The sequence below is a fragment of the Triturus cristatus genome, chromosome 4_1 (genome assembly GCF_964204655.1).
Source record: "Triturus cristatus chromosome 4_1, aTriCri1.1, whole genome shotgun sequence".
Lineage (NCBI taxonomy): Eukaryota > Metazoa > Chordata > Amphibia > Caudata > Salamandridae > Triturus > Triturus cristatus.
This window is the reverse complement of record NC_140585.1, coordinates 27,380,178-27,524,356: the sequence shown is the minus strand read 5'-3', so window position 1 is coordinate 27,524,356 and position 144,179 is coordinate 27,380,178. Positions and strand designations below refer to the sequence as shown.

Here is a 144,179-nt window from a genome sequence, read left to right as displayed (position 1 = left end):
TATGGGATGTCGGTCAGGTGTGGGATGTGGTTCCATGGCAGGGTCGCGCAGAATGCGAGGGTTTATGGCCCGTGTATGAGAGAGCGGGGGTGGCCGGCGCGCGGGGGATGCTCGCAGCGCCAGGGGAAAGCGCTGGCGATCGACAATGAGCGGGGAGAGAGTGGGGTGCCTAAAATGGCGGCCGTGCATTCGCTGTGCGTGGCGCTGGGGAGAGGCAAGAGGGCGCAGATAATGTTCAGTTACAAGCTAAATTTCCACAGTCCTCCCTTTTAACATATCTCGCCAGCTTGTCTAGTTCGGATCTATCCCCATAATACTATGAATTTCCACCTCATACAGAGCTTTCATTCGCTCTGTTTCAAAGTCCAAAGTCTTAGGGCAGATGCAGTTCATAAAAAGCGAACATAAAGGTGGCAGACACTGAATCCCCAAGCAACATCCACATAGTATCACAATCGGTATTAGGATAAATGAAAACAGCCTCCATCCCCAACTTTTAATAGTGTCCCGAAACCAACTCCCCAGTGACCATTCTTCTTGCTCTTGATGGACCTCTGCGGACAGTCTGTGGAGGTGTTCAATTGCTTTGTAGACTGAGGGTGAGTTATCCGGTACGTAGGTACAACAGCTGGACCCAATGATGCGGCATGCTCCTCCACGATCAGCCAGAACCACATCTAGAACAAGGCGGTTCTGAAGGGCCACTAAGCGGACGGCCTGGAGCTCGGCGGTGTTGTTGGCGAGGGCGCCAGCCGTAATGTTCATCGCCGTTTCGACTGCCTGGGTTAAGTGGCGGATGGCACGGCTGTTTGCCATTGGACCCCAGAGTGGAACAAGGCCTTTTACTGCGTCCATGAACTGTGCTCCGGCGGAGTCGGCTTGCACAATGTCTTTGGCCCGTTTCTGTCGGTGATGGTTTGCTGGAGCCACATATGTCGGAGGAAGGACAAAGGCGATGTAGCAGGTGCCTCCCCAACCTTTCGGAAGCCAGGTGTAGGCCTTAGTACCACAGACGAAGTACATATTCGGGGAGGCAACAAAGGAGGGTGGGTCAACTGAGTCCAATGTTCGGGTGATGAGGCAGGAGCTGTGGCCCACCAGCTGTGCCCCCAGGCCTTCGAGGCACACAAATCCAGTGATGTTGATGACGGACAGGGCCACTGTTAGGGTGGCGGCCGTCCGTTTCCGGAGGTAAGAGAAGGTGGGTCTGGCTGGGTTGTTGAACACTTGCATTTCAACTCGTTCTTTGGCAGGGATGTCCATGTGAAAGGAAGTGTTCGATCTCAGAGGGCAGAAGAGGGCAGAAGTTCTTCCAGTTTTGTTCAGCCAGAACCCATGGTAGAAGTGTGACATGGTTCTGCCGGAAGTGGCATTGTCCTTGTAGCTTTCTTGCAGGAGGATTAGCCAGGCGAGGCAGGAACCATGGACAGAAAAAGGTGAAGGGATGAAAGGGATAGAGTGTCCAGTGGCATGTGGTAGCAATCCACAGATCCAGCAATTAGTGGCGTTGGCAGCAAGATTGTGTTGGTGGAGCAACTGCACAAAAGAGTTATTCCAGAACTCCTTACGCCTTTCTCGGAGTTGGGGTGAAAGTGAGATCAGATGGTGTTCTTTCGTGGTGGTAGGTTGAACGGTGGTCAGCAATGTCTTATGAGCGGGTGTGCTCTCCTCCATGATCCAGAAGGTGACCACGAGGAGAAGGCAAAAGAGAAGGGTAATGAAAAGTGCAATAGTCTTTAAGCTGTGCATTCGGTCAGTCTTTGGGTTTATGTAGTGGATCTTCGGACGTCCGGTTGCTTCCATCATCTTCATGTCGGGCGCTTCCATCACCTTCAAGAGACTCGGTAGCGGGCAGAACCACAGTGTAGTAAGGACTCCCTTAATACGTACATACATTGTTAATTAGCATAACCACGTCAGAAGTTAGAAAGCCATCTTGCTGCTTTTGCACACGACACTGCGTTCACATGTTATTGCTTAAACGAACTGCTGACTCGAGTTTTGCCTCACACGAGAGCAATCTGTTGTTACCATCCCGAGCTCTGCGAAGCGACCTTGGTCTGCACACGATGTGACAAACAGTCTGAGTTGTTAGACAATGCATGTTTTCCACTCTAGGTTGATCGACCCACTATTTAGTCATAACACACAAGCAGCTGCACATACCTGAAAGTTGGTGCTTTTAATATCACGGACATCATGTTTATTATTCAGACCGAAGACGAGCCTTCCTGCGAGAAGACTCCTGATGCTCCTGTGATGTGATTTCACTAAGCTGATCTTTGAGGTATGGGGTCCCCTATTCAAGCCTAAGAGACCTTCTGTTAGTCTAATAATACTATTAGCTTCTTAGTAAAGGGAAAGTGGTAGTATCCACTGTCATTATAACATGATCACCCCTTTTATATTCTATGGAATTGTAACTATGTTGATGGTTTTGATTTTAATCATTTGTCTGCTTGTATTAGCCAAAGTACTGCATATTAGGACACGTGGTCTATAAAAACAAACCCTTTTTATTTTTCACCGTGTCTCTGTTGATTCTTGTTGTGGACTAATGTGAGAATAATATACGAACAGGTATTTCCGATTCCCACCATTCCTGAGTATGTACTGAGTCGCGTGTTCTGGGTTGTCTTTTCATTGGGACCTCCGAGCTAAATCTCGGATAACGAATGGGACACTTATGCTAGCCGGATACTGGGTTCTGGGTTCTGAGGTGAGTTTCTGGTACACCACAACTCACTGAGGTCCTGGGGTTCTACGCATAGTTCTGTGTATAAGCAGAATCCATGCAACATGGCGCACCTAACGTTTGGTCTATGAGTTGAAACGCCTTAGTAGTCCACAACACCCTCATTCTTGTTTCCGGATAACAAGTCTGACGGATTTAAACCTACCTAGGTCTATTGATATAGGTTCCTTCAAGCTTGATAATTAAAAAGGTTATTGAACCCTTGTGCTACTGATAGTTTCAAGTGTGTGTTGTCCTAATGTCGGTGGATATTGCGGCGCACAGCCGTGCAGCTCTGAAACGTCATTTGACGCAGTATGGGGTGCCGGACACTGGTATGAACGTCATCTTTGTAGTGGGAGCCGATGCGGCTCATCTCTATGAGTTGTTCTACTCTTGGGTGACAATTCCAGCGGTGGGGGATGATGACACCTTTCATTCTTACACTGCCGCTGCAGTGCCGGCGAACTATACGCCGTATAGGACACAGGAAATACCAATATCTGCTTGGCAGCACCATATTTGGTTTAATGGCGCCCTTCCCCATGTGGTTATACCGCCGAGAATGGGCCCTTTATCAATTGCAGGGGCCACTTGGCCGGTACTAGCCGGATTTACGCCTCATCCCCGTTACCTCACGGTGACGGTGGCTGAGTTGCGTGTACTACACACTGCCCTCATTACGGTATATAGGGCGTTAGTGCAGTATGTGTCGCGCAATATGCAGGCGGGGGCACCTGCTGTTGAGGGACAGCCTACTGATCATCACGCGGTGGTCATTAGTCCTGTTATGGTTAATTCTGTTATGGGCAAGCGCCCCCAAACTAGGGATGATTTCCCCTTTTGGCTTGCTGAAAAATTTGACCAAATAGAAGCGGTTTACCCAAATACTACTCCTGTGGAGAAACACAGGATCCTCACCATTAGTTTGCCTAAGGACTTGGTCCCCCACATTGATGATTGTGCAAATTGGGGCAAGGTCTTTGCAGCGACGTACGCGCAGTGCTTTGGCACTCCGTCTATGTTGCAGCTGCCCTCCGTTATCAAAAGAGTTCAAGAGAACCATGGTGCGGAGTCTGCGATAGAGTTAGGGATGCGGCTCCTCGAGCAATTTGACCTGGTGGCTACCATGATAATTGGTAACCTGAAGGGTGATGCTTTGCATTTCCAGGTTCGTAATGAACTGAAACGAGTTCCTGAGGAGGACAAACCGCAGGAATTTGCGAAAATAATCGCAGAGGCATATCGGGATTTGGGTCGTAGCTCTTTAGGAGTTAAGCCTGTAATAAAGAATCCCGATCTAAAACAGCAGGGTAAGGCAGAAACGTCTGGTAAGGACGAACGGCCCTTTTTTCCTAAACAAAAATGGCAGGTTAAACAACAGGGAAAGTAGCAGCAACAGAAACAGGGCTCTCGGCCTGCCTTTCCCGTACAGTCTAGTAGTGAACGCACTTATGATCTACGCGATCGTGCTGCTATAAAGTCTCCTGATAGATTTCAGGTTTCTGAACAGCGCTCTCCTCGTTCTTCACAGGAAACATCGGCTACACAGTCCGGTGGCGGAGGCGGTGGCAAAGGTCGGGGTGCTCCACAACAGCGTGACCAGCCCCGACAGACTGAGGGTAAAGGCAAGCAGGACGAATTTGCAAGACAAAGACCCCCGTTTCAGAAGAAGAAAGTGGCGGCTCTGACGGCAAGGTATGCCTCAGATAGTGCGGACACAGCTTCGGAACCGGACATGGGCGCTGACGCTCCTGGACAGCGCAGCGGAAATTACCATAGTCCGTCAAGCTCTGCGTCCATTTCTGGCGGTGACAGCAACTGATATATCGGTTACTGTGGAAACAGCTGACACCAGAGTGGCTCCCCCTGACAGACTTTATGAAATAGTCTTATTAATAGAGGGTGACATACAACGTACAATAAAAGGGATTTTTTGGGATAATCTGACCACCACCTATGATATCCTCCTAGCGGAGGCAGATTGGCCCCCAGCTTTCATTTTAGAGGCTCCTAGAGGGGAGGAAGTAATCCTCCCGTCCTTTGCGCACACAGTGCCTAAGGACCAGGCTGAAGTGTATGCTGAGGAGTGGGCGCTTGCGCTTGCGCCGGCGGTGTATCGTACTCAGGTGGGATGGGACAGATTGTCCCCCTGCCATGAGATTCCATTGCGGTCTATGCCCCAGCCTCAACCTCAATATCCTATGCGTCGTGAAGCGAGACCCCACGTCGCGGCAATCCTTGAACAATTGGAATATCAGGGTGTTATTGAAACATGTGTGTCCCCTATGAATAACCCTTTATTCACTGTAACGAAGCCTGACGGCTCGTACCGTTTAGTTTTGGATTACCGGCACCTAAACTCCCATTGCCGGACCTGCGCGGTACAAAATACACATAGCTCGGCTTTGGTCGACAGTCTCGTGCGTAAGAGATTTAAAACGACACTTGACATTTCCAATGGCTTTTTTAGCCACAACCTGTCCACACTGAGTAGCCAGTGGACAGCGTTTACTTCAGGCGGAAAACAAAAACAGTTTACAAGATTAGCCATGGGGTACAAAAATAGCCCTGGCGTCTTTTCTGCTCGCGTGGTTTCTCTTTTAGAAAGAATAGACCCCGAAGCATACTCCTATGTTGACGATATCTATCTTACGGATGATGAGCTGATGCCGCATCTGTCTCGGGTTGACAATATTATCGTGAGTTTTGCTGACTATGGCTACAAATTCAATTTTGCGAAGTCACACATCGCGGAATATACGGTGTTGTTTTTGGGCTACGAGCTCAACAATGAAGGTAAGGGGTTAGCCCCCCACTTTCTGGAAAAGTGTGCACGCTTAAGTGCTCCTACGACACTGAAGAAATTACAATCTCTGCTGGGTTTTCTGAATTTCGGCCGTACGTACATTCCTGATTATGCCCAGCGTATCAAGCCGCTTTACGCCTTGGTACAGCCTTCGTTTTCGAAATCTAGCTGGCAGCTAGAACACTCTGCAATTTTACAGTCTTTACAGGCTGACCTTCTTGCTTCACAATACTTGCTGACACGTGATAACCGCACTAACCTGGTAATAAGAATAGTACCAGGCGCCGTGGGGTTCACGTATTTGACGTTTAATGAGGGCGACACAGTCCCCATTGCGTACAAATCCCACTTGTACACCTCTGCTGAATTACGTTTTTCCACGGTCGAAAAAGTTCTGACTGCTGTGCAGATGGCGATCCTCAAGGAACGCGCACTGTCGCATGGGAAACAGATTCTGGTTGTAACTCCATATCCTGCTTTAGAGGCAGTGACTAAAGCAAGTGTACCCAATTCTAAGGCTTTGCATCCACGGTGGATACAATGGGCTACAACACTGACGTCGCCAGACGTCACTTACATCTTTGATGCCTCATTACAGACTCAAGAGTACTTGCAGTATGAATTCGTTCATCCGGCACCTCTGTCTTTGCGCCCGCTCGAAGAATACCATTGTGTCATATACACTGACGGGTCTGCGCAACCCGCAATTGGATCGAAGCACGCTTATTCTGCGGCTTGCGCAATTGTCGTAGGTACATTCGTAAATGGTGAATTCCAATCTGATGCAGTGCATACGCAGTCATTGGGTGATTGTACCGCGCAATTGGCGGAGCTCCGGGCTCTGGTGCTTGCACTGGAGTTTGCTGATCCCCGAGTCACTACTCTTATAGTGAGTGACTCCTTCTACTGTGTCCAGTCCTACAATGACAATTTACACTTCTGGTCTCAGAATGATTACCGTGACACTAAAGGTAGCACAATTAAGCATAAAACGCTTTGGGTTCGAGTGGCAGACTTTAAAGAACGTCTCCCTCTCGTTAGTGTTATTCACACTCTTGGTCACTAGCGGCTTGGTGTCCATGCTGTCGGCAACAGCTTAGCTGACGAGACAGCGAAAACAGCAGTGGCTACATACTTAGTGGCAGCAGTTACAAGATCCAAAAGTAAGATTGATGATGACATCTTGGCAGCTATTGCTGCTACGGAGAAGGGAGGGGATTACCCGAAGGGTTTTCCCTCTCGGTATATTTATCATTTAAGTCCTGATAACGTCCCATTAGTGAGGATTAACGACGTTGGTGATAGAATAATTCCCAACGCGGACTGCAGACCAGCACTGATCTTGGCTGCGCACGAGGGGTTGGCGTCAGCCCACGCCGGTGTGTCAGCTACAATATCTCTGCTACAACAACGTTACTGGTGGTTTGGTTTATATAAACAAGCGCTCGCTTATGTTCTTGATTGTGACATTTGCCAACAGATTAAACCTTCTACTGTTGCGCGCCCACCACAGACACAGCTGTACATCTCTAATAAGCCATTTGGTTGTGTTTATTTAGATCACTGCGGTCCTTTTTCTTCTGATACTGCGTACAAGTACATCTTGGTTGCAGTGGATTCGTGCACACGTTTTCTATGGGTATGGCCACAAAGGAGTGCTGACTCGCGGACTGTCATCAGGGATTTGCGTGTCTTTGTGGGAACGTTTGCGTGTGGTACCTTCCATTCTGATCAGGGCCCTGCGTTCGCCTCTAAGGCTTACAAGGAGGCTATGAAAAATTTGGGGGTCCTAGTCAAATTTTCGTCTCCCTACCGACCTGAGGGTAATAGTGTGGTGGAGCGAATGAACCGTGACTTAAAGCTATCATTGACAGCACGTGTTTTAGGTACAGGCCGGAACTGGCTGGCCCATTTGTATAACGTCCAACGTGCACTAAATAATCTCCCTAGAAGGTCTCTGGGTGGGCGGACCCCGTACATGATGCTCTTCGGAATCAGAATGTTTGTTCCAGACCTTGATGGTCTAGACATTGCGGCGTCGACCGCACCCTTTGACGTAGATGATCACTGTGCTGTTTTGCAGACTCTACAAGAAGCCAGAGACTCTCTTTCGAAAGAACATTTGCCCTCCACGTCTGAAGCTGAGGTTCAGATTCCGGTAGTCGGCTGGCTACCCCGAGTTGGTGATCTGGTCCGTGAGAAGGTGGAGAACAAGAAGGAGTTCGGCCCCTCTTATCGTGCACCAGTTCCAGTGCTTGGAGTGCAGGGTACAAGAACAGTCATTTTACCTCCACTTCCTGGTCGCAAAGAAAACAGGTACATCTCTATTGACAATGTCAAACTTCAGCGAGTGGCCGATACTTCTTAGTATGACTCCGGCAGTTTCATGCCAGACAATGCAAAGAAATTCAATGATGGTTCCTGCTTCTACCACCTTGTCTGATGTTGCAATCGAGATGCATTCAGTTACTGATCCCTTGCTGATACCACCGGCTGGTGGTTTGTCCGATGAGACTGAGTATGCTTATCCTACACGTGGACCTTCCCCTGTTTTACAATCTACAGCACTTGGCCAGTCCCGTTTTTCCTTTGACACTAACTCTTTGCCCTCAACTCCCCCATCAAACATTGCTGTTTTTGTGAGCTGGTTTAAGAAACATTTTTTGATAGCTCCTTGGACATACATCTGGTTGATGCTTTTTGGTATTTTTTTGTTTATGTCCGTTGGATTTGTTGTAGTTTTCTTCCGTTTGGTGGATGGCCATTATCTCAAAGAGAGATCGACAATTAGACTTATCAATGGAACTTTGGCCCCCCACTCCTCATCCCACATCATGAAAAGGGACCAGACTTTTGTGAATATTACTGCCTGGCCCGTCATGGATGGAATCGCATGGGATGCAGTTAGATTTCAAATTCATGGGCCTACAGAGGTCATTAATGTGCCTAATGTATTTCGTGTTTCTATGGGTGATGTAGTTAAACAGAACATACGTTCTGATGATTGGGATGTACACGCCATTGAAGCACTGTTTTCAGATTTGAAATATTATGCCGCCTTTGATGCTGAGGATTTGTATGAAAATGCGGCTAATTATGCAGAACAGTATTGTTTTCAACATTATGGCAATCACTTCCTGCATAAATCGAATTCGTTTGGAAATTTTGTAAATTTTACCCAGTGGGAACATTGTCCCACCCCCTCGTTTGGCAGTTCACACACATTAGTTGATAAGTTTACTTATTTTACTGATTTCAGTGTTTCGGCCCCGGCATCCTTTTATTTTAAAGTTAAGCCCGAGTCTGCCTCCAAGGTTAGACTGACACACACCAAATTGTTATATTCTAAGTCCTTTATGGATGAGTTGTCAATCAAAGCTTATGATCTATGGAAGGCTACTATTGATCTTAAGTCGGTTTGGGGTTCCAAACCGTGGCAGGTTCAGGGAACTGAAGCTTTACACCGTGCCTGTCTAGTACCAAATCATATGTTGTTTTTAAATGCAACCATCTTTCAAACCACCTGTTTCGGATTGGCCACTTCTAAAAAACTAAATTCGCCTTCTGTGCCGGATCTGGGTGCTTACCCAAATTGGTATAATCACACAGATCTGTCCCTTCCTGCTTTGCAGTTATTGGTTTCCAATTCGTCTTTCAATATTTCGAAATTTAATAGTGAGGGATGGTTAATTTGGCAAAGCAGTTCTGATACCCGTCAACGTCGTTTTCTAGGACTGAAACCGGGGTATACTCAAGATCGCGTGGACCCCCGGTTTGAGTCGTCACATACAGTAACTACATACTCTGTGGGGAAATTATGTCAGTCCTGGCTGCGACATTCCACCTTGGCATCTGTCAAAGTTCATTTATCAAAGTTACATGACAAAATAGATTTGAATGATTTTGTTAAAGGTCCTGTGGGTGGCAGATCCAAGAGATGGGCGTATGCTATTTACAACGAAGTATGGAAACTGTCGCAAATTGAGGCAGCTTCAAGATTGAGAGCTATTGATCAGGCTAATATGGAAAAAGTATTAGCAGTTATTGATAACAGCATTAACACTCTTTCTTCTCGCATTTATACATTAGATAATATTGTATCTTCAATTGTGGATATTGTGCAGGATGATATGTCTGTGTTGTATCATGGTCAAAACCAGTTGCGTTCGGTTATGCAGTTTGCATGGACATTACAAACATTGAAGACAGGGAAGGTCCCTTGGGACTATCTGAATACAACATCGTTATTTCTTCCCTTTAACCTTACTGACAAACAGCAGTTCATGTCCATGAAGGATGCTACATATTCCTTGCTCCATATTGAGAAATTGGAGCCGTTACCTTTTTCTGTTGCGGAAGTCGATTCCGCTGTGTGGCTCTTACACGGATTGATAAGTCTACCGTTTGCGCTTTTTAAGTTTACCTCTTGTATGAAACACTATGCTCTGGGTAGATATGAACAGCTGGGCACCGCTTTCATGCATGAAGTCTGGTCCCTCCCCTTTACGTATAGATGTACAAGGGACGGTACTGAGGTTTATCTGAAGGGTGAAGAATGTACAACGTCACCTGATCATTCTGTTGTGTGTAGGCACATTCAATTGCACGGTGATTGTAATGTACACGCTCCGAACTTGGCCTGCGTCCTCAAAGGTATCCCGGTACCAGTGATTACGCCATCTTTCACGCTGCTTGCAAACGGTAGTTATTTAATTTTGAACAATGAAGCTTGCTGCGGGATGTTAGTAGGGATCCCGTATATAGTAACTGTAACACAGAGGGTTGTCTGCTGTAATAACGTCCTGTTTCCACCCTCGCATGGGAGGCTGGATGCTTCTATCTGGCCTTCAATTCCAACCTTGAAAGCAGAGTTCGACAAGATGAGCAGAATAAGAGCGCTATTGTCCCAAAAGGAGGTGCCATTGATTTCCTCCCGGGAAACATTTGTCCTTCACGTAGCAAATACGCGCACCGAGGTACAGGCGCTTTTGAATACTGACCTCCCCCTGCATTTTGGTGCTTTGATCCAAACAATTTTCAATGCCTCGTCCACGACTGGCCTGGCTCATTTTTTTTAAACTTGTGGGCTCGAGCCTCGTGACCTCTTTCCAAACTATTTTTGGTGTGATTCCGGCATTTTTTCATTCTATTTTCTCCAGCGTCTTTGGAGGTGTCCCGTTAATTCTGGCTCTAGTGGCAGGTGTGCTACTTTTACTTTTCATCTTGCGGAATGGCTGCTCTTTCTGTGCCACACGACAGCCTGTCCCGTCTGCAGCTTCTTCGTGACAGGATGCTGGATTACTATGGTGTCCTGCCGTTGGCGACTTTGAGCCTGGCATATGGATTATCCTTCCGGTATTCCTACTTCACCTGCGTGCAACCTGTCTTCCACTGCCTAGATTGTCCCTTTGAATGGCCTATGGATTTGTGTTTAACCAACATGGTGTCTCCGGACCCGGATTATGATCGACTGATGAGGCCCTTAGTGTCTCACGAGTCTGCCTGTTCTGGTGTTCGGATTATGGCCTGCGGTGCGGCACATGGTATCCTGGGTAATTGGGACATCGTGAGAGCGGCATATGACTTCTTGAATATGAGTTACTTGGAAGTACACGCTGGTTGCCCTCTGATGGTGCTAGAGGCTCCGCTGATAGAAGAACACGTATGTTCCTTTTCTTTACTTAACTGGATGGCTGAAACCTTCAGTGGCCGTGCCAATGATTTTCTGCTGGAGGCTGTGGCCACGTATGCTGCATATACTTTCATGGATTGAGTGAACTTTCGTCCACTGTGTTTTCCTCACGTGTCTTGAACTGTCCCTGTACGTCTGCACTTCCGCCCGGTGAGGCGTTTTTTCCTTTTTTCACCCCCCACGACACGTTTGGGGTTTTTTGTTTTTTCTCCTTTTTTTTGTTTTTTTCTGTTCGAACTTTGCCTGAACTGACCAGTTCTTTTTTAAATTGGATACGCCTTGTTCTGCTCTGTCGCGCTTGAACTCTGCGTTCTCTCTTTTCTTGCATACTAAGTAGTGCTTCGATCAAGGGGGCATGTAGTAAGGACTCCCTTAATACGTACATACATTGTTAAGTTAGCATAACCACGTCAGAAGTTAGAAAGCCATCTTGCTGCTTTTGCACACGACACTGCGTTCACATGTTATGGCTTAAACGAACTGCTGACTCGAGTTTTGCCTCACACGAGAGCAATCTGTTGTTACCATCCCGAGCTCTGCGAAGCGACCTTGGTCTGCACACGATGTGACAAACAGTCTGAGTTGTTAGACAATGCATGTTTTCCACTCTAGGTTGATCGACCCACTATTTAGTCATAACACACGAGCAGCTGCACATACCTGAAAGTTGGTGCTTTTAATATCACGGACATCATGTTTATTATTCAGACCGAAGACGAGCCTTCCTGCGAGAAGACTCCTGATGCTCCTGTGATGTGATTTCACTAAGCTGATCTTTGAGGTATGGGGTCCCCTATTCAAGCCTAAGAGACCTTCTGTTAGTCTAATAATACTATTAGCTTCTTAGTAAAGGGAAAGTGGTAGTATCCACTGTCATTATAACATGATCACCCCTTTTATATTCTATGGAATTGTAACTATGTTGATGGTTTTGATTTTAATCACTTGTCTGCTTGTATTAGCCAAAGTACTGCATATTAGGACACGTGGTCTATAAAAATAAACCCTTTTTATTTTTCACCGTGTCTCTGTTGATTCTTGTTGTGGACTGATGTGAGAATAATATACGAACAGGTATTTCCGATTCCCACCATTCCTGAGTATGTACTGAGTCGCGTGTTCTGGGTTGTCTTTTCATTGGGACCTCCGAGCTAAATCTCGGATAACGAATGGGACACTTATGCTAGCCGGATACTGGGTTCTGGGTTCTGAGGTGAGTTTCTGGTACACCACAACTCACTGAGGTCCTGGGGTTCTACGCATAGTTCTGTGTATAAGCAGAATCCCTGCAACAACAGACTTTGTTTAGTTTCTCTCCTGGTGGCCTTTGAGGTGACTAGGCTACCGCTCTGAGATTTCCACTTAGCCTGTGGTCTGCTTAGCCGAAGTTCTCTCCTTTCGTCGCAAGTTATACCCTTCCTTGGATGGCACAGTGGGATCAGGATATCTTACTAACTCAAGTGTCTCTGTATCTGGGCAGCGGCTCAGGGATGGTCGGTCTTTGTCCAGAAGTTCTTCTTGGGCGGTGATGTTGTCCGTGGTTGTCAGGGTCGGTGATACCTTCTTGCAGTGGTGTGCATGCAGCCAATTGCGTTTCCCCTCCACTCGAAGAGCTGTTCGGGTGGTGATCAGGACTTGCAGGGGGCCCGTCCACCGGGGCTCCAGACTCTTGGTGCGCTGGAAGTTACGCACTAAGACGAAGTCACCGGGTTGGATGTCGTGTCGGGGGCCCCTGGAAACATCGGGAATGGCGTGCAGCACCTGCTGATGGATGACAGACAACGTTTTAGTTAGGTTATACAAATAGTCAGACATGAGGACGTCCGGGACGTCGTGGATGGATGTTGGCTTTGGAGCAGCCCAAAGGTTCATGGGCCGCCCGAAAACGACCTCGTAGGGGGTTAAGTGGTGTTTAGTGGGGGTGGAACGCATTGATAGCAATGCTAGCGGGAGAGCGTCTGGCCATCTCAGTCCTGTGGTGGCGACTATTTTTGCTATCTTAAGCTTCAATGTGGCGTTGTGGCGCTCAACCAAGCCTGCAGATTGGGGATGGAAGACCGCATGGAATTTCTGTTTTACACCCAACCCTTTTAAGATGAGTTGGATAACTTCGGCTACGAAGTGGGGGCCGTTGTCGCTCCACAAAATTCGACAAAGGCCGTATCGGGGGAAGAATTCCTTCAGTAGTACTTTTGCGGTAGTCATAGCGGTGTTGTCATGGGTTGGGTAGGCTTCCACCCACTTGCTGAAGGCACACACAACGACAAGTACATACTTCAAACCTTGGCACCTTTCTAACTGGACATAGTCCATTTGTAGGACTTCAAAGGGGTGATTGGGGACCCCAAACCCTCCCCGGGGTACAGCAGTTCCTTTCCCAGGGTTGTGTTGGAGGCATACTAGGCATTGTTGGACCAGACGTTTGGCTGAGTCTGGGATTTTGTCGTTGTGCCAGACTTTGGAGATGAGCTCGATCATGGGGGCAGACCCTATGTGTGCGGGGGAGTGTGCCATGGTCAGCATGGGGATCAAGTATGAATCTGGTAGCAACCATTTGTTCAAGTCTTTAGTTCGCCAGCAACCGTCATCGTCCTTCAATCCCACCCGGGCCCATTCAGTTAATGCGTGTGGTGTGCTGGCTAGTTGGATATCCCTGATTGTTTCCCTAGCATCCTTCCATTTCTCAGTTTGTGACCTGGTCACGTACATACGGGTCATGGACCTATTCTCGGCTGTGGTTCGGGCAGTAATGTCAGCCAGTGCATTTCCCTGTCCTATAATGTCTGTCACCTTCTTGTGTGCCTGGCATTTGATTACAGCTAACCGTGTGGGGAGGAGGACTGCTTCGGTCAGGGCAGAGACTAAATCTCCATGCAGGATGGGTGTGCCATGAGAAGTCAAGAATCCCCTCTCTTTCCATAAGAGCCCAAAGTGGTGAACTACCCCGAAGGCGTACTGACTGTCTGTGTAAATGTTTGCGGTTGTCCCTGCTGCCAGGATGCAGGCTCGTGTGAGAGCAATTAGCTCCGCCGCCTGTGCGGATCGCTGTGTGATGCGGGCTGTCTCAACAACTGTTCGGGCTGTGGTGACTGCATAGGCAGCTGAGGTGGTGCCATCGGGGAGCTTGATGCATGAGCCATCCACCCACAGTTCTCCGTCAGGGTCCGGGAAGGCAGTATCCCGGAGGTCAACCCTACTCTTGTTTTGTTCGTCGGTGAGAGTCACGCAATCATGTATAGGGGACGCATTGGGGTCAGCGTCAGGGAGAGGCAGTAGAGTAGCTGGATTCAGAGTGGTGCATCGTTTCAATGTGATGTGGGGTGCAAGCAGAGTCAGTTCATAACCAGTCAGTCGTGCGCTAGTCAGGTGTTGAGTCTTGGTTTGGTTCAGGAGGGTGTCAACCGCATGGGGTACCAATACTGTGAGGGGGTTTGAGAGCACGATCCCCTCGCTTTGCCGGATAGAGATAGCCGTGGCGGCTACTGCTCGAAGGCAGGCGGGCAAAGCTCTGGCTACAGGGTCAAGAGTGGCAGAGAAGTAGGCACAAGGGCGTTGTTTAGGGCCTATGGACTGGGTTAGGACAGACAACGCACATCCCTCCCTTTCGTGGGTGTAGAGGGAGAAAGGTTTAGTGTAGTCTGGGGTTCCTAGGACTGGGGCCGAACAGAGGGCGTCTCGTAATTCTTTGAAGGAGGATTGACATTCGGGTGTCCAGGGGAGGGGGAAGGGGACATCTTTAGCCAGCAGGGAAAGCAGAGGTTTTACGATAAGACTGAAGTTTGGCAACCATTGTCGACAAAAGGAGGTGAGGCCTACTAGGGACCGCACTTGCTTCTGAGTTTTGGGAACAGGGGTTTCTAGGATGGTCTGAATCTGGTCAGGGGTAAGTTTTCTCCCGTCTTTGGATAGTAGGTGGCCTAGATATGTTACTTGTGGTTGGCAGAATTGCAATTTCTTCCTGGAGACCTTGTGACCGTTCTCCGCGAGGAATCGGAGGAGGTGAATGGTGGCTGTAACGGCAAGTGGAGTGGTGTCGGCCGCCAAAAGAATGTCATCGACGTACTGTATCAACACCACTCCATCGGGTAGTTGGACTGCATCTAGTTGCCTCTTGAGGGCTTGGCTATAAATACTGGGACTCTCAGTGTAGCCTTGGGGTGCCCTGCAGAATCTGTACGAACGGGCTTTTAAAGTGAAGCCGAACAGGTAGCGGCTGTCTGGGTGGATGGGGATGGAAAAGAATGCGTTCTTGAGATCAATAACAGTAAAGGTGGTGGCAGTGGATGGAATCAGGGTGAGGATGGTGGTGATGTCTGAGACCACGGGGTACTGGGGTATGACTACTTTGTTAACCTCTCGCAAATCAACAATGAAACGGTAGGCTTTCTCATCTCCCTCGCCTTGCTTCTTTACAATGGGTAGGATAGGGCTGTTGCAAACATTACTGACTACTTCTTCTACCACTCCTGCCTCGACTAGGGACTCGATGATTTCCACCAATGCCTTCTCGCCTTCGGGTGATATCCGATACTGTGGAAGCTTTGGGAGCACTGCGTCCGGTCGGACGGTTATGTGTACCGGGTCGATCACCATGCGCCCTACATCTGAGTCGGTTTTAGCCCATAGATGTGAAGGTAATGTGTCGAGAAGGGACATGTCAGCATCGGTTATAGAGAGCATACGCCGTGTGTGACAGGGTCTAGACAGATCTGGGTTATCGTGTAGGATGACTCGAACTCCGTCTGGGGAGCATCGGATGGTAGCTCGAAAATGTTTTAGCAAATCAAGTCCCATAATAGCATCGGGGGTGTTGGAGGAGAGCAGAAAGGTTGTGTCAGTGGTGTTCGTGTCAGTGGTGTTATCTTCTAAGTCAAAGAAGATTGGTGCTGATAAGGGGTTAGTGGAGGGCGTTCCATCGAAGCCTATTGAGGTTACATGTGAGCCAGACAAGGGTGCCCTAGGAATCAGTCGTTTGGATAACGCACTACGTGTCGCCCCCAGTGTCTACCAGGAATGGAGATTTTGTGCCCAAGACCTTAGCAGTGACGTAAGGACCTTGCTGGTCAACACGGAGTTCGACTGGATCCCTCCCTTGCCCCTGGCGGTCCTATGCGAAGTCATGGGTGCTTTCATAGTCGGACTGTTGACACTGGTTTTGTCGGGGGCGATCAAAGGTGTTTGGTCTGCCTGGCCTGTCGTTGATGGCGTCGTTCGTGTACCCTCGTCCCTGTCCTCTATTTCTGGGGTCATATGCTGTGTCTCTGGGGTCCCTATTTTTGTTCATTTCCAGAAGGACCGGGCACTGGGATTTCTAGTGTCCGAACCCTCTACAGAACGCACATTGATTCCCATCTAAGTCTCTCCGTCCGTTGTAGGGTGCAGGGGTATGGTCTCTAGGGGGTAGCTTTCTAGGGGCGGTTGGTTGGTAATTCCCTTTCGGGGGTTCCCTTCCTATGGTCACCCCTTGCAACTGTGCTATCATTACCCTCTCCTTCAGTTCCTTTTTCTTCCTCTCTGACGCCCTATCGTTCTCATTCTTTTGGTTTTCGTAGTATTGGGCCATCTGGAGGATAGCTGCGGGTTTGGAGGCTGCCCAACTACTCTCGCTGGTCTGCAGTTTCTGGGAGACTTCTTGTGACAGACCCTTCACATAATTCTGGACAAAGAGGTGATGTCCGGTTGCAGTGGTCTTGTCCTGGCCACTATAATCGGAAAACACAGTCTCGAACCGAGAGAAATATTCAGACACATCCTCCTGGGGTTTCTGGCGACAAGCCGTCACTATTGACCAATCTACCTTTCTTTCTGGGATTAGAGTCTTCAACTTAAGTACAATCTTGTCTGGGAGCTCTAATATGGCTTTCGGGGGTTTCTGTCCCGGTTCTCGCTGTTTATCTATGGTATCGAGTTGTACCCAGGTATATCCGAACGGCTCAGCATGGTCAACTTTCCGGATTTGTTTCCACACATCAGCCGGCAGACATAATCCGAAGAACAAGTCGATATCTGCTAAAGTCATTATTGTTGAGCCTAAGGCTGTACCTAGTTCGGTGTAGAAGGCAGTCGGGTTCTTTCTTAAGTCGGGTAGAGTTTTTCTAAAGGTCAAAATATCTTGTCGGTCCCATGGCTGGTAGACCCAATTATATACAACCCTCCCCTTCGCATCTTGGTGGTTGATGTCGTCATGTGTTCCCTGACCTCGTGGGGGGACCCAGTAGGGGGCGGCCTCTTTGATGGGCATCATTGTATCAGTCCTTCCTTCCTGGGGCTTAGCCGCTATGGGGGTTTCTGTTTTGGTTGTCTGCCTGTGTTCTTTAAGGTGTCGATAGACCTCGAGTGTACGAGTGAAGAGGTTCGTCACATCGCCCTCTCCTTCTTCCCCAATGTCTACCTTCCTATATAGGGCCGCTAAGCCTTCGGGACCTTTATCGTGGTACCTATCCTCATATGCATTCAGGGCGTGATAACAAAGTCGTACGACAAAGTGTCGTCTGCGGCTGTCGACATACGAGTTATACACGTCTGTTATATACTCCTCACTTTCCTTTCGCTCCACCAGTGTCCCTACTATCTTGTCAATTCCTGCTCGTTCATCCTTTGTTAATCGATTCATTCTGGTGGAATCTTTCTTTCTTATCTCAGGGTCATCCAACGTCGTTGCCGACGTTGTGTTCAGTACAAGAGGCTCGGCCGGCGCGGAGGCCGTGAGGACCGAGGCCCCTGTACTGCTTTCGCTCGTGTTTGGGGGTTGTGGGTGTTGCACTACCGATTGGGAGGGTGCGTATGGAGGGGGCATGTAAATGATCGGGGGACCTAATAGTAATTCATCATTCGTCCGTTGCTTAGAGGACAACTCAGGGTAGAGCATAGAGGGGGTCCTAACAGCGTACTGGCCTGAGGTTTCGGGCTCCTGTCTTAGTTTAGTTTCCCTTCTCTCCTTTATTTCTTCTTCTAACTTTCTAGCGGCAAGGTGAGCTGCCTTTCGTAATTCCTTTTCTGCTTTTACTTCTTCCCTCTTTTTCCGTTGCGTTGCTTCTTTGCGCCACATGCCGATACTGTCAAGCATAGTAGGCGTCGTCTTATTGCTACGCAGAGCCATTTCTAGCACTTCTATCTTATGGTCGTCGAAGGATCCCATCAGTGGCCACTGACTCTCGGGGTCCTTCTTTGTATATTTATGCCATAGCTTGGTATAAGCTACGGCGACTAGTCCATATTTAGTGAACATGTCCTTATTAGGGGTGCCTTCCAGTGGAGCCGGATGGTCCACCTCTAATAAGCGGTCCGGGCAGAACCAACTACCAATCAGTGGGGAAAAGATAGGCATGACGGGTTTCAATGGGGACAAAAGTCAGCACTACCTATCTTTTCACTGCTTGCAAAGACTAGACAGAATATCTCTATTCCTCGTTATTTGTAAGCAGAGAATACCTCCAAAGAACCAATATCGAACAACTAGTGTTCGGACAATCAATCAATCAATCAATGGGGAGATAAAAATAGGCACGACGGGTTACAACGGGGACAAAAGTCTGCGTTACCTACCCTTCACTATTTGCAAAGACTAGACAGAATATTTCTATTCTACGTTATTTGCAAACAGAGAATATCTCAAAGAGCACTATTCTTCAAAACAATCAATGTTCGGACAATCAATCAGTGGGGAGATAAAGATAGGCACGACGGGTTTCAACGGGGACAAAAGTCTGCGTTACCTACCCTTCACTATCTGCAAAGGGAGAGAGAGAGAGTATTTCTACTCCTCCCCGTTTGTAGACAGCGAATATCTCAAAGAGAACAATCAATGAGCACAATCAATGAGCAATACTAGTATTCCAAAACTTCAGACAATCAATCAATTATTTCGCAATTTGTCGTGTATCACGACCTTACCCGGACCGCGTGGACAGTTTCTCGTCTTCCGCCTCCAGCGCCCGATCGTCCTCTACTCTCCGTATTTGCCGCGGCACTCCTGATGGTTCCCAGTCAGGACCGTAGATCACTCGAGAGAGGTCTGCTCGGAACCAGTGAAGTTCGGATGATCGGCTGCCAGACGAGGGTCTATTGGGCAGGAGCTCTCCCGATCGTTGCAGTCGTTCACTCTGTCGTCAGGACCTCTCCCACTGGATCCACGTGTCTCTGATGGGCCCCACGCTTGGGACGCCAATTGTTAAATGGTAGCGGCAATTTCAGTCGATAACCCTTCAAGTATTGCCCGGCGGTAATCGCCTCTCATACCACTCGATAATTTACCAATGAAAGAGGCAGGCGCCGGAGACTGGAAGGCAGGAAACAAAGTTTTATTCCGTCGGAGCAGAACACATCAGATCAGACAGCAAGGTATCGTCACGAGGTGCTCTAACTGCATCTCTGAGGCCTGGCCTCTTATACACAGGTTTATTGCTTTATTACACATGGTACATTCTTATTGAGACTTTGATGTACGGAAAGACATCCTTGGAACCCCCACTTCAAGCTCGTTCCCACACATATCTACAGTAGAAGTCCCCACCCCATCTACAGTAGGAGATGGCTATCACGCAGCTGGACATTCCGCCAATTCCCGGGGGTGTGTGCAACCGGCCGGGTCTCAGGGGGTAGGGGCTTTGATCCACTGTAATCCCTTTGATGTGGGGTGTTTCCCTTACAGTAGGGGCAATAAACTGCATCCGCAGGGCTAGGTGATGGCCTGGGATCGGTCCGGACAATGGGGCGCAGAGGAAGGGGGTTTATCAAAGAGAGGCATGACCATGTATGGGATGTCGGTCAGGTGTGGGATGTGGTTCCATGGCAGGGTCGCGCAGAATGCGAGGGTTTATGGCCCGTGTATGAGAGAGCGGGGGTGGCCGGCGCGCGGGGGATGCTCGCAGCGCCAGGGGAAAGCGCTGGCGATCGAGAATGAGCGGGGAGAGAGTGGGGTGCCTAAAATGGCGGCCGTGCATTCGCTGTGCGTGGCGCTGGGGAGAGGCAAGATGGCGCAGATAATGTTCAGTTACAAGCTAAATTTCCACATTTAGGAATGAGCACCGATTTAATTCTGCAATTAAGATTTTGCTAAATCTTTAATTTTCGAAGTGCAGTGTGTGCATGTGGTGTTTGTGTGTTTGCATGTGTGTGTGTAAGAGAGAGAGAGTGTGGAGAGAGAAACATTATACTTTTTCAGTGATATGTATGCTCCATCACGGTAGGGGTTCTGGTGACAAAGTACACAAAGACAGCTTTTTGTATTTGTTATACTGCATGTTTATTTCAGGTTCTATTAGCTTTAATAACGTACGTGTCTTCCGCAGAATAATGTTTATTGAAAACAGTATGTGAAACACTGGACAGTGCGGTTCGGTTGCAATAAGTAACAATACCAACATGTTCAGTTATGTTAGTCACAAGGTGGATTTTTTCTGAATACTTTGAGACACCCATCTGTAGAAGATGGAGCATTTCTGGCAGGCCTTTGTCACTGAGCAATTGAAATGTTGTTCTTATGGGGCAGTAAAACCACGGAAGACAGGATGCCTTGTCTGATGGCGTCATTGTGCAGGTCAGGTGCAGCACTTTGTTCAGCCACTCATTTGTATTAACATTGACGAGGTGAAAGGGGACATTTGCAAATTAGTCAAGGGGGGCTTCTGTGACCTCAAATTTGCTTGAAAATGCACCATTTGTCCACTCCTTTTTCAAAAAAATTTCTTCGGAGGTAGCTCCCCCCAATATCCCCCGCAGGTTATTTGTGCTAGCTCGCTAAGCTCGCTCGCCACAGCGCAGTATGACAATTATTTTACGCCCTACCACTTTCAAATGTCACCAGCCGCCACTGTATGCTAACTCTAACTGGTGAATTTATGCGTGTTTTTTTTAGTTAAAAATGTTAATATTGACACTGACATGTTCACCTAACTATAAAGTTACTTTAACTTTAGTTGGGACCGTCTTCACTAATAACTTTGCCACCGTTTGGCAAACCTTCACCGAACTTTCCAAAAAGGTCTCACCCACCTCAGCTTCTTCCTGGAAAGGTTTAGGGTCATCTCTCAAGCGGGAGCCAAGAAAAGGGGGGAGGGGGGTCCCAAAACGACTGTCTTATGCATTTTTCCAATTCGTGCGATTCTTGCATGCATTTTTCCTAACGTTGCCTTTTCTTTGCCACATTAACATTTGACTCACATTGTGCATTCGTGACACGTGGACTGGTTTTGCAGAAACACCGACCTTGCTGAAATGGCACACTTTATTAGAATTCTATCACACTGCCTTGGGCTTTGTGCAAGGCCTACAAATGTGTTTTATTATTACATCCATATGGCGACACAGCTAACTGTAGACCACAAACAATGGTTGCCTGATCACAATCTCGGCCCGAGGGAGGGGGGCACATTTTCTATATATAGCGTTCTGTTTCCTAACATAATTAGAACAGACACTTCTGCGGCCTTGGAGAGTTCCCATGCACGCCAAAGCTATCACCTAGCAGCTGACAGACATCTCAAGGAGGGGTGTCCAGTTCGTGACTAAGACGGGTTCGAATGTATGACGTTACAACACATACATTTACAACGCAAGCCTTTACAACGCAGTTTTTACATCGCAACACCCTTTACAATACATACATTTACATCAAATGTCATCACAACAAATTTTTTAAAACTACATTTACCTCGCATTTAACCTTTACAACACATACCATTAGAACGCATACTATTACATTGCATTTAAGGTAAGTGTTGGATAGCGTAGGGGTAAAAATTACTATTCTAACTCCAGGGGGTGCAACAGTAGGGTAAGTGTTGGTTAGTGTAGGGGTAAAAATTACTATTCTAACTCCGGGGGGTGCAACAGTAAGGTAAGTATTGGGTAGGGGTACTATCCATTGTAATGCTGTGCGTTGTAATGACATGCAATGTAATGCCTGCGTTGTAGTGACATGCAATGTAATGGCTACATTGTAGTGACATGCGTTGTAAAGGATGTTGCAATGTAATGACTGCGTTGTAAATGTAGTGCGACGTAATGACTGCGTTGTAAAGGTTGTTTCCCACAGGGTCATACACTCTTACACACCAGGTAAAGGGGTTAGATCATCCAGAGGGGGGTTTTCTTCACAGTCCTTACATTCACACCCTAGACACATGGGTTAGGGTTAGCATCGTAGGAGTTCGCTAGATTGTTATAATCTTTTATATGTATGCATATATACCCTGTCTCAACAGGATGATGGAACTATTTGCTTTATTCACTGTGTTGACACTTATTATAGCTTTTGTCTGCTTCTATCTATTAATCATCGCAGCCCATATTTTCCATACAGGAATCACTACGGTTCAATAAATATTGAAAAAGCCCCTTCGTGTACTCTTTGTATATTTCTCTGAGCATAATCAAGCATGAGAGAAAGTTTGAAATCTGTCATCACGGTTTCTGAGGGAACAGAGTTGTCATGTTCAATGGTTGCCAAAACTGTTCACTCCTGGTTCAGGTTTGGGGGGCTGGCAGTGGCACTGCGAGCTAGGTGGTACAAGGGACAACACATTCTTGGGAAGTCTATGGAAAAGTCTAGCACCTTCCTATATTTATGTTGTCCGCAAACGGGCAGTTTCACCTGATTGGTGGGAACAACACGACATGGCGCCGCCAACGTTGGTTGGTTTCCTTTTTTGAATGGATCAACTGAGTAGCTCAATCGTGCTTCCTCAGAAATCCCTACACATCTTTTAAAAACCGGAGACGTCTGTGGTGGTACTTGGCTGAGTGGGTATATCCTGTGTAGTGGCTGGTGCTTAATCCAATCTTGAAAGAATATTGTTCCCGCTGTGTTAGCCAAACTCTGTAAAACATGTTTTGTAATCAAACATGACACAGAATATTTCTGAGCACTGCAGACAAGCTTTCACTAAAACATTACTTCAACGTGGCCTCACTCTAGGTGGTGGGAATCATACCTTCGTGGTAGAGGCACAGGAGGCATTTGGAACTGAGGTATTTTACTCATGGGTTAAATTATCCGCTGCTGATGATGCCAGATGGCTATTTCACAAATATGAAGCAGGCGAAACACCAAATGAATGAACTCCTTACGAGGAGGTAGAAATTCCTTTAACTTACCGTTAACATATTAATTGGTTGAAGGACGCTCTTAAACATAGTATTGAAAATGTGAGATTGGGCCCGCTCAGAAATGAGGGGGCAACATGGCCAGTCCTAGCCAGATACACACCACATCCCAGTGCTGATGACTGACCGCAGGCCAGATACGGGGATTATATAATAATCTAGTAACAATATGCAGAAGTCTTACACAATTTGTGATGTGAACATTAACACTCATTCATGCACGGACTGTTCAAGCGGAAGCACCACAATTAGCTACGTCAGGCATCAGCCCTCACACATTAAATGCAGTGATGGGAAAGATTCCCACCAAAAGGGAAGAAATTCCATATTGGATCGCACAAAAAACAAACCAGCTTGAAGCAGTTTTGCCCCATATGGGCCCACAGGAGAAGCATGGGATATTAACAATTTCCTTGCCAATGGGGATGGCTCCCCCAACAGAGGATTGTGTCACTTGGGGTACAATCTTTGATGCAGTTTATATAAGAACACACGGTACCCCTTCTTTGGCGGTTCTACCTGACTTATGGAAAGAAGTACAGAATGAGCACGGGGCAGCACGTGCCCCGGACTTAGGGATGAAACTGATGGGCAGTTTTGCGGCAGTATCTGCCATAACGTTAAGTAACATAAAAGGGGAAGCAGCCGCGTTAGCTATATGCCAACGCCTGAGGGATTCGACTCCTACACGACAGGAGCACAAATTGCCTAAAATTATCAAAGAAACCTGAGCTACGCTGGGTATAGATAATTTAGGAGCCAAACCAAAGAAAACACAGGGAAAGAGTAATTCTGAAAAGGATAACTCTGAGCAAGCACCCAGCGCTTCCACAAAGAAGAAGTAGAATAATAAGAAAAATAAAGAAGAAACAAAATCACGGGCTGGGTCTCTTACACAGGGATCTACAAATTTTTTTTAACAAGTTACATAACCATGATAATGTTAAACCACATGACCGGTATCTGGATACTGACACACGCTCCTCTCGTTCCTTTCGGGATGCATCCAACAGACGCTCGGCGAGAGGAGGATGATCAGAGCGGGAATCGGAAGAGCGTGTGAAACAAAGAAAGGCTCCACAACGCTCACCTGAATACATAATTAAAGAGGAAAATAAGTCTAAAATATCGAAACCTCTATTTAAAAGGAAGAAGGTAGCCAGACTAAAGGTCAGGCATGCCCCGGACTTTGAGGACTCTGCATCTAAACGGGAATTGGACATTGACAACGTTGGACAGCGCGACAGAGGTCACAAAAGTTCGCCAGACCCTGATTTATTGTCTGGTGGGAGTAGCGCTGATTAAGTATATCATGGTGGAAACCCTTGATACCAAGGTGAGCGTCCCACATCGGGTATGCAAAGTCCAGCTTCGGTTGGAAGGGGACGTACCCAGATTTATAAATGTTCTCTTTTGGGAGGAACTCGCTCAAGGTTATGGTATTTTGCTGGCTGGAAAAGATTGACCAACTGACTTTGTGACGGATTGCCAAAAGGGGGAAATTATAATTTCCCCAGCTTTCTCTGACCTCGTTTCAGAATCATTAAAACACTTATACGCCAGTGAGTGGACTTTAGCGCCAGCTCCTGTGTTTCACCACAATCATGTGGGGTGGGATTATGATTCACCTTATCATGATATACCATTGAAGACAACCTCACAACCCCAAAGACAATACCCCATCAAAAATGAAGCAAAACAACAAGTTAGGGAAATCCTAAGACAACTTGAGCATGAGGGTGTGATTGAAAGTTGCACCTTTTCAATGACTAATCCTCTGTTTCCAGTAATGAAACCAGATCAATCGTATTGTCTAGTATTAGATTACAGACATTTGAACACAACTACTCACACATTCACAGTGCAAAATGCACACAGTACTTTACAAATGAATGACATTGTGTGGATAAAAAATACAAAACAACGCTTGATATCTCAAATGGATTCTTCTGCCACAACATAGCACCTGGAAGCAGATATGTGACCGCCTTCATGGTGCTAGGCTTTCAGAAACAATTCTGCCATTTACCCAGGGGTATAAGAATAGCCCCGGATTGTTTGTAGCCAGGGTCACAGAATTACTTAAGAACTTTCACAATAAGGCATGGTCTTATGTCGAAGACACATAATTAGAAGACTATGACCTGATGGAACACTTGACCAGATTGGACCACATAATTTGTGGGTTTGTTAAAATGGGCTCAAGATTCATTTTCAAAAATTGCCCACCTCAATGTCTTGTTTTTGGGATACAAGCTGTCAAGTGAAAGCAAGAGTCTGGCAACCCATTTTTTACAACCATATGCATTGCTCCAACCTCCAACAACTCTAAAAAGATTACAATCCATATTAGGATTTCTTAATTTTTGGCAGAACATACATTCCTGATTATGCGGAACAGGTAAAACCATTCTACAACCTTATACATCCAGACTTTTCAGGTACACATTGAACATACAGACATATAGAAATTTTACGTACTGTACAAGCTGATAAGATAGCTTCCAAACACTTACATACAGGGGAAAAAACTACAAATCTGGTGATTCATGTAGTCGCGGGTACATCAGGTTACACATGTCACATTTAATGAAGGTGACACAGTACCGATTGCATTTAAATAGCATCTCTATACAAAGGCTGAAATGCATTTTACATCAACAGAGAAAATTCTAACAGCAGTCCAGACTACTGTAGGGAGCGAGTGTGCCCTGGCTCAAGGGAAACAAATTGTTGTTGTGACCCCAGTACTGACTTTAGAGGTGGTTACAAGAGCTAGCTTTCCAAATGCAAAAGCTCAATATCTGAGAAGGATACAATTTGCAAACTCCCTCATGGCAACAGATGTGGACTACAGATTCAACTCTACGTTACAAACACAAGAATTTCTCCAGTATGAGCATGAATATCCTCTACCTATTAAAATAATGTCTCTAGATTGCTATGGCTACATCATTTACACATGATGGTTCTGCGCAATCTTCCTCACGGACAAAACAGCAATATTCAGCTGCACGTAAAAGGTCGTATGCATGATGGAACATACCATCCTGAAAAAACCTACACTCAGTCACTTGGTGATTACACGGCACAGATAGCGGAATTTAAGGCTCTAGTACTGGCAATATAGAATGCAGATGATGGATTCCCCACACTCATTGTGTGTCATTCCTATTACTGTGTGCAGTCTTATAATGCGTATCGTCATTAGTGGAGTCAGAATGGATTTAGGGATTCAAAAGGCTGCACAGTGAAGAACAAGATGCTTGGGGAACAGGTGGCAAAGCTGAAAGAATACTTCCCACGTGCTCATGTCATTAACACATTGAGTCATCAACGTGTCGGCGTGCACGTTGCATGGAATTCACTGGCCCATGAGGTCGCAAAGGCGACAGTTTGCACCGCCGCAGTTCCTGCGATAACTTGTTCAAGTACGAGAATAGACAGAGACATCATAGTGGCCGTCAATACTGCACACAATGACACACAATTACAGAAAGGATTTCCACTCGAGTACTCCTTCAAATTAGATGCACAAAACAAACTGTATGCTCAGATTCCAGGAGTGGGGGATAGAGTAATACCATCAGTGATTGCAGACTAGGACTAATGCTGGCTGCACATGAGGGTCTGGCTTCAGCACATGTGGGGGTGGCTGCTATAATTTTTCTATTGCATCAACGCTATTGGTGCCGGGTCTTTACAAAGAGACCAAGGATTTTGTGACATCTGCCAACAGATGAAGGGTTCCACCATGGCACATCCACCCCAGACACCTCTTTTGATTTCAAACAAGCCTCTGGCTTGTGTATATTTGGCCCATTGCGGCCCCCTATCATCTGACGGGGCTTACAAGTACATCATGGTGGCAGTGGATTCCTGTGGGTATGGCCACAGCAATTGCCTGACGTTCAAACTGTTATAAAGGATCTGTAAGTCGTTATCAGGACATACACAGTTGGCACATTATATTCTGACCAGAGTCCGGCGTTTAGCTTTCGGGCTTACAAAGAGGCCATGGAAAGTTTGGGTGTGATCCTGCATTTCTTATCTCCCTACCATCCCGAGGGAAATGCGGTCATGTAGAGGAACAACCAAGACTTAAATCTGTCTTTAACAGCAAGGGTATTAGGCTCTGGCTGCAGTTGAGTTAATCACCCATATGGGATATGGAGGGCTTCGAATAACATTCCAAGAAAGTCCCTGGGTGGTCGTACTTTTATGAGATCCTATTTGGGGTTGAGATGTGGGCCCCAGACCTCGATAATGTCAGCACAGTGGCGGTGGAAACACTATTTGACATCAATGAACGTTTGGCTGTTTTACAGAAATTGAAGGATTTCTGGGACGAACAAAGCAAAGTCCAAGTAAAACGTACCGCCACTGGAGAAGTGAGGGTTGTTCTGGCAAGAACCGGCTGGATCCCTAAGATCGGAGATCTGGTCCGAGAAATGATTGTGGACAAAAAAGAGTGTGGGCCATCTTACAGAGCACCTGTGCCTGCCCTGGCTGCTGAAGGTAAACAAACTGTACTTCTTCCGCCCCTTGCTGGACGCAGAGACAAAAGATTTGCCTCTATTGATCGGATCAAACCACACTATGTGCCCAATTCTGAACAGTAGGCCACGTGGAACCCTGGGTATCTGCCAATCTCCTCTTGTTGCTGTTCTGGAAGTTCAGAATACATGTTTTACTTTTGAATATAGAGCACCCGTGCCTTATGCTTGACAGGCCTACTGTCGGGGTGACTTGTAAATATCAAAAAGTATGGCCTGGACTTAGCCATTGGTTTAAACCGCAAAGTTCAGTTGGCAATTTTAAAACTGCTCTACCAGCCTTAATTTGTAACACTGATGGTGGCACAATAAGTGCTGCAACCCATGAGGGACACTTTAATTTAGAGGCCTTGGTTAACCCTGGTGCCATATGTTAGGGATGTATAAGAAAGTTAACTGATTACCATTGGGTATAAGCCAATTATACATTCACTTTTAAGCGTCAGAGCACTAGCACTGAGGTCTGGCTAAAAGGCTTCAGTGCACTCTCAGAGTCATTACACCAGTAGCTAATAATCAAAAAAGGGTGTCAAAAGTAGGGTAAACCTGCAAAAAGTCATTTCCTCACACTAATATTTAAATAATAAAAAATAATTGACAGTAATATTATTTCCAATTACGAAAAATATATATCACAATTAAATAAATAAAATTAATATGAAATGATTTAAAATTCAATATACATTAAAAAATAATATACCTATTAAAATCCAAAATTTGAAAACATCAGTAATGTAACTCCAACTTTAACGAAAGTCAGAAAGAGTTACACTTTGGAGTGGTTACAAGTATTATTCCCACTCCAACATAAGGAAATTCAGAGAACGTGCACACTTTGAAGGTATTAGATTTACTATTCCCACTCCAATCTACGAAACAGCAAGGAAAATGTTGGATTTTGAAAGGCTTAGATTTACAACTTCCACTACAACGTAAGCAAAAACATAGATTCACTGGTTCCACTACAACGTAAGCAAAAACATGGGAAAAGTTGGTCCTACGAAAGGGTTATACATAGATTTTTACCTCTTAATTATGTTAACAAAATATTTAAATAAGTAATAAAACAAAATAATGAAAACATGTTCAAAATGTATTTTTTTAATATATGTGTATGTATATATGTATATATATATTCTAAATAAAATTGAAATAAAAATGCTAAGAATGTATTTAAAAATTAAAAAACAAAAAATACTTAAAATACACTTTCCTCTATACTAGTGAAAATAACCACAAACACCAATAAAATACAAACATGATATTAATATTAATAAATGAATTTAATAAAAATAAAAACAATAATAACTATAAAATACACTTAACAGATTTAGTATTTGCATACTTAGCAACATATTGCCAATTAATTAAAATAATTCACCAATTATACAATTTACATAATTACCAAATAAATATGCATAATTAACATAAAACAAGTTGAAATATATGTATATAATTTGAATAACTTTCCACCCTATTCTCCTACTATCCTGCTATTACATTACAAGTAGTAATTACACTATATAGAAACATAATTACGTTAAAAACCACAAAATGGACTTACAATTTTTGAATAACAATTAACAAATTACCATAATTAATTACCAATTAAATAAGTAGTATAAAAAATAATCTAACATGTAAAAAAATGAAAAAAATGTATTTGCTATTTAAATACCTTTTCATTGTATTCTGCTCAAAACCCATCAGCTGCTACTCCATTATAAATTTCTAGTTACATTTCATCAAATTCAAATTACACTTTAAAAATGCTAAATTATATTAAAAAATAAAAACAATTCTATTAATAACACTAACACACTAACATATAATATAGCAACACACAGTAAATTCATTAAAACACAATATTTACTACGAATATATTAAGTAAACAATGTTAAATACTGCAATACTTTTAAAAACTGTATAATATACATAAAATAACTATGGGCCTGATTATGATGGCGGGGAGACCGCCACCGACAGGCTGTCGGTGGCCGTCTCCCCGCCATCGGATAGATGTTTCCCGCCCGCCATATGACAATGGTAGGCGGGGGAGATGGTGGTCGGAAAGTCCAATCACCACACATCCAACGGGCTACTTGAGCCCGTCGGTGCATCGGGGTGGGAAAATAATAGAATTGAATTGAATAGGCTCTTATACAGCGCATGGCTACTCGAAAGCATCCCAGCTCCCTACAATGGTGGCGGAGCCTGCCAGGCACCACCGTAGGGATTACGATGTCCCTTTCCACGGGCCTTTTCATGGCGGTTAACCAGCCATAAAAAGTCTGGCGGAAAGAGACCTGGGGGGCACGTATCACTGCACCATGTGGCAGGCACCATGCACGTAGTGCAGGGATATGTAACATGTCCCTTTTTTACATTGCGGCTTGTGCTGCAGCCAGCAGCACCCACCGCAATGTAAAAGGTAGGCATTTCAACCGCCGTGGCCGCGGTTGCAGTGTAATGCCTATTGTGGGACTGCCGCCTGTAGGCGGGAGGTCCCATTCTCTGATACGATGGCGGATGGACTGAAGTCCGTCCGCCATCGTAATCCGCCCCTATATTCTCACCATAGGTATTCTGGTCCATGATATTGTTGCGGTGATGCTATTTTTCACATGATATTTAGGTTACACAACATTTTGGTATTATTGTTTGATTCACAACTCCCCCATCTGATGTGGAATCATCACACTTTCTGCCTGGAAGCCTGGCGTGCATTTCTACCCAGCTCTGGACTCGAATAATTCATTATCTCAAAAGATAAATGAGGCCAGATTCCAAATAGCCTCTAGTTGAGTTCCATAAGTAAATGTCCTCCCACTTGTAAAGTAATACACTTTGCCAACACATGCATGAATGTCCGTTCAGACTCTCCAAACGAGAAAAGACTTATGGATGGCCCTCGGAAAGAAGCAAAGAAGGGAGGCCGTAAGCGTACTGTCCCAGGAACAGTTTGGTTGCTTTGCATTTCCACCACCACTACACCGGTGATTTATTGTCACCTCTGGTGCTTTCATGCTAAGGGTTGTGAGTGTTCCCCGCCCACCACTTGTTTAAAGAAAAGAAGTTTAGGAGAGAGACTTGCCTGCAGCCACGGCGCGTTGTTGTCTGGTCTCTCTCTCCCTCTCGGCATTTCCAGCACTGACGAGACGATGCCTCTGGGGACTGCTGCAGTTTTTTCAGATATGCTCGTGTCATACACTGGAACGCTGATTTCACACTCCCTTGTCTCGTTACTGGCCGACATATTGGATTTCTCAGAGGCGGCCAGTGCTGTACTACACTGACCTTTTTACAAAGTTTCAGGGATGTCTTCTTCCAAGGTGTTTTGAACTGACCAATCTCTTTTTATCACCTGAGTCGGTACTGAAATCTTGGAAACATGCCAAAGTTATCCCTCTGATTAAAAAACCTACACTGGATGCTTCTGGGCCTGAAATGTTTTGTCCAATTTGCCTGCCAAAATAACAGAATCGCATGTAGATACTAATCTAACTCAGTTTCTGGAATCCAACTCGAATCTGAACCTGTTGGACTTGGCCCTTTTTCCCAAAACCTTTTGCCTTTCCCCCCCTAGTTTTGACTAACTGTGAATTGGTGGTTTGAAAGGAAACACAATAAATATGTATGGTTGATGTGTAAGATGGAAAATAATAAATGCTGCGCAATGGTGTGCGCAAGTTATTGTTACCATTGTGTGAATGTCCCTTTTAAAATGGATGCCATTCCTGTCTGCACATGTGCCGCCTGACTGAGGTGGGTTACCAGTCTAGTAGTTTGTTTCCCAACACCCCCAGATTTAGGAGGGAAGCCTGGCACCCAGGGTGCTCTACATCTCTCCCAGTTGGGACTGAAATTGCCAGGAGCCTTCTGGAAGGTTCTAGCCCTTTCTGGTAGGTGGGAGGAGGGGTGTATATATAGGGGGTCTGTGCCACCATGTGCTCAGATGGAGCGTGGACATGAATGTGAGGGGATATACTGCCAGGTGGTACCGCCGCAAGGGCCTGTGTGCTGGCCCCTGTGCCCATCTGTTCCCCCTCTGCTGTCCACAGGGCCAGTGAGAGCCCACGGCTGGAGTATAGACTGCTGTACCAGGAGGAGTGCCACGTTATGGGGGATGACTGTTCCTAGGAACTGTGGCTCTGTTCTGATAAGTGCCCACTGACCGCTGATCTTGCCTAGTAGTACCTGCGGCTCTCCCGCCCTAGCGCCTCGTGAGCGCTCTACTTTGTCCGCCTGACTGGCCAAGAGGTGAGGAGCATGGGCGTTACACTTAAATAACTGTACTCCAAGCCTGCACCCTAGCGCTTCATGGACCCTGACTGCATTCCCTGCATACGAAGGGTGCTATAGTCAAGTTGCTTGGGGTAGGTGAGCGCTATATTTGGTGGGCGCTATACTTTAATTAACTGTTTCCTGCCTGCACCCCTGCACAAGGAGAGCGCTTTAGGGGTACTGCCCTGGAGAAGAGAAGGGCTGGTGTCTGCAGCGCTGGGCTGTGAAGGAATCCCAGCGTGTGGGAATCCCCCCTGCCTGCTTGGGGTAGAGCAGGTGTCCACCCCACGTTTGTGTGCTTATTCAACCCAGCGGGAGCCCAGCCCGCGGGTGTGGACACTTCGAAAACTATTCTAAACTGGCGGGAGCCCACACCGCAAATTGCCGCCAAGATCTGCAGCGAAATCACCGCCGCGGCCCGAGATACCAAAGCAGGCCGCCAAGTGCGACTTTAGCGGGTGCCCACCTCGCATTGGCGGTACTTTGAACAGCGAGTGCCTACCCCTCGTTATACTTTTTTTACAGTCAGAGGGAGCCTACCCCTCATTGCCGCCAGGAATCAACGCCGTAGCCCAGGCATGGAGAACCAGAAGCCAGGCCAGAGCGCGCCTGGCTGGGGGCGTGGCCTGCCGGCCAGAAGGAGGGTGCCGGAAGTAAGTGGAGGGGTGGCGGGGCTCCCGTGGTGATGAGGGAGCCCCGTGGGTGGAGAGAGACCGAAGCGGGAGGTCAGTGCCCTGCAAGTGAAGCCGCACCGGAGGTGAGAGGAGGCAGGCCCCAGAAGCCGTCTGGAGCCTCGCGCCCTCCCTATTGAAGTCCCGGGTCCCAGGAGGGGGTCCGGGTGAAGACGGGAGGGGCTTTGGTGTTGGTGGGGCTCTCGTGAGTCGAGGAGAGTCCCGCGGGTGTGGTAGCTGCTGCCTAAGGCCGAGGGAAGTAGCAGCGCGCGGACTGCAGGGCTCCGTGTGGTGAGGGAGCCCTGCCGCCATCGGAGAAGCGGGAGCCGTGGATGCTGCAGTCCAGCTGCCCTACCACCGGCCAGGAGGGTGCGAAGGCCACAGGAAGAAGCCCGGTGAGTGGGGGCTCAAGTGGAGCTGCACCGGGTGGGACATTGTGTACTTTCCGAGCCCCAGAGGACGGGGCACCAACGTCCCAGTACTAGTTACTCACCGCAGCTGCCACGTGTTGAGGCATTCGTGAATTTAGAGGCCCCTTTGTGACTGCACAGTGGCGCCAGGAACTCATCGGCAGCGTAGGAAGCAAGGACTGTAGGCGTTACCATGTGTGCACTGCGATGATGAGATTAGGCATAGTGGTTTCCTGCCAATGTTAATATGATCAGGCCTAACGCCATGTGTCTTTGCTTAATGTCATGCAATAATGGTTTCCTCCCATGCCTACTGCTAACGTGTTGGGGAGTGCATTTATTTACACAAAGTGTTGCTCATGGTTCAGGCCTAATGCTTCCCCCCTAAGGCCTACAAGGCTGGGTTAGGTTTATGCCTCATACTAGTGTCATGCAATGAGGTGTTCCTCCTTAAGGCTCATGATCACGTGTTCCCTAAGGCAGTTACACTGCTGGTTTGATGCCTCATGTATTGTTCACGTTTTCAGGTCCACTGTGACGGTAGGCATAAGGTGTTGATGCAGGCTTGCTGCTATGATGTTTGTTTCAGACCTGATGTTTTCACTACAGGCCTCCTCATGCTGAGGAATGGTATGCCTAATGTGTGCTCATGCTTTTAAGCTACTAAAGATGCCTCATGCAAATGTTTAAGGGCTAATGTCATGCCATGATGATGTGTATTCATGCCTAATGCTTTTCCCCTCAGGGGTGCCGTGTTGATTTTAGGCCCATTGTGTTCCTGCGGAAGGGGTGCCACATACTAATATGTTCCTAGTCCTAATGTTTTCCTTCCAGGCTTGCGCATAATGTGTTTATATGCTGCCCTGACGTTTTCATTCTAGGCTCATGGTTAATGCCTCATAACCCGATATGTTTTATGCCTACTGAGAGGCAGAGATGTTTTCGTTCCATGCCTAATGCTAATTTGACATAGGCCTAAAGCGATTTATGCTACGTGCATGGGGTCGCCAGCAGCGACTGGCGGTTACATTTTCATTGATAGACTCCGCATTGACTACTGATTATCCCCTGTGAATGGTTACCCGGTGCCGGCTGGCCGCGAAGATATGCACCTGTGTTCTGCATTTTAATGTTATTTTTCATGGAACCTGGTGTGTGGTCTCTTTTTGTAGTGTGCCTTGTTTGTCGCCTGTGTGTGCTGCGTGGATGCTTTACACATTTTCTCCTGGAGTTTGGCCCACCCGCTCTGCCCCACACTACCCAGTGTCTAACAGAACCTCTCTCTGGTTTTAGACCCTGGTACAGCACAGAGTCTGCTCTGCTTGCGGTCACTGAGCAGCTGCGGGTCTCTTTGGATGAGGGCAGAACCTCAGCGCTGATTCTACTTGATCTGAGTGCAGCATTTGATACGGTCTCCCATAAGATCTAACTTCACCGGCTGCGGGAGATCAGCATTGGTGGCAAAGCCCTCTCCTGATTTACGTCCTTTTTGGCTGATAGGTCTTTTCAAGTTATCTCGCTGCCCTTCTTCTCCCATACACCACCACTATGTTGCGGGGTCCCACGGGACTCCCCACTGAGCCCTACGCTGTTCAATATTTACATCCGGCCACTGGCATCAGTAGCAAAGGCCCGTAACATCTCCCTGGTGTCAAATGCAGATGACACTCAGCTGGTATTTTCCTTTTCTAACGTTCCTAGCCAGGACTCCCTGAAATTCCAAGAGGACCTGATTGCCATCTCCGAATGGATGGCGGCCTACTGCCTTCAATCAAATTCTACCAAATCAGAAACCCTTCCCTTAGGATGGGATACCCATCTATGGGGCAACCACTGGTGGCCCCCTGTGCTTGGCTCACCCCCGCAGCCAAAACCAGATGAAAAGAATCTGGGTGTCTGGATAGACTTCTCCCTTTCTTTTGACAACCAGGCTAAATCAGTAGCAGGCACTTGTTTTGGTCTCCTATGGGGCCTAAAGCCCATTTTAGGACTCTGACTCCCATACTCGCCAGATGATAGCCCAATGTACCGTTCTGGCTAGGTTGGACTACTGCAATGTGCTGCTCCTCTGCTCTAACAAGTCGGTGATTAAAAGGCTCCAGCGAGCCCAGAATGCAGCGGCCCGTACCCTCTTCACGCTCCCCAAGCACTCCCATGTGTCTGGCCTCCTTCACCGGCTGCACTGGCTGCCAGTAGAGCAAAGAATCCATTTTAAGGCTCTTTTTTATCACTCCTACAATTCTCATGGGCTTTTGCCCAGCGATTTTGAGTGATCTGTGTCTTCCTGCCCATGCCCTGCGCTCGGCTGTTGCCCCGGGTGCGTAGGACCAGAGTCGGCAGGCGCTCATTCCGGGCGATGGCCCCCACTATCTGGAATTCCATGCCTCCTCCCATCCGGTGCACTCTGAAGCACTGGGCTTTTAGTAGGGCCGTGTAGACCTGGCTATTCTCTGATCACTAGCCGCCCACATTTCACCCGACTCCACTCTGCAGGTTTTAGCACTGGGACGCCCCGTTGCGGGGGAGCCATGTGCTTTACAAGAATTTTAACATAACATTTTAACATATGTGATATTATCTATGTATTATGTCTGTACACGCTAACTATTCCGTAGCATCACTTCTACATGTAACCACCAATATTCCTTTGTTCCACAATTTACAAAGGGGATTTCTTCTTTTTAAAGAGCTTTGCTTTAAATACAAGCAAATAAAATTAAAGATGCAGATGGGAAGACAACACCGTTTGACAAATCTTTTTATTTTCAGTATCCTCCTATGAGCCCAGAAGTTGTGCACACTTTCCACTGGATGGGCCAGGAGGCCTCATCTTCCTGGTGAGGTGGAAGAGAGGTTTGATGAGGTGGCCGATGGCACATTAGATGATAGCCCGACTACAGATTCTTGTTGATGAAGAAGGGGCGGTTCTTGTAATCACTCGACTGCAGGTAGGCCTTGAGTTTGGGACGAGATTCAATCTTTTCCTTGAAGGCCTTCAGATGAGGGAAGCTATTCAGGCAGTCTGGGGCAAAGACCAGCTGAGTTTGGAGGACATCCAGAAGATTGTAATCTGCAAAGGAGACCTGTCCAGAGCAAAAGACATCCAAGTTATGAAGGGATCACTCAAGGAATAAGAGAGAGTCAGAGGGGTTCAGCAAAAGCGACCTTTCCAGAGGAGAAGAGGGAGAAGAGAAGGAACCCCCTGTGTGACCAGGGAGAATTATAAGAGGAAAAGAAAAGGACATTTGTTCATTTGTCATCAGAAAAGCCAGGTCTTGTAGTCAAATGAATAGTAATGACTGTTCCTTTCTCATATGGAGAACAAGAGGAGCTAAGGGCCTTATTTAGATATCGGCGGGTAGATTACTCCGTCACAACAGTGACGGATATCTCGTCTGCCAAAATGTCAATCCCATTGGACATAATGGAATTTATTTTTCGGCGGACGGGATGTCAACACCATTGTGACGGAGTAACCCATCTGCCGGTATCTAAATAGGGCCACAAACCTAGGTTTGAGCATCAGAAATCCTTGGTTTCAGTGTCTTTTGCGTTTTCTTCATGGGAATGCCAAAAGCATGAGGTCAACCTGATCCCCTGGGCAAAAAGCATGGGCTCTTTTGTAGCAGTCAACGGTAAACCCCCCTGTTGACTTTGTTCCTTTTGGGGGAGCTTTCTAAAGGTGAAGACAAAGGAACCGATTTAGAATTTGGTGGCTGGGATTTTCTTTGTCAGGTTGCTGGAGTAAAGTACTCCGTCACCCTAATTTGGAGATGCCCACCAGTCTAGAGAACATTTCTTGTATTGGCAGAAACCGCCATCATAGCGGTTCTTGTCAATGCATTAAAGGTTTGACGGACGGCTCTGTAAACATGATGGAGCTGAACGGCAAACGTTCACTGTTTTTTTTCCTTTCAAAATCCAAAGAGTAAGCCGGAGTACTTTTTTTTTTAAATAAAAAAATAATGACAGGGAAAGATCATTTTGCAGTTTTCACTGCCCCATACCGCTATTTTTTACCTGGCAGTGTTGAACAGTGAAAACTTGCCATTTTTATTGCCCATTCTAAATAGAGTGGGCAGACAAATTGCAAAACCTCTGACGCCCTTTACTCTTTTCAGCCATCAGAGGTGTGCGTTGGTGGTGGAGACAGAATAAGCGCCATCATCGACATACTGTAGCTGAACTTTAAATAAGGCCGGCGGACCTTTCGTTTGACTTAGAGGGTACCCTGCCGCCTGTGCCGTGCCGAAGAGATGAAACGATTACCTCTATGAGAGAGAGAGAGAAACAGAGATAGAGAGAGAGAGAGAGATAAAGGAATAACTCTATGGCAAAGGTTGCTTGCCTGGCCAAGTGGAACAGACAGGAGTTGAAAGAATCACCTAGGAACAGGAGTGAATAATAGGGGAAAAGGAAAGGTGACCTGTCATAAGAAGAAAACGCTGAAGAAGAAGTAATAACCAAGTGACAAGAGTGAGTAACAGGGGGAAATAAAAGGGGACCTGCCAGATGAAGAGGACAAAGGAGATAGAAAAGTTAAGTGAAGGACACTTTTCAGAAGAATAGGACGCCATGGACATGAAGGAGCACCCAAGAGATAACGGAGTAGACAAGGAGCAAGGAAGAGTGACGCAGCACAGGATGCCCGTCTGTAGGAAATGAAATGGAAGAGATGAAGGAACTTTCAAAGAGACCAAGAGGGGGAAAGGCCAAGGAAATGTATCCAGAGATGAAGATGAGGAGCTGTCCATGGGAAAACAGATAGATGGAAAACATATATGAACAAAGCTACCATCCACTTTCAACCGCCCTCCCTTGAGCTCTTCTCTTTCAAGCTCTTTACACCCACATGTAGGAGTTACAAACATGCCAACAGACTCGCAGCAGGGGGATTGGATGGGAGTCTGTCTCAGGGGCTGCTGGGACCAGGCAGGAAGAGGAGATGCTGCAAGACGCGACGCTAGAGGTGGCTTAAGTTACGACTTTAAAAAAAACACCCCTCCACCCCTGCTGTCTCTGCCACTCTGTCAATCAGTCATCTCCATAGAGTGTGAGAGACCAACCTCTCACACCATATGCCCCTCTGTACCTGCCATGGTCTGTCACTCTGTACACTGCGAGGCAGAAAACTCTACAGACCACAGATCCACTATGTCTCTGTTACTATAACATATTGTGAGGGACAGAGTGCATGGGCCCTTGGCACCGGAAGTCTCCAGCACTGTGGTTTCCTGAAGCCCAACCTCTCTTTTACCTGCATTTCATTATCTCCCCTCCGGAGGGCAGTCATGCTACTCACCGTGCTGCCAACGAGGAATCCAGAAGAGTTCTGGGAGAGAAACCGCTCAAAAGGTCTCAGCTGATTGGGCAGATCTTTTATGTACTTCTCCTTGCCAGTGTCCTGTATGAAAATAAACCAAACATTGACAAGCCCCATAGGTTTATTTTTGGTATAGTGTATGTATAGACAGAGTTCCAATATATAGGCGCAAATGCACACACAATATATGTATATGTGCTGACACCTGTGTACACAGAACAACAATCCCAGAGGCACAACCAACAACTATCCATGCAAACAGGCCAATATACATACAGGCATCCATGTACCCAGAACAGCAAACATACAGGTACTCCGCCAATAAAAACTACAGACATGCAGGCATCTGTGTCCAAAGACCAAAAAGCAGAGGCAACCATGTAAGTAGACCAGCAGACACACAGACAATAATGGATACAGGAATCTCTATGCACTGATTAAAAATCCATACAAGAATCCATGCCATTAGACCAACAGTCACACATACACCACTGTACACAGACCACAGAGATACAGGAATCTCTATGCACTGACCAAAAATCCATACAAGAATCCATGCCATTAGACCAACAGCCACACATACACCACTGTACACAGACCACAGAGATACAGGAATCTCTATGCACTGACCAAAAATCCATACAAGAATCCATGCCATTAGACCAGCAGTCACACAGAAACCATTGTAGACAGAACAGACATAAAGTTATCCATACACAATCACGAACAGGCCCACAGGCGCTTATGAACATGCACAAATTGACTTTCAGGTAGCCATGCACACAGGCCTTAAACAGATACTTCTTGTACATTGACCAACAATCTTACGCACGCATGCAGACCTAAAGATTTACAGGCACACAATTAAATGCAATCACTGATACGGACAGACAAAACACATACAAGCATCCAATTATGACGCAAACCACAAAGATACACATGCACAGGTGACAATATATGGACAAACACACAGGTTATATACAGCACAGCCAGTAACAAACTTATGGGCACCCACGTACATAGAACAACAAGCTCACAGGTGGCCATGCACGCAGACCAACAGACAATAAGGCGTCCATGTACACAATGTAAACAACAAGAGGCCTGACTAGATTTAAACACCTATTACTAAAAACTCGACACTAGAGGGGTTACCCATATTTTTCATACTCCCTCACAAAGGCGATCCCTATCGCTAATCAAAAGTGTCATGGCGTTCCAATTTATAACAGAAATGTCAGAACAACATCATAGGGCCACTCCCACCCAAACATAAAAAAGTGTGAGAGAGGAGAGAAAGCACCTCACGGTTGTAACACCAAGGGGGCTGCTGGTTGGTACTCACTAGTACACCCACTTATCATTATCTGTTACTATCTCTCCATACAAGAAAAGAAAAGTGTGTGTTCAATCGTACAAATCTCAAAAACCTGAAGAAAAGGAAGAAGACAGTGAAACCTAAATGTGAATAAACTGTCAGTGCATAATGTCACTACAAATGCCCACTCTACCCCGTGAGAATAAAGATATAATTCCCACCATTAAAAAGCGGTACCGCTTACTAGCTTGACGTAACTTTATTAAGCGCTGTAGGTTGTCCCAATTAAAAATGGTTTCAATCAAACCATATTCAATTTCCAAAAGCCAACATGTTTCGTTGCAAATAATTTGTGCAACTTCTTCAGGGCTGTAGAGGTTCCAAGTTATTACTTCGTGCGAGATTCACATCAAACCAGCTGGTTGTGAAGATTCCTCATACCTGCAACCATCTCAAAGTAGCACACGCGTCAGCTGATTGCATGCCCACAGGGTGACTGCCCAAAGTCTCGTCACCAATACCGAGTCCCGCCTCTATATGTTCTTGTATACGTTTGTTTATTGGTCGTATTGTGCTCCCCACATATATCTGTTGGCACGTACACAATATACAATAGACAACAAATGTCACTTTTCCCACGGTGGATTCCCGAACGGCTGACGCTGTGTTAGGGGACAAGTCGACCTATTTAGCTCCCTCACAGGCTGAATCTGGGCCTTTTTTATCTGGTTTTCCCCAGTTGTCCTGTGAGACATCGCTTGAGCTGTTATCCAGGCTGCAATCTGGCTCGCCTCTGGATGTCTGTCCGGCGAAATGCTTGGGCAAGGTGGCCTCAGCGTTGAACAGCTTGCTGAACCCCCTGCTTAATCTTTCATTGAGTTCAGGGGTGGTTCCACGACAATGGAAACACGCACTCATTCTGCCGCTGGTTAAAAAGCCTCTGCTCGACCCCCTGCAATGCGCTAACTATAGACCAATCTCCCTCCTCCCTGCTCTGGCGAAGGTGTTGGAGAAACATGTTCAGCATACTCTGACCACCTTTATTGAGAACAACAAACTGCTGCATGACTCCCAGTCCGGCTTTCGTGCGAATTACAGCACGGAGACGGCTCTGGTGGAGGTTACCGACGCCATCAGGGAGACGCTCGACCATGGGGGAAAGGCTATGTTAGTTATGTTGGACCTATCGGCGGCATTCGACACCGTCCCACACGCAGGTCTCCTCTCAAGACTCAGGGAGATTGGACTGCGAGGGACGGTGCTGGACTGGTTTCAATCCTTTCTTGCCGACCGCCGACAGGTGATCTGGGCTCCGCCGTTCTCGGCCGAAATGCTTTCGCTGGAGGTGGGGGTGCCTCAGGGTTCTATCCTGAGCCCCACCATCTTCAACATATACATGGCCCCTCTAGCGGAGGTAGCGGAGGCGTTTGGGGCCCGGGTCATCTCATACGCTGATGACACCCAGCTCTTGTTCACCTGCAGGAAGGGAGAGGCCTTTAACGGCGGCAGAATCAAGGACTGTCTGAGTGCAGTCTTTGCGTGGTTTCAGCGGCACAGCCTGAAATGCAACTCAGACAAATCTGAGCTGCTCTTTTTCGGCTGTGCCCCTGATCCGGGCTGGAAGACATGGTGGCCCCAGGACATGTCCCCCCCAGAGAAACCATCTTCTCAGGTAAAAAATCTCGGAGTGGTGTTTGACGATGATCTATCTTTCCGTCCACACATCCTGGGATTAGTAGGGAAATGTTTCAGCATCCTCAAGATGCTCAGGAAATTTCTTCCTCTACTCTCACTGCAGTACCGTAGGAATGTAGTCCAGGCGCTTGTGGGCTCTCGCCTGGACTATGCGAATGCACTCTTTGCAGGCCTACCTAAGTATCTGTTATCCAGACTGCAGATTGTTCAGAATTCGGCGGCCAGAGCTATCTATGGGCTGCCCAGGAGAGCTAGTGCCTCTGCGCTCCTGGCTAGGCTGCACTGGCTCCCAATTTCGGGAAGAATTAGATTTAAGCTCCTCACTCTGGCATTTAAGGCCCTCCATGCGATTGGCCCTAACTATCTGAGGAAGCGTATTGTTTTCTATGTGCCACGGAGGTTGCTGAGGTCGGCGGACCTGGCTAAAATGGAGGTGCCTGTGGTCAAACGTGTTCGGATGGGAGGTCGTTCCTTCCAATACGTGACAGCCTGCTTGTGGAACGAGCTCCCACTCTCCCTTCGGAAAGCGAACAACCTCCTGGCTTTCAGGAAGGAGTTGAAGACTCTGTTCTTTACCAAGTAACCCGCTGTGACTGTAGTAGGTTTGCCTTTGGTTTCCTGTTTCTCTGGACCTCTTTGCTAAAGCGCCGGGACACCCTTTTGGGGTAGCCGTGCGCTCAAAAAGTGCGGCTTAACATAACATTTAGTATTGCAAGTAATCAATTGTTGTATGTGTTTAAACCTGGTGTTGTATTGGAAACAAGTGATCTTATCAAAGGCATATTTGCACATATTACATCTTGTACATTTAAAAAAACATTTTGGTTTTTCGGGTAGCCAGGGGCCCGATTCACAGAACTGACTTAAGACAAAATCCTAAACTTACTACCATTTTGGTATTCACAGAAGGCACCTACTAATTTTGGTATTCACAGAAGGCACTTACTCACTTCGGTATTCACAGAAGTTAGGAGTCCTAACTTTAGGACTCCTAAATGCCTTTTGTGAATACCGAAAGTCTTAAAGTTAGGATTTTTCTCAGTTTAGGAGTAGTAAAGTTAGGACTCCTAACTTTAGGACTCCTAAATGCCTTCTGTGAACACCCAAAGTCCTAAAGTTAGGATTTTTCTCAGTTTAGCTTCTCTGCAGAGGTGATCACAAAGGAGGCGTAGAAAGAGTGCGGAGCTGACGTTCGTGTCATCCTTTGCCTCCCTAGCGGACGGTGATAGAGTTGGCTCGCTCCCGAGCTTGTCCCTCACATTGGAATCACTGGAACGAGCGCTGCTGGTGACAACATGCCGCGTTGGCTGCTGCCTGTGCAACCTTGGAATCTGTGCTCCACACACACACACAGCGCTGCAGCTCACTCAGTCCGGGTCCTACTAGCCCTTGTCTGTTTATAAAGAACTGAGGGGCATATCTATAAGCCCCTTGTACCACAGGTGCATCACTTTTTTGGACACACCGGCAGAGCAATGTGCCTGCCCATAAGGTGTCACTTCCTGCACAAAAACTATCCTTCCAACAATGCAGATATCCTTACACCATGGTGCAAGGGTGCCTGCGATAGCACAAGGCAGCCAATTGAGCGCCAGCACAGTAGAGAAGGACTGGGATGCGCTCTATCCCATAGATACGGCACATGCCTGCTCTTTTCTTTTGATGCAGTGCAGCAAAGCGACTTTCTGCCCTGCTCTGCTTCAAAAAGTTATAAATGAGGCCCAAAGTTTCGGAGGTACCGCCCTGCCCACCTGTTGCCTTTTAACAGCATAAATACAGATTCACTTGGACGGAGCCTTTTCGGTTCACGCCCTTGCAAGCGGAGCGTGGATAGAATAGCTTGACAATTTTTCTACGAGGGTTATTTGTGAGAGGTTTGCGTCGCCAGAGCATCACTTTTTTTGACGCTCCAACAGCCAGATCCTCTCAGTCATTTCTATGAAGTGACGCAAAGCCACTGTGCATAGCTTTGCACGGACTCATAGATAATGAGTAGGACAAAGCAGCGCTACTCACTGCCTTGACTGACTTTGTGTCAAGGAGGAGTTCCATGAGCATTGCGGTGGGCTTTCCCATGCAGCACAACGGATTTTGACGCTGTCCCAGATTTACTTAATCACGTAAACCTGGGGCAGTGCCAAAACTTTATGCCTCTTCTTACTTGTTCATCTATCCATTTGTGGTGCATTCTGCAGCGCTCTAGAACAAGGAGAACGCCTCTTGGGATTGTTTTTTGTGGTGGAAGGTGCCCCTTGCTGCGCAAAAACAATCCTGTCTCCAACTGAGGCACAACTTTGCACCACGGTGCAAGGGCGTCTACAATGACGCTAGGCAGCAAATTGTGCACCAGTGCAGGGGGGAAAGGACAGGATTGCCCTATATTCCATAAATACGGTGCATTTCTACTCTTTCACATTGGCGTAGGGCAGCGCAGCGAGAACTCCTGGGGTGCTGACCTATGCCAATTCCTCATAAATGAGGCCTTTTGCACGGTGGATTGGGCCTTCTGCCACACTGACCACTTATCTCTCTTTGGGGTCCATGTGTGTCCCCCGGAGGAGACATAGATCACAAAAACGTTTATCAAAACAGGTATTAATTCTGCAACCCTGGAGTTAACACACCAATGGAACATGTTAATTCTGGGGATATGAAATCAATGTCTATTACAATCCCCTGAGAAATGAGGTGAATCAGTAATTTTGGGTCCATTTCACTTGGTAATATGTTAAGTCAAAATCAGTGCATGAAAAGGACACAAGTTGTAGTTAGTGGACTAAACTATAAATTGTGTATTTCAGTATTTTGTTTTTTTTTAACCTTAGCTCTTGTCTCATTTCTACACCTAACTATAACATCAGTTTAACGATTTATATATATATATATATATATATATATATATATATATATATATATATATATATATATATATATATATATATTACCTACTGGCGGTCGCCAGTAGGTAGTTATAGTTAGGACCACGTTTCCATAGGAAAACCTCAACATTCTATTTTGAATAACTTTGGCGCCGGTCGACGAATCCTCGCGAATTTCTCAAAATAGGTGGGGCGCTACGCTCCGCTCCTACCCTGAAAGTCTCAGGGGGATCCGTCAAGCGGGGGCTGAGATAAAAGGGGGGTCCCAAAACGCGTTTTTCCCATGCATTTTTCCATAGGACCTTTAGAACGAGCTACAGCCCGAACGGCTGAACAGAATTACTCAAAATTTGGCAGAGAGGTAGTCCCTAGGTCAAGGAAGTGCCTTTTGTAGGTCTGGTGTAAATCTGTTCAGTATTTCCGGAGAAAATAGCATTTAAAAGCATATATATATATATATGCGCGCAGGGTGCGCGCACCGTGCGAGCACCGTGCGAGCACCCTAACGTGCGCGAGCGTAATTCTGATTGGTGGTTACATGTTAGTCAACGTTCGAATCGGTCGAAATCAGGAAGTGTCGGCCGCCATTTTGTTTGTTTTCAGTGCGAGAGTGAAAAAGGAAGGTGGCGAACGTGAAAAGGGGGCAGGGTAGAGAGTTCCTGACCCCCTAGCCTTTGTCAGGGGGTCCCTGAAGGACCCCGAAGGCAAAAAAAAAAATTTTTTTTTTTTTAAATCGCGGGGGTGCGCGCACATTCGGCGCACCCTGAAAAACACAAAAAAAAAATTTTTTTTTTTGCAAAAAAAAAAAAATAATTCGCAGGGTGAAAACCCAAAAAAAAAATAATAATAATTTTTAATACGTAGTTTATTGTAAAATAAATATATAAAAAATAATACATAAATAAATTAGCATTTAAAAAACCGTACAAATTCACTGAAAAAACCATAGGTTTCACACACGTTATAGTTAGGAATTAGCATTTAAAAAACCTTGCTAATTCACTGAAAAAACCATAGGTTTCACACATGTTATAGTTAGCTGGACATTTTACTGATAAAAAACCAATGAAATTCCCCCGTTATAGTTACTGTAGGCAACTATAACTCACGCGACCGTAATCCTCTGCTGATGACATATGTGTCTTTATGAAAAAAAAATATTTGTAATATATGTATAGCTAAAATTTAATGGAAGAAGACATGGGCAAATAAGTGTCTAAATACAGTATTAGCATCAGCAGAGGATTGCGGTCGCGTGAGTTATAGTTGCCTACAGTAACTATAACGGGGGAATTTCATTGGTTTTTTATCAGTAAAATGTCCAGCTAACTATAACATGTGTGAAACCTATGGTTTTTTCAGTGAATATATATATATATATATATGTATATGTATATGTATATATGTATATGTATATAGGTTAAGGTGTATTGAAGAATGAGTGGGTGCATGACTGTCTGAATGAATGATTTAGCAGGTGCGTGACTGACTGTATAAGTGAGTAATTAAACATGTCTTATTGAATGCATGGGTTAGTGACTAAAGTGTGTGAATGTCTGTTTCAGTCTATCTTTTGGTGTGTAAGCAGCTACATGGGTTGATAAATAGCTATATGAGTGTCTATATGTGTTATTGATTGGTTGTCTGAGTATCAGTATGGGTGGCTGAGTGTCTGTGTGGGTGGGGGAGGGGTGTGTGACTTTGTGCATAGATGTGTGAGTGGATGATTCACTGGGTGTATTTGTTCAAGAGTGCATCTGTGAAGGGCTGTATGGGTGGTTGAGCGTGTGTATGGGTGTGTGGGTGAGTGTCTAGATCTCTCAGTAGTATATGTGTGAGTAACTAAATGTGTGAAAGGCAGTATATGTGATTGTTATATTATATAAATGACTATATGTGAGAGTGAGTGATTGTGAGAGAGGCTGTATGGATGAGTGTGTGCTTGTATCAATGATTATATAAGAGAATAAGTGTGTGTTAGTATCTGTCTGAATAAGTGAGGTGGTGTGTGTATAACTAAGTAGCTGAGTAAATGGGAATTTGATTGATTCTTTGCATGACTGACTAGGTGTGTGAGTTTCTCTATGGATGAGTGGTGATATGTGAGTGTCTGTATAGGTGTATGAGTGCATAAAATAGTGCTGTATTGTTGAGAGACTGCATGTATGAGTGACTGTATAGGTGAATGAGTGGATGTGTGTGTAGTCCTAGGAATCAGTGAGTGGAAATGTAGTAACTGAAATTGGTGTCTCTATGGTTTTGAAAATGGTAGTCTGTATTTAGAGTGGGTGCTTTAGGGTGTGAGAATGTCCATCAGATTATCATGTGGATGAGGTCATCAGTGATGTCATCAGTGATGTCATTTGATATTTCATCAGTGATGTCACTGACCATGTCATGAGTGATGTAATATGTGATGTCATCAGCAGTGCATTTTGGAGGCACAAGTTATAGTTAGCTCAACTAACTATAACGGTTGAATTCCTTAGGTTTTGTACAAGTTAAATGTCCAACTAACTATAACGTCCCTGAAACCTGTGTTTTTGCAGTGAATATATATATATATATATATATATATATATATATATATATATATATATATATTGCCTACTGTCAGTCGCCAGTAGGTAGTTATAGTTAGGACCTAGTTTCCGTAGGAAAAGCATTTTTGACTTGGCTATAACTTTGGCATCGTTGGACAAATCTCCAATGAAATTTTCCAAAAAAGGGTCAAAGTAGGATCTGGTTGTCATGAAAAGTTTAGGGGTGATCCATGCAGTGGAGACCATGAAACAGAGGTGCTAAAAAAGGGTGTGTTTGTAACGTTAATTTCCTAAGGTACGCGTTGTCAGCATAGTACTGAGTCCTATAATAGTCCTTACGTTCCCATTTGTCCTCTTGCCACCTGAGCATGACTTTCTGAATGTCTACCTGAGTTTTTGCCCAACTCACTGCTATGTTCTGCTCCCTGCAGAACCCCTTTAGCTCCTCCAGACTGTAGTCCCACAGATCATGTATGCTAAAGGCAGATTCCATTTTGGCAAGGCATTAAATACAGAAGTGCAAAAGAAGAAAAGTAGGCATCAGAGCTGGAGCAGTACACAATAAACAAATAACAAATGAGAGAAAATTCAAGAGAAACCCAAAGCACGTGATTGTCTAAATGCAGAGCTTGTAGCGCAACCATGCATCACTGTGGTACTGCGAAAGCGCAGGTTCAAACACAGTTTTTAAAAAAGTTACTTCAAATATATGTGTACAAATATGTTTTTAAAGTAGTGATGTGGTTAGTAATGTGTGTATTGTAATAGTTAGAATTCATTTTTTAAGTTACATTTTTTTAATTGTAGTTGTGGTCGTTGATTGTCTGCATAAGTTTTGTGATTTCGCGACATGATCGTGATCATTGCGACATCGTTGTGGATTTTAAAAACGTTTTACAAAAATGATTTGACAAGAATCTGTGGCCTCTTGGGTGGCTATGACTTAAAAAATTTCTTTAGGTGCATTTTTCAATATGTGAAATACATTTGCTGATCACAGATTCTCCACAGTAAATGTGACAATGTTATGCCGACTTGAACATTTCTTACGAATAAAACCAGTTATTAATGTACTTTCTGATAAACACATACCAAATCAAATAAACATTGGCATAGACAATAGGTCTCACCTTTGTGACCTATTGGCTTTGGCAATTTTTTAAGCTATGATGCATAGTGATACTGAGGTGGTGGTGCTGTATTGGTGCTTAGGTGTAGTGGAGTGTGCAGTGATGCTGAGTTGTTTTGCTGAAGTGGTGCTGCACTGATGCTGAAGTGGTGCTGCGTTGGTGCTGAATTGCTTTTGAGGTAGGGGTGTGCTGGTGCTGAATTATGGCTGCACTGGGGCTGAGGTAGGGCTGTGCTGGTGCTGAGGTGGGGCTCTGTTGATGCTCAGGTGGTGCTGCACGGGTGCTGAGGTGGTACTGCGCTGATGCTGATTTGGTGGTGCAGTTGGTGCACTGGTGGTGGTGAAGAGATGAGGAGGTAGTGCTGTTCTGATGCGGACATGGTGCTGCTTAAGTGGTGTGTGCTGATGAGGTGGTGCTGAGTTGGTTCTGCACTGGTGCTGAGGTGGTACTTAGTGATACTGAAGTGGTGCTGAGTGATAATGAGGTGGTGGTGCTGTCTTGGTGCTTGTGTAGAAGAGTGATGCTGAGTTGTGGTGAGGTAATGCAGATGTGGTGCTGCGCTGATGCTGAAGTGGTGCTGCGTTGGTGCTGAGGTGGTGCTGTGCTGGTGCTGGTGTAGGAGAATGTGAGGGATTGTGTGTGCATTTAACTAGTGGGGTAGAGGGCCAGGGGAGGAAGCTTGTACTCTTTTGCAAATTGCTGTATATTAAAGCTTTGGAAAATGTTAGATGGGCTGGGGAGAGGTCACCTTGCGTTAGACCTGCACATTATCAAATACACTTATGGTGTGCGCTTGTAACAATCTATAGGCGAAGGTGAGGGAAGGACGCTTGTAGTACAATACGATTGTTGGGGATCCAGAGTCTAAATATGTTGGCTGAGTTGGGGAGAGGTCACCACTCATTAGTAGTGTGGAGTGGAATTAACTAAACCTGTGGTTATTTATTTGTGAAATATTTACATCCACACAGTAAAGGGGTGTTCCGGTCCTAAGTATGAACACCGAAAAGCTTGCAACCTTGCACTCTCCAAACTGCAAAGTCTTAAACTGCAAAGTTTGAAAGTGCACAATGCGTTAAGGCGCTGTTTCGCCAGCTTGAATGCAGCACTGAAGCGACCCCAAAAAGAAGTTAAACTTGAGGTGGGCTGGGGAGAGGTCACGATCATTTAAAAATCCTTGTTTGAAAATGTTAGCGATGCTTTTGGAACATGAAAGCAATGCCTTCATTAATAACCATGAATAGAAAACTGCTCCAACCTGTGCAGTTCTTTGTGCACAAAGCAGTTGTGTACAGTATAATTAAAATACTTTAGGAGGCCAAAATTGCCAGACCGCTCCGAAGTGGACAGGTTAATTATTTAGAAAAAGCAACAGCTTCGCACGAGCACAAGTTACATTCCAGGTCATTCCGTGCAACGTACAGGTGTCCATCCCAAAAACGCGCTTCATTGTCCGGGGATCAGTGTGTGTACGCTGCAGGTGCAAATATTCATTTCCTGGTAAAATAACTCCTCACTGTGTGCACTGTAGGCATCTGCACGTCTAGAGGGTCCGAGGAACACACCTCGCAAGCCTTGCCTTCATGACTTGTTCCTCTGTGGCTAAGGAGATGCGTGCATTTGAAAGGTGCAGTAATTACAAATTAAGTTTTAAAAGTGTGGACGGTTAGCAGCCAGATGTTGGTGTAATTACATACATTGATCGACTCGCATATCTTGAATATACAGAGAGCTGAAGGATGTGAACTCAGCTCTATCTCGGCTGCCTCCGTCACCAGTTAAAGGTAAAGCAGGGCCGGGTCCTTGTTTCTCCCTGATGCACTCCTCCCCAGTGTCTCCTTGTTTCTCCGTGATGCACTCCTCCCCAGTGTGTCCTTCTTTCTCCGGGATGCACTCCTCCCCAGTGTGTCCTTGTTTCTCTGTGAGGCACTCCTCCCCAGTGTGTCCTTGTTTCTCTGTGATGCACTCCTCCCCGGTTTGTCCTTGATGCACTCCTCCCCAGTGTGTCCTTCTTTCTCCGGAGGCACTCCTCCCCAGTGTGTCCTTGTTTCTCCGTGATGCACTCCTCCCCAGTGTCTCCTTGTTTCTCCATGAGGCACACCTCTCCAGTGTGTCCTTGTTTCTCCATGAGGCCCTCCTCCCCAGTGTGTCCTTGATGCACTCCTCCCCAGTGTGTCCTTGTTTCTCCATGAGGCACTCCTCCCCAGTGTGTCCTTGTTTCTCCGTGAGGCACTCCTCCCCAGTGTGTCCTTGTTTCTCCATGATGCACTCCTCCCCAGTGTGTCCTTGATGCACTCCTCCCCAGTGTGTCCTTGTTTCTCTGTGAGGCACTCCTCCCCAGTGTGTCCTTGATGCACTCCTCCCCAGTGTGTCCTTCTTTCTCCGGAGGCACTCCTCCCCAGTGTGTCCTTGTTTCTCCGTGATGCACTCCTCCCCAGTGTCTCCTTGTTTCTCAATGAGGCACTCCTCCCCAGTGTGTCCTTGTTTCTCCATGAGGCCCTCCTCCCCAGTGTGTCCTTGATGCACTCCTCCCCAGTGTGTCCTTGTTTCTCTGTGATGCACTCCTCCCCAGTGTGTCCTTCTTTCTCCGTGAGGCACTCCTCCCCAGTGTGTCCTTGTTTCTCCGTGAGGCACTCCTCCCCAGTGTGTCCTTGATGCACTCCTCCCCAGTGTGTCCTTCTTTCTCCGTGAGGCACTCCTCCCCAGTGTGTCCTTGATGCACCCCTCCCCAGTGTGTCCTTCTTTCTCCATGATGCACTCCTCCCCAGTGTGTCCTTCTTTCTCTGTGAGGCACTCCTCCCCAGTGTGTCCTTGTTTCTCCGTAATGCACTCCTCCCCAGTGTGTCCTTGATGCACTCCTCCCCAGTGTCTTCTTAATTCTCCATGATGCACTCCTCCCCAGTGTGTCCTTGTTTCTCTGTGATGCACTCCTCCCCAGTGTGTCCTTGTTTCTCTGTGATGCACTCCTCCCCGGTGTGTCCTTGATGCACTCCTCCCCAGTGTGTCCTTCTTTCTCCGGAGGCACTTCTCCCCAGTGTGTCCTTGTTCCTCCGTGATGCACTCCTCCCCAGTGTCTCCTTGTTTCTCCATGAGGCACTCCTCCCCAGTGTGTCCTTGTTTCTCCGTGAGGCACTCCTCCCCAGTGTGTCCTTGTTTCTCCATGATGCACTCCTCCCCAGTGTGTCCTTGATGCACTCCTCCCCAGTGTGTCCTTGTTTCTCTGTGAGGCACTCCTCCCCAGTGTGTCCTTGATGCACTCCTCCCCAGTGTGTCTTTCTTTCTCCGTGAGGCACTCCTCCCCAGTGTGTCCTTGTTTCTCCGTGTTGCACTCCTCCCCAGTGTGTCCTTGTTTCTCCGTGATGCACTCCTCCCCAGTGTGTCCTTGATGCTCTCCTCCCCAGTGTGTCCTTCTTTCTCCGGAGGCACTCCTCCCCAGTGTGTCCTTGTTTCTCCGTGATGCACTCCTCCCCAGTGTCTCCTTGTTTCTCCATGAGGCACTCCTCCCCAGTGTGTCCTTGTTTCTCCATGAGGCCCTCCTCCCCAGTGTGTCCTTGATGCACTCCTCCCCAGTGTGTCCTTGTTTCTCTGTGATGCACTCCTCCCCAGTGTGTCCTTCTTTCTCCGTGAGGCACTCCTCCCCAGTGTGTCCTTGTTTCTCTGTGAGGCACTCCTCCCCAGTGTGTCCTTGATGCACTCCTCCCCAGTGTGTCCTTCTTTCTCCGTGAGGCACTCCTCCCCAGTGTGTCCTTGATGCACTCCTCCCCAGTGTGTCCTTCTTTCTCCATGATGCACTCCTCCCCAGTGTGTCCTTCTTTCTCTGTGAGGCACTCCTCCCCAGTGTGTCCTTGTTTCTCCGTAATGCACTCCTCCCCAGTGTGTCCTTGATGCACTCCTCCCCAGTGTGTCCTTGTTTCTCCGTGAGGCACTCCTCCCCAGTGTGTCCTTGATGCACTCCTCTCCAGTGTGTCTTTCTTTCTCCGTGAGGCACTCCTCCCCAGTGTGTCCTTGTTTCTCCGTGTTGCACTCCTCCCCAGTGTGTCCTTGTTTCTCCGTGATGCACTCCTCCCCAGTGTGTCCTTGATGCTCTCCTCCCCAGTGTGTCCTTCTTTCTCCGGAGGCACTCCTCCCCAGTGTGTCCTTCTTTCTCTGTGAGGCACTCCTCCCCAGTCTGTCCTTGTTTCTCCGTGATGCACTCCTCCCCAGTGTGTCCTTGATGCACTCCTCCCCAGTGTGTCCTTGTTTCTCCGTGATGCACTCCTCCCCAGTGTGTCCTTGTTTCTCCGTGAGGCACTCCTCCCCAGTGTGTCCTTGCTTCTCTGTGATGCACTCCTCCCCAGTGTGTCCTTGCTTCTCTGTGATGCACTCCTCCCCGGTGTGTCCTTGATGCACTCCTCCGCAGTGTGTCCTTCTTTCTCCAGAGGCACTCCTCCTCAGTGTGTCCTTATTTCTCCGTGATGCACTCCTCCCCAGTGTGTCCTTCTTTCTCCGTGATGCACTCCTCCCCAGTGTGTCCTTGTTTCTCAATGATGCACTCCTCCCCAGTGTGTCCTTGATGCACTCATCCTAAGTGTGTCCTTGTTTCTCCGTGATGCACTCCTCCCCAGTGTGTCCTTCTTTCTCCGTGAGACACTCTTCCCCAGTGTGTCCTTGATGCACTCCTCCCCAGTGTGTCCTTGTTTCTCCGTGATGCACTCCTTCCCAGTGTGTTCTTGGTTCTCCGTGAGACACTCCTCCCCAGTGTGTCCTTGATGCACTCCTCCCCAGTGTGTCCTTCTTTCTCCGTGAGACACTCTTCCCCAGTGTGTCCTTGATGCACTCCTCCCCAGTGTGTCCTTGTTTCTCCGTGATGCACTCCTCCCCAGTGTGTTCTTGGTTCTCCGTGAGACACTCCTCCCCAGTGTGTCCTTGATGCACTCCTCCCCAGTGTGTCCTTGTTTTTCCGTGATGCACTCCTCCCCAGTGTATCCTTGTTTCTCCGTGAGGCACTCCTCCTTGTTTCTCCGTGATGCACTCCTCCCCAGTGTGTCCTTGTTTCTCCGTGATGCACTCCTCCCCAGGGTGTCCTTGTTTCTCCGTGATGCACTCCTCCCCAGTGTGTCCTTGATGCACTCCTCCCCAGTGTATCCTTGTTTCTCCGTGAGGCACTCCTCCTTGTTTCTCCATGAGGCACTCCTCCCCAGTGTGTCCTTGTTTCTCCGTGAGGCACTCCTCCCCAGTGTGTCCTTGTTTCTCCATGATGCACTCCTCCCCAGTGTGTCCTTGATGCACTCCTCCCCAGTGTGTCCTTGTTTCTCTGTGAGGCACTCCTCCCCAGTGTGTCCTTGATGCACTCCTCCCCAGTGTGTCTTTCTTTCTCCGTGAGGCACTCCTCCCCAGTGTGTCCTTGTTTCTCCGTGTTGCACTCCTCCCCAGTGTGTCCTTGTTTCTCCGTGATGCACTCCTCCCCAGTGTGTCCTTGATGCTCTCCTCCCCAGTGTGTCCTTCTTTCTCCGGAGGCACTCCTCCCCAGTGTGTCCTTGTTTCTCCGTGATGCACTCCTCCCCAGTGTCTCCTTGTTTCTCCATGAGGCACTCCTCCCCAGTGTGTCCTTGTTTCTCCATGAGGCCCTCCTCCCCAGTGTGTCCTTGATGCACTCCTCCCCAGTGTGTCCTTGTTTCTCTGTGATGCACTCCTCCCCAGTGTGTCCTTCTTTCTCCGTGAGGCACTCCTCCCCAGTGTGTCCTTGTTTCTCTGTGAGGCACTCCTCCCCAGTGTGTCCTTGATGCACTCCTCCCCAGTGTGTCCTTCTTTCTCCGTGAGGCACTCCTCCCCAGTGTGTCCTTGATGCACTCCTCCCCAGTGTGTCCTTCTTTCTCCATGATGCACTCCTCCCCAGTGTGTCCTTCTTTCTCTGTGAGGCACTCCTCCCCAGTGTGTCCTTGTTTCTCCGTAATGCACTCCTCCCCAGTGTGTCCTTGATGCACTCCTCCCCAGTGTGTCCTTGTTTCTCCGTGAGGCACTCCTCCCCAGTGTGTCCTTGATGCACTCCTCTCCAGTGTGTCTTTCTTTCTCCGTGAGGCACTCCTCCCCAGTGTGTCCTTGTTTCTCCGTGTTGCACTCCTCCCCAGTGTGTCCTTGTTTCTCCGTGATGCACTCCTCCCCAGTGTGTCCTTGATGCTCTCCTCCCCAGTGTGTCCTTCTTTCTCCGGAGGCACTCCTCCCCAGTGTGTCCTTCTTTCTCTGTGAGGCACTCCTCCCCAGTCTGTCCTTGTTTCTCCGTGATGCACTCCTCCCCAGTGTGTCCTTGATGCACTCCTCCCCAGTGTGTCCTTGTTTCTCCGTGATGCACTCCTCCCCAGTGTGTCCTTGTTTCTCCGTGAGGCACTCCTCCCCAGTGTGTCCTTGCTTCTCTGTGATGCACTCCTCCCCAGTGTGTCCTTGCTTCTCTGTGATGCACTCCTCCCCGGTGTGTCCTTGATGCACTCCTCCGCAGTGTGTCCTTCTTTCTCCAGAGGCACTCCTCCTCAGTGTGTCCTTATTTCTCCGTGATGCACTCCTCCCCAGTGTGTCCTTCTTTCTCCGTGATGCACTCCTCCCCAGTGTGTCCTTGTTTCTCAATGATGCACTCCTCCCCAGTGTGTCCTTGATGCACTCATCCTAAGTGTGTCCTTGTTTCTCCGTGATGCACTCCTCCCCAGTGTGTCCTTCTTTCTCCGTGAGACACTCTTCCCCAGTGTGTCCTTGATGCACTCCTCCCCAGTGTGTCCTTGTTTCTCCGTGATGCACTCCTCCCCAGTGTGTTCTTGGTTCTCCGTGAGACACTCCTCCCCAGTGTGTCCTTGATGCACTCCTCCCCAGTGTGTCCTTCTTTCTCCGTGAGACACTCTTCCCCAGTGTGTCCTTGATGCACTCCTCCCCAGTGTGTCCTTGTTTCTCCGTGATGCACTCCTCCCCAGTGTGTTCTTGGTTCTCCGTGAGACACTCCTCCCCAGTGTGTCCTTGATGCACTCCTCCCCAGTGTGTCCTTGTTTTTCCGTGATGCACTCCTCCCCAGTGTATCCTTGTTTCTCCGTGAGGCACTCCTCCTTGTTTCTCCGTGATGCACTCCTCCCCAGTGTGTCCTTGTTTCTCCGTGATGCACTCCTCCCCAGGGTGTCCTTGTTTCTCCGTGATGCACTCCTCCCCAGTGTGTCCTTGATGCACTCCTCCCCAGTGTGTCCTTGATGCACTCCTCCCCAGTGTGTCCTTGTTTCTCCGTGATGCACTCCTCCCCAGTGTGCAGTGAGGCGGGCAGTGTCTGGCTTTGCTGCCAGTGACTCCATGCCTGCCCGGCCAGGACACTGCTGTGATGAAAGGGGTACTCCTTGTTTTGGATTCGGTGTTTGAGGGGAAGGGAGGTGGTGAGGAGGGCAGTGGCTGCAGCTGCACAGGGCACCTTGAAGGCGGTAGTCTGCCGGTTGCCGTGTCGCTGGGATGGGTCCCGTGTCAGCTGAACAAATCTGGCACGTTTCATTGAATATATTATGCTTATGTAGATACGCAATGGGCTTTCAATAGGCTCGTTTGTTTGAAGCAATGTCTCATGCAGCACATTCATGCAGAAATGCTATTGTTGAAATATTTACGGCATCATACATTTTAATTGTTAGTCAGTTACAAACGTGTAGACAAACTTGTTTGGTGCAACCAAGCTAGAAAGTGTTTCCTATTTTTATCGGAGGCATACTTGAGTCTCTGGGGTTAAAGGTGAAATCTGGAAGATGCTGCATTTACTTACATACATTTCTGAATTTAATGCTGTTATGAGCGACTGTTTCAAGTGCACCACCACCGCTTGGGTTCATCACACCTCTAGCGTGCCTTTAAACAGCACTTGAGCAGCGCTTGCACACAGCTGCCGCCCGCTCATCTCCTCTGGTGCATATTTGTAATTAGTGAGCCGGCCTGCGCGATGGGTGTGCATTAAAAAAGACTCTCCAAAGGAGACCCCTCCCTCCTCTATGTGAGATATACAGAGGGGAGGAGAGACACTCGAGGAGATGAACCAGTGGCAGCTCGGTGCAAGCGCTGCTCGGTGTTGTTAATTGGCACATTAAAGTGTGATGTTTTCCATTTAAAGTGAATAAAATCGGGTATGCACGTAGGCTAAAAAGTGTGAGACTCTTTTCGACCGGCACATGGACACTTAAAACACCTGTGTGGAACACGTTGTCTCCTATGTGTACTGTCACTGGGGTAAGGAGGAGGGATGAGGGAGCGGCAGGTGTGTGCAAGCGCTGCTCGAGGGTTTTCAAAAGGCACATCACAGGCGTGGCTTGAGCCGCCACCAAGATGGCCGCGACTGGCTGAGGCTCCGTGTATAGGTCGGAGCCTTTGCCTATTTCGGAGCCGTTATCCTGACTTATGGATAAGGAGACTACTTGCCGCTGAGGAGCGGGCACGGGGGCTCAGGTTGCAGTCTTTATTTTTTCATTTTTACCTGCTTAACGCCCTGTCCCCGCCGCGCTCTGTTTTTCCTCAGCGCTATAGGCAGCGCCCGCAATTTTGTTTTTGGCGAGACGCTGCTTCATCCTTCCACATTTCCCGCGTTGCTGGAGCAGCAGCGCAGATGCTATTGGCACCTTGTGTCTCTTGAGGTGTATTATCCTCTTTTTACATTTGCATTAGGGTTCTCTATCCCTAATTTGACTTTTCCTGACTGAGGAAGTTCTTTCTTCCTGCATTTACTTACCAGCTGGATTGTTTTCAAAATGTCTTTTGGTGCTGCCTGTCATGCTCAAGATGTTTGGGGAATGGCTCTTCCTATTTGCAGGACTATTACTTCTGCGCTAATTTACCATGCTGCATACGACTACCATTTCAACTTGTGAACTGTTTTTCTCGCAGGGGGGCTGTCATTAGCCCTGATATTGGTCATTAAATCTGTTCTTTGTTCGGGTGAAAAGAGCATTAGGCGAATTGTTTAATTTTTGCTCAATATATTATTATTCTCACCCACATGGATCCTGCTTCATCTTTTGGGCAGAAAAATACTTCAAATATGTCTTCTCTCCGTAAGGATTCCAACTGCTCCTCCTAAACGTCACATAAAAGAACCTAACTCGCCTACTAAATCTCCACTACCAATCACACTGGAGCATCTCATGGAGGAGATGATCAAGTCTTTTGTCATTGAAACCAATGCCACCCTTCAGAGACTGGATGAAAAATGGTCGAACTTAGACTCCAGAATGTCGGCTTTGGAACAGAGGGTTAGCGACGTTCAAGATGTGATACCTCAGGTTGCGGCCATGTCTAAAGAGATTGCTCTTCACAAGTCACAAACGGAGGATTTAGAAAACTGCAATAGACGCAATAACTTACGTATTTATGGCATTCCTGAAGGTGAGGAAGGGACAGATATGCTCGCCTTCTTGAAAATTCACATCCCCAAAATTGTTGGTCTTAAAGATGGGACTATTCTTAATCTGCAACGTGCTCACCGAATTGTTCCTAAAGCTGGAGGTTCTTCTGCTTCATCATCTGTCAATTGTCTGAGAGGGATAATTGTGCTGTTTCTGGAATATACCGACTTGTTACTGGTTCTTTCGGCAGCAAAACAAAGAAAGCAGATGTTATGGTCTGGTCAAAGTTTTCTTCTTTCAGGATGTTGCCCGTGCTACTGCAGAACATCACAAGGAATTTCTTTGCCTTCGACCGGATCTCCGTTCCATGAATGCCAGATATGGTTTAGTTTATCCTTGTTTCTTCAAAGTTACTTATAAAGAGAGATCCTACTCTTTTGATCGTCCTGAAGATCTACGACAATTCATCTCACGTCAGAAAGGGGACGAGATGGACTTTGGAAGGGCCTGAGCGTTTATAATATCTCATTTTGACATATGTTTTTGGAGGTTCATTCCTTTGAACTCATAGTTCTGAATTTATTGGTTGTCTCTTTATGTTGTCAGTTTTGATTTACTGTTGTTGTTCTTCTTAGAATAATGTTGCTAGTTGTCATTCAGGTCGGTCATCTCACATTATTGTTTTTCTTTGTTTTTCTCCAGAGATGTCTTTCCCTCGTGTAAAGTTCCTTACCCCTGATGTTCTCCTACACCCTGCGTTTCCACCTCACTCCTAGTGTTCATGGTTATCCCTATGTTTGGTAAGTGTGAAACATTCATTCTCGCATCCTCCATCCCTTTGCACGCTTATGTTTATTGGTTCAGGTTTGTTTTCCAGTTACCTCTCATGTTTGTCATCTCGCATAGGCTCCCTGTTTTCGTTAAGTGTTTCCGTTCTTCTGTCTAATCATTGGTACCGGTCGGTCTCGGTTGCCCTGGCTGGCTTGGCCATCTACTTTTCCTTTGCGGCTGCCTCGTGCTAATTTCTATATACTTCATCTCCTTACCTAATTATTCTTGACTGAAGTCTTTTGGCTTCTTGTCAACTTTACATGTCTATCACTTTTTTCTTCTCCCCTCTTTTTCTCTCCTTTCTTCTCTTTATGGTTTTCTTCTCTTCTCTCTTTCTATTGTCCTCTGACATTATTTTTTCCTTTCCCTGCAACGCATTATGCTTACTTATCTCCATCCTATTTCGCTTCCCTCATCTTCATTTTCCTATTCATTTGTTTTGCTGCTCTTCAATATGTACTCCTTGGTGTTATGCACTACATGTATCTCTTATTTTCAGTTTTACCGATTGTTTCAGGTATTTCTAAAAGCTATCTATTGCTTATCTTGTTGCTTTATTTTGGTTTTTTTCTGGTTATCATGACTGAAAATGTTCGCATTGTTTCATGGAATGTTAAGGGATTACGCAATCCCGTTAAGAAGCAGAGGGTTCTCACTCATTTGTCTAGGCTGCATTGTAAAATAGCAATGCTCCAGGAAACTCATCTTACTGATAATGAGATTAATTCTCCTAAAAGGCAATGGGTTGGATATGTCTTCTGCTCCCCGTCCAAGGATAAAAAAAATGTAGTGATTACTTCGATTCATAAATCACTTTCTCTTGTTGTGGAAAAGGAAGAGAGGCATGTAGTTGGTAGATGGCTTCTTTTACACCTCATTATAAATGATTCCCACATCTCCCCTCTCAATACCTATGGCCCTAATGGTGTTGACGTACAATTTTGGAGGGATATGTCGCGTACCCTTTATTCCTGTTCCGATCTCAATGTACTAGTGGGTTGGATTGTAATCAAGTTATGGATCCCTTTACAGATAGAAAATCTAATGCTAGATACATTCCCAACAAAATTCAAAAATCCTTTATGACTACAATTCAATCGAGGGGTTTGGTTGACACTTGGAGAATATCTCATCCGGACACGTTAGAAAACACTTTCTATTCCCCTACTCATAAATCTTCCTCTAGAATAGATTGTATCTTTTTGAGCCCTCCCCTCTATCCCAATTTAACTTATGCAGACATTGGGTCCATTCTTATTTCCGATCACGCTCCAGTTTTGTTTAACCTAGATCTCCCCTTCGAATCCCCAAAGTCACGTAGAAGGCACATTAATATTTACTTACTCAAGGATCTTAACTTCCTGGAACGTTTCAATGAGTTCTTGCCAGAGTTCTTCCTAAGGAACGCCTCTCCAGATATTCCTTTTTCCACTTTATGGGATGCTTTTAAGGCTACGGCCAGAGGTTTTATTATTGACTATGTTGCGACTAAAAAGAAGCAATGTAGTAAATATTCTGCTTCTCTATTAGCCTCTATAAAGCGTCTGGAGCATGCCTACTTCACGTCCAATAATGACGACAACCTAAAAAAGCTAATTCAAGCTTAGATGTCCTTTAATAAAAGATCGACAGAGGAGGCCTCTGGCACCTTACTTAAGATTAATTCTGAATTCTATGGTGGTCATAACAAAGCTGGCAAGCTATTAGCGAACAATTTAAAGGTTAAATCCCAACGTTCTAAGGTTGTCAAAATTACCGACACTAGTGGCGTTGATCATTTCAAAGATGATGAATTATTAAATTGCTTTACGGATTTTTACAAGAAGCTATACACTCCAGAATCCTCCCATTCTTAAGCGGCGTTGGATTCTTTCTTTGAAGCACTCCCCCCGCGTTCCTCCGAGCTTCCCGATTGTTCAATATTAGAAGAGGACCTCTCCCTCTCTGAAATTAAGTCCACCTTAGTCTTACTTCCAAAGGACAAATCTCCTGGTCCAGACGGCTTCACTGTTGAATTTTATTCCTGTTTTTCCCAATTTTTCCTTCCTCAACTTTTATCTTTATTTCAATACTTTTTGTCTTTCAAGGAAGCTCGCGGATCTTTCCTTGAAGCCATGATCTGTATCATTCCTAAGAAAGTCAAGGACCCTTCTTCTTGTGCTAATTATCGCCCTATTTCTTTAATCAATTTAGATTGTAAGATTTTCGCTAAAGTCCTTGCCCTTCGTATCAACAAGGTTATTCCTGATTTAATTGGCTATGAGCAAACAGATATTGTCAAGGGAAGAACGATTGCGGGTAATTCCTGAACTTTTTTGAACATCATACATCTTGCTTCCAAAAGCTCTACAACGTTGGCAGCTGTCACCTTGGACGCAGAGAAAGCTTTTGACAGTGTTCACTGGCTCTTTATGATGCATGCCCTTAGGTGCCATGGATTCGGCCCTACCATTCTATCACTTATTAGTTTGCTATATTCCTCTCCCACCACTTCGGTTTTTGTCAATGGCTATCAATCTCCATATTTTACTCTCCAATGTGGTACTCGTCAAGGCTGCCCCTTGTCTCCTTTACTTTTTATTCTTTCCCTTGAGCCTTTTCTTCATTCTCTTCGGAATTCTCCTTCCTTTTGCGGTTTTACTCATAAATCTATTGAAATAAAGTTCACTGCTTATGCCGATGATATTCTGTTATTTATATCTGATCCTTCTACATCTTTGCCCGCTTTTGTTGATCTTCTGTCTTCATATGCTGCCATTTCTGGATATAAGTTAAATTTTTCCAAGTCTGAGATTCTTCTGCTCAATAAATATTGCCTTCGAAGTATGTTTGAAGGGATGGAATTTAAATGGAATACTAATTTCTTTACGTGTCTAGGGATAAAATACTCTGATTCAATTGCTAAAACTGTTCAACTGAACCTGGAAGAGATTTTATATAAAATTTCTGCCATGGCGGAGAAATGGTCCCCTTTATTTTTGTCCTGGTGGGGTAGGTTGGATACCTCCAAGATGATGATGCTTCCGGTACTTAATTTGTACCTTTCCAAGTCACTGATACAGCTCCCTCCAAAAATGTTTACGAATATTAATCGTATATTGAGTAAATTCCTTTGGAACAATCGTAAAGCTCGTATCTCTCTTTCTGTTCTCTCCGCTCCTAAAGATAGAGGTGGGGTTAACTTTCCCAACTTTCGCCAATATCATTCCTCATTCCTACATCGACAAGCGTTGCCCTACTTTTCTTCTTTAGACGATCCTCTCTAATCAGTATGGCATAAATTAGAGGAATCAATTATTCATCCATTTCCCTTTTCTTCGCTAGATAACCTTGCTCATCCTCCCTGTTTTTTTAAATCTTCTACTATTTCATATCTCATATCTACTCTTTACCCGATTCTTACCAAATCATGTTCTCCTCTGCAGTTATTTTTGAACTCCTCTATTTGGCATAATAAATCCATCAAAATTTCCAACCATACTCTTTTCTGGAAAGACTGGATTTTTAAAGGTATTATACAGGTTAAACACTTATTACATAATAAGCAACTTTTATCTTTCCAGGAATTTCAGTCTAGATACAAATTACCCGGTTCATATCTTTCTAAGTTTGATTCATTGAAACTGATTGTAACTAAGCAGCTTTCTCTTCTCTCTGACACTTCTTTTACTCTGCCTGATTACTCTATTCAACCGTTACCTTCTTCCTCCTCTGTTCGGGCTTCTCACATTTACAAATACCTCTTTTTCTCTTTATCTACTCGTCCCAAAAGCAAGATTGAACTTTTATGGGAAACCGATATGCAGCACACTTTCTCTATACACACGTGGGACTCTATTTGGGCTCGGATACGTCACACTTCATGCACTTTACTATTTTTTTATCAGAGATTATTTTTAACTTCATTGGCTGTTTCTAAATTTAGTCCTACCCTATCCCCTAACTGCTGGTCTTGCAAAAATACTCTCAGTTCATATCTTCATTCCTTTTTTCATTGCCCTAATATTTTCATTTTTTGGACAAAAGTATGCAAGACTATAGCTTCTATTTGTTCAACCACTTTCCCTTTTGATATCCCTTCTATATTTTTGCGTAGTTCCTCCATGCGCTGGTTGGGTGATCGAAAAATAGGCTCATTTATAGATTTATCTATTGCCATTGCCTTTCAGGTTATGACCTCGAATTATAAAGATGCCTCCAAAGTCTTTTTCCCCGCCTGGTGGAATGTTTTATGTCATCATTATAGGTTAATTAGAGCCTTTGTAACCACCTCTCAGCAGCTTATTCGTAAAGATGCCTTTTGGTCTCCCCTCACTAATTATATTTCTTCCTCCGCACTACATGCCAAGGACAGTAACTTTGTTTTTCAACCGCCATGATTGTTCACCCCTCAATATAACGTACTTATTGCAGGATTGTTTATTGATTATTGTATTTTAGTATTATATTGTCATTGGAAAGGTTTACCAGTTTATAGTATGTGATTGCTGATATCTGTTTCTTTTTTTATCTTCTTTCACTCTTTTCTTTTCTTCTATTTTCCTTTTTCTTTTCTTTTCTCTCTTTCTTTCCCCCTCTTTCTCTTTCTTTCTTTTTCTTTTCCCTCCTTTTTCTGTCTTTCAAACACAAAAAGCAAATAACAAAAATGCTGCTTTCATTATGGTACTCTATGACTTTGTTTTCCTTTTATATTGGTTTTATTCTTAAAATTTATGACGTATTAGATTTCTCACCAATTGTTTTTAATTTGTATTCGATGTTACCCTTGGGATTAGTATCTATTCTCTTTCTTATTTTATGTACCATGTTTTGTATATATATTTTAATAAAGCTTTCTAAACTTAAAAAAGGCACATCACACCTCTGTGATGTTTTCCACTTAAAATGAATGAAATCGTGTATGCACGTAGGTTAAAAAGTGTGACGCCCCGCACCTGAACACTTAAAGCACTAGTGTGGAGTAAGTTGTGTCCTACGAGTGCAGTCACATGCCCAGCCGGGAGGAGGGGCCATCCCGCGCAGTGAGAGTAAACAAATCAAGCATTTGCAATGCAATAGGACTCGCATTTACGCGATACCTATTGCATTGCAAACGGGAGTGCAGGCCGGCGGGGAGCAAGGGACCAAGAAGGCACGAACAACGGGAGGGGGAAGGGTGGGAGAGAAGGCACAGACAGCGGGAGGGGGGAGAGAAGTCAAGGAGAGAAAAGAGTGCTCATGCAACACTCGAAGTAAAGGGGCCAATAGCCACGGAAGGATACAAATGACAACATGGCATAATAAGGCGAGACTAATAAGCCTCATTATGAATCAGAAGACAGAATTTATGAAGGACAAACATAGAAGCCAATGAAAAATATGGGCGGAGAGTGAGGGAAGCTTGTCTCCTCATACTGGACTACTGCATGCCTCGCAGAGCAAGCAGCGCATGCGTGCTGCCGCTAAAGCTCAACCTAAAAATGAGTGGTATATAATAGAAATATAATATACAGTATCCAATTATAGAAAGAAAATATGAAAATCTTAGAGGCTCACTTTAAAAAAATGGATGTTACAATTAAGAAATAGAATTTTAAAAAACCTAAGAAATTCACTGAACAAACCAAAGGTTACAGGGACTTTATAGTTAGAAGTTAGCATTTTAAAAATCTTGGAAATTTCCTGAAAAAGTCCTGGGTCACTGAATACATGACCCCAGGACATCTTACAATATTTGTTTGAAGCACTCCGAGCTTGAAGTTTATGTTCTTAAGTTGGAGTGCAGGGACTCCCTGTGGTTAGTTCTATACCTACATTCTGTGGCCTTAAAAGTGTAAAAAAAGATTCAACCCATGTTTATGGTTTGTTTGAATGAAAATGCTTTGTTTAAAATATTTAGAAGTTTATGAAAAGGTGCCATGGGACAGCTAAAGATGTAGTTAAACATCGTAATCCAATATTATCTGCTCTTCTTACACATTTAAAAAATATATTTAAAAAAATATTTCTCTCTTAGAGAAAAATAGTTATGGAGGAAAATGTGGGTTATATTAAAACCAGGTGTTTTTAAAGGATGTCTGGAAGCAGGACCCACAGCGTCCTTGAGCATCTTCAGCATCCTACATCCATTGCATCAGGACCACTTCCATTGGAAATATTTTTTGAAATACTTTTCAATGTGTAAGAAGAGTAGATGATATTAGATTACGGCGGATAACTACATCTTCATAAACTCCAATAGAACCGAGTCTTGTTTCCACTAAGGACTGCCATTTTGACCAGGGTAGTGGTCTAGTTTCTTTCAGAGCGCGAGGACACAACGTTCCTGATGTGCTGCACCATACTTAATCCTCCGCCAGGCACCGCTCCGACAACATGCATTCCCCAGAGGAATATCCAAGTAGGTGGAAAGGAAGAGGTGTTGCTTTGATGCGGTAAGTGTGGCCCCCCCCCGTTAAACACTTTTTTTTAGCTCGTAAAACTGCTCTTCGTAGGTGACTAGGCTTACAAGAGACATTCACTGCCCCACCGAGCCTCAAAGTTAACCTTACGAATATGTTTATTGCTTTAAAAAAAATCCAGATCAATAACAGACCGCAGAGACATTTTGCTGTATTTCATATCTAATGAGTGCATATTAATTTCTCTTGCACCAACAACAGGCAGCACTCTCCACTTGAAGGTGCCATGATGCAACATTACAGAATCATATATGTTTGTGGTGTTTTCATTACAACTTTGATTGCATGGTATGCTTATATATATATGTATTTGTGTTCCAGAAAAACATAGTATGTATGTTTTTTTATTTTTTTTATTTTCTATACTACACTAAATGTGCTCACCAACAAGGTATACTGGAGTTATCACATTTTTTTCAACTGGAGGTGCTTACACACAAAAATTAAAATCACTCAATAGGCTGGTACATCTAACTCTCCATTTATAATTCCACAGATAACCAAATAATGAACACCTAATAGGTGGTAACTGTATATATTTATATTTTTTCTGCATGCACTTAGTGTGCATCCAGTGTGAACTGATAGGAGTGGTACCAGAGAACTAAGTTCCCGAGGTCCTGAAGAAGAGCCAACTAGGGGCACGGCTTGAAACATGTCGACCTTTTAGGAGGACAGATCCATTGCAAATTCCTTATCCTAAACTCCCCCTATTTTTTAACCATTTTTACTAGAGATTACAATAAATGAAGGAACACCGTCTAGCCAGGTATTTGTAACCATACACCCCCACTCACCCTCTTTTTTTGAACAACTTCTTTATCATTGTATATAACATAAAAAGAGCTCCCACGTAGGCGGTAAGTCGCAGCGCATCAGACCCACAGCAGAATGGGATGCCACGGGATTTCACCAAGGGGTAACCCTGGTGGGGGAGGGTTTTAAGAGAAAAACCTTTGTTTTCTTATGTGCGTATTTATAAATGCCAGGGAGTGGCATCATTCTTTGAACTTAGGAATGTTTTATGTAATGAAGTTTGCTGAATATTTAGCATGAATGGAAATTACTTGATTTACATATAGGACTACAGTAAGTGGGTATGTAATGCACCGAGGCATGGGACATTGGCAGTAATATAGTCGTGTAAACCTAGTTTGTGTTTATCTATGCTCTTTACCACATTTTATGGTCTATCATTACCATGACCCTGATTAAAAGCCTTGGTGATCCTTCAATACGAGAGATTCTTGTTGATGTTTTCATTGTTGGCAGACTTTGTAACAATATGTGATGTTTGGATTTTTTAGATGCAAGGCGCAAACGTAAGCCATGAGATCATTTGAAGGTATCCAGTAGGAAATGTAGGTAGTAAACTGAAGGAATTTGGCTGTCTTTATATTTTGGGAGTTAAGACATGTAATAACACGGATCTGTCAACAAAAGCGTGTTCTAAAAGTATTGAAAGCTTAGCTGAAATAGTGTTCGATTTTTTTATTCAGTAAATTGCTGCATTAAAAAAGGACTCAAATAGTAACTCATCAAGGACTTTTGATGTTATATCTTATCCATCGTTGAGTATGAGATTTTTGGGACTCAGAAGTACCAGGTTTCTTGCCTTTTCATCCAAGCCCTGAAGAAGCGGTGATGTGCCACGAAACGCGCGTTGGCTGTATCTGTAATAATGTATTTACTCAAGGGTGGGGCGGTATCTGCTCATCAGGAATTAATTCATGAGACTTTAATTTCCCTTTTCAAGAGAAAGAAAACTGTGTTTTGTATAGCAGCTAGCAATGTGATGTATTTCTGTGCATTATATTAGTCAGTCTTAAAAGGAAGAAAGATGACATTTGTGAAAATCTTTTATAATAAAGTAAATGTGTGCACCTAGCCAAGTTGTTTGAATTATTAGATGTAATAATCAGACTGTGACTCCCCGCTAACCCGTGTTTTTGATTTATGTAGTGTAGTTGTGTTACTGACACTGTGTGTATGAGCCGAGCGCAGGGCCGTACACATCAGCAACCCATACCACAAGACAGATGTATAAATACTATAGTTAATCCTGCCTTAGGACTTGATAGGCTTGCTGTAGGGGTGACATATATATATATGTTAAAGAGGGACGTTTGGGCTTATCCCAAATGGGTGTAATCCAATCAAACGTATCGTTTGTAGGGTCATAACACTAGTACTGAGGTCCGGTTTGCGGGCCTCAGCGCACTCTCAGAGTCGAAAAACCAGCAGCAGCAGTCCAAGACTTTGGGAGAGATCATGCAATAGGAGGCATTTCCTTACACGCCCTACTGGGGATTTATCAGTCGGGTGAAACTTGGTTCCAATGGCACAGTTTGCATAGGATCTAGCTGTGGACAGAAATGTAGCACTTGGGACGTCGGATTGAAGTGACTCAATAAAGCGATAGATGAACAACTTGAATTTATCTCAGACACTGGTAATTACACAGGGCCACATCCTACCCCACCCTTATTTTAAACACCACTCCACCTCAGTTTGTACCCAGCTATAAGCAAACCAACTGTAAGGCGGGCCCTCCCTGACCCAAAACACAAGCAGCTCAATTTTCGTCCTGATTGGGGGCCATCAGTCAGGTGCAGCTTGGTTCCAGTGGCAAAGTGAGCAAGGATCCATGTCTAGGCACACTCAACCAACTTAGGGTGTTTGACTGAAGGATACAGAAAAGTGATGGATGGAACGCTTGAAATAATGCCAGCCACTGGTAATTACTGAAGCTCCTTCCCAACCCACTGTTATTTTGAACACCATACCACCTCTGTTTGAAGCAGCCATTCAGTCTTGCACCTGCTCCAATAGGAAGAGTCCAACCCCAACTGCCATGCCAGGCCGTCCCTGAAGCGGAACACAAGAAACCCTTAAGAGTACGCCCAGAGTAGGGTGCCTTTCTCGCCACGCCCTTGGAAGCGCTGCACCTGACTTCAGAGGTCCAATCCTGTCAAAACCGGTCTTGGGTTGCCTGCCCTCCAGTTCTGAGAGGATCTGAGAGGATCCGTTCTTGGGTTGCCTGCCCTCCAGTTCTGAGAGGATCTGAGAGGATCCAGTCTTGGATTGCCTGCCCTCCAGTTCTGAGAGGATCTGAGAGGATCCGTTCTTGGGTTGCCTGCCCTCCAGTTCTGAGAGGATCTGAGAGGATCCGTTCTTGGGTTGCCTGCCCTCCAGTTCTGAGAGGATCTAAGAGGATCCACTCTTGGGTTGCCTGCCCTCCAGTTCTGAGAGGATGCGGCGGCATGTTTGGTTCTCAGCCTTCCAAGAAGAGCCAACACGAAGAAATCCCTGACAGCTTTACACTGGCTGCCAGCGGAGAAGAGAGTCGCGTTTAAGGCGACGTGCCGCTGTCACTGCATCCTCTCCAATAAAGGTCCTAGATACCCTTATCCACTACTGACTAAATACACCCCAGGACGCAATCTAAGATCCATGAGGATGGCACTGGTGACAGTTCCAAGAATACTCAGAGCATATATAGGGGCTCGCTCCTTCAGGTACTTAGTAGCAAAAATCTGGAATACCTTGCCAATCGCAATCAGAACTGAACCAAGCGAAAGTAGCTTCAACAGACAGCTGAAGACATGGCTGTGCACAAAAAACTGAATATAGTACAGTTTAATGGGCCTTACTGGGGGCAGCAGCAGACTCATTAGATATGTCTCAGCGCAGGGACACACCGGTTGGTGTAACCATGCGCACTACAAATGAATACATAAATAAAATAAATAAATAAGTTTGGGCTGGACTTTTCCTACTTGATGAGGACAAAGACTGACTTGCATATAGCTGGGTATAATCTGAGGTGGCATGGTGAGCGACAGCACGTTGAGTTGGGATGCTACCCCAAGTGATTGGCAGGTGTGAGACAAATTGCAATCCTTTCTCCCATCACCTTTTGTGTGTAAAAATACACTGGCAAAGAAAAAATTCGACCAGAATGAATTTCAATACATTTAGGGGCAGATTTACAAGAAAGTGACGCATCTGTAGAGATGCGTCACTTTCCCTGCGCCAACATGCCAAATCCTTGCGTCACCGTGGATGCACCATATTTACAATACGGTGCACCATGGCGCAAGGATTGACAGATGCGTCAGAAATTCTGACGCATCTGTTGACGGAAAAGTCACGCATTGCTGGAGTTGTGTCGCAAGCACGACGCAACTTCAGCAATGCTCAGGGGTGCCCTATGCCTAACATGCTGAGTCACTCCTTACGCCTGCTTCAAGCAGGGTTTTGATGCAGCATGGACATAAAAGTGACTCAGTGAAATCTTGTATATTTCACTACGTCACTTTTACGGGGCTTCCTGCGACGGAATGCCCACCCTACATATATTAAACCTGACGCAGGTTTAATGTGGCGCAGGGCTTCACAACATGCCCCATCTCCCTAGATGTGTCACGTTGTAAATGGGCCGCAACTTTTACGCTGCCACTGTGTCACAAAAGTGACGCAACAACGGTGCAAAAGTGACGCAAAGGGCTTGTAAATCTGCCCCTTAGTTTTTTAAATGCACCCATTCTGTCTTTAGCAGACAGGACTTGGCCTGGCTGCTTTTGCTATGAACTGTTTGTATTTCAATCTTAAATGCCTGCACTTTGCTCTTAAACATCATCACCGGCCCAGCAGCCCAGGGAACATGAGCGCCCTGGGAACATCCGAGAACAAACAGAATCTCAGGGGAGCCCATGGCACTTCTTGGCCCCCATGACCTCGGCCACTGCTTACCCCAAGGTTGAGATGTCTGTAGCAGGAGGGTGCTTTGTGAGGGCAAATGCGTGAATATGAGAGCTTGTGTGCTTGTGATTGGAAGTGGTTTTTGTGTGTGTTTGTACATCTGGCATGATGTTTGTTAACTGGTGTGTTTGATTTAGTTTTTGTATGTATATTTATATGTGTTAGTGTTTGAACATATGTTTGTACGTGCATGATGTGCATGTGTTCAAAATACGTGTTTATGTGTGAGTTGGTGTGTTTATATGTGCACCATGTGTGTGTTTGTGGGTGTGCTTGTGCGTTAGCGTTATGTATGTTGGTCATGTATGTATGATGTGTGTGCAACTGATTGCGTTTTTTGTGAATGTGTGTTAATTTGTGTTAGTGCATGTTGGTGCATTTCTCTAAGTGTCTGAGAGTATATGTGGGTGTATTTGTGTGCTTGTTTGTGTTAAAGTTTGTATGTAATTTGTGCATGTATGTATGATGCACGTGCATGTGTTCATGTGTGCTTGTGAATGAGTTTGTGTGTGTATGTGTGTGCTTGTTAGTCTTAGTGCTTGTGTGTATTTGTACATGGATGTATAACACATGCATGTATTTGAATGTTTATGTGACTGTTTTTGTGACTGTTTGTGTGTTTGTGTTGCATGTAGATGGCAGGTCGGAGATCTCAGCAGTGACTATCTCACCTCATCCCATTCCGTGTTCATGACGTGCTTCTTCTTGTCCCCCCCACCCCTACCCAGGCCAGTGTATCTTGGGTTCATGTACATCAGGTTTGGTTAGACAAGCTAACTGGACATTAAGGGCCTCATTTATGAGGAATTGGCGTAGAACAGCTCTGCAAGTCTTCCTGCTTTGCTGCCCTACGTCAATGTGAAAGGGCAGGAAAGCACTGTATTTATAAAATACTGTGCTTTCCTTTCCTGTCCTCTTGTGAGAGCGCACTGCGTGCTGCCTAGCGCCAATGTAGGTGCCCTTGCACGATGGTACAAGGGGGCCTCTGTTGCAGGCAAGATTGTTTTGTGCAGGAAGGAGCACCTTCCCACACAAAAACCTCTTTCTTTGTGAATGCAACACACATGGAAAGAACAAATAAAAAGGAGAAATAAATATATTTCTTCTTGGTATGTCTGCTCTGGGGAGGCATAAGGTTTTGGCACTACCCAGATTTACGTGATTAAGTAAATCTGGGGCAGCATCAGAATCCAGGGGTGTTGCTTGTGAACACCCACCTGCCTATGGAATGCCTCCTTGACAAAGAGTAAGGCAATGTAGTGACTGGAGAGGCTTGTACACATGCTCTTTTTCTACTATAAAGAATGTGCTTGTTTTCTATAGTATATGTAAATATGGATGAATATCGCAACTTTCAATAAATGTCTTGATTACTATGGAACACTTGTGAAGTCAACTTAATTAATAAGTGAGACTGCCTCCTGTGCTCACCATATCAAATGTACCTGGCGATTAGGGTATGTGGGCAGATCTGAGAAGAAAATCAAAGCCAGCCTAAACGAACTCAAAAGCACCAAACGGAAATAAAATCCAAACGTGGCTTTCATATACTTCACCGAATTCAACCATGGTGTGTCTGAACTATGATTCCGGGTACTGGACAGAGTACTACATATAACTGAGGGAGGAGCTACAGCAATTGGTTTATTGCAAAGGGAAATCTTTAGGATTAACAAGTTACATACTTTATGTCCGAATGGAATGAATGATAAAGCTGTCTTTTTATGTCGCTCACAAGCTTGTGATTTAATATGTTCTAGCTTGCCTCGTTAGTTTATGTGATGCTTCCATACATTGCATGACTCGCATTTGCTTCTCTCCATGTATATATGTGATTCCACTATGTTTATAACACTTGGAAATGTCTTGGATGTTGTCTTAGTTTCTTTACTTCAAGCTAATCAGTGAGCTTGTGGCCTGTTTAAGGCTCCTTATATCCCCTTTCTTCTTCCTTATTTTTGTTTCCTTTTGCTGGCTCACTTGAGTGGGATGTAGTCCCCTTAATGTGAGATTCATTTACTATTTCTATTTGAGAGTTGGATTTGTAATATTAATTTCCACACCAATCGCTCCTTCACACAATGGTAGGTCGGTTCTGTCCTCTTTTTTTCAATTCTGTATTTTGTTTATTTTTTCGTCAGCCTTTATTTCTACTTTGTTACTTTCGTTTAACTTTTATGTTTCTTCCTTCTCTTTCCTCTGCCCACAGACACACGGTTAGCATGCGTTTTTCTATAAAAGTACACCTTTCTAAGATGCCGGTAGATTCTCCTCGTAGGTTGTGGCCGTTACAGCACGGTCACATCACTTCTCCTTTCTTTGCTGTTACACTGCTGGGCATATTTACATGCCCCCATCTCCACCGATGCGTTATTATTTTGGCACTCCGGTGACAGAGTGCCATTTCTCATATTTACAAGGATTAATTCCACCTTCTAAATGTGCTCCTTTTTGCCGTAGTCCTCGGCGGCAAAGGGGCGTGCGATGGATGCTACTGTGGGCGTTCCACCGCAACACTCATTGCTTTTTGAAGGTTCCAGCAGATTTACAAGGTTGAGACAGCGCTAAAAACTAAAACCATGGATTACCAGGTATTAGAATGGTAATACTAGGAGAAATGATTCATTTCTTCTTGTTTTTTGCTCTTCCATGCGTTCTGCATTTTGCAGATTGCTATTATTGATTGTTTATGTGCAGGAAGGTGTCCCTTCCTACACATAAGCAATCGCCCCTGCAACGCAGGCACGCTTGTGGCATGGCGGCAAGGTGCCTGCGCTGGTGCTAAGCAGCTTTTTGTGCACTAGCACTAGCAGAAACACAGGGGCGAGCCATATTTTTGTGAATACGGCATGCTCTGTGTTCTTGTGAATGCGGCACATCCGTGCATTTTAAAAATGTCACAGTGCGGCGCTGCTCAATTTGGTGTAGCTCCGCACTCCAACATTTTTTCGTAAATATGCCCCTGGATGCTTTATGATTCGACCCGCCGTGACTACAATTCCAATCATGCACTCTTCTGCGTCGAAACGTGGTCGTGCTTGTCCAAATCTATACCCTATGCTCTCCACTCCACGTGAACGGCAAACTAAGTCCCAGTCGGACTGGAGATTCACATTCTTAAGGACAGATGTCTTTTGAATGAGCATTTTTATAAACAATTTGTACAGCACTATATATATTTCACTCACGTCCAGCACTTTTTTGCACTTTTATCATTTAATCACCCTGGCGCCGTTTTTCCAAAAATTCCATTGATTGCGTGTGACAGCCGTACTGTGCCATTACTACACCACAAACAATTTAAAAAGGAAAAAGTGATTAAGCTGTCAATACATTTTTTTTTTATTTATTCAAAATTGGTGTGTTCTTCTCTTCGTTATTGAATTCTTTATTGATTAAGTGTTGGAGTAATTGAATCTCTCTCCCTCATGTTTATTATTAAGTGTTAAAACAATCTTGTACCCGACAGAACCAACATTACTTCACATTCACAAATAATTGTCTTCATTTTTAAGACTATCAAGTCTGATGGAATAAGTGATACCCCTGAGGATTCTCCTTCTGAGCCAAAAGCCAAAGTGTCCATCACCATGGCTAAGAGTTTGCAATAAGCGGTAAAAGGATCTCGCACTTTCCTTAAACTGAGAATTCACCTGATTCCCGGCTCTGTCTTTCTACCTCCATCCATGGAGCCAGTGAAGTGAGGTGCTGTGAAGGGAACGCTTCCTTCATAACGAGGCAGCTGCTACTGGACTTGGGCCACTTAAATACTAGAGCCCTACCCAAGATGGCCACCAGATTTCACATCATCTCACTAGCCACGCGTGATCCTGTGAGATCTTGCAACTTCATGAAAGTGTCGAATCACGACGGGTAAAGCCTACCGATCCTTGTACCCCACTGAACGCACGGCAGCTTGTCACAGATCCGCCTCTACCAAGAAGTCTGGACCAGAGGACTACTAACAAGATGGTGTGAATGCTTGTGTAACCACATGCAATGTGTGGTGGTGGGGGGGCTGAATTGAGTTGAGATTAAACATTACATCTCGACTATACACAGTGGAATTGCCAAGATTGCTCGATAAATAAAAAACAAGGGCAATATGTACTATTTACTTGTCGCAAAATACAGGTCGTCATTTGTGACCATTGAAGAATTTTAAGATCCCCCTAATGTACTAATAGGTTGGTTGCTAAAATTTCAACTGCAGTGGGTTGGAATCCAGCCCACCTCATGCTTAATGATGTGGTAGGTGGCTATTCTCATCAACTGTGATTGGAAGCCATCAAGGGAGGAGTGGCCTGCTGGGGTCAGCAGACCACCATGTCTGTGATTTCTTTTAAATACACCACATGCTTTTTAAAAAACTACCGTCTAGTTTCTTTAAGGGAAAAGGGATTGCATTTCAAAATAAATATTTACTTGTTTTTAAATGTGTTCGAGAGGAGGCAGTGTCCCGTAGACTACTGCCTCCTCTTAAACATTTATTTTCTCATTAACAACGGGGGAGGTGTCCCAAAGGGAATGGGCCCCAAAGGAAAGGGCCAACCACCTGCGAGGTGTGCCATGCAAACGCTGCAAACATTCTCAAGGTGATTAAGCACCTGAACAGCTCTTTATTGCACCTCATCCCTCACCAAGCACTGGTCCAGCTGACATACTTAGAATCCCCACATTTTCTTCATTATAGTAAACGAATATTCCTTTCAACCATATGCTACTACAGAACAAAACTATGTCATCCCACACACCTCGTTTGAGTTGTCAGTAAAATATTAATGTTTTGCGACTGTATTTCAGACGCAAAACATTGACACAATAGATAGCAATTTGGTATTTGGAAGAGACGCGTACAAAACACCCTTTCTAGATATCGGATCTGTATTGATTTAAAGTCCCATTTTAGGAGTCAAAATACTTTTCTGACTCTTCATCTGGGGTAAGTAAATAACAAAAGCATTTCAATGGTTGCTACCGCCGAGTCAGTGTGTTTGTGACCTTTGCAATGCTTTGTAGATCAAGTCCCTAGATTTGTTTCATCCTATCATAACTGTCCACACAACTTTTCAAAATATCCTGGATAGGCGCTGACAGTAAAGCCACGCCTATAAAAGCCCACGGAGGGACGAAGTATTTTCAGGACATGTTTTACGCAATTGGGACTGGTCCTGTGGGCTTCTAGGCTCTCTTTAAATTCCACTAATGCATAGATGTTAAACATTTCTTATCACATTGGTGGTGTTCTCACGAAAGGCAGGGAGTTATGTACTCTTTTCTAGATGAATGCCACCCAAAACAGAAGAGAACCTACTATCCCCCGCCCACTCCTCCACTGGCCAGGCCCATCTGTTTTGAAGGATCTCATTAAAGAATGAAGGTGAGGTCAAGAGGTCAGGATCAAGGCCTCAGTAAATTAAAGGCATCCTTTTCTCAAATCAGCGACATGCACAGACATCGAGGGCCTTATTTGGATGTCGGTCGGTAAGCCTCCAACTGCTTGTCGGAGGCTTACCGACAGACATCCATGGTTTGAAGTCCGACCGCCGTATTTCAATGATGGCGGTCGGACTCCAAACCGGCCAGTCAGAACCACCACATAATCCCTTATGGATGGTATTTTCGCCTTCCGCATTATGATGTTGGGTTCCGACAGGCTTTCCATGTCGAGCTTTCTGACATGGAAAGCCTGTCAGAAAGCGACTTTGGGGGCCCCTGGCAGGGCCCCCTGCTTCCACGGCCTTCGGTTGTTGGACTGGGGAGCATCTATTGTGCCCCCCTGTAAATCCCTGCACTGTGGTGCAGGGATTTACAGTAACTCCCATTTCTCTATGGGAGCTTGTGCTGGGGCCGATTTCTGACTGCTGCACAAGATCCCATTGGGAAATGGTTCAGTTGCATCGTAACTGCGGTTTCGGACTGCCGGCTCAAGGTCAGTTGGTTTCGAAATGGCAGGGATGTCGGTCGGAGGCAACTTCGACCAACATCATAATCAGGCCCAGAGCCTCTTAATGTGCAGAGTTGGACTGGCTCCTACGCACTTGCCTGATTTGAGTTACTCTGCACCTTACAGAGCGATAGATTGGGGGGGATGGAAATTCCCTGCTTCCCAATAGCCTAGCCTTTCTCGCGGACTGTGGCAGATTTCTCTCTTGGCGTCATGGGTCAATCCCTAAGAGGAGAGGACTCAGGCTTCTGGTGGCCACCTTGACATAAACATAGATAAAAGCCTACCCATTCGTGGACAACAACACGAAAAAGCTTCTCTTTCAGGTCCTCCAAACCGTCGTAGGCCATGTCAATGAGCGCAGCTTCCTTGTTGTTCTTTCCGTAGAGATCTGTGAGGGAAGCAGAGGTGTTAGAAGGGTGGAATGGAAGCGACACACACCACAGGTGAGAATAGTCAGAGATTTATAAGTCTGGGGAGATGTAGGCTTCACAACCAGTCAATGCTCGTTCAGCCTCTTATGAGAACAGAAAAGCATATTAGAAACCTTCCCTTCTTAGGCTTCTTTCTTTCACATCCGGGTGCCAAAACCTTCCTTGAACTCTGGTGTAGGAAAGTACTGCTCTTTGCATGGATACCCCCCCCCACACTTTTTGCCTGACATCTGATGCAACCTAACTTGATGTGCCCTGGGTCCCTGCCCGTCAGGTTCCTATGGCCTGTTTTCTTTCCAAAGACTATACCATTGTACCCACAATTGGCACATCTCTGACCACAGGTAAGCCCCTTGTAAAAGGTACCATGGGTACCAATGGCACTGTGACCAGGAAAGGCCTCTAAGGGCTGCAGCACCTATTGTGCCACCCTTAAAGGCCCAGTACCTTAACACCCACACACTGCCACTGCAGACTGCGTGTTTTTGTGCAGAGAAAGTGAAAAGTTGACATGGCATGTGCCATGACTACAACCCACTGCCTGAGGCCTAGGTAAGATCACCCCTCTAACAGGGTACACTAGACCTCAGGTGAGGGCACAATGGCATGAGCCCTGTAACCCTACAGTGTCTAAGTCCATTCTTAGACACTGTAAGTGCAGTAAAGCCATAAAGAGTATATGGTCTGGGAGTTGATCATTACTAACTCCACAGCTCCATAATGGCTTTACGAAAAACTGGGAATTTTGGTAGCAAATTTCTCAGCACATTAAACCCACACTGATGCCAGAATGGGATTTAATGTAAAATGTACTTAGAGGGCATTTTAGAGATGTCCCCTGAAAATCGACCAGCCCTGGTGTGGTTCCTGAATTGCTGCCTGCCATTTGCCACCACCAGACAGGTTTCAGGACCCCTAGGTGAAGAGCCTCCGCTCTCTGGGTGCAGAAACAAATCCCATCCTAGGCAGAGGTGTTATGCCTCCTCCCCAGGGTGGGCTGGGTCAACGAAGGGGAAGCTTCAAAGGCCTGCTGCCTTTGGAAGCTGTCCCTGCCTTTTTCTGCCCCCAGCAACTGGCTCCCACCAGTTCTGGCCCCAACTTTGGGTAGGAGAATAGGCGGTAAAACCAAGCTAGTAAGAGAGGTGTGGCCAACGTTCCCCAACCCCGCCCCTCAGGTGGGGGAGGCAAGGTGAAGCACACATCTCAGTCCCCTCCATCTTGAAGATGGGGGACTCCGCCAATTAGGGAGAGGCTCATGCCCCCTCCCACTGGAGGGTAGCATAATAGGGGGTGTACCCACCCCAAGGAAGGGACTCATGGGTCCCGACCTGCACGCCCCTTAAACACCCATAAATGTATTTTTTAGGGACAACCCTGAACCTTGCCTCCTCAGATTTGAGGAAGAAAGAAGAAGGGCGAAGAGCCATGCTGACCCAGGAAGTAGAGGACACCTACTGCTTTAGCCCCAGCCCTACCGGCCTGTCCCAACCCTGACCTGCCTACAGTGAAGAAACCGGCATGCCAAGGAGCCAGCAGCCCTCCAGTGCCCGGAGTACCTGCCCTAAACTCACCTTACAGACTCTGTCTCCTGTGAGCACCGGATTTGCTCAAATAAAGACTTCAAGACCAGAATCCGGATTCAGGTGACTCTCCAATTCTGCACCACTCTGCACCCGATGCCCATGGGCCGAGTTCGAGTGGCCCACTACCAAGAGGAGGTCTCTCCAGCAATCCTGACCTGGGATATGGTGATTCCCAACCTTCCTCAAGCCTCAAGACGACACCGGCAGCCTCACCTGAAGTGCCCCCCCGACCGTGACCGGAGCGGGTAAGAAAGGCAGACTCCAGAAGACACCCCAGCACCCGATGCCCCAGGGTCTTGGGTGGCTCAATCTATGGTATACAGGTATCCCCCACAATCCCAATTTACTTCTCCAGCTGGTGGTCACCTTCAGGGAGTTTCTCTGCCCGAGCCTGAAGCACTGTCACTGAATCGAAGGTCTCCATTGAAGAGCATAGGGTTTCCGATGCCTTTTTGGCACCCTGCACTGGCCGCCCCATTACTGCTGGTGGTGCAGCATCTGTGCTGGTCATTGGCCCTTGCAGTGCTGACCTTAACCCCAAGAGCATGGCTCCCACAACAGAGTGGCCTGCTCGTCAGCAGTCCCTGACCGAAGGCTTCCTTAGCCCAATTTGCTAACATTGGGCCCCTGCAATCTGCAACCAGCAGCCCCAGTGCCACTGGTGGTGCAACTTGAGTACCCATGTAGACCTTGGGGAACCTTGCTCCTAACCCCCAAAACTCCAACTCGTAATTCGTGTACTTATCTGAGAAACGCTAACACTTTTTCTCCCATAGCAACCCATTTTAAGAGATTTTGGGCCTAAAATGTGCCAAGTATTGAACTGATGTTTGTATGGAGAAAATAGAACAATGCTGCAAAGTATAAAAAGTCTTACTTACCGGGTATTGTAAGAACCTTAGGTGTGGTATCTAGGCCTACCACCCCAGTACTCAAAGTTATCTAAAAGTAACTAACAAGTATTCTAAAAGTAATAATTGTGTAATGCAACTGCTTTCGAAATCATTACCAAGTATATTTTACCTACCTGTAACAAGTCCTGCTTGGTTCTAGAAATAAAATACAAGTACACCTTTTTTATATTTACCCAATTGGTCTGGATTCAATCTCGGAGTGTGTGTATCAGTCTTGATTGAGTAAATACAATAATTGCGTAACACACTGTGGTCAGGCATCGCGGACACGCGGAGGCTCATTGACGGCTGCAACTTTCTCTCCAACAAACTACGGAGAGAACGGTTTAGCTGCCAAGATGCATGTCACTATGACGTCTGAGGCTGGACTGATGAGAGACCCGGAGGAGATGACGCAGGTGGCCGACTGGGAAATGAAGGTGAAACGCTGAAGCGTGAGAAAACGGTAAGGAGAGGACAACCTGGGAGGCTGCAAAGACCAGAAGACGGAGAGGGACGGAACATAGCCGGATCCTTAAGATGACTGTGAGGAATTTCCCCGGAGTGTGAAGGATTTCCACAGGGCTACCCCCGACAGCACGAGAAAGGAGAAGGAGGTTGAGACGACCCCTGCCACGACCCCGGAGGTCCGAGGCTTCAGGCAAGTGCCATTTTTAGGTCTCGCGAGCCAAAGGCTCGAAGAGACATTTTATATCTGGGCTTTTCAAAGTGCTGCCGTGGCCTAAAGCTACAGTGCACGTGAACGTGCACGCGCGCAGCGCCATGTGTCTTTCCTCCGTAGCGATCGTAATCGCGGGCTCCTCTGTTGCTGGCATTCCCCCCTCCCTTCTCGCCCAGCCCTTCTTGTTCTCTCTTCGTTTCCCTTTCGCTCCTCATTCTGCTTTCTATATATTTGTATTCTTTTAACTTCTGTCTCTGCCCGTTACTCTTCCTCACTCATTTCTTGTTCATTATGCGTTTAGCCTTTTCGCTCTGGGTGCGAATATCTGAACTAATGTTTTACACTACAGTTTTCCTATGGATAAGATATTTCCTGAATTGCACCTGATCTGCCGCTTAGCTCCCTTGCACATTGACACAAGAGAGTCATGAAGATGGTCTGTAGAACTTCATAATTTCTTAAATTAATCATCTTTCTGCTACTGCATGTTTACATCAATTATTATCCAGAAGGCATCGTGCTGCCTGAACGGACGTTCATTCTGAGCGGTGAGCGTAAATATTTGGCGTCAATGGAAGTCGTCCATGTTATCTCTTACGATTCTTGTCAAGGCAACCGTCCGACCTCTATGCTTGTCTTCTGGTGCCCTCTACTGGAAATGTTACCAATCGGTGTTCAGCTTATATCAGGACACGGCTACTTGTCTAGCACACACATTTCAGGAAAGGGGCCTTTTTCATATCGATTTCCTGACTGGTTGAAGTTGAAACCCCTATTTGTTGAACTCGTACATGAAATAAAACATATTTTCAATTCAGGTCTGAAGTAAGGAAACCCCTTCTCACTGTAAAAAATCCTAGAAGAAGCGGGTAACACTTTTCATGTCAAAACAGTTTCACTCACATTACAGTGGAGCACCAAATAAAATGTTCAGTATTGGTCTACAAGCGGTCCAAGAGACGATATGCATTATGGGAAACACATAATTACTATTCTATGTCGTCCGTTCCAGACAACACGATATGCTATGGTAACATGAATAAGTTGGTGGACGAGAATTGATAAACGTTGCCACTTACGCACAAAAAAATTGTTTATTGTACAATTACTTTTGTTATCAAAGGTAAATAGGCTGACTAGTTTAGAATGCAATTATTCAGTGCTGACTACAGGTGATCATCTCATCAGCTGCATTTATGCTATCCAGATCAGCACTCTAGGATAGGTCCATCATCCACTCTGGATTGACTTCATGCTTCCTGACAGCCAGGCCTTTTAAAACCTTTTATGGGGCTCATGTCGTCAATGTAATCCAGAAACCCTTCACAAGTTTATGAGGACACCCAGGGGCTTATTTACAAGCCCCTTGCACCACCCGTAAGTCACCTTTCCCCATTAAAAGTGATGCACCGGTGGTGTGAGGGGCTTGCAAATAAGCCCCCTAGTACCATCTAAGTTTCCCCAGTCTTACCGAACAAATATGCCAAAAGCAGGTTTTTTTTTCGACAAAACAAAGTAATCTACCTGAGCTCCTTTCTGGAAACTTTTGGGGTGATCTTGATCTGTCAGGTAGGGCCCAAGAAAAAGGGATGGGGTTCCACTGTACTTACCCCCTCATACAATTTCCAGAGGGGAAAATTGAACCGCAACACAGCACAAGCATTTTAAATGCAATAGGTCTCGCCTTCCATTAAGTTAAAGCCATTTGCTTTGCTATATAATACTATTAGCAAAGCAAATGACTTTAACTTAATCAAAGGCGAAACCTATTGCATTTTCAATGCTTGTTTGTTTAGATTCATTTAGCGTGAACTCGGCCCTAAGGTATTGTAGCGCTTTATATAATCACGAGTTACATTATTGCGTTATTACATAATGCGTACAATCATCGTTCACCCGAAAGTTCGGCAGAACAGATATTCTAGCTGCTACTAAATTGATACATTTTCCATAGCGCCAAAAAGCTGGGAAATAGTGAGTTCAATAAATATCCAATAATCAGAACCACTGGAATTATGTGATTCTGCGGCGGCAGTGTTGTATGCACAATAATACATTTGCCGCATAAACCACACAATCCATCATCTACTGCATAATCTCCAGATTTTAATACAAAAAATGTGTTTTCTGAAAACGCAGCGACCCATGTTGCCACGCAGTGGAAGGCCCTATGCAAAGGTTGACTGGTCATGTTCCTATTACTCTTTTTTGGTGTTAAACTGGTACTACTGAGGTGAAACCTTTGACCAGATTGTGTTAACATGAAAAAAATATGAAGCAATACTATCACAAAATGTTCCTCAATAGGTCACATAACTTGCCTTATCTTGCTGCATTATGTAGTCGACCCTGCCACATAATTTGGTCCTCCCCTGCGCCCAATTCCATTGGCCCGGCCAATTACCTAACCTGGTACATTAACCTGGCCAGAACTGAAATAACCAAACAACCAAAGTATGCCCCAATGTGACCTAAAATAATCTATACTATTTTAACATTGTCCAATGCACACTGAACTTACTTAAAAATGGCATAAAATAAGAAAAACAAGCACTGGCAAAGCCAATAGGTCTCACTTTTGAACGGAGTTACAGACTTGTTGCAGATGCTAAATAGCATGAGAGAAAACAAATCTGATCAAAGCATGATGATGTACACATACAACACCAAAAATGCACACGCATATGTCATGACGTGGAGGCCATTCTGGCTTTGACTCCAGCATGATGACATATGTTTGTTCCTGCATCACTACACGAGTACGGTGTGCGTCATGAAGCGGCAGATAAACATAAAGTCAACAAATCACAAGTAATATGCTGACCCAAAGCCACCTTTACATATTGGTTTTGTGCACAACAGAACCTTCAACAACAAGCATTTGCAATGCAATCGGTCTCGCATTTGCGAGAGTTTGAGCTATTAGCATTGTAAATGACAGTGCCTTTTATTTATGTTTTACAAAAACCAAACTTAAATAAAAAGCATTGTCATTTACAATGCCAATAGCTGAAACTCGTATAAATGCGAGACCTATTGCATTGCAAATGCTTGTTTCGGTATGTTTTCAAGACAGTGGTGGGAGTGAAGACCATGGGACACACCTGTAAGGCATGGCCCCGGATTTGCTCAGGACAGAATAACGCTATCCCCTTTCACTAAAACCAGAGCACGGAGTGGTGACATTAGAGCATGTGGGTGTGGTGACAGGAAAACCACTAAGAGTACAGACACTAACCTGACGCCCTCTTCTTTGTACCGAGGACGAGGGAGGAGAATACCGTCGAAGCTGGAAGAAGGAAGAGGAATGGACCACTAAGGAGACTCGAGAAGAGAATCTCCCCGGGTCCACCTGACTGTGATTATTTTTTGTGTGTTTTATCATTAAGAAAAAAGGACTTAGTCTCGCTTCCCCTGTCCACCCCGCTGGTTCCTCTCCGCTATGACCTTGGCAGACAAAACATCAGTAACATGGCAAGGTTGCGTCCTATACTATACTGGGCAAGGATTAGAAGATCCCCTGAACTCCACCACTTTGCCTCTGCCCTGGACGAGCTACTAAATCTGGGAGCAGACCATAAGATTTCATGGGTATCAAACTTGAAAAAACATCTGCAGATGATTGGCCTGGAAGAAGCCTGGGCGAGCCAGGTTCCCCCTCCCAAACTTACGATAAAAAAAATCTATTGGGATTGGGTCACGGCCGATACCCTAAGGAACCAGGAGGGTGTGCTTACTGTAAACTTCCTGGATACAAAACCAGCTCCCAGCCTGGAATCCTTTATGGACCTCATTGAATCACCTGAAGACAGATCTCTATATCTCAAACTGAGATATGGCACGCTCCCACTCTATGATTTTCAAACCCGCTGGAGTAAGGTCATCACACACCCAAAAGGCTGCCCAGGGTGTGCCTCGCCTACAGAGTCTATTGGTCATTTCATGTTTGCCTGCCAGGCGTACAGGCAACCAAGACTTAGGTGGCTTAAACCTGTTTGTAACAATCTGGGTGTAAGGTCCGCTAGGGTTGCACTGCGTATTTTGACCTATGACACTACTGTCCCTAGTGTAATCTGTGGGACTGCCAAATATCTGGGTTGGGCCTGGAGATTAAGACGCAGGCTGCTCAAGGCGTACCACCGTCAAGCTAACCACCCACTCCCCTGACCCTGCGTCTATTATTATTGTTCACTCTATTAATTGCAGGGGATATGTGGAACTGATACGTGTATTTACACGCTGTTTTTTATTCATTTTTTACTATGTATGGACTGAAGCCACTTGTTGTAGTATCATTATTTTTAATCTGTTTTTATCACACATTGTACTGCACTTTTATGATATTTTATATGTCGAATAAAGTACTACAACAACATTAAGAAAAAAACAATCTTCAATAAACCCTGCTACCCAATCAGAAGACTTGGTTCAGGAGTTTTTCCCCTTGCGTGATCACACACACCCTCTGGATAAGCCTAACTGCTCGCACACACTACTACAAAGAGAGCTGTTAGAGCTTACCTAAATTAGCCTCTGCTATACCTCTGGGGACTCCCTGGACTCTGTGCACACTATACCTTACTTTGGTATGGTATATACAGAGCCAGCTTCCTACACCTGGTGAACGGAGGGCTTAGTTGCTTCCTGAGACAATCAGAGTTTCTTTGAACTGAGCATTTGTGAGACCTTCAACTCCCTCTAAGTTATGTCTACTTCACCTCACTCCTTACATCTGCCTGAAGAAAAGATTCCCTGCCCCCCACTTCCTTGGATGGTGCTCACCGTATTTGCGTCCCAGATGTCGTAAAATGGCTTTGGACTGGAAAAGGATGAAATCGCCATCGGCAAACATGGGTAACTGCCCAAAGAGCTGAAAAGGAGGAGAAATCAATCAATCAATAAATCAATCAATCAGGAACATTTATAGAGCGCGCTACTCACCCGCGAGGGTCTCAAGGCGCTGGGAGGGGGGGGGGGGGGGTGCCGCTAGAGATGGTCCTGGGTCAGTCGTAGGTGGGTGGGGAGGGAGAAAGAGGAAGCAATCAATGCATTGGGAGGAGTATGGCCCCTAAAGCCCCAGTGAGAGGATCCTGAGGGAGCTATGGATCGAACCTCAGAGGATGAGAGCAGCTGATCAGCCGCAGGTGATAACCTGAGACATGAACCAGGGGTACAGTTAAAATCCTCACCTGGGCACCCCATGAGTCCCTGTGTGTGCTGTTATCAAGGTGCACCTCATAGAACTGTCAGGCCTTGCAAGGAACCACCCTCAACTGGATCCAATCCTTCCCCTCCGGCAGAACCCAGAGGATCAGACTCCCTCCCTTCCTCTCCAAACCCACTGACATCAACTGCTCAAGGATCATCGCTCAGCCCGACGCTTTTTAACATCTACATGCCCCCCTCGCCACCATCGTCCAAAAGCACGGGCTCAATATAGTATCCTACGCCAATGACACCCAGCTCATCCTCTCACTCACAAAAAACCCAAAGACTCCAGACTCTGCTTCCACGAAGGAATGAAGGACGTAGCAGCTTGGATGAAAGACAGCTGCCTGAAGCTCAACTCAGAGAAGACCGAGGTCCTCATCCACGGCCCCTGCACCTCCGCCTGGGACAACACCAGGTGGCCACCCACCCCCACAGACCACGCACAAAACCTGAGCATCATCCTCGACTCCTCCCTCTCCATGAACCGCCAGATCAACGCCGTAGCTTCCACCAGTTTCAACTGACTGCGCATCCTCCGCAAGACCTTCAAATGGATCCCCCCGATTGCAGAAGGACTGTCAGCCACGCTCTCGTCACTAGCAGACTGGACTACGGCAACGCCCTATACGCCAGAATCAACAGAACTCTTCTACACAAAATCCAGAACGCCGCAGCCAGACTCGTCCTCGGAAACTCCACACCCCGAGCACATGACCCAACACCTACGAGACCTTCACTGGCTCCCCGTCGAGAAGAGGGTCACTTTCAAGTTCCTCACGCACACCTACAAATCCCTCAACAACATCGGACCAAAATACCTCAACGAGAGAGTCTCCTTCCACGTACCCAAGAGGAACCTCCGCTCCGCTGACCTCGCCCTGACAGAGGTCCGTCGCATCCGCAGACGCAGAACAGGCGGTAGAGCTTTCTCCTACATCGCAGCCAAGACCTGGAACGAGCTCCCTGTGAACATCAGACGGTCCCCTACCCTGCACACGTTCAGGAAGGACCTCAAGACCTAGCTCTTCGACTGATCCGAAGCTGCTCCCCCCCCTCCTCCCCCCCAGCGCCTTGAGACCCTCACGGGTGAGTAGCGCGCTTTATAAGCCACCTGGTTGATTGATTGATTGAATGCAGGTCTCCAAAGATGCCATCATTGCCGCCTTCCTCTAGCTGGAAGACAGACGCACCCCGTGATGACTCACATTCCTCTTCTTCAGACTAGTGGACACATCCTAACCCTGGCTTTTTAAAAAAATCTGTTTATTGAATGTTATGTATATAAGGAGACCGCTGCTATAATCGGGGCAGCAGGCAAACATCTGCAGCATCATGCAACACATGCAAAAAACATATGTCAAGCTATAGCATCAATAGCATCTTTGTGTCTGCTCCAAAACAGTCCATAATGAACACAATCGTTTCAACCAACACAGTAGAACAAAGGAAGCAAGGAAAGAAAAAGGTGAGTTGTGAGGGGGGGGAGTTTGAGGAGCCCATATCTGGATAAAATGGGGGGAGGAGGATGCTGCATATGCATGAGGGGGTGGCCGTGCGTGCTGGGTAGCTCTTGAAGGGGCGCAGTGATCACGTGACTACTAAACAGAGTAGGCCACACGCGGTGTAACGGGGCAGTCAGTTTCATGCGCATGCGCATGTCTTCCTGGAGACGTGCCTAGATGAGGTATGGGTTCAAGGTGGGTGTGGATCATTTTTGGCTTCCACATTAAGTAGGAAGTTCCCCCAGTATTTGCCACTTGCACAGGAGATCCCCCACATTCGAAGCCCCCCAAGGCTTGGAACCTCCCCATGAGTCCATGCCAGGAGGTCGCGGAGCCATCGCTGATACTCAGGTGGCACAGGTGACCTCCAGGTCATGGCCACTTGATGTTTGAACAGAATGAAGGCAAGAACAATAAATCTGTGTAAGTGCTTGTTTCCCTTTCTATGAGGGCACAGCCCTAACTGGCAGGAGGGGGGGTGTAGGAGTGAGGGCTTGTGCTGCCATTTCTGCCACTGTCGCAGTTACCCAAGACATACCGGTTGCAACACTGGGCAATCCCACACCATATGATAAAACCCCACTTCCTACAGGGCACATCAGGGACAGAAAGGGGCAGGCATTGGGAACAGACGCTTGCTGAGATGGGGGGCGTGGTAGGTTTGATTTACATGATTAAACTGTGTCCATCAGGGGTTGCTGCAACACTGCATCCCAACGGGCACGCGCACCCATCGCGTGGCCTGGTGGGGCCCCGTGCAGGGCTGTGTAGAGAGTGGTGATGGCATGGTGTGTGCCACTGGAGGATAACAGTGCATGCAGTGTCAATGAGGCAAGGAGGTTCCTCATCTCCACTGCCCCTTGTGACGCGCAACTCATATTGAATGGTGTAATAGGTTAGGAACTAACCTGCAGGCAGGCCATAGGTGTCTATAATGACTTGGAACGACATACTAACACCCTCCACGTAGACGTTCCCTATTTGCACGAAGCCCACTTCACCCAGAGATCCCAGTCAGTGTTCTGAACTGCTCTGTGCAGTGTTGGTGCTGGTAGATCCCTGACGGCAATTGTCGGTGAATACCGGAGGTGTGGGGCATTCAGGTGCACAGATCTGTGCCAGCCAGTGCAGGCCACCGTCATATGAGACATTTCCTGCCGGAGACGGATGGGGGGTCAGACAGCCAAGTCTAAATTCCTGTACTATTGAGCACCATACACATAAGGGGTAACTCCGGGCAGGTAGTGGTGCTCAACCAGGCCATCGGCCACTGCAACTGTGCCGCTGCATAGTAGAGTTCAAAGTTGGGGGCCCTAGTCCACCCTCCATGAGCGGCTGCTGGATCATGGCCAGCGCCATCCACCGACAATCAGCACGCCGTATCAGTTCAAGGAATGGGGCATTAAGCATTCAGAAGAAACCCTGCAGAAGCATGACCGGCAGAGCTACGAAAAAGTTCAGCAGTCTCGGCAGCACCATCCTTTGGAGATGGCCACCAGACCTAGGGAAGATAGAGGCAGCAATCGCCAAAAAGGCATAGATCGGCGGATAGAACCAGCCACCCTGTCAAGCTTACCCTCATGGAGGTCTCTCTGTGTGTGATAGAACCGCACTCCAGGTATTTGAAGGAGTTGTAGCACCACTGGAAGCGAGTACTCGTCACCTCAGCTCTGTGTGGTGTCTGCCGCGTTGCCAGAGGGAATAAGCAGATGTAGTTGTGGATCAGCCACACAGTTGAAATCAGCCGCCCCCAAATCCTGGGGCTGAGAGGCTCTTGAAGGAGCGCCGGGGTAAGACTATCTTGGAACTCTGCTAGGTTCAAATCAAACATGTGTTTGTATAGCGCGACTACTCACCCGTAAGGGTCTCAAGGAGCTGGGGAGAAGGGGAGGTGCAGGTTCTAGTCCATCAAGGAGGGGGCGGGGGGTCTGTCAAAGAGCCAGGTTTTGAGGTTTCTTGTGAAGATGGGGAGTGATGTGGTCTGTCTGAGGTGGAGCGGTAGGGCGTTCCAGGCTCTGGCCGCGAAGAAGAAGAAGGAGCTGCCTCCCGATCTGGTCTTTCTGGCGCGGGGAACCATGGAATAGGAGAGCTTGGCTGATCGTAGGGTTCTTTGGGGTGCGTGGAATTTGAGTCGGCTGTTCAGGTATGCTGGTCCGGTGTCGTGGAGGGCCTTGTGAGCGTGGGTGAGCATCTGGAAGGTGACTCTAGCTTCGATGGGGAGCCAGTGGAGTGTGCGCAGGTGCTGGGAGATGTGGCAGTGTCTTGGCAGGTCGAGGACCAGCCTTGCAGCAGACTTCTGGATGTTCTGTAGCTTGCGGTGAGGTTTTTGTTTATTCCGGCGTAGAGTGCGTTGCCGTAGTCGAGTCTGCTGGTGACGAGGGCGTGGGTGACTGTTTTTCTGTGTTCGAGGGGCATCCATTTGAAGGTCATGCGTAGGAGGCGGAGGGTGTGGAAGCAGGAGGATGCGACGAAGTTGATCTGGCGGTCCATTTTGAGCTCGGAGTCCAGGATGATTCCCAGGTTGCGTGCGTGGTCCCTGGGGGTGGGTGGGCTTCCGAGGGCGGGGGGTCATCAGGTGTCGTTCCAGGCATTGGGGTGTGGGCCCAAGATGAGCACATCTGTTTTGTCGGTGTTGAGTTGTAGGCAGCTGCTTTTCACCCATTTGGTGACAGCTTTCATGCCACCTTGGAGGGAAACAACCTTTACAACGCAGTCATTACATCGCACTACCTTTACATAGCAATCATTACATCGCAACATCCTTTACATCGCATGTCATTACAACACAGCCATTACATCGCATGTCACTACAACTCAGGCTTTACATTGCAAGTCATTACAACGCGTACCATTGCAACGCACAGTACCCTTACACAATCCAACACTTACCCTACTGTTGCACTCACTGGAGTTAGAATAGTAATTATTACCCCTATACTATCCAACACTTACCTTAAATGCGATGTAATGGAATGCGTTGTAAAGGTAGTTTCTGAAAATGAGATGTAATGGCATGCGATGTTAAAGAATGCGTTGTAAAGGATGTTGCGATGTAAAAACTGCGTTGTAAAGGCATGCATTGTAAATGTATGCGTTGTAACGTCATACATTCCTTCTTGGAAGTTGTGTCTGGCGGTGTTGGGTTCGTTGGATAGGGAGAGGATGAGTTGGGTGTCGTCTGCGTATGAAACAATGTTGAGTCCGTAGGTTCTGACAATGGGGGCGTTGTAGACGTTGAAGAGCGTTTGGCTGAGGGAGGACCCCTGGGGGACTCCGCAGGTGGTTGGTGTAGGGTCTGAGAGTAAAGGGGGGAGTCTGACCTGCTGCGTTCTGACAGAGAGGAAAGAGTAGATTCAGTCGAGGCCCTTGTCCCGGATCCCTGCGTCTTGGAGTTTGCTTAGTTGGAGTTGGGTGCATACAAAGCCACCAGAGTAAGGGCAGCCCCACCCAGGTGTCCCTCCAGTTTCCACCTACTGTGTACCCAAAGCAAAGGGGACCCCAGGGGCAATCGAAATGAGAACACCACTTGCATAGGCCGACCCTGGGGTCCCAAAAGTCTGCCCCCTCCATTTAAAGCACACTTTGTGGACACTTTGTGGATCTCGGGTGCCGTGAGGTTGGTCTCCCGTAGCTTGGCAATGTGGGCATGCTAGAATTTGAGATGTGCATACGTACAGTAGCGCTTGGCCGAAGTGGCCATACCCCGTGCATTCCATGTAATCCTAGCCCTGGCTTAAGTGAAAAAAGTCACCATACATCCTTGAAAGGTGACCCTGTGGCTTCCAAAGTCATGAATCTCAACACCTAAAGGACGCTCTCGGAGCTTGCATTGGGCTAGTGTGCGCTTTGCCCACGCCAGGCAGCACTAGCAGCTTCTTCCCTCAATAAAGTGTTTTGGTTCACACATTCCAGGCAGTTTTGAGTCACACTCAGGACCTAGCATGCAACACACACATAATGCATTAGATCTTACTGGGGGGGGGGGGCGCCTTCAGTGAGTGGACAGTGATGCTGCCATGGAAAGGCTAATGGACCTGCCTCAGGTCCTGGCCCCTCGCTCACCCTTTGGCGAAGACTCACCTTAGGGAGAGGCAAAATAGGAACAGGATCCTTCATCTCATAAACACTCACCGCCGTCTTCTTCAGCTCAACCTTTCCATTATGCCAGTCTGTAAAGGACACCTTGTCCTCCTTCCACTCGCAGCCCTGGTCTGCCAGCAGGAACCGCATGGGCTCTGTGCGGCCTGGAGGGAAGAAGAGAGAGGAGAGGTAGACCTTGCAAACATGTTAAAAGCCATTGCATGTAGGGGTTCATTATGAGCAGGACCATGTAATATATGGGAGCCTGCATGGCCCCTAGTTTCCTTATGCCAGGCGAGTTGTGACGCCTCTAGTCACCTGCAAGAACAACATCCTTTAGCTGCTCAACTGTAACACCTCTTTACCTTTGAGTAGACAACTCATAACACCACCTGCCAGGACCAGCTGCAGTTTAAACAATGAAAATGAGAACTTGCTTTTCATTTTTATGATCCAACTCTAAATAAGGAACAGTTATGAGCAGAGAAGAGAGATTTATGGCAATGTGTTTATTTTTGTAACATAGTTCATTACATGAAAGAAAGAATGTCTCTACAAGTTAATGTTCATTACGGGCTACAGTTCTTTTTAAATCTGATTTACATTAAAGTAATTCTAACATTTGATTCTAAGATATTTAGAAAAAAATGAGCAACTGCTTTTGGTGTGTTTAATTTCTGACTACATGTTCTGATTTTATCTTTCCTATCTGCAACTAGTGCATCTTTGTCCTATGAACGCGCGAGACGCCATGGCTTTAAGGAAGGGTGTGAAGAAATTGGGTTCTGTTGCACCCTTTTCTTGGCTTTGATGCAACTTTTACAGTGGAGTGCTGGGTCCCTGTTGTCCAGATTCCCAGTACCAGTGTTCTTTCCCCAAAAACATGTCCACAATGGGTACGTCTGTCCCCTGTATGCCCCTAGTAAAGGGTACCATGGGTACCAAGGGCCAGGAGGCTGAAGAGTGTCCCCTGGCTAGAACTATGCCACTGCCCCTGCAGCTGGCATGCCCCTGTGAGGTAAACAAATAACCGAGTCGAATGGGCACACTGCTTTCACGCCAGACCAGCTAGCACTGCCAAAGATATAAGTAAGACACCGCTCTAGCATGCTTTTTATACAGAGCCAGCTTCCTACATTGGTGGTGCACCGGTGGGGTACAAGACTTTAACGTTTGCTGTACCACTTGATTACTCATTGATTTCACTTGAAGAAATCCACAATTTCTTTAGATAGAAATCGTCATTGATTTTTTCCAAATTCATTAAAAATAGTGTTAGGCTAAATCCCTCACTGTTTAAAAAATTGAAAGTCTGTAAAGTAGTTGGGGCTTAGAAACCCATAGACTTTTCCTAATCTCTAATAAGACCTCAACTGCTTTAAAAACCATATCTGCAAATCCAGGGACCAGCCAGGAGCTCAGCCTGGCCCCCTATGCACTCATAAAAGTTACTCAGCTGAAGAATTTGTGCAAGGCATGGAACATTGCCTTGGGTCCCAGATCATCTCCAGCAGTTGCTGGCAGAAAATGAGAGGGTCATGGCAGTAAACGTTCCCCAAATGGGGAAGGAGGTGGTGATGATGAGTACCAAGAAGTAGAGGAAGGGGACTCCGAGTCAGTCACTACCCCCTCTGATAGTGACATCACTGGAAGTGACCCCAGTAATATCTCAGATGAGGAGACACTGAAGATGCAGATCTTCAGAAACTGGCCAAGAGGATAGTTCTAGAAGCTAAACTCCCTGCCATAGAGAAAGAAAGCGCAGAGATGGGCCTCGGGCCCATCTCTGGGGCAGCAACATAATCAATAGGGAGGTAAACTTTGTTGACTCCAAAATCCCCAAAGGGATTGTCCCTAAATACTTTGAGGGTGGTAATATCACTAAGTAGTTCATTGCTTTTGAGAAAGCCTGTCTCGGTAGACAGGTCTACAGGAAGCTGTGGAGTGCTATCCTGTGAGAAATATTCTCAGGAAAGTGCAGGGATAGACTCCTGACACTCAATAAGAAAGATACTGAATCCTACGACCTCATGAAGGGTACCATGATTCAAGCCTTTGGATTCAGCACTGAGGAGTATAGGATCAGATTCAGGGAGGCTCGAAAAACCCAGAGCCGACCTGGGTAGATTTTGTAGATTACTCAGTGAAAATGCTGGGAGCTTGGTTAGCTGGTAACGATGTTCATGATTATGTGGGACTCTATAGTTTGATAATGGAGACCATCTGTAATTGTGTGCAGGAAAAGTTGCATCAATACCTAGTAGACCTGGGGCCAGTCTCCCCCTCAAGAGTTGGGGAGGATGACTGATCATAGGGTAAGAACCAGAGGGTCTGAGACAGGTTATGCAGGGGGAGACCAAAAGAAAGAGGCCAAAAAGCCCCCCCATGAGAAAAAGGTGGATCACTCTGAAAAAGATAAAAGTAAGGAGTCCTTTGTCGGCTTCCAAAAACCTATCCAGGAGGGCGGGTCTGAAACACCTCATAGACCAAAACTGGGTATCAAGGTAAGAATTGGGATTCCAATAGGGCATGGTGTCACAACTGTCAAAACACAGGATACCACACCAAGGACCCTAGCTGTCCTAAAACCGAAATCCCGAGTCTAGCACCAAGGGTTGCCAGTGTAGCCTTTGCGGGTGGTTCCTCAGATGAGGAAGTCATCCTAGCCTTCAACTAGAAATTGGGCCCAAAAGGTGAGTTGGAGATTCCGGAGGGGAGTAAACACTTCCACCACCTACTGGTGAATGGAATCCCAGCCACTGCCCTGAGTGATACCTGTGCCAGTCACACTGTGGTGCAGGACAGGCTGGTACTCTCAAACCAGAACATCCCAGGACAGACTGGAAGAATAAGGACCGTCCTAGGGGAAGTCACAGTTAGGCCTGTGGCTGTAGCGCTACTAGATATAGCTGGGTCCTTGAGTTGGAGAAAGGTGGTAGTCAATAAAGATCTCCCCCGTGATTGTCTCCATGGAAATGACCACCCAGAGGCAGGCGCGGCCCGGCAGGGGGTGTGGGGGGGGCAGTCGACATATGACAATGAGGGAAACCTGGTTTTCTTTTTTTTTCAAAGTTTCCCTCATCGATGTATGTTGCCTATCCCCCACGCCGCCCCCGCTCTTACCCGCACAGGCCGCGCCTGCCTAGAGGTTTGTCTGAATCAAAGTGAGGTACTGGTCCAGTGCCAGGCCTCACCCAAGGAACTTATGGGACTGAACCTGCAACTAGTGTAGGTAAGCCCCAAAGGAAAAAGAAGGGAAAGCCTAGGAAAGGTGGACGACTGTTAGCCTCAGTTCCAGTGGGCCAGGGAGATTCTATCCCAGTTAGGGAGAACTCCAAAGCTGGCACTGGTGAAGTCCTACCTGACCCACAAAAAGACCTGACTCGTCAGACAACTGTCCAGCCTGAGTTGGTGGCTCCTCAACTGACAGGAAAGGGAATAGAAGTAGGGTGCTCACTACCAGAAGTGTTGACCCCCGACTCTAAAACAGCTGACAGGCAAGCTTACTCCAAAGAAGCCTGTAAATTAGCCCCTTCACCTGTCAGTGAAGAGCTAAAGGTGTGGTTCTGGGCACTGAGAGCTGTCAGTGGCCTCTGCTGGGTGTTAGCCTCTATGGCTGCACTTTTCTTGGCAAAGTGGTCTGACCTCATACCGAATTGCAAGCTAGGCCCCATGACCCTGATGGTCATGGTGGAGTTATTCAAGCTGTGGGTAACCTCTTTAGGTAAGCTAGGTGTTGCCCTGCTTAAGATAGAATTTGCAGAAGTGAACACCTCTGATCCCAATTTAGAAAGATTGGGTGAAAAACACTAAAGAGTTAGGAAAGGAGCATGGGAAGTTAGGTCCTGAAACTGTTGAAGTAGGCGAGCTCCCTAAAGGGACTGACCTGGACAGAAGGATGTAAGGCAGAGTAGGCCCTGCAAGAACCCAGCCATTTTCTTTACTTGTCCTCACCTGACAAGCTTGGTATGCTCTCTCAGATGGTAGCTGAGCTTCCTGACCTGGCGGCTGGCGGTGGGGGGGCTTATGTGAGAAAATGGGGTTCTGTTGCATAAGTCCCAGCACTTTCTGCCTAGTTTTGATGCAATATTTACTGTAGAGTACTGGTTTCCTGCTGTCCAGGTTCCCAGTACCAGTGTTCTTACCCTAAAAACATGTCCCCAGTTGGTATTTCTGCCTCCCTGTAAGTCTCTAGTAAGTGGTACCCTGGGTACCTAGGGCCTGGTGGCTGAAGAGGGTCCCCTGGGACTCCCTCACTAGGACCATACCACTGCCCCTGCAGCTGCCATGCCCTTGTGAGGTAAGAAAATAACCAAGTCGACATGTTATGTTAATGTTAATATTTTATTAAGCGCAAAACAGCTGCCCCAGCAACGAGGCGTCCCGGCGCTAAACCATAACAGATACCTGAGGGGAGGGGAGGGAGGGAAAGGGACTGCAGAAAAATTAAGTCAGGGAAAACAGAAGAGTTTTAATTGCCTTACGAAAGGCCAACAAGTTGATCAAAGAGCGAATGTGGGGTGGTAAGGAATTCCAAAGCTTCGCCCCCAAAACTTTGAAAGAGCGGCCACCCATTCTGCTGAGCTTTGTGCGAGGGACAACCACCAGGTGTTGTCCTAGGGAGCGTAAGGCGCGCTGTGGGGTGTAAGGTACCAGGAGAGGGCGTAGGAGTCCCGGACAGTCAGATCTGAGAATTTTAAAGGCAGTGGTGAGAGCCTTGAATTGAACTCGGGCTTCAACACGCAGCCAGTGTAGCTTCTTGATGGTGTTTCTGGCAGAGCATCTGCGAGGGAGGCCTACCACAGCCCTGGCTGCTGAATTTTGTACCCGTTGTAGCCGAGCCATCTCTGCTTTGTTGATGCCTAAGAATAGGACATTGACATAATCCAGTCGAGCCAAGATGATAGATTGTACTATCAGTTGGCGCGTACTGGGGTAAAAAAAACCAAGTATCGGGTGAAGGCTCCGCAGCAGGCCCACACAGGTAGCAGCCACTTTCTTGGTGTGGGACTGGAAATTGAGGGAGGAGTCCATCCAGACACCAAGATTTTTCACCACATTTTTGGGGGAAGGAATGGGGCCAGGTAGGGACGGCCACCAGTGTTCACTCCAGTAACAGGGATTTTTTCCCAGGAGCCGCACCTCTGTTTTTCCAGTGTTCAGCTGTAGGTAGTTGTGTGTCATCCACTGCGCGACTGCCGCTAAGCCATTCTTAAATTTCGCAGCTGAGATTGAGGGGCCTTCAGTTAGAGAGATGACCAGCTGCGTGTCGTCAGCGTACGACACTAGCGTGAGGTCCCACTCTTTTGCCACTTCAGCGAGAGGCTGGACATAGAGATTAAAAAGGGAAGGGCTAAGCGCCGACCCCTGAGGGACTCCTTGCTCTATGGAGTGAGGCTGAGAGACAAATGGGGGGGCTGAGACCCGGAAGGATCTATCCTTCAGGAAAGACCGAAACCACTCAAGGGCCAGATCACTGATCCCTATAGCCTCGAGAGTTTTAGTAAAAGAGTGTGGGAGACCATATCAAAGGCCGCGCTGAGGTCAAGTAAAATCAGCGCAGCACTTTGACCGGCGTCCAGAATGTTCCGGAGGTGTTCAATGGTAGTCAGCAGGGCGGACTCAGTACTGAATCCTGGCCTGAAGCCATTCTGTGAGGGGTCCAGGATTAGATTTTGAGCCATATAGTTGGACAGTACTTTGTTCGCATGGGCTTCTGCCAATTTCGAAGCCCATGGAAGCAGCGAAATTGGTCTAAAATGTTCTGGCTTTGAGGGGTCTAGCGTGGGCTTTTTGATAATCGGGGAGACCCCTGCCTGCTTCCAGCATGTAGGAACCACCGCCGAGGAGAAGGAGAGGTTGAGTAGGGTGGCCGGGGGGGGGGAGGAAGAAATCCAGGGATTCTAGGAATATGGCTGGTCTCTTAGGATCTGTAGGAGAGCCGGACTTAACCTGTGTGCATAGCTTGGCTAGATCGTCATGGGTTATACTAGGTATAAGTGGCAAACTGGGGTTGTTGGGCGAGAGTTTACGAGGGTTGGGGAGTTCCAAAAGATCCTGTGGAAAGGCATTGTAGATTTTCCTCACTTTTTCTATAAAGAAAGTAGCGAGGTCGTCACATTGTTGTGAGGAGGTAATGCATGGAGCTGGGTTAGAGTTGTTTTGGAGTTTTTGTACTAGCTTAAAGATGGTTTTGGAGGGGTTTGCGCTTCAGCTGATTTCCTTAGCATAAAAGGATGCACGGGTGGTACGTACCGCCTTGTGGTACGACCTTAACTTTAACATGTAGAGGGCTTTATCCGTATCCTTATACTCTTTCCTCCAACAGCGTTCAGCTCTTTTGCAGTCTTTCCGCATGGTTTTTAGATTCTCATTGTACCATGGGTTAGAAGGGGTGCTACGGGTTTTGGTCCATTTCGCTGGGATTAGGGTGTCAAGTCCTGAGGTGATCCACTCATGGAAAGCAGCATAGGCTGTATTTATATCTCTGTTCTCAGAGTTAAAGTGGAAGTCGCCTAGATTATTAGCGAGATCAATAGATGAAAGTTTGTGCCAAGGCCTCTTATAGCAAGAACTGGAAGTGTTTTTCGTGAGCGGGCCTCTGACCATCAAGGAGAATCTAATAAGGAAATGGTCGGTCCAGCCCATGGGTTTGGGGCGGTCAGCCGTGGCCTCTAAGAGGTTGGAGAAGACAGGGTCTAATAAGTGCCCAGCAGAATGAGTGGGGGTATGGATAAGTGGGTTTAGCTGAAGGGCAGTAAGGTCCGCCCGTAGGTTCTTGATGGTTGGATGAAACACTGCCTGTGTGCCATGCCAGCTAGCACTGCCCAAGAAATAGGTAAGTCACCCATCTAGCAGGCCTTACAGCCCTACAGCAGGGTGCACTTTATATGCAACCACACTATCCCCAGGGGATCCTGGGGGAGGGAACTAGAGGCGCAGAGCACTAGGAGCAGGCCAGCCTCCAACACAGAATGCACAGCACAAAATGCGACAGCTCCTAGGATAGTGACCTTGGTGCAAAGGACTGAATTTGTGGATGTGGGCTTCTCTCAAAAAGTGACGGACTGGTCTCACACACCACCTGGTGTCATGCTTCATCATAGACCAGTCCTCGCCCTCCCGAATCTTGGTTTGGTGGAGGGCGGGCATACTCTTGACGACAGGGATGCACTTCTAAACTAAGTGGGGGCCCGTGGAAAGTGAGTGAGCTTTAAAAACCATTAAAGTTACTCAATTCATTTTAAAGTGACAGGCAACTATATGGTATTAAAATGAGTGAACTGTGCAGTGGGAAATGTACTGCCCCCTCACCATTGTGGGTGCACTTTATTCCAGGTGTGGGTATATCCGCATGAGCAGATATGACCCTACAGTATTAGGGTCTATTCCTTAATATTGTTAGTGCCAGAGAAGCCATAGAGAGTACATGGGGTGAAAACTTGACAACTCGAGTTCCAAAGCACCATGATGACTTCACTGAACTCAGGAGTGTTTGGTACCAAACAGCTCCTTGTAATAATTTATAAAACCATGTACTCAGAGGGCAACTCATAAGGTGCCCTTTGAAAACCTACAGATCTTGGTGAGGGCACTGACTGGCTTTAGGTAGTCTTGCACACACAGACATGTTTCTGGACCCCTGGGTGGAAGGCCCCTGCTTTCTGGAGCCAGAAGCAATGCACACCCTGGGCAGAGGGGTCACACCTCCTCCCCCAGTGTGGGCACAGTGCTCGAAGGGGAAGCTTCAAAAGCCTGCTGCCTTTATAATGCGACCCCCAGCCTCTGCTGCTAGCAGCAGATGGTAGCCCAGAGTTTACACCCCCACTTTGGGTGGGAAAACTTAGAAAATCTAGGAGGTGTTGAGGTTTTACCAATCTGAAATGTCCATGTGATAATAGATCTACATAGTCAACTTTACACTTAGCACTTTTCTGTAAATGTTATATTGATTTTAGGAAACAATTTCTAAAACCAATATTTTCAATACTGAACTTGTTTGGTTACCTGGCGGCATTTCAGTACATGATTGACTTACAAGATGCTACTGTGAGCAATGCTGTAGCAAAGTTTTTTGTTTTAACGTTATACGTGCAAGGAAAGTTCTGACACATATGGAAATAGGAGGGGGTTAGCAGCTGCATTTTTGTATTTTCATAAAATGGGGTTTACTTGCATTCCGTTGCTAGGCATTTTTGACATAGACAGGAACGTCCTTGTGATGCAATGTAGTCCTTAGTGATTATAGATCAATTTTATGCTATGATTTTATGTTTATATTATATGTTGCTTTTATGTTTTATTTGGTTTTTAAACTAAGTAAAGAAAGATTGATTGATTATTAACAGGATTAATCAGAGTGACGTGAGTGATAGCAGGTATCCTGATTGTCGTTTTTCTGCTACGCAATGGACGTCCCAGTCACCAAGAAGATGGGAACAGTACTCCTGGAGAGAAAATACCGTGATCGTATGGTACAACTTTTGGGCACACCACGCCTAAGGGAACTAAGTGCTTCTTGGTTCTTGTCGTTTAGACCTGTCTGGATGGACTGCATCTTACATGTCCTCTGATGCCTGTTTTGAGGAGAAAAATGCGTGTTGGATCTCTGTCTGACACTCCCATCATGTGCGCGACCCGACGTTGACGCTTTACTGGACCCGATGACGGCCCATGTTTTGCAGTGTCCCCAGCGTATTCCCATGTTGATGTTGGCATTCTTAAAGCCACCACAGGTAACATCAGCACCTGTTGGTACAGGATCTGGCTCCTCCTCTGACACCCAGGCCTTGGATGGCGCACAGGCTGCTCCAGCACCTGCTGTGGACAGTACGGAAGCCAGAGCACAGAGCAAAACACATAAAAATTCCAGATATGCGGTTTGCCACCCATCACTAGACATGTTCTTTGCAGGACATGCAGTGTGTGCAGTCTCACAAAAGAAGCCAGAGACATTGTACTAGATGACGGGAAAGCCTGATCTCTCCAACAGCACACACACTATAACACAAAGAACTGTATCTATAGATTACATGCCCTTGTAAATTAAGATGCATCGGGATGGACCCTACGAGAGTACAAACACGCGCTAGTGAACACAGGAGTGGTATCAGATGTAAAAGAATCACAGCAAAAATGAATGCACACTGTTTGGACGTGTATCACACCCCTGACGATGGAGTGGACCAACCTGGAGGTGATAAAAAACACTGACAAAACATCCCTTCTACAAAGCGAACGCAGGAGGGTCTTTCATCTAGAAACCCACATGATAGGGCTGAATGAGGACATTCCCTGGATTGAACTGTCTTACCGGTAATGTCTCAATATCTCAGTAGAATACACCTTTGAATGGCTCCTGGTACAACCCTGTGTATGGCTCCACTCATTCTGTCAGAAGAACACTGGAATGATAACTCATTTTAATTCCTCCAGCTGGCATGTACTTATACCCACGAGCTCTTTCGAATTTGCTTTCGAAATGGCATCACAGCACCTGATCAATGATCCTTTTAAGCCACTTCCAGGATTTTGACCAGCATGCGATAACTCCTCATTTCGCTTGCCTTGTGCCTCCACGTCATGAAGATGCAACCGTGTCAGTGACACCCCAGCATACATGTCAGAGACATGCTGGCATTACGCACAGGCTTCTGGGTATGCATATGGTGCACCCCTGGACACCAATATCTTCAGGGCTGCAGAGACGGGCCGGTTCCTGGCAGTGTCCACTGGCGTGTTCCTAAGTACCTATCAATCGCATCCAGGTTTTCAACGATCCCACGGTCCTAAGGTAAGAATTACAAACTTTGCTTTCATATGCTTGGCAGCACTTTGCGTGACACACTTTTGTATGGGGTGATTATTGTTTTACCATTGGCAATGGGTGTCAACCACGGTCACGGCACCACTAATGCACCATTGCTGGATGGATGAGATACCATTCGCACACAATAACGACTGCAATGACCAATGACATACATGAGTTATCTCCCCCTTTTCACGTGGTCATATGTTTGTTTCATATTACTTCTTTTATTTTCTAGATCAGATGTTTTAGCTACAGACTATTTCTGCAACTCACAAGAGTATCTCCTATCTCTACACAAATGTGGTGGTTGCTAAAATATGGGCACACGTCGATAATTGAATCATAGTCCAATTTTTGGGAAGGTTACAGTTTAAGGGTCGTGATGAGTTGCCATAGAACTTTGATTAAATGAAGGGCAGGAAACATGTTGACCGTTTAAAGGGAATAAGAGGGAACATGATTTTCCTACATATTCCATTCTTTATTCGTTGACAAGAACCTCAACAATAATAAATAAGTGTGGTGGGGGTCCCAGGTTAATTTTAAGTTTACTCTCCTCACCAATCTACACAGTTGTAAAAACAAATTCACCTTCAACAAACTTCATTAATGGAAAATTAACTAAAAGAACTCCAACAAAGAGCCCCGTTGAGGGGCCTGTTGAGCCTTGCAGCACTGCTCCAACGAGGAGCTACCTGATGATGAAGCAAGCCACCTTGATTGGTGGGTGAGGGATCTTGCTTCAAAATGTGAATATTTCCACCAACTTTTATTTCAGCTGGGTGCACTAGTGGTGTTTTCCTGGAGTGTAAACAGGAACACCAGTTCTGTATCTTTTTGATAGTACCTGGGAGTGCGTATGCTGGATGTTTGTTACTCCCTGTCCCTTCATTTGTTAATAAGGCAGAAAAATGCAAACTTTCCAAAAGTGTCATTTTAAAAATTGTAATTCAAAATCTGACTTTACTATAAAAGAGGAGTTTTCATTACAATCCCATAGACACCAAACATGCACTGTTTACCTGTTCCCATTTGTAAGATATCTTTATTAAATGTAATATATTCATTGAATGTTATCCTACGAGAGAGGTAGGCCTTTCAATAGCGAAAAACACATTTAAGAGTTTTTCACTATCAGGACATGTAAAACTTGAAAGTACATGTCCTACTTTTTAAATACATTGCACAGCGCCCTGTGGGCAGTGTGGGACTACCCTAGGGATGACTCATATGCATTAAAAATGAAGATTTGGGCCTGGCAAAATGTTTACTTTGCCAGGTCAAAATTGCAGTTTAAAACTGCACAAATGGGCTGACATGGCAGGCCTGAAACATGTTTAAGGAGCTACTTAAGTAGGTGGCACAATAACTGCTGCAGGCCCACTAGTAGCATTTAATTTGCCGGCCCTGGGTACATGTAGCACCATTCTATTAGGGACTTATAAGTAAATGAAGTATGCCTGTTGGGGATGAGGCAAGGTTACCATGTTTTAAGCAGTGAGCACGCGCACACTTTTGCACGGGTTAGCTGTGGTAAAGTGTGAAGAGTCTTGAGGCCAACAGAAAAGAGATCAGAAAACTATGGAGGAGTGATGCGAAAGGTTTGGGGGAGACCATCCGGAGGTTGACAGGTCTAACGCCCGGCCTCTGTGCTATCACAAAAGCTCTTTAACAGACCAATCATAGGGCAGTCCAGGGCATCACTGTACACTTCCACTCACTGGCTGGAAGGACAGCTCGCGAAATAGCTGCATCTCCAAGGAGGCCATGGAAGGCTGACCAGTGCAGAGCTGCTCCTAGAAAATCATGGCTAGACCAGGCTCTGGCTCAAATTTTACAGCCTGGCTAGTAAGAGCTGCTTACTAAAATGATAGACATCCCAGGATTTTTGTAGTGTGGGATGGCAAGTTTTGTGTCAAAAAAGCAAAATTTGCCCTACTTTTGCAGTTGGCAAGATCTGAACTTGTCACAAAAATACAGTGCGGTGTCTGATTTGTGACTCCTGGAAGCTGTGGCAGAGCGTCCAGCAGCACCAGGCCTCGTACCAAGCGACATCTGGTGCCAGAGAGTGCAGATTTCATTGTGAAACCTCTGCCATCCTTTAACCCCCATTCCAAAGGTGTAGGGGGAACAGCAGATGAACTGAGGGGGCAGAGGGAAGTTGGAAGTGGAGGGAGAATTGTGGGGGGAGGGGTGCGTTGTGGGGGCTTGGTGTGTGTCTTCTGGCTGGAGGCGGGTGTCAGTCATGTGATAGATGAGGCACAGGAAGCAGTGCGGGTCGTATCAGAGGTCAAGGGGCAGAAAGGGGGTAGTGGGTCCCACGAGACAAAGAGCAGTGGGGCAGGAAGGGTCCTGTTGAGACAGGAGGGTATCCAGGGAGCTGGGCGGCAGCCTGCCTGCACAGAAGAAGTACTTTGCAAGCTGTTAACAGGCAAGTGAAAGAGTGTAACACCGGTGCCGCCAGCTGGTCTGTTGCTCACCCTACGTTTATTGGTATCGAGCAACCCTGAGCTAGTAAAAGGGGGTGGGTGAGGGTAAGCCTCATTCTGTTTTTATTTTAATTGGAATGTTTGTGGGCACGTTTGTAAAATGTACAAAATACCTGATTTATGTTTTTCTTTTTTTGAAAACTGGAAAATTGCAATATCCTGGGGGCTGACTACAGGTCTACCAATAACCAAGTCACAGTAGATAGACACTATAATGGTTGTTGTAGCTCTACTAAATGGCCATGTAGGGGAGACAATCTCCTGGCTTTAGTTCTGCTCACTAATAACTGAGGACAGGCCATGGAATTGACAGTACACTCTGTTGGCCACAGAGGGCAGTCATGGCCAAAGCTGCTGTAGTACTCAATGCCACTGATGTGTGGTGTCATTGCTGCAGTACACCCTGTTGGCCACAGAGGGCAGTCATTGAAAAGGCTGCTGTAGTACGCAATGCCTCAGAGGGCAGATGGTGTCATTGCTGCAGTACATGCTGTTGGCCACAAAGGGCTGTCCCTTCCAAGGTTGCTGCAGTACCTACTCAGTGCCCCAGAGGGCAGGTGGTGTCATATCCACAGAGGGCAGATGGTGTCATACCTACAGAGGGCAGATGGTGTCATACTCACAGAGAGCAGATGGTGTCATACCCACAGAGGGCAAATGGTGTTATATCCACAGAGGGCAGCTGGTGTCATACCCACAGAGGGCAGATGGTGTCATACTCACAGAGGGCAGATGGTGTCATACCTACAGAGGGCAGATGGTGTCATACCTACAGAGGGCAGATGGTGTCATACCTACAGAGGGCAGATGGTGTCATACCTACAGAGGGCAGATGGTGTCATACCCACAGAGGGCAGATGGTGTCAAATCCACAGAGGGCAGATGGTGTCATACCCACAGAGGGCAGATGGTGTCATATCCACAGAGGGCAGATGGTGTCATACCCACAGAGAGCAGATGGTGTCATATCCACAGAGGGCAGATGGTGTCATACCCACAGAGGGCAGATGGTGTCATACCCACAGAGGGCAGATGGTGTAATACCTACAGAGGGCAGATGGTGTCATACTCACAGAGGGCAGATGGTGTCATACCCACAGAGGGCAGATGGTGTCATACCCACAGAGGGCAGATGGTGTCATATCCACAAAGGGCAGATGGTGTCATACCCACAGAGGGCAGATGGTGTCATACCCACAGAGGGCAGATGGTGACATATCCACAAAGGGCAGATGGTGTCATACCCACAGAGGGCAGATGGTGTCATACCCACAGAGGGCAGATGGTGTCATACCTACATAGGGCAGATGGTGTCATACCCACAGAGGGCAGATGGTGTCATACCCACAGATGATGGTGTCATACCCACAGAGGGCAGATGGTGTCATATCCACAGAGGGCAGCTGGTGTCATACCCACAGAGGGCAGATGGTGTCATACCTACAGAGGGCAGTCAGTCAAAGACATCACCTCTCTGTTCTTCCTGGGGCTCTAACAATGTCTTGCTTCCAGACTCAGAAGAGGAATGGGATAACCTCTTTGCCTCAAACTCAGGGCCATGAGAGATGTCAGCAGTCACACTAGGCAAGCTGAGGTCACGCAGGTCACAAGGTTCCTCAGATTCCGTGCCCCCTCTGCCCCCCCCACCGGTGTACTCCAAAGAGGTGATGATTCGTTACTTACCGCGGAGGTCGAAGTAGGTGATGGTGTACTGTGCCACTGCAAGAAGGAAAACAAAATATTAGAATGTGTAATGTACACAGATAAACAAACACTGCAGGAGAGGCATTCTGTTGCCAATCCCAGAGATAGCACTGAGCACACAGGACACAACCACAATCTTGTGACATTAACCCTGAGAGAGCATCACGCGCTGTTCTGTGAGCACACCATAGTTGGCTCCTTGGCGATGCCAAGTCTGTTCAAATACTTTGTATATTTGTTTTTAAGGACTGCCCATGCTCAGAGGATTTAAGAAACCCAACAAATACTGAAGAAACATTCAATGAAATTGGACTACGTGTCATAGAGCTCACTATTGTGGGCACAGATGGCAGAACTTGAGCGTTGTTAGTGCCAGTCAGTGTCACAAATGCAGAGAAACCACCCTCAGACCACAGGTACAGGCCACCCAATCGGATGCTGCTTCCCAGAATGCAGTGCACCTCACTGCCCTCTGAGGGGTTGTACCATCACAAGCAGATGGGGTACAACAGCCATGTTTTCTTCAATAATGGGGTGAGGACACAGGATAATGCTGGGGCCAGTGCAGAACCCCCAGCCCTCCACCATCACTGAATTCTAGGACCACCTCATCCCCTTCCTGTCTCGCCCAAGCGAATGATGTTGCCAGGGAGGCTGACACCCCCTCACCTAAGACCCTTCAAGAACATCCCTTGGTGCATCATGGGATCCTAGAGAGAGAAGCCTGGACTGGCCTTGGTGGGTGATATCCTTCCCTTTCCAGAGACCCCCTGCGGCCAGAGGTGGCAAGGTGGGGCATCGTGCCACTCATGCACAACATGTCACCTCTGGTCACTATGTTCTGCTTTAGAAGAGGGGGCCATAGATTGTAAAATGGTGGATGGGGTGTACACTGGGCATCGAAGAAAGGCTAAAGTGAGGAAACAGCCACAGGAGAGTCAAGCATTGGCAGAGCCAAGAGGTCTAGCTTTAGCATTCAGTGACATAAGTCGATAGAGATAGGTAGACGTGTCCCAGGCCTGCGGAGGGATGGGACATGCAGACAGGAGCAGGGTGGAAGTGTGTCAGTTAGATGCAGAGACTGTTCAAGAAGAGGAAATGGACAAGGAGACACATGAGAAGATGGGTTGAGGTGCAAGCACATATGGCGAAACCGGCCCCTGGGGCTGCAATACCCCGACCGGATGAAGGGTTTTTCGACATGACTTGAAAGGGACCCGTGGTGTTAACCTTTTGGTAGCCGGTATGCGGGACTTGAATTAATCCAGCTAAAGGCTCAATTCCCCATCCCCGACTACTCTTTGGGTACACCCTCATGTGTATGTGTGTTTTTTGTTCTCGTGTAGCCACTTCATTACAATTTTTTCATATATAATCCATCTCTGGCAAACTGTATGTTGTTGTTGTGTATTCCACCCTTTCCTATTCATGTGGATCTGCTCATATGTAATTAATGCAACTATTATGTTCTCATCTATGTAAAGCGCTCTGATACCTCTGGGTCTAGTTAGTGCTATATAAAACTCTACAAATAAATAAAATGGGGCTGATGGCTGTAGACTGGCACGGGGTTAGCCCTAAGGTGGGATACTGCACGGAGACAGGAGAAGGAGGGAAGGTGGCAGTCAGATGCAGAGACTAGTCAAGAAAATGAATGACAGAGACAGGAGCCAATGAGTAGAGGGGTATAAACATGGACTGGACTGAACGAGGGATGGGGCAAGGCTCCGGGAACATCTGGACTGGAATGAAGGATGAAGGGGGCAAGACACTGGGATCATACAGATTGAACTGATGGCTGCGGGCAAGGGTCCGTAAACATCCGGACTGGACTGAAGGATGAATAGGGAAGGGCTCAGGGAACATCCAGACTGGACTAAAGGATGAATGGAGCAAGAATCTTGGAACATCTGGACAGGACTGAAGGATAAAAAGGGCAGGGCTTTGGGATCATCCGGACGGGACTGAAGGATGAAATGGGCAAGACTCTGGGAACATCCGGACTGGAATGGAGGATGAAAGGGGCAGGGCTTCGAGATCATCCGAACTGGACTAAAGGATGAAGGGAGCAAGACTCTGGGAACATCTGGACTGGACTGAATGGTGAAAGGGGCGAGACTCTGGGAACATCCTGAATGGACAGAAGGATGAAAGGGGCAAGACTAAGGGGACATCGGGCTGGACTGAAGGATGAAAGGGGTAAGACTCAGGGGACAACTGGCTGGACTGAAGGATGAAAGGGGCAAGACTCAGGGGACATCGAGCTGGACTGAAGGATGAAAGGGGCAAGACTCAGGGGACATCGGGCTGGACTGAAGGATGAAAGGGGCAAGACTCAGGGGACATCGGGGCTGGACTGAAGGATGAAAGGGGCAAGACTCTGGGAACATCCCGACTGGACTGTAGGATGAAAGGGGCAAGACTCTGGGAACATCCCGACTGGACTGTAGGATGAATGGGGCAAGACTCTGGGAACATCCCGACTGGACTGAAGGATGAAAGGGGCAAGACTCTGGGAACATCCAGGCTGCACTGAAGGATGAATGGGGCAAGACTCTGGGAACATCCAGACTGGACTGAAGGATGAAGGGGGCGAGGCTCCTCACTTCAGCTTCACGTATTTCAACATCTCACCCCACTTTAGTGTCTAGACCTCCTCGTTTCAGAATTCCGTATGTCAACCTCTCACCCCACCTCGCTTCAGCCTCGCGTATGTCAGCATCTCACCCCACTTTAGTGTTTAGGTCTCCTCGCTACAACTCTACATAGGTCAACATCTCACCCCCTTTAGTGTCTAGGTCTCCTTGTTTCAGCTTTACGTATGTCAACCATACACTTCCACTGTCTGGGAAAAGACCCATACATGCATCTATCTCCGAAGGCCAGCCAGGGGTATCCACAGGAAGCTGCTCTAGGAACACACCACATCTGTGCTGCAGCAAAGCACATCCAATAACTAGAGCACTGACCTCCAACCAGCTTGGCCTGTCCCAGCTCCTGCCAGAAATCCCCTCATGTAAGATGGCGGCTCCATCAGTATGAGAAGCCTCCACCTTCTTAGTTGATGGGATTTGTCTCACGAGCCAGTGGGGTCCCATCTTCTGCAATGTTTCTTCTGTTTCCATGACAGCGCATCTCCTACCACAGGTGCAACTTACACTGTGGCTGTGCTCAGGCAGGACTAGCAGCAGGCTAAGTGCCACATTTAATGTGTCCTCCTCCCCTTTAAGACCACAGCCCCTCAGCTAGGAGTACCACTAAAGTGGGGTGAGATCTTGACATGCGTAAAGCTGAAGCGAGGAGGCCTAGACACGAAAGTGGAGTGAGATGTTGACATACGTAAAGCTGAAGTGAGGAGGCCTAGACACGAAAGTGGAGTGAGATGTTGACATACGTAAAGCTGAAGCAAGGGGACCTAGACACTAAAGTGGGGTGAGATGTTGACATACATAAAGCTGAAGCGAGGATACCTAGACACGAAAGTGGGGGAGATGTCGACATGCGTGAAGCTGAAGCGAGGAGGCCTAGACACTAAAGTGGGGGAGATGTTGACATGCGTGAATCTGAAGCGAGGAGGCCTAGACACGAAAGTGGAGTGAGATGTTGACATGCGTGAATCTGAAGTGAGGAGGCCTAGACACTAAAGTCAGGAGACAGGAGACAAGGTCTGTTTAAAAAATAAATTAGGCCTTTTGCTAAGACGAGTTCCTGATTAATCTTCCTGGAGCACTGCTGTTTGATAGGTGATTGGGTAAAGAAACGGACTGCATTCTCTGCTGTTCAATGGGACCCCTGATGTGCTTCTGTTGTGGGGGGTCCAGGCTGGAGGCTAAGCTGCTATCAAGAGCAACACTCTGCAGAAACACTGTGTCTGGAGAGCTGCCTCGAAAGGACACTCCAGACCAGTTCTTAGACACTGGATCCGCATCTCCTGTCTGATTAGACTGTACAAAAGTGAGATCCACTATACGCAAGGAAGGGAGAGCTCTGGAGGGTTCTCTGAGGTCTGCAGTTACAACCAGAGCTGGTGTCTGCCTTACAGCCAGCTTCCCAGAGATGAGGGTACGTCACCTCAGTCTGCTCCTTGCTTGAATAAGCCGTTTGTCTGACCTGAAGTGCCAAGAAACCAGCCTGCGTGTTGAGAGAGGGAAGGAGCCTACTGGACCTGCAGGAGTTACTGTCCAAACAGATACCGGTACAGGAAGACCGCAGTATAGGTTAGTTCTACCAGAGGAGGATAGCCAATGAGAGTGATCTGTGTGCCCCAGGTGTCAGCAGGTACTGCACTCTCCAATGCGTGGTTACAGGCACACACCTCAGGAACCGCAGCTTGTTCTGCTGCAGCTGGGCACAGGAGGAGCGTGGCCCAGCCTCAGCTGACTTGGGGGTGTGTGAGAAGCCTTGTTGCCCCAGACATTGGCCACAACATATCTGTTCATAATAACATATCACTGATGTTGGACTTGGCCCTTTTTGCAGGGTCATCCCTAAACTTTTTGCCTTCCTCCTATATTTTTCCTGACCTGTTGTTGGCTGTTTTATGACTCTGGGCACCTTACCACTGCTGATAAGTGCTAAGGTGCATATGCTCTCCCTTTGGTAAAATGTATACATTGATTGGTGTCCATGTTTGGCTTATTTGGTTTACTATCAGCCCCTAGTAAAGTGCACCAGGAGTGCCAGGGCTTGTAAATACAAATGCTGCTGGTGGGCTTGCAGCACCGGTTGTGCCACCCACAGAAGCGGCCTAGTAAAATGTGTCTAGGGTCTGCCACTGCAGAACCTGCGTGCAGTCTGGTACTGTCGCGCTGACTGCGCAAGTGCACCCACTTGCCAGTCCCTGAAACCTTCCCTTAACTACATATTAGTCACCCCTCTGGTAGGCCCAAGGGCAGGGTGCATTGTAGGCATAAGGTAGGACATGCCCTGATGTGTGTGGCATGTCTTAATAGTGAATTACAGCCATTTTCGTTTTTCACTATTGAAGGCTACCTGCTCTCCATAGGCCAGAATGGGCTGCTGGAATTACTACACGCTGTAATCCCAGCGGACTCAGAGAGCATGGTAGAAAGTCAAGTTTAGTATGCCTGAACTCAGAATAATAAAATACTTCTTTTAGTAAAGTTTATTTTAATATCCTGTGTAACCCTGGGCGTAGTTCGTGAAGTAGCACTTCGCGAAGCTACGCAAAGTGCAGTTCGCACTACGCGAGCTACGCGTAGCACTTCGCGAACTGCGTAGTACCTTGTTCGCACTGTGCCAGATGTCGTTTTCAATTATTGCACAGTGCGGACAAGCAACCGCCACTGTGCAATCATTGAAAATGGCATCTTGCACAGTGCGAGCTGTAGTTTTCTGCTGCTCGTGTAGATTTTTACTCGAGCGGCAGCTTTCTCAACGCAAACTGGTAGTTTCTCATCGCGAGCGGTCGCGAGCATACACGACCACTCGCAATGAGAAACCTGACCTCCTCGCGTTGGGAATCTCGCCGGGAGGTTTATTTTCCATGCTCGCGATCGCCAACTTGATGTTGCTGATCGCGAACAAGGAAAAAGTCTCGCCGGGATGTCAATTTGCTTGCTCGCGGTCGCCAACTTGACGTTGAGGACCGCGAGCAAGCAAAAAATTACCGCAGCACTACGCAACACTACGCTACGCGTGTTCGCACTGTGCTACGTGCAATTCGTAGTGCTTTGCCCAGGCTTAATCCTGTGTTTGTAAATACTACTTTTAGAAAGTTAGTATTTACTGACCTGGCCATTTCAGTCCACCTCTGCTGTGTGTGTGTGTTCTGCCTAGTAACAGTGAGGAGCAGGGCTGGGGAATTCCAGGAGACAGGCTGGCTGCCAGGTGGTGAATAGAGAGATTACACCAGGATGGGTGGGAGGAGTACACCTTGACTCTGAATAGACCTGTGCTCTGCCACCACAATGCCGGCTCCGCCCCCTGTGGAGCGGTTGATGTCTCTGCCCTGCTGCTGAAAGGAAAGAGCAGAGTCACCACAACAAAGTGCTCCAAAACTGGACTGAGCCAGGCCCAGGCCCACTGGCGACAAAGAACAAAAGAATTGCTGTATAAAAGAAGGAGCCCTGCTCCTAAGAAATCAGATCCTGTTTGCGCCAAGAAGAACCTCTGCCCGAAGAGAAGGACCTGGGAAAGCTGCATGGAGGAGTACTGTCTCTAAAGCCTGAGAGACTGGCCTGTGGTGGGTGCCTTGCTGCTGAAGGAGAGGAAAAGACTGAAGAAAAGACTTTTATTCATCTTGTGCTTAACAAACAATCTCCAAGGGCTTGCCTGTGAACTTGCCCCCTGAACAGCGCCCCAGGAACAGTGGGCGCTACCTTTCCCCTGGAAGAAGAGGAAGCTGCTGTGGGTGACCCTGCCACGCTGACCCCAGAGAACCTGTGTGCCTCTATCTCACTGAGCACCGCGACTTCTGGCTGCCCGGGCTGCTGTGAGCACCGTGAAAACCAGCCTGCCTGGTCTGATCAAAGCAAGCAACTGCCCCCTCAAGCCGTAGCTCGCAACGTGAGGAGAGACGACCGGTGTCCAAGCGCCGAGCCTCTGCGACCCTGCGCCGCCGAGACCACTGTAAGGACCCAAAAGCACCCTGTTCGCCAACTGGCCGAAGCCGACAGTGCTGCGCTGCTGAGGATTACCCCTCAGCTGCCCCTCCAGCTTCCTTCGCTTTGTACGGGCTTTGTACGGTGCCAGCATCGCGCTACGTTACTCACACGTGAAGCGTGAGCTTTGGTACGGTTCATACCAGCTATGCGAAGCGTCCCCACGAAGGTACGGTCCGTACCGGTGGAAATATATAGGCGTTGCTCACGTGGGAAGCGTGAGGTTCGGCAAGAGGCGTACCGGACTTGTACGACGCGTACCTGCGAGGGTACGGTCCGTACGGCTTCAGTCCAGCGTACGCGTGCTCACGCGTGAAGCGTGAGAAACGGCACGAGGCGCCTAAAACATCGTACAAAACGTACCGAAGGCGCTACGAAGCGCACAGACGCCAAAAGAAGCCTATTTTAACCTGAAAAGTGCCTTTTAAGAACTGTGGACTCTTTGAAAAGTATTGCAAGTAACTGGAATCCCATTTGGAGTAAAGAACTGTATTTTTGAAAGCCTGCTTAAAGAAACCTTCTATATAAAGAGTATATTTGTTTAACAAAAATACAGCCTTGTGTCTCTGTGTGGTGGGTTGGTGGTTATTGTGGGACGCCTTGAATGCTTAACCTAATGCCCTCTGGAATCTAGCCTGACTGCTCGCGCCACGTTACCTTGAGGGTGAGCAGGGGTTATTTTCGCAGAGTAATCCTTCGCCCTGACTTAGAGGAAAGGGTCCCTCGTTGTCGCAAGTGCATACCTGCGCCAACCAGAGACCCCGGATTCTAATAACTGCTGATCTATTTAGTGCACTGGTGTGTGCATAACCACATTGTGTGCTTGAATCCTGTGCTGGTTTGTAGTCCTAGTCTATTGGTTTCCGCCTCACAATGAGCTGCTGCACATGCACAACGGGGCAGTTTGTGCGTACCCTACTGCGGAGCATGCATAGCACACTATTGGGCGTGATGCATAATATATTGGCTTCTCCTCTTAATGGACTGGTTGTGTGCAGACCACACCGATTCAAATGCATATTGTACAGCCTTGAAAGGGCCGTACATGGGTTCACGTGTTTAATGTACTGGATCATATACATACAATAATGGCTCACATGTGTCCTGGCTTGTGTGTGTAACATATTGCTTGACGTGAGAAGCCTACTCATTTTAAAGCATCAGGTGTTTGTTTGCATTCATAATGTCCCAATTGACATTTACAATTGCTTGGTTCAAATACATAACGTATTGCTTCACTCTTGTAAGTGTTGTATGTGTAGGACAGTCGTTGCTGCACAACCCATTTGAAAGCATGACATGCTGGTTTTCAAGCGTGATGCACTGGTTCACATGTATGTCCTAACGGTATGCATGAATTCCGCACGGACTTGCATGTTTACTTAACGGGTTGACATACATATTTGTAAGCTTCATGGACATAATATATTGCTTCACCCCAGTAATGTACTGGTTTGTGTGTGTAATATATTGTTTTAAATGATTGAATGTACATCCCATGGGTTTAAAAGCATCATGTGCTGATCTGATGCATGGTGTATAGTTCTTTCTGCATGACTTGCTAGATTGCACGTTTACTATGCTTGTTTGCATGCATAAAATACTGGCAGACATGCACAGTCCAGTTCCCATGAATAACACAGGGGTTTTTTGGAAGAGCAATGTATGTATTTGTACACAAAGTATTCTCAATACCTGATGTGTGCACATATAAAAGTACATCATCGTGGTATGCCCGTTGCACACTGTTTGTTATTTCTCCAATCACACTGGTTAATCAGCAGCAAGCACCTTGGTTTGAAGGGGGTTTGTATGTCAGAATCACACAATCCCCAACCACACATGCCTTAACAACTTAGGGGCAGATTTATGTTAACTGGCGCATCCCTGCATATCAGCAGGGATGCGCCAATTATTATGCGCCACAGCTGCGCCACCATGGATGCGCCGCATTTATAATGCGGCGCACCATGGGGCAAAAACGGCACAGATGCGTGACGCATCTGTGCCGTAAAAGTGGCGCATTGCTGGAGTTGCGTCGCAAGTGCGACGCAGCTCCAGCAATGTTCTGGGGTGCCCTATCTGTACAATGCTGCGTCAATCCTTACGCCTGCTTCAAGCAGGCGCAGGGTTTTGACGCAGCATGGGCCTAAAAGTGACTGAGTGAAATCTTGTAGGAGGCGTTCCTGCGCCGGAACGCCCCCACCTGCCCTGGAACGCCTACATGTGGTGCAGGGCTTTACAACGTGACACATCTCCCAGATGCGTCACGTTGTAGATACCCCGCACCATGGCGCAGGATTTGCGCCGCTGCTGCGTCACAAAAGTAACGCAACGGCGGCGCAAAAGTGCAACATAAATCTGCCCCCTAGTCTTAACAATGATCATGTCTTAACCACGCATACCTTCAGCACACATGCCTTTAGAATTAATTTAGTGGTAATGGCATAATTGGTCAAGGCATATACGCCGTTAAGGTTCTGCCCTAGCCCCTGCCCTGAGTCCTAAAGCCCAGCCACCTGCCCTGAGTTCTACCTCGACCCCAGCCCTGAAAACAGTCACGCCCCCTACCCTGACTCTTAAATGCGGACCCCAGCCTAAAAACCAAACCCCACCCCAGTCCTGGACACACACCGGCCCCTCTGAGCCCTAAAACCCGCCACAACCATGAAATTGACTCAGACCCCCCTGCCCTCAGCCCTAAATCCTTGACCCCAGACCTAAAAAACAACCCAACCCCAACCCGGAGCCCTAAAACCGTCCCCCAGCCTTCAAAATCGACTCAGACCCCCCGCCTTAAGCCCTAACACCTTGACCCAAGGTTTAAAAAAACATCCAGCGTCCGTACATGAACCCTAAGACTGCAACCCCAGCCTTTAAATCGACTCAGACCCCCCGCCTTGAGACCTAAATCCTTGACCCCAGACCTAAAAAAAAACCAGCCCCCTCCTGAGCCCTAAAACCATCCCCCAGCCCCCCACCCTGAGCCCCCAGATTACAAAAATACCCCAGCCCCCCACCCTGAGCCCTAAAAGCGTCACCCCAACCTTTAAATCAACCCCGATCCTCCCTGCCCTGAGCCCTAAAACCTTGAACCCAGACATAAAAACACCCCAGCCCCCCGTTCTAAAACCGTCCCCCTAACCATAACAAGTACCCTGACCACCCGCCCTGAACCCTAAAAACCCATATAAAATGGAGAAAAAGAAATAGGAAAATCGTACTCACCCAGCAGATCCTCATCCAGATAGGAAGTCACCTCTGACCCTCCCCCCAGTTTGCAGCCCCCGCGACCCGCTCAGAGTCTAGACCACTAACAACCACGAATGTCTAAACCACGCATGCGCGTGGTAAAGGCATATCCGTGGTTTAGACGTGCATGCTAAGGCCTGCGTGGTTCAGCCATGTGTATTTTACGCTCCCTGGTGGAGGTTGTTTGCATTGAATCCTCTGCCTCATGCACTGGTTTTTGGTTGAAAACGAGGGTTGGGCTCAGTAGGTTTGAGGGTGGGAGACAATGACTGGGGTCACAGCGCCTGGAGGCTGGAGAAAACTTTTCTCAAGTCCTTGGAGAAGCTACTTCCTGTGAATGTGAGAAGTGCTTGATGTTCGCCTCCAGAGGAAACTAGTGAGCAGAATAGAGTACACAGACAGCAGAAAAGCTAGCAGGAAAGGCAAAACAGAGGTCAGAAAAATGAGCAGAAAGCAAAACAGAGCAGTGGAGGGCCAAACAGAGGGCAGGAAAGTGAGCAGAAAAAGGCAAAGCAGAGGGCAGAAAACAAACAGAAAAGACAAAACAGAGCAGAAGGGCAAACCAGGGGGCAGAAAAACGAGCAGGAAAGGCAAACAGAGGGCAGGAAAACGAGCACAGAAGGCAAAACGGGGAGAAAACAAGCAGAAAAGGCCAAACAGAGTAGAAGAGGTCAAGACAGAGGGCAGAAGAACAAGTAGAAAAGGCCAAAGAGATGGCAGAAAAACTAGCAGAAAAGGCAAAACAGAAGGTAGAACAATTTTCAAACAGGCAAATCAGAGAAGAAGAGGGCAAACCAGAGAGCAGAAAAACGAGCAGGAAAGGCAAAACGGAGCAGAGGAGGGCAAGACAGATGGCAGATAAACAAGTAGAAAATGCCAGAGGGCAGAAAAACGAGCAGGAAAGGCAAAACGGAGCAGAGGAGGGCAAGACAGAGGGCAGATAAACAAGTAGAAGATGCCAGAGGGCAGAAAAATGAGCAGGAAAGGCAAAACAGAGCAAGAAACAAGCAGAGAAGGCACAAACAGGGGGCAAGAGGAAGACTGCAGCAGAGGGTAGCAGACTGTGGACAAGCTGGAAAGGAGAAATGTTGCAGGGGGAGCTGGCACGAGGACCTGCATTGTAATGCATGTCATATCTGAAATTATGTGTTAAACTTCTTACACAAAAACTATAAAAATTATGCCATTCTGCCGCTTTGCGAGATAATGTCTCACTCGACCATAAATGATACTGCGAATGGTGCATTTGTGGCAAACATCTACTGCAAATGCACGTGAGCAACAGAAAACGAGTGTCTGTTGTTCATGATGTTTTTGTTTAAATGCGTCCTTAACAGTCTTGGTCCAACTCTCACAGACAGAAGTGGCAGATTTTGCGTTGACTCTCAGACTAATGTGGCCCATCCTGGTCCAGCTCTCATAGACTCACAGTTCTAACCCTCACCGACTGAAGGGGCATATCTTGTTCTAACCCTCACAGACTGAATGGCCTGTCTTGTTCTAACCCTCACAGACTGAATGGCCTGTCTTGTTCTAACCCTCACAGACTGGAGAGGTGTGTCTTGTTCTAACCCTCACAGACTTAAAGAGCTTGTCTTGTCCTAACCCTCTCAGATGGAAGGGGTGTGTCTTGTTCTAACCCTCACAACCTGAATGGGTGTGTCTTGTTCTAACTCTCACAGATTGAAGGGGTGTGTCTTCTTCTGAATCTCACAGACTGAAAGGGCCTGTCATGTTCCAACCCTCACAGACTGAAAGGGCATGTCTTGTTCTAACCCTCACAGACTGAAAGGGCCTGTGTTGTTCTATCCCTCACAGACTGAAGGGGTGTGTCTTGTTCTAACCCTCACAGATTGAAAGGGCCTGTCTTTTTATAACCCTCACAGACTCAAAGGGCCTGTCTTGTTCTAACCCTCACAGACTGAATGGGTGTGTCTTGTTCTAACTCTCACAGACTAAAGGGGTGTGTCTTGTTCTAACTCTCACAGACTGAAAGGGCATGTCTAGTTCTAACCCTCACAGACTAAATGGGTGTGTCTTCTTCTAACTCTCACAGACTGAAGGGGTGTGTCTTGTTCGAACCATCACAGACAGAAGGGGTGTGTCTTGTTCTAACCCTCACAGACTGAAGGGGCGTCTCTTGTTCTAACTCTCACAGACTGAAGGGGCACGTCTTGGTCTAACCCTAATAGACTGAAAGGGCTTGTCTTGTTCTAACCCTCACAGACTGAAGGGGTGTGTCTTGTTCGAACCCTCACAGACTGAAGGGGTCAGTCTTGTTCTAACTCTCACAGACTGCAGGGGGTGTCTTGTTCTAACTTTCACAGACTGAAAGGGCCTGGCTTGTTTTAACCCTCACAAATTGAAGGAGTGTGTCCTGTTCTTACTCTCACAGACTGAAGGGGTGTGTCTTGTTCTAATTCTCACAGACTGAAAGGGCCTGTTTTGTTCTATCCCTCATAGACTGAAGGGGCGTGTCTTGTTCTAACCCTCACAGACTGAAGGTGTCAGTCTTGCTCTAATCCTCACAGACTGAAGGGGCGTCTCTTGTTCTAATTCTCACAGACTAAAAGGGCCTGTTTTGTTCTGACCCTCACAGACTGAAAGGGCCTGTTTTGTTCTATCCCTCACAGACTGAAGGGGCGTGTCTTGTTCTAATTCTCACAGACTGAAAGGGCCTGTTTTGTTCTATCCCTCATAGACTGAAGGGGCGTGTCTTGTTCTAACCCTCACAGACTGAAGGTGTCAGTCTTGTTCTAATCCTCACAGACTGAAGGGGCGTCTCTTGTTCTAATTCTCACAGACTAAAAGGGCCTGTTTTGTTCTATCCCTCACACACTGAAGGGGCGTGTCTTGTTCTAACCCTCACAGACTGAATGGGTGTATCTTGTTCTAACTCTCACAGACTGAAGAGGTGTGTCTTGTTCTAACCCTCACAGACTGAATGGGTGTGTCTTGTTCTAATAATCACAGACTGTAAGGGCCTCTCTTGTTCTAACGCTCACAGGCTGAAAGGGTCCGTCCTGTTCTAACTTTCACAGACTGAAAGGGTTTGTCTTGTTATACCCCTCAAAGACTGAAAGGGTGTGTCTTGTTCTCACCTTCACAGACTGAAGGGGTGTGTCTTGTTCGAACCCTCACAGACTGAAAGGGCCTGTCTTGTTCTAACTCTCATCCTCACAGACTGAAAGGGCCTGTCTTGTTCTAACCCTCACAGACTGAAGGGGCGTGTCTTGTTCTAACTCACACAGACTGAAAGGGCCTGTATTGTTCTAACTCTAACAGAGTGGAAGGTCCTGTCTTGTTCTAACCCTCACAGACTGAAAGGGCCTGTCTTGTTCTAACTCTCACAGACTGAAGGGGTGTGTCTTGCTCTGACCCTCACAGACAAAAAGGGCCTGTCTTGTTGTAACACTCACAGACTGAAGGGGTGTGTCTTGTGCTAACTCTCACAGACTGAAAGGGCCTGTCTTGTTCTAACTCTCACCCTCACAGACTGAAAGGGCTGTCTTGTTCTAACCCTCACAGACTGAAGGGGTGTGTCTTTTTCTAACTCACACAGACTGAAAGGGCCTGTATTGTTCTAACCCTAACATAGTGGAAGGTCCTGTCTTGTTCTAACCCTCACAGACTGATAGGGCCTGTCTTGTTCTAACTCTCACAGACTGAAGGGGTGAGTCTTGTTCTTATCCTCACAGACTGAAAGGGCCTGTCTTGTTCTAACTCTCACAGACTGAAGGGGCATGTCTTGTTCTAACTCTCACAGACTGAAGGGGGTGTCTTGTTCTAACTCTCACAGACTGAAAGGGCCTGGCTTGTTTTAACTCTCACAGACTGAAGGGGTGTGTCTTGTTCTAACTCTCACAGACTGAAGGGGTGAGTCTTGTTCTAATTCTCACAGACTGAAGAGGCGTGTCTTGTTCTAATCCTCACAGACTGAAAGGGCCTGTCTTGTTCTGACCCTCACAGACTGAAAGGGCCTGTTTTGTTCTATTCCTCACAGACTGAAGGGGAGTGTCTTGTTCTAATTCTCACAGACTGAAAGGGCCTGTTGTGTTCAATCCCTTGTAGACTGAAGGGGTGTGTCTTGTTCTAACCCTCACAGACTGAAGGGGTCAGTCTTGTTCTAACCCTCACAGACTTAAGGGGTGTGTCTTGTTCTCATCCTCACAGACTGAAGGGTTGTGTCTTGTTCTAACCCTCACAGACTGAAAGGGCCTGGCTTGTTCTAACCCTCACAGACTGAAGGGGCATGTCTTGTTCTAACTCACACGGACTGACAGGGCCTGTATTGTTCTAACCCTAAACGAGTGGAAGGTCCTGTCTTGTTCTAACCCTCACAGACTGAAAGGGCCTGTCTTGTTCTAACTCTCACAGACTGAAGGAGTTTGTCTTGTTCTAACTCTCACAGACTGAAGGAGTTTGTCTTGTTCTAACCCTCACAGACTGAAGGGACATGTCTTGTTCTAATCCTCACAGGCTGAAAGGGCCTGTCTTGTTCTAACCCTCACAGACTGAAAGGGCCCGTCCTGTTCTAACTCTCACAGACTGAAAGTATTTGTCTTGTTCTACCCCTCACAGACTGAAGGGGTGTGTCTTGTTCTCACCCTCACAGACTGAAAGGGCCTGTCTTGTTCTAACTCTCACCCTCACAGACTGAAAGGGCCTGTCTTCTTCTATCCCTCACAGACTGAAGGGGCGTGTCTTGTTCTAACTCACACAGACCGAAAGGGTCTGTATTTGTCTAACCCTAACAGAGTGGAAGGTCCTGTCTTGTTCTAACCCTCACAGACTGAAAGGGCCTGTCTTGTTCTAACTCTTACAGACTGAAGGGCCTGTCTTGTTCTAACCCTCACAGACTGAAGGGGCGTGTCTTGTTCTAACTCTTACAGACTGAAGGGCCTGTCTTGTTCTAACCCCCATAGACTGAAGGGGTGTGTCTTGTTCTAACTCTCACAGACTGAAAGGGCCTGTCTTGTTCTAACTCTCACCTTCACAGACTGAAAGGGCCTGTCTTGTTCTAACCCTCACAGACTGAAGGGGCGTGTCTTGTTCTAACTCACACAGACTGAAAGGGCCTGTATTGTTTCCTCACTTGCTGCCCCCGTGATGCTAATGTCTCTGTTTTAACCTCACAGCTGTGAGGCTCTTTACCACACTGTCACCCTATGAATGAAGGGCAGCTCCACAGACTAGTCTTCTAGCCTCTTGCCTGAATCTGCTGTGTGGTAGCCAGTGCTTTAAATGGGAAAAAATAAGTGAAGGGGCATGTCTTGTTCTAACTCACACAGACTGAAAGGGTCTGTATTGTTCTAACCCTAACATAGTGGAAGGTCCTGGCTTGTTCTAACCCTCACAGACTGATAGGGCCTGTGTTGTTCTAACTCTCACAGACTGAAGGGGTGAGTCTTGTTCTTATCCTCACAGACTGAAAGGGCCTGTCTTGTTCTTACTCTCACAGACTGAAGGGGCATGTTTTTTTCTAACTCTCACAGACTGAAGGGGGTGTCTTGTTCTAACTCTCACAGACTGAAAGGGCCTGGCTTGTTTTAACCCTCACAGACTGAAGGGGTGTGTCTTGTTCTAACTCTCACAGACTGAAGGGGTGAGTCTTGTTCTAATTCTCACAGACTGAAGAGGCGTGTCTTATTCTAATCCTCACAGACTGAAAGGGCCTGTCTTGTTCTGACCCTCACAGACTGAAAGGGCCTGTTTTGTTCTATCCCTCACAGACTGAAGGGGAGTGTCTTGTTCTAATTCTCACAGACTGAAAGGGCCTGTTTTGTTCTAACCCTCACAGACTGAAGGGGTCGGTCTTGTTCTAACCCTCACAGACTTAAGGGGTGTGTCTTGTTCTCATCCTCACAGACTGAAGGGTTGTGTCTTGTTCTAACCCTCACAGACTGAAGGGGCATGTCTTGTTCTAACTCACACGGACTGACAGGGCCTGTATTGTTCTAACCCTAAACGAGTGGAAGGTCCTGTCTTGTTCTAACCCTCACAGACTGAAAGGGCCTGTCTTGTTCTAACTCTCACAGACTGAAGGAGTTTGTCTTGTTCTAACTCTCACAGACTGAAGGAGTTTGTCTTGTTCTAACCCTCACAGACTGAAGGGACATGTCTTGTTCTAATCCTCACAGGCTGAAAGGGCCTGTCTTGTTCTAACCCTCACAGACTGAAAGGGCCCGTCCTGTTCTAACTCTCACAGACTGAAAGTATTTGTCTTGTTCTACCCCTCACAGACTGAAGGGGTGTGTCTTGTTCTCACCCTCACAGACTGAAAGGGCCTGTCTTGTTCTAACTCTCACCCTCACAGACTGAAAGGGCCTGTCTTGTTCTATCCCTCACAGACTGAAGGGGCGTGTCTTGTTCTAACTCACACAGACCGAAAGGGTCTGTATTTGTCTAACCCTAACAGAGTGGAAGGTCCTGTCTTGTTCTAACCCTCACAGACTGAAAGGGCCTGTCTTGTTCTAACTCTTACAGACTGAAGGGCCTGTCTTGTTCTAACCCTCACAGACTGAAGGGGCGTGTCTTGTTCTAACTCTTACAGACTGAAGGGCCTGTCTTGTTCTAACCCCCATAGACTGAAGGGGTGTGTCTTGTTCTAACTCTCACACACTGAAAGGGCCTGTCTTGTTCTAACTCTCACCTTCACAGACTGAAAGGGCCTGTCTTGTTCTAACCCTCACAGACTGAAGGGGCGTGTCTTGTTCTAACTCACACAGACTGAAAGGGCCTGTATTGTTTCCTCACTTGCTGCCCCCGTGATGCTAATGTCTCTGTTTTAACCTCACAGCTGTGAGGCTCTTTACCACACTGTCACCCTATGAATGAAGGGCAGCTCCACAGACTAGTCTTCTAGCCTCTTGCCTGAATCTGCTGTGTGGTAGCCAGTGCTTTAAATGGGAAAAAATAAGTGAAGGGGCATGTCTTGTTCTAACTCACACAGACTGAAAGGGTCTGTATTGTTCTAACCCTAACATAGTGGGAGGTCCTGGCTTGTTCTAACCCTCACAGACTGATAGGGCCTGTGTTGTTCTAACTCTCACAGACTGAAGGGGTGAGTCTTGTTCTTATCCTCACAGACTGAAAGGGCCTGTCTTGTTCTTACTCTCACAGACTGAAGGGGCATGTCTTGTTCTAACTCTCACAGACTGAAGGGGGTGTCTTGTTCTAACTCTCACAGACTGAAAGGGCCTGGCTTGTTTTAACCCTCACAGACTGAAGGGGTGTGTCTTGTTCTAACTCTCACAGACTGAAGGGGTGAGTCTTGTTCTAATTCTCACAGACTGAAGAGGCGTGTCTTGTTCTAATCCTCACAGACTGAAAGGGCCTGTCTTGTTCTGACCCTCACAGACTGAAAGGGCCTGTTTTGTTCTATCCCTCACAGACTGAAGGGGAGTGTCTTGTTCTAATTCTCACAGACTGAAAGGGCCTGTTTTGTTCTAACCCTCACAGACTGAAGGGGCGTGTCTTGTTCTAACTCTTACAGACTGAAGGGCCTGTCTTGTTCTAACCCTCACAGACTGAAGGGGTGTGTCTTGTTCTAACTCTCACAGACTGAAAGGGCCTGTCTTGTTCTAACTCTCACCTTCACAGACTGAAAGGGCCTGTCTTGTTCTAACCCTCACAGACTGAAGGGGCGTGTGTTGTTCTAACTCACACAGACTGAAAGGGCCTGTATTGTTTCCTCACTTGCTGCCCCCGTGATGCTAATGTCTCTGTTTTCACCACACAGCTGTGAGGCTATTTACCACACTGTCACCCTATGAATGAAGGGCAGCTCCACAGACTAGTCTTCTAGCCTCGTGCCTGCTTCTGCTGTGGGGTACCCAGTGCTTTAAATGGGAAAAAATAAGTGCAGGTACTCATTAAAATGAGTTAGAGGTGTGGCAATGGGCGGGGCCAGGGGCGTGGCTAAGGGCAAGATATGATGATACATAATGACCTCTGTACCAGTTTCAGCACATATCAAAACGCATGAGAAATGCGTTTAGTAAACATCATGTATCCACTTTCCATCTTCGTCTCCTGCTTCAACAGTGGGGCTCACAGAGGAAAGCAGCCTCTGTACTGAATAAAAATATGGAGGAAAAAAATGGCTTTGGGGAAGGCAGAGGATTGTGTGGCGCTGCCGCCCACTGTAGTACAGCCAGTACAGCCAGTTCCGTAAATGGGACAGGATTCTCGATTGGCAGCCCCAGCCCATATCATACGCCCGATGGAGGAGGGGGGTGGACGGGCCTTAGGCACTTGAAGCCTAATAGCCGTTGCGCACCTGATCGACAGTGAGCCCTCTCAGACCCCTGCAGTCTGGGGACATTCAAGTGGGCGCTGCTGGAATCCCCAGCAGCAACTCTGCAAAAGGCCACTGAGGGGCTCAGTGACGTGCAAGCTCCTTGGAAGCAGAGGTCATCTGCCCTGAGCTGGAGGAGATATCTCACCTGAGCCTGCCGTGCCATCAATCAGGGTACCGGTACTCTACCTGACCTAGGAGAAGTGCCAGTACTGACGACCAGAAAATTCGGAAGTGCTGGTACTCTGTACTGGTGAGTACCGGCCCATGTAAAGCACTGGTGGTACCACACATAGGTCACATCAGTTGCTGAGAACGCCTAGTGCGCCAACGCTGAGCAATATCTTTACATGCACACTTCCTCTTCTGAGTCTCACCACTTCCTGTTTTCACTTTTCTAATTGTTTGTAGAGGGGCTTCAGCTATGGAAGCTGAACCTGTCTGTTATTGTGTTAGGTTGTGCCCCTTGTACTACTCTCTGAGTCCATCCGTCCTTCAGTGGCCTCGGCTCTTAAACCAGCAATGGGGTCATCCCTTTCGACCCTTCAGGGTCTTGCAAGGGTTCCGTTTGTAAGTCTGACAAATGATTCGCTTTTCCCCATCTCCATCTTAACGTCACTCTCCTCTTCACTGTCCCTGTGTGTTATAACACATCTTTAGTTGCAGAAATAAAACCACGCATTAGGTGGAGTGGCCAATATTTTGTTTTTGCAGCAGCTAATACACTTTATCTTCTGTCACATCTTGCCTCCTTCCCTCTCATCATACTCCTTTTTTCCATCTCTTGCTCTTTCTCCTATTTACGATTCGTCCCTTCATAATTCTTCCTTTCGATGTGTCCTTTCATGTGTTTCGCTCTCTTTTCCTCCTTCCTTTTCTTTCCTTCTTGCACTCCTTCTGCACCTCTCCCCTCCTCTTCTCTCATCCCATCTTTCATCAGATACTCATCCTCTTACATCTTCCCTCATACTCTCATGTCCTACTTCTGAACCACACCACCGAATGCCACATCATGCCACAAACTTCAACAGCAAACCAAATTAATAAACTCCACAAAATACCATTCCACATAATTACACTCTATGGCACACGATCCACTCCACATAATACTAGTACACTCAATCCCTCATAATTACTATCCACCTACTTCCACAACACAAATCCACTCCACACCACACCACACAATTCCACAGCTCACAATTCCAATTCAACCCACATAATTCGACTCCAAACCAAAGCACATAGATAGAAGTTATTGTCATTTACAATGCCAGTAGCTCTAACTCTTGCAAATGCGAGACATACTGGATTGCAAATGCTTGTTCTTTTTTTGTCAATGCTGAAAAGCATCATCAAAAAGCATTGGCAAAGCCAATAGTTCTGCATTGACAAAGAAAGGGTGAACCCTAATGGCTTTTCCAATGCTACTTTAACATAGTAATTCTACTTCAGTTTACTTCAATAATTACTTACAACCAATGTAAAAAGTTCTACAGTACTATAAACCTGGTTTCTTTGAGCCAGATGTACGACTGTTTTTAGCTTGCACAAACGGGTCTTAGACCCGTTTGTGCATGCTTAAAAGCATGAGCCCATGTACAAACAGTATTTTGCGAGTCGCAAATAAATTGCGAGCCGCAAAATACTGTTTTGCGACTCGCTATTAGGAAGGGGCGACCTAATAACGACCACAAAGCAATGTAGCAATGATTGCGGTCGCAAAACACTTGAAAATGACCATCTACTTCAAACAGGTGGTAGAGCATTCGCAAATGGGAATGGGTCCCCAGGGGACCCCTTCCCCTGTGCAATATTATTTTTTTAAGGGCAGGCAGTGTTCCCAGGGACCACTGCCTGCCCTAAAAAAATGTAGCAAAAACAATTACTTTTTTTTAAAAAATGCATCCCGTTTTCCTTTAAGGAAAACAGGCTGCATTTAAAAAAAACATAAGCTGCTTTATTTAAAAGCAATCCCAGACATGGTGGTCTGCTGAGCCCAGCAGGCCACCATTCCTGGGAGGGCCTGTCATTCCCAATGGGCTCACAAATTGCGAGAGGCTCATTAATATAAATGAGCCTCGCAATTTGTGACCCCATTGGCAATTGCAAACAGTGTTAAACACACTGTTGTACATCCCAAATAGCGCCTCGCAAATTGCAAGTCGCAAATGCGACGCAATTTGCGAGGCGCTATTTGGCAGGTCGTACATCTGGCCCTTTGTTTGGTCATTTTCCCATTTTTTTAAAAATTGTCTGGACAGTAAAATACACATTTGCAAAGGGACTTCTGACTCATAAAGTTATGAGTGCAGAGTCTCCGTACTCGGGGAAAAATAAAGTTACGAGTGCAGAGTCTCCGCACTCAGGGCAGAATCAAGTTACGACTGCAGAGTTTCCGCACTCGGCGGGGCAGAATCAATTTACTAGTGCAGAGTCTCCTCACTCGGGGCAAAAATAAGTTACGAGTGCAGAGTCTATGCACTCGGGGCAGAATCAAGTTACGAGTGCAGGGTCTCTGCATACGAGTGCAGAGTCTCTGCATTTGGGCAGAATCAATTTACGAATGCAGAGTCTCTGCACTCGGCGGGGAAGAATCAAGTTACGAAAGCAGAGTCTCTGCACTTGGGCAAAATCAAGTTACATGTGCAGATTCTCTGCATTCGGGGCAGAATCAAGCTATGAGTGCAGAGGCTCCACACTCGGGTCAGAATCAAGTTACGAGTGCAGAGTTTCTACACTCAGGCAGAATCAAGTTACAAGTGCAGAGTCTCGGCACTCAGAGCAGAATCAAGTTAAGAGTGCAGAGTAGCCACACTCCTGGGCAGAATCAAGTTACTAGTGCAGTCTCTACCCTTGGGGTAGAATCAAGCTGCGAGTGCAGAATCTCTGCACTCAGGGCAGAATCAAGTTGCGAGTGCAGAATCTCCGCACTCAGGGCAGAATCAAGTTACGAGTGGAGAGTATCCGCACTCAGGCAAAATCAAGTGACGAGTGCTGAGTCTCCGCACTCTGGGCGGAATCATTTTACTAGTGCTGAGTGCCCGCGCTCAGGCAGAATCAAGCTATGAGTGCAGAGTCTCCGTACTTGGCAGAATCAAGTTACTAGTGCAGAGTCTCCGCACTCGGGGCAGAATCTAGCTATGAGTGCAGAGTCTCCGTACTTGGCAGAATCAAGTTACTAGTGCAGAGTCTCCGCACTCGGGGCAGAATCTAGCTATGAGTGCAGAGTCTCCGTACTTGGCAGAATCAAGTTACGAGTGCAGAGTCTCCGCACTTGGGGCAGAATCAAGATATGAGTGCAGAGTCTCCGCACTCGGGGCAGAATCAAGATATGAGTGCAGAGTCTCAGCACTTGGCAGAATCAAGCTACGAGTGCTGAGTCTCCATCTACAGTGCTCATTGTAACTTTATGAGTCGTAAGTCCCTTTGTGAATCAGGCCCACTGTGTCCAGGAGACAAGCCCACCCGATGAAAGGGTGGGTGCACTTACTTGTGGCTCCTGGCTGACCAGCGGCTCTCCGATCCGTCCAACCCCTGCAGTCTGAGAGTGGAGTGCAACTCTCACTCTCTGCGCCAGGCTTTTTCTGTCCTGGGAACTGATTTATGCAGAAAGGGAGTGGAGAGGAGTGAGAAAGGGAGAGCGAGGGGGGGAGCCAGCAGGAGTGATGAAGGGAGAGAGGGAGGAGTACTGGAGGAGAGAGGGAGCCAGCAGGAAAGTGATAGAGAGAGGGAAAGGAACCCAAAATCAGAGGGAGCCGATAGGAGAGAGGGAGGGGGACTGGAGGAGAGAGGGAGCCAGAAGGAAAGTGAGAGAGAGAGAGAGAGATAGATAGAGGGTGTAGAAAGTGACTGAAGGACACAGGGAGCCATTAAGAGAGATAACAAGGTAGGGTGCTGAAGCAGAGGGTGGGAGCAGTGAAGCTGGTAGGGAGCATCATTTGGCCGAGCTCTAGGGACAGAGACAGGTCTGGGGTTGGGAGGGAAGAAGCCCGGAGCTGGGGATGAAGGCCTGGCATGGAGGCGGAGAGGAAGTGAATAGGTGGGAGGGGATTGCATTGAGAGGGAACATGGCCACCACAGGAGCTAACCCCTCCGTGGACACTCGAGGAGGGTTCGTCAGTCTGAAGGGGAAAGCACTGAACGGGTGGTGCTTTCCAAACTCCCACAAAACACTGAAGAGGCGGACTCGCAGGGTGTATGGGCCATGAAAATAGGCCTTTGGCGATCCTGCGTCCATCTTCCGAAAGCAAAGTGCTGACCTCTTCCAGGAGATCGTCTTTCTTTGTTACATCTCTTAAAGCAGGAGTCTGATTAAAACAGGCTTGGGATGAACTTTTAGTTCCATATTATAGCCATGTTTCATGGTTGCCAGAACCCGTTTGTCGTTTCTTTGCCGGCTGCCCGGGGTCCACGAAGGAGACCCGCTAAGAGGGCGGCCGCCTTTATGCCACAAGAGGCACAGGAGGCAGCCTCCCAGTGTTTAGGACCCTCAGGGGTTCGGCGTGCTACGTCACTTCCAAGTAGAGGGGGTGGGGTGTTGAGGTACATATACCTCTCCCCGCCCACTGGGCGCCCTCTTTGCCCACTACCCTGACGCCGTTTCCCTCCCTACCGCATACCCGGCGTTCAGGCAGGGTTTGGGGGGGTTTTGTCTAATGTATTCTTTTGTGTTGCAGGCGGAGTTACAGGACGATCCAGAGGCTGTAAGGTACAGAAGGGTACCCTCTGCACGAGCACAGTAAGGGTGCTAAAGCCAAATATCCACAGGGAGGTCCTCGCGTTGGACCCTGGAGGAGCGACGGCGCCTCGTTAGTCCTACAAGTGGTTGTGGACCTGAGCAACCGGGGGTTGCTTGGAAGGCTCCGCCTCCCTCTGGGGCATGAGCAAGGGAGTGGACTGGCGGTCCACCGTTGGGAGGGGTCGCCCCTCCCCCAAATCTGACTGACACCGATTGGATTGGCCTCGGTGTAATTTGGCTCATCAGGTGGCAGGCGGCGAGGGGCTGCCTGCCTTGGGATCGCCTGTAAGAAGTTGGCCTGATATATGATGTCACTAGTTCTAGTGTACACCCTGTATCAGTCCAAACAACCCTTATGGTGATTGGTTGTAAAGTCAACCTTATAGACCAGCTATCCTAGTGGTAGCATGGACAAGAGCAGTCTTAGGCTACACTCTGTATGGCATGTGAAGCCAGCTGTTATACCATTTGCAATCCCTTGAATACCAAATGAAAGGACACCACAACAGATATATATAAAAATAGACTGTATTTATTCTAGTCAAAATACCCTCAGCACTCTTTATGAGATTCGAGGTAAGTACAATACAGTCTTATGTAAGCATACATAAGTCACACAGGTAAGTAATACAGTTAGGCTCTAGGGGCCACGCAAACCATATACTAAGTAAGTGGTATAAGAACCACTGTCACGAACACAGGTTAGGCCTAGGCCTAGGGAATCGCTGGGGCTACACTATACTACCAGTTACTAGGCAGTGGGAGGCCCATGGGATTCAGGTGCAGAGTGGAAACACTCACGCATAATGCGTTAAAGTCGATAGAAATAGTAATGTTTAGAAATAAAGAGTTTTAGGACACTTTGGAAAGAGCTAGGAGTTGGAGACTTGGAAACTAGACCCTAGGATAGTCAATACCCTTGTGAGCACCGGAGTACTCAAGTTACCTAGCCCACGGGCTGCGGGTGCATAGGTGTGAACTTGCGTCGGGTTTCGTCGTCGACTCCTATGGATGCCTGAAGAAAAGATGCTGACAGGAAGTCAGTGAAGAGTGTCCGGTGGATCCCAAGATTGGAATCAAGAAGGAGGGTACCTGCAAGCAGAGGGGACAGAGTCTAGGTCACCAGCCAGGAGCCGGGAAGGAACCAGGAAGGAACCAGGCGATGTCGTGAAGATGCAGGTGAAGAGGTGAAGCTTGTCGCAGCAGCCACGGGTACCAGGAGGTGTCGAGGATGACCAGAACCAGGAGGCGAGCTGTCCCACAAGGGCTCTTGCTGTTGCCGGCATCGATGTCGAGTTCGGACCCAACAAGCCTTGGCAAGCGCAACCCATGCAGGATGAAGGATTCGCTTCTGTTGCAGACCAGGAAGGCCTGAGGTGCTTCTCTTTCACAGGGAAGCAAGGGCCAGTCTGGAGGAGCCAAACCAGTGGTAAAAAGTTGAGGGTTCGTCCTCACAAAGGCTCCTAGCCAACGGGCAAGCAACCGGACAGACGCATCGAGCAGGAAAATGCAGAAGGGCCCCACGCAGAACTCGTGGAGTGTGGAGGGCTGATCTTCGGTGCAGATGGTGCTCGGGGTTGGGGCTTCTCAATCCCCAGAGCACAACTTCGAGGATGCCTCAGAAGCTGCGCTGAAAGCAAGTAGCCAATTTTCCCAGGTAGCCGGTCCCACGTCTCTCGTCGCCTCCACGGATCTCAGCTTTGCTGTGGATGTGGATCAGGGTCGGAGAAGTCTGGAAGTCAAGGCGCTGGTTGGGCTCTGCAGTCGGTTCCTCGTAGAACTTAGGCAAAGCAAACGGCAGGTTGCTTGATGGTGCCTGTTTGCACAGGGTGGCCACTCCTTGGCCACAAGGGAGATTCTTCAGTCTTCTTCCGTAGTCGAATGTCGAAAGTCCAGAGTTTCTGTTCAAGTTGCAGTTTTTCAGGATAATCCGAAGTCCTAGGGACTCAGCTCCCACTCTTATACTAATCTGGGGGGCTGGGTTACCTGCTAGGTCCCTCCTATGGGTGGGACCAGGGAGGGGGGTGGTTACACCCCCTTCCCTTTGTCCAGTTTCGCGCCAGAACTGGGGCTGGAGTGCCCCAGCACCGGTTTGAACTGGACTATGCGTGGAACACCTTGTGTGCCCCAGGCAGTGTCTCGTTCCTTTTATCCCTCCCTGCCCCAATACACTAAGTCCTGTCTAGGGTGGTGCTAGCACCTCCCAAGGCAGGAAACCTATTGTCCAAGCCTCCCTCGCTGGAAGGACTCCCAGCAGCAGGAGGTCAGACTTGTGTCTGTGGCAGCAGTATCCATTTTGTGATGCTGGGGCTCTGGTTAACATTAACCGGGTAGTAGGTCTTCAACATGTCTTCTCCCTCTAGAAGGGGGGAATACTATCCTCATCGCCAGAAATGGTGTGGGGGTAGTATTCCAAAGTGTTAGACACCTTACACGACATGTTTTGATAAAGCCAAACCATAGTTGCCATAACCGCGAGGATTATAAGGCACTTTAAGAGTATATGGTAGGTGATATCATAGAACAACTATAAGGACATGGTTCCGAAAGCTGCAGACAGGCTCAGCTCATGCTAGAGCACCATCTCACATGTTACCAAGCACTCTGCCTTCAGGATTGTTAAGGCCTGCCATAGGAGTGACTGAAAGGTACCCATGTGTCTATATCTAAGGCAGGTATAGGGATACTATACCTAAGCAAGGGGTGATTACACGACCTTGCCCCAGCTGAGTGATCAGCCAGTTGTGTCATGATGGAAGGCCAGCCAGGAGTGGCATAATACATGCTGCAGCCCCTGGTAGGCCTAGGGTGCACCCATGCCCTGGGTACCTAAGGTACACTGTACAGGGCCTTAGAGGGTGATCCTTACCAATCGGGTTATGTACCTAAAGTACATAGTATGAATTTAGAGAGAGAACAGCTGGGCTGTGGGTCTGATTAGCAGGCCCACAGCCACATCTAAGTCGAAAACCAGTGAAGCAAAAGCAAAAAGTGGGGGTGACCATAGAAAGCAGACCCTACTCTCCTACATCGCCCGTAAACTAACCCACCAATCTTGGCATTGTTGTAATGCTAATAAACCTGCAGCAATTTTCTCCACAAAGAAGGTGTCTTGTTTATTTCGCTGAGAGATTGCTGTGTGGGGGGATGGTGAGTGTTGCCGATATTGGCACCATGGCCTTTCCACTTTTTGTTGAAGTTTAGGAGTCTTGCTCCCACTTTCCCCCTTGATAGTCAGGTTTTTGTTGCCCACGGAAGGGATGTGACCCTTGTGCTGTGACCCTCGTGCTGTGACCCTTGTGCTGCGATCCTCGTGCTGTGACCCTCGTGCTGCGACCCTCGTGCTGTGACCCTCGCGCTGCGACCCTTGTTCTGTGACCCTTGTGCTGTGACCCTCGCGCTGCGACCCTTGTGCTGTGACCTTTGTGCTGTGACCCTCGTGCTGTGACCCTCATGCTGCGACCCTTGTGCTGCTGTGGTCAGCTTCTTTTGGAAGAAAGACTTCGTGGCAGAAAAAGACCTAAACGGATGCAACATCTTTCTTTCTTCTGCATTCTTTTTTCACCAAGTCATTGAGAGAAGAGTCTAGGGGCATATTATCAAGAAACGGCGTTACAATTGCTTGATAATATGCCCTTGAGAATTCCCATAGAAGCCCATGTTCTGGTGTCAACCTGGGCTTCTATTGGAATTCTCCAGGGCATATTATCAAGCTCATTATCGCCGCTTTAGCGGCAGTTAATTTTAACGCCGTGCTTGATAATATGCTCCCTAGTTTCTAAAGATTTTACCAAAGCGCCCTCCTCGCAGCTACCACAGATGCTGCTGCTGTACACGCTGATGAAAAGGAAACAAATATAGTGTCTGATAAAATTTTTGACAAAAGCTCCTTGTAGAGTAAGGACTGTGGTGTGGAGGTCGGGCGCTGGGATAATGTCCCAGAGGGAGTGTTTTCAGCCAGAAAATAGTAGGATCAGGCCATCCTAGAAACAATACATACACTGGATAATGCAGTGAACCATCCAACCACTGGACGAAAGATGCCCCCGTGTCACTCGCACTTGGAGCTCGGGCTCACCTGGAGGGAAAAATAAAAGGAGGTGGGACCATTTACTACACACCCTATGCGAGCTTCCTGTGTGACGTTCTCATGGGATGTGTAAAGATGCAGCCAGAGCGTGCAGGGCTGGGCTACGTTGTCTCTCTGCGTGGAGGAATTTAATTGCAGCGTACTCCCCACCCCCCTACGTCCTGTGCTGAGATGCCTTCCTCTGAGGTGACAATCCCCCTACGTCCTGTGCCGGGATGCCTGCTTCTGAGGTGACAATCCCCCTACGTCCTGTGCCAGGATGCCTGCCTCTGAGGTGACAATCCCCCTACGTCCTGTGCTGGGATGCGTGCCTCTGATGTGACAATTCCCCTACGTCCTGTGCCGGGAAGCCTGCCTCTGAGGTGACAATCCCCCTACGTCCTGTGCCGGGATGCCTGCCTCGGAGGTGACAATCCCCCTACGTCCTGTGCCGGGATGCCTGCCTCTGGGGTGACAATCCCCCTATGTCCTGTGCTGGGATGCCTGACTCTGAGGTTACAATCCCGCTACATCCTGTGCTGGGATGCCTGCCTTCGAGGTGACAATGCCCGTACGTGCTGTGCTGGGATGCCTGCCTCTGAGGTTACAATCCCGCTACGTCTTGGGCTGGGATGCCTGCCTCTGAGGTGACAATCCCCTGTACGTCCTGTGCTGGGATGCCTGCCTCTGAGGTGACAATCCCCCTACGTCCTGTGCCGGGATGCCTGCCTCTGAGGTGACAATGCCCGTACGTCCTGTGCTGGGATGCCTGCGTCTGAGGTGACAATGCCCCTACGTCCTGTGCCGGGATGCCTGTCTCTGATGTGACAATCGCCCTACGTCCTGTGCTGGAATGCATGCCTCTGAGATGGCAATCACCCTACGTCCTGAGCTGGGATGCCTGCCTCTGAGGTGACAATCCCCCTACGTCCTGTGCGGGGATGCCTGCCTCTGAGGTGACAATCCCCTGTACGTCCTGTGCTGGGATGCCTGCCTCTGAGGTGACAATGCCCGTACGTGCTGTGCTAGGATGCCTGCCTCTGAGGTGACAATCCCCCTACGTCCTGTGCCGGGATGCCTGCCTCTGTGGTGACAATCCCCTACGTCCTGTGCTGGGATGCCTGCCTCTGAGGTGACAATCTCCCTACGTCCTGTGCCGGGATGCCTACCTCTGAGGTGACAATCCCCCTACGTCCTGTGCTGGGATGCCTGCCTCTGAGGTGACAATCTCCCTACGTCCTGTGCTGGGATGCCTACCTCTGAGGTGACAATCCCCCTACGTCCTGTGCCGGGATGCCTGCCTCTGTGGTGACAATCCCCCTACGTCCTGTGCTGGGATGCCTGCCTCTGAGGTGACAATCTCCCTACGTCCTGTGCCGGGATGCCTACCTCTGAGGTGACAATCCCCCTACGTCCTGTTCTGGGATGCCTGCCTCTGAGGTGACAATGCCCGTACGTGCTGTGCTAGGATGCCTGCCTCTGAGGTGACAATCCCCCTACGTCCTGTGCTGGGATGCCTGCCTCTGAGGTGACAATCTCCCTACGTCCTGTGCTGGGATGCCTACCTCTGAGGTGACAATCCCCCTACGTCCTGTGCCGGGATGCCTGCCTCTGTGGTGACAATCCCCCTACGTCCTGTGCTGGGATGCCTGCCTCTGAGGTGACAATCTCCCTACGTCCTGTGCCGGGATGCCTACCTCTGAGGTGACAATCCCCCTACGTCCTGTGCTGGGATGCCTGCCTCTGAGGTGACAATGCCCGTACGTGCTGTGCTAGGATGCCTGCCTCTGAGGTGACAATCCCCCTACGTCCTGTGCCAGGATGCCTGCCGCTGAGGTGAAAATGTCCCTACGTCCTGTGCTGGGATGCCTGCCTCTGAGGTGACAATCCCCCGACGTCCTGTGCTGGGATGCCTGCTTCTGAGGTAACAATCCCCCTACGTCCTGTGCCGGGATGCCTGCCTCTGAGGTGACAATGCCCGTACGTGCTGTGCCGGGATGCCTGCCTCTGAGGTGACAATGCCCGTACGTGCTGTGCTGGGATGCCTACCTCTGAGGTGACAATCCCCCTACGTCCTGTGCTGGGATGCCTGCCTCTGAGGTGACAATGCCCGTACGTGCTGTGGTAGGATGCCTGCCTCTGAGGTGACAATCCCCCTACGTCCTGTGCCGGGATGCCTGCCTCTGAGGTGACAATGCCCGTACGTCCTGTGCTGGGATGCCTGCGTCTGAGGTGACAATGCCCCTACGTCCTGTGCCAGGATGCCTGTCTCTGATGTGACAATCGCCCTACGTCCTGTGCTGGAATGCATGCCTCTGAGATGGCAATCACCCTACGTCCTGTGCTGGGATGCCTGCCTCTGAGGTGACAATCCCCCTACGTCCTGTGCGGGGATGCCTGCCTCTGAGGTGACAATCCCCTGTACGTCCTGTGCTGGGATGCCTGCCTCTGAGGTGACAATGCCCGTACGTGCTGTGCTAGGATGCCTGCCTCTGAGGTGACAATCCCCCTACGTCCTGTGCCGGGATGCCTGCCTCTGTGGTGACAATCCCCTACGTCCTGTGCTGGGATGCCTGCCTCTGAGGTGACAATCTCCCTACGTCCTGTGCCGGGATGCCTACCTCTGAGGTAACAATCCCCCTACGTCCTGTGCTGGGATGCCTGCCTCTGAGGTGACAATCTCCCTACGTCCTGTGCTGGGATGCCTACCTCTGAGGTGACAATCCCCCTACGTCCTGTGCCGGGATGCCTGCCTCTGTGGTGACAATCCCCCTACGTCCTGTGCTGGGATGCCTGCCTCTGAGGTGACAATCTCCCTACGTCCTGTGCCGGGATGCCTATCTCTGAGGTGACAATCCCCCTACGTCCTGTTCTGGGATGCCTGCCTCTGAGGTGACAATGCCCGTACGTGCTGTGCTAGGATGCCTGCCTCTGAGGTGACAATCCCCCTACGTCCTGTGCTGGGATGCCTGCCTCTGAGGTGACAATCTCCCTACGTCCTGTGCTGGGATGCCTACCTCTGAGGTGACAATCCCCCTACGTCCTGTGCCGGGATGCCTGCCTCTGTGGTGACAATCCCCCTACGTCCTGTGCTGGGATGCCTGCCTCTGAGGTGACAATCTCCCTACGTCCTGTGCCGGGATGCCTACCTCTGAGGTGACAATCCCCCTACGTCCTGTGCTGGGATGCATGCCTCTGAGGTGACAATGCCCGTACGTGCTGTGCTAGGATGCCTGCCTCTGAGGTGACAATCCCCCTACGTCCTGTGCCGGGATGCCTGCCGCTGAGGTGAAAATGTCCCTACGTCCTGTGCTGGGATGCCTGCCTCTGAGGTGACAATCCCCCGACGTCCTGTGCTGGGATGCCTGCTTCTGAGGTAACAATCCCCCTACGTCCTGTGCCGGGATGCCTGCCTCTGAGGTGACAATGCCCGTACGTGCTGTGCCGGGATGCCTGCCTCTGAGGTGACAATGCCCGTACGTGCTGTGCTGGGATGCCTACCTCTGAGGTGACAATCCCCCTACGTCCTGTGCTGGGATGCCTGCCTCTGAGGTGACAATGCCCGTACGTGCTGTGGTAGGATGCCTGCCTCTGAGGTGACAATCCCCCTACGTCCTGTGCCGGGATGCCTGCCGCTGAGGTGAAAATGTCCCTACGTCCTGTGCTGGGATGCCTGCCTCTGAGGTGACAATCCCCCTATGTCCTGTGCCGGGATGCCTGCCTCTGAGGTGACAATGCCCGTACATGCTGTGCTAGGATGCCTGCCTCTGAGGTGACAATCCCCCTACGTCCTGTGCCGGGATGCCTGCCGCTGAGGTGAAAATGTCCCTACGCCCTGTGCTGGGATGCCTGCCTCTGAGGTGACAATCCCCCTACGTCCTGTGCCGGGATGCCTGCCTCTGAGGTGACAATCCCCCTACGTCCTGTGCTGGGATGCCTGCTTCTGAGGTGACAATCCCCCTACGTCCTGTGCCTTGATGCCTGCCTCTGAGGTGACAATGCCTGTACGTCCTGTGCCGGGACGCCTGCCTCTGAGGTGACAATGCCCGTACGCCCTGTGCTGGGAGGCCTGCCTCTGAGGTGATAATCCACCTACGTCCTGTGCTGGGATGCCTGCCTCTGAGGTGATAATCCCCCTACATCCTGTGCCGGGATGCCTGCCTCTGAGGTGACAATCCCCCTACGTCCTGTGCCGGGATGCCTGCCTCTGAGGTGACAATCCCCCTACGTCCTGTGCTGGGATGCCTGCCTCTGAGGTGATAATCCCCCTACGTCCTGTGCCGGGATGCCTGCCTCTGAGGTGACAATCCCCCTACGTCCTGTGCCGGGATGCCTGCCACTGAGGTGACAATCCCCCTACGTCCTGTGCTGGGATGCCTGCCTCTGAGGTGATAATCTCCCTACGTCCTGTGCCGGGATGCCTGCCTCTAAGGTGACAATCCCCCTACGTCCTGTGCCGGGATGCCTGCCTCTGAGGTGACAATCCCCCTACGTCCTGTGCCGGGATGCCTGCTTCTGAGGTGACAATCCCCCTACGTCCTGTGCCGGGATGCCTGCCTCTGAGGTGACAATCCCCCTACGTCCTGTGCTGGGATGCCTGCCTCTGAGGTGATAATCCCCCTACGTCCTGTGCCGGGATGCCTGCATCTGAGGTGACAATCCCCCTACGTCCTGTGCCGCGATGCCTGCCTCTGATGTGACAATCCCCCTACGTCCTGTGATGGGATGCCTTCCTCTGAGGTGACAATGCCCGTACGTCCTGTGATGGGATGCCTGCCTCTGAGGTGACAATGCCCGTACGTCCTGTGCCGGGATGCCTTCCTCTGAGGTGATAATCCCCCTACGTCCTGTGCCGGGATGCCTGCCTCTGAGGTGACAATGCCCGTACGTGCTGTGCTGGGATGCCTGCCTCTGAGGTGGCTCTTGTGTAACGCATCTTTCAGATACAGCTGATGCGGGCAGTGAGACATCCCCTGAGGACAGAGAGTACCACAGCGAGCTCCGCGTGGTTCACTGAAGACTGAGGCTAGCAGCGGGCAGGCTGCCAGCCCAGCCGGATGTTTGGCGTTCCTCTTCCCACCTGACACTCATGCTGGCATCACAAGGACAGAGATAAATACGCTGTCTATGGGTGCTTCATGTGTGCCATGAGAGGGGGCCTGGGCGAGAATGTCAGGTGGGACCAGCATGACTCTGTGCAGCCCTGGGCCCCTGTTCTATGGCAGGACTGGAGGCTCAGTTTATGTTTCTCAAACTTTACTGTTATCAACACAGCAGCCAGTGGACCGCATCATGAGCGATACGCTCCAATGCGCCTTAGCTCAGGTGACATTTGTGGGTGCCTCCTCCCCACTTCCACAGGAATCCTCTGTCCAGGAGCAGGTGGTGCAACCCTGGAGGTTGATGGTCCCTCACCTGCTCTCCTGTGCACTTTTAAGTTGATTTGTATGGTATGTTTTTAATACTTGTACCACATGAATACATTTTTGCCATGGCCCGTGATAGGTTCTTACCACACAAAGTGCACTTGACAAACATCGCCACCGTTTTTTGATTCACCAGATGGAATGGTGAAAAAATCCCAAGCTATGCTCTGCTTCCACATCAGGAGAGTCTCTGGTACTGCTGGTACCTCCTCCTCCTCAGTATCTTCATGGACTTCCTCCTATTTTAGAAAAAATGCCCCAAAAATACATACACCACAGTTCTGCACTCAAAGTACAGCACAGCTCCAAAAATGAACCAATTAGCAATTGGAACCTTCAAGAGACAGAAATAGGTGGAAGTTCCTTTGAAGATTAATAAAAACATTCTTCTCCAATCACGACTCTTTCTTACATAGTCACATCATCTTCGTGAATACCAACATCGTCGCGATTACCTGCATCATTGTGAAGACAGGAAATACAATTTAAAACTGCTTTACATTACAAATGATTCCAAGAATAGATGTTTAAGCACTTTATTAGTAAACTTCTATTGTCAAACATTAACTACAATATATGTATATATGTTTTTTACACTTTTTGAAAAACACCTGGTATTTGCGGCTTCTCATTGAAAATGGAGCATACATGATGCGATAATATGCGACGAATAAAAAATTTAGAAACAAAATACACAGTTATTAACCCAATGAAACAAATGGCAAAGAGACGCACATAGAGATGTATGTACGTAGGTGGTCCATTACTCAGCTGTAGTGTAGGATATATACTAGGGGGCAGATTTACAATATCTGGCGCATCCCTGCATATCAGCAGGGATGTGCCAGTTATTGTGCGTTACAGCTCCGCTACCATGGATGCGCCGCATTTACAATGCGGCGCACCATGGGGCAAAAACGGACAGATGCGTGATGCATCTGTGCCGTAAAGGCAGCGCATTACAAATATAAAGATAGCAGGTGCTCCAGGTGAAGCTCCACTCGAGTAAAGTAGAAATTATCCTAACGCCTTGGGGTACACGAATGCAAAGCAAATATGTTCCCTGTAATATTCTATAAAGAAAAATGAACTGAAATCCTTAATACAAGTGAATGCTGCATTAATCTATTCGAGCGCAATATGAACTTTGGATGACTGTGATGAGTGGTTTCCTTATTAACGTACCATTGTAAGAACAGAGTGCATGGTTCACCCTTTTAAATAACATAACTATGCAAATATTCAATGTAAATATTCAAATTCCATTTCACTGCTCAAACAGATTCCATCAAAGACCCATTCACCCACTCACACATCCACCCACAAACCCATATCAGCACTCAAACAGCCACTCACAGACATACACAGGTATTGGCACAACCACTCAGAGTCAGTCACTCACACACCCACTGGCGGACCCATAGTACCACTGACATTCCCAGTCAAAGACACACAAAGACACTCACTAACAGACCCACACAGCCACTCACACACCAACTCACAGACCTTTAGCAACAATCACAGACCTAGTCACAGACCCACACAGGTACTCACATAACTACTCACAGGCCCACACAGACATTCACACACCCACTCACAGGTTCACACAGGCCCTCAAATTCCCACTCACATACTCATAGCATCACTCACACCTACTCATAGACACACACATGCACGTACACACCCACTCACAGACCCACACAGCCACTCACATACTTACTCACACACCCATAGCACCTCTCACAGACCCACACAGGCACTCATGCAAACACTCACAGACTCGCTCACAGCCACTCACAGATGCATTCAGACACTCATGCGCCCACTCACAGGCCCACTTAGATATTCATGCACGCACTTACAGACCCACTCATACTTTCTCACACCCACTCACAGACCTAATCAAACTTTCCTGTAACAACTCACAAACCCACTCAGAGACACACACCCACTCACAGACCCACTCATGCACTCACTTACAGGCTGACTCACACACACATGGAGGCACTTGCACAACCACTCAGACTTCTCACACCCACTTACAGACTCCTTAAGACACTCACTCAGACACTCATGCATCCATTAAGACACTCACTTATGTACCCGCTTAAACACACACTCAGGCACTCATACACCCACTCACAACTCCAGCGAGACACTTATGCAGCCATTCACAGGCTCACTCAGACACTCAAACACCCACTCACATACCCATTTAGACACTAACTCACGCAATCACTCACAAACGTTAATAAAAAACTAAAAAAACATAGAAATGTACTTTAAAAAACAAAGGTTACAGGGACGTTATTGTTAGACTCATGTTTCACTTGTACAAAACCAGTGAAATTCAGCAGTTTTGGTTACCTGGGCAAACTCTAACTAACGCCCCAGCAATGTATGGTTTATGACCTCACATTTTACATTGCGAATGACATGGTCAGTGACATTACTGATGGCATCATTCACAGAACAGAACCGCTGTGTTCTCCTAGTTGCTTCTCCCTGCTGTGCTCTCTACTCCCTATCTGCTGTACTGTGCTATGTCCTCTCTGTCGCTTCACCCAGCTGTGCTCTCCACTCCCTATCTGCTGTGCTGTGTTCTCTCTGTGACTTCTCCCATCTGTGCTCTCTACTCCCTGTCTGCTGTACTGTGTTCTCTGTGTCAGTTCTCCCATCTGTGCTCTCTACTCCCTATTTGCTGTGCTGTGTTCTCTTTTTCACAGCTCTCAGCTGTGCTCTCTACTCCCTTTCTACTGTGCTGTGTTCAATCTGTCGCTTCCCCCAGCTTTGCTCCCAACTCCCTATCTGCTGCGCTCTCTAATCTCAATCTGCTGTGCTGTGTTCACTCTTTCACTTCTCCCAGCTGTGCTCTCTACTCCTATCTGCGGCACTGTGTTCTCTTTTTCACTTCTCCCAGCTGTGTTCTCTACTCCCTTTCTACTGTGCTGTGTTCAATCTGTCACTTCTTCCAGCTTTGCTCCCAACTCCCTATCTGCTGTGCTGTATTCTCTCTGTCGCTTCTCCCAGCTGTGCTCTCTACTGCTATCTGCTGTACTGTGTTCTCTCTGGCATTTACCTCAGCTGTGCTCTCTACTCCCTATGTTCAGCTCAGTTCATAAACTTAATTCGGATAAGCATTGTTTCCATAAAAGTACAAAACAGTATGTGCTGTGCTGTGTTCTCTCTGGTGCTTCTCCTAACTGTGCTCTCTACTCCCTATCAACTGTGCTGTGTTCTATCTGGTGCTTCTCCCAACTGTGCTCCCTATTCCTTATCTGCTGTACTATGCTGTGTTCTCTCTGTTTCTTCTCCCAGATGTTCTATCCACTACCTATCTGCTGTGTTGTGTACTCCCTGTCACTTCTCCCAGCTGTGCTCTCTACTCCCTGTCTGTTGCACTGTGCTGTGTTCTCTCTGTAGCTACTCTCAGCTGTGCTCTCTACTCCCTATCTGTAGTGCTGTGTTCTCTCTGTCACTTCTATCAGCTGTGCTCTCTACTCCCTATCTGCTAAATTGTGCTGTGTTCTCTCTGTCACTTCTCTTAGTTGTGCTTTCTACTCCCTATCTACTGTGCTGTGTTCTCTCTGTCGCTTCTCCCAGCTCTGCTCTCTACTCCCTGTCTGCTGTACTGTGTTCTCTGTGTCACTTCTCTCAGCTGTGCTCTCTACTCCCTATCGGCTGTATTGTGTTCTCTCTGTCGCTTCTCCCAGTTGTGCTCTCTACTCGCTATCTGTTGTGCTGTGCTGTGTTTTCTCTATCATTTCTCCCAGCTGTGCTCTCTACTCCCTATCTGTTGTGCTGTGTTCTCTACTCCCTTTCTGCTGTGCTGTGTTCTCTCTGTCAGTTCTTACATCTGTGCTTGGTACTCCCTATCTGGTGTACTATGCTATGTCCTCTCTGTCGCTTTGCCCATCTGTGCTCTCCACTCCCTATCTGCTGTGCTGTGTTCGCTCTGTCAGTTCTCCCAGCTGTGCTCTCTACTCCCTATTTGCTGTGCTGTGTTCTCTTTTTCACTTCTCCAAGCTGTGCTCTCTACTCCCTTGCTACTGTGCTGTGTTCTCTCTGTCGCTTCTACCAGCTTTGCTCCCTGCTCCCTATCTGCTGTGCTCTCTACTCTCAATCTGCTGAGCTGTGTTCACTCTTCCACTCCCCCCAGCTGTGCTCTCTATTCCCTTTGTACTGTGCTGTGTTCTGTCTGTCACTTCTCCCAGCTGTGCTCTCTACTCCCTATCTGTTGTGCTGTATTCTCTCTGTCGCTTCTCCCAGCTGTGCTCTCTACTGCTATCTGCTGTACTGAGTTCCCTCCGGCATTTACCTCAGCTGTGCTCTCTACTCCCTATGTGCTGTGCTCTCTTTGGCGCTTCTCCCAACTGTGCGCTATACTCCCTATCTGCTGCACTATGCTGTGTTCTCTCTGTTGCTTCTCCCAGATGTTCTCTCCACTCCCTATCTGCTGTGGTTTGTTCTCTCAGTGACTTCTCCCAGCTGTGTTTTCTACTCCCTATCGGCTGTGTTGTGTTGTGTACTCTCTGGCACTTCTCTCAGCTGTGCTCTCTACTCCCGATCTGCTGTACTATTCTGTGTTCTCTTTGTTGGTTCTCCCAGATGTTCTCTCCACTCCCTATCTGCTGTGGTTTGTTCTCTCAGTGACTTCTCCCAGCTGTGTTTTCTACTCCCTATCGGCTGTGTTGTGTTGTGTACTCTCTGTCACTTCTCTCAGCTGTGCTCTCTACTCCCTGTCTGCTGCACTGTGCTGTGTTCTCTCTGTATTTCAAGGAACAAGAGCGACCCATATGTCCTCGTGAACTGGGTATTTGCAAAAGCAAGAAACAATGTTCACAAGGAACTCATTTTAAACCATTCTCAATAGAGCAAGCACAGTTTTCTCGCAATTGGTTAAGTCAAAATAACCTAGAATATTTTGAATCACTGCAACAATTAATTACCAAATCTAATAATTCCAATATAATATACAGTTGGAGCCCAGAAAGAGGATCTTTTTTACTTCAACCGAACTAAATACGATTTATTTCTTTTCAGCAGATACAAAATTTACATTTATTATTATACTACAAGCACAAATAGTGAAGGGGGTGAGGAAGTGAGTCCCAGTGAAGTGAACTTAGCCTAAAAGATGAATATCAGTGTGATTAAGAAAAGGTCATTAAAAGCAAAAAAGAGGAGCTTCCAGTAATGTGATTAATCTTTCTCGCCCTCTCTTTGTAATGTCGACGACGTTTCGACCCACTCTGGTTATGGGGTCTCTTCAGGACAACGTATCTGGGGACTATAGTTTGTGTATATGGCTCTAAATGTTATACCCACAGCTGGGAACAGGAACCTCTAGACGATGCATCCGGTGGAATATCTCAATAGAAGGTCCCTGATAGTCTATCAGGGACATTCTATTGAGATATTCCACCGGTTGACGCTTAATTCGTCACTCCGTGTATCCTGTTTTTCTTGCCGAAATTGATAATTTAAGGAGAAGCGCTAACTTTGATATTGTATGAATCAGCATACGCTCAGCATGTAATCAGTATCCTTAGAGCTGCGCGACTTGTAGTGCGCCCTGAAATATTTTGATATAACACGGCTGAAACCCTGCATCGTCTAGAGGTTCCTGTTCCCAGCTGTGGGTATAACTGTGTTCTCTGTGTCACTTCTCCCAGCTGTGCTCTCTACTCCCTATCTGCTGTATTGTGTTCTCTCTGTCGCTTCTCCCAGTAGTGCTCTCTACTCCCTTTCTGCTGTGCTGTGTTCTCTCTGTCGCTTCTCCCAGTAGTGCTCTCTACTCCCTTTCTGCTGTGCTGTGTTCTCTCTGCCACATCTTCCAGCTGTGCACTCCACTCCCTATCTACAGTACTGTGTTCTCCCTGTCACTTCTTCCAGCTGTTCTCTCTACTCCTTATCTGCAGTGCTGTGTTCTCTCTGTCGCTTCTCGAAGCTGTGCTCTCTACTTCCTATCTGCTGTGCTCTATTCTCTCTGTCGCTTCTCCCTGCTGTGCTCTCTACTCCCTATCTGCTGTGCTCTTTTCTCTCTGTCGCTTTTCCCAGGTGTGCACTCTACTCCCTATTTGCTGTGCTGTCTTATCTCTTTCACAACTCCTAACTGTGCTCTCTACTCCCTATCTGCTGCGCTGTGTTATCTCTCACACTTCTCCCAGCTGTGCACTCCACTCCCTATCTACTGTACTGTGTTCTCCCTGTCACTTCTTCCATCTGTGCTCTCCACTTCTATCTGCTGTGCGGTGTGCTCTCTGTCACTTCTCTTAGCTGTACTCTCTACTCCCTATATGCTGTGCTGTGTTCTCTCTGTTGCTTCGCCCAGTCGTGCTCTCCACTCCCTATCTGCTGTGCTGTGTTCTGTCTGTCACTTCTCCCAGCTGTGCTCTCTACTCTTGTCTGCTAAACTGTGTTCTCTCTTTCACTTCTCCCAGCTGTGCTCTCTACTCCCTATCTGTTGTGCTGTATTCTCTCTGTCGCTTCTCCCAGCTGTGCTCTCTACTGCTATCTGCTGTACTGTGTTCTCTCTGGCATTTACTTCAGCTGTGCTCTCTACTCCCTATGTGCTGTGCTCTCTCTGGCACTTCTCCCAACTGAGCTCTCTACTCCCTATCTGCTGTACTATGCTGTGTTCTCTCTGTTTCTTTTCCCAGATGTTCTCTCCACTCTCTATCTGCTGTGGTTTGATCTCTCTGTCACTTCTCCCAGCTGTGCTCTCTATTCCCTGTCTGTTGCACTGTGCTGTGTTCTCTCTGTAGCTACTCCCAGCTGGGCTCTCTATTCCCTATCTGCTAAATGGTGCTGTGTTCTCTCTGTCACTTCTCTTAGTTTTGCTCTCTACTCCCTATCTGCCATGCTGTGTTCTCTCTGTCGCCTCTCCCAGCTGTGCTCTCCACTCCCTGTCTGCTGTACTGTGTTCTCTGTGTCACTTCTCCACGCTGTGCTCTCTACTCCCTATCTTCTGTATTGTGTTCTCTCTGTCGCTTCTCCCAGTTGTGCTCTCTAATCCCTATCTGTTGTGCTGTGCTGTGTTTTCTCTTTCACTTCTCCCAGCTGTGCTCTCTACTCCCTATCTGTTGTGCTGTGGTCCCTCTGTTGCTTCTCCCATCTGTGCTCTCTACTCCCTATCTGGCGTGCTGTGTTGTCTCTGCCACATCTCCCAGCTGTGCTCTCTACTCCTTATCTGCTGTGCTGTGTTCTCTCCGTCACTTCTCAAAGCTGTGCTCTCTACTCCCTATCTGCTATGCTCTTTTATCTCTGTTGCTTCTCCCAGCTGTGCTCTCTACTCCCTTTCTGCTGTGCTGTATTCTCTCTGTTAGTTCTCCAATCTTTGCTCTCTACTCCCTATCTGGTGTGCTGTGTTCTCTCTGCCACATCTCCCAGCTGTGCTCTCTACTCCTTATATGCTGTGCTGTGTTCTCGCTGCCACATCTCCCAGCTGTTCTCTCTACTCCTTATCTGCAGTGCTGTGTTCTCTCTGTTGCTTCTCGAAGCTGTGCTCTCTACTTTCTATCTGCTGTGCTCTATTCTCTCTGTCGCTTCTCCCTGCTGTGCTCTCTACTCCCTATCTGCTGTGCTTTTTTCTCTCTGTCGCTTTTCCCAGGTGTGCACTCTACTCCCTATTTGCTGTGCTGTCTTATCTCTTTCACAACTCCTAACTGTGCTCTCTACTCCCTATCAGCTGTGTTGTGTTCTCTCTGTCAATTCTCCCAGCTGTGCTCTCGACTCCCTATTTGCTGTGCTTTGTTCTCTCTTTCCCTTTTCTCAGCTGTGCACTCCACTCCCTATCTATTCTACTGTGTTCTCCCTGTCACTTCTTCCAGCTGTGCTCTCTACTCCTATCTGCTGTGCGGTGTGCTCTCTGTCACTTCTCTTAGCTGTGCTCTCTACTCCCTATGTGCTGTGCTGTGTTCTCTCTGT

General features: G+C 47.5%; 1 protein-coding gene across 1 annotated transcript; it reads right to left on the bottom strand.

Moving 5' to 3' along the window:
• Nucleotides 1–36,002: 36,002 nt before the first annotated feature.
• LOC146839362 (glutathione S-transferase P-like) lies at nt 36,003–125,592 on the bottom strand. Its single transcript, XM_085651363.1, has 7 exons — nt 125,508–125,592; nt 103,823–103,858; nt 89,891–90,003; nt 83,829–83,916; nt 75,742–75,845; nt 38,564–38,665; nt 36,003–36,344 (listed from the first exon to the last, which is right to left on the bottom strand). Coding segments are annotated over exons 1-7 (633 nt in total). The 5' UTR covers nt 125,509–125,592; the 3' UTR covers nt 36,003–36,155.
• Between the last annotated feature and the right edge of the window lie 18,587 nt (nt 125,593–144,179).

Coding starts and splice junctions, on each gene's coding strand:
- LOC146839362 (XM_085651363.1), bottom strand. Junction 75,846..83,828: donor ACATCTGGGACGCAAATACG/GTGAGCACCATC, acceptor CTTCCCTCACAG/ATCTCTACGGAAAGAACAAC. Junction 38,666..75,741: donor GTGTTGTTGTCCACGAATGG/GTAGGCTTTTAT, acceptor ATTTTCATACAG/GACACTGGCAAGGAGAAGTA.